General features: G+C 42.2%; 2 protein-coding genes and 1 long non-coding RNA gene across 4 annotated transcripts; all 3 read left to right on the forward strand.

Annotated features, from left to right (window-relative positions):
* The first annotated feature begins 8,380 nt into the window (after positions 1-8,380).
* CUL3 (cullin 3) lies at positions 8,381-64,854 on the forward strand. Its single transcript, XM_065074076.1, has 16 exons — positions 8,381-8,840; positions 27,409-27,606; positions 34,546-34,659; positions 41,043-41,203; positions 42,484-42,598; positions 43,861-44,089; positions 45,689-45,834; positions 48,272-48,448; positions 49,493-49,663; positions 51,063-51,170; positions 54,458-54,582; positions 54,909-55,005; positions 56,048-56,182; positions 61,138-61,324; positions 63,012-63,157; positions 63,863-64,854. Exons 1-16 carry the CDS (start codon positions 8,775-8,777, stop codon positions 63,992-63,994), a joined length of 2,307 nt encoding a protein of 768 aa, XP_064930148.1. The 5' UTR covers positions 8,381-8,774; the 3' UTR covers positions 63,995-64,854.
* Positions 64,855-75,965: 11,111 nt separating this feature from the next.
* FAM124B (family with sequence similarity 124 member B) lies at positions 75,966-82,472 on the forward strand. Of its 2 annotated transcripts, none has more exons than XM_065074077.1 (3): positions 75,966-76,449; positions 76,593-77,332; positions 80,329-82,472. In XM_065074077.1, the coding sequence occupies exons 2-3, from the start codon at positions 76,604-76,606 to the stop codon at positions 80,905-80,907; spliced, it is 1,308 nt and encodes a 435-aa protein (XP_064930149.1). In that variant the 5' UTR covers positions 75,966-76,449; positions 76,593-76,603; the 3' UTR covers positions 80,908-82,472. The 2 variants fall into 2 exon arrangements, with proteins under 2 accessions (XP_064930149.1, XP_021136021.2); XM_021280346.2 differs by having other exon boundaries at positions 75,966-76,245.
* A 19,832-nt stretch (positions 82,473-102,304) lies between these two features.
* On the forward strand, positions 102,305-128,186 carry LOC110355142 (uncharacterized). Its single transcript, XR_010474715.1, has 8 exons — positions 102,305-102,710; positions 103,705-103,896; positions 106,356-106,507; positions 107,956-115,705; positions 118,278-118,433; positions 119,762-119,954; positions 121,238-121,362; positions 122,632-128,186. It is a non-coding gene; the product is annotated as an uncharacterized LOC110355142 (long non-coding RNA).
* The last annotated feature ends 4,949 nt before the right edge of the window (positions 128,187-133,135 follow it).

Raw genomic sequence — 133,135 nt, forward strand, 5'->3', positions numbered from 1 at the left:
TTGGGTCAGAAACAGACGCTAAGAAATGCAATTGCCAACCTGAGTACCATCTGGAAAAGCAGTTACTGTTTGTTCAGATATCTTTATTGTTTTTATCAGCACAGCACACTTGTGTAAAGTACATCAGTAACAATGAACTTTTGTGAATATACACTGCATTTATATTGGGAAGATTTGCCATGCATCTGATACAGCTAACCTGAAAAAAATGCTCTTGCATACAGATTTTTATTCTAGTGTATGTAGCTCTTAATCCACTATGATCTTGGGTTTTTTTTGTTGTGTGTGGTGTTTTTCTTGTTTGTTTGTTTGTTTTTCCCTGCATTTTGTCTTCTAATGTCTTGAGAAACTGCAGCCATTTCATGGGAGTGGGTCTGTACTGCCCAATATTAACATGCCATGCCCTCTCACCAGGACACTATTTATTTAGGCATTTCCTAAAGGCAAAAAAACCCAGCTCATTGGCATCAAAAGCTTATCCTTACCTTGCATCCACGTCATGTCAATTCCAAAAGCCAGGCTCAGTACACGTGGGCCTGATTGACTCTCGGCACAAGAGGCGTACACCTACATAGGTGATCTCATGCATGTCCACAGCAGATTCAAGATATCTAGTATGTGATTTTTTTATTCCTCTTTTGCTTTAGGCCTCCTTTCAGACTGAAAGTCCAAGAACCATAGTCCCATTCCTGAAAATACACTTTCCTTCCCACCAATACGCCTTCCTGCCCGCCACACCTTCCTCATAACCTGCCTTATCTATGTCATTTGCAAGCTTTTTTGTAGAAGAGTGTCTGTGCTTTTTGGTGTATTTGTCTGGTGCTGAATGAGTCTTATTTGTTGACCCTTAGATAAGAGCGTAGTAAAGATAGCAGCAATAATATTACTGCTTAAGGAGGCACCTTGTCTGAATTTAGTGTCATGCTACAAAATCTGCTAAAAGATCACTTTCTGCATTGAACTCAATCTTGTGAGTTGGAAGCTGTTTAACGGCCAAAGGACAGTTGTGTTTTTCACGGATGTTTCACATTTTTTACGCACAACTAAAAAGATGGACAGCTATACTGTGCAACGTGCTTAAATATTTGGTGGTCATGGGCCTTTACCACTTCGCAAACACCTCTAACTGCTGAAAGTCTTGCTCCCTCTACCTCCAGTTTTGCATTTTCACCATAGCCAGGAGTTACCACTGGGACAAGTCCGCCAAACAGGTGTAGCCAGGGGAATAAATGCATCAGACAAATTCTGCTGGGTTAGTTCAAACCGCTTTGTCTCGGGCAGACTAGGAAAAGAGCAGCACAATTCCAATTTATGGAGCTAAGGGAAGAGCCCTGATTTTCAGGAATGCGCATTTCAGCTGCCTGGCATCTTTAGCCTGCAGAACCAGGGCTGGAAGAGGATGTTTACCAGAAGCCTCTAAAATAATGACTGTTTTCTGAGGCTACAGTCACGCAGTCATTGTAGAAATGGCTTTGTGGCACTTGAACACATCCATTCCCACCCATAAACTGGAAATTACCCTCTTCCTCGTACAGCTCAGATGTCAGAATAAATCATCTGGGCACTCCTCACGTGTTTCAGTGCAAAGGCAGCAGGTTAGTAAGTGCTGCTAGGAGTGATGTGGGTTTACCCACCTGACTTTCCACTGGAATTTAAACACTGATTTTTTTTTTATACAGTCTTCTCCACTATGCAATAGGGCTGACTGTACAGCTGCTGGGGAGTGATGACAAACATCTGGATGTCAGTCACATGTTAAACTCGCACAGCTGCTTCTCCCATAAATACCTGACTCGATACTGAAGATTAGTCACTGTGCTGCCCAAGGCTTCCTCTGGCATTGTAAAGGACCTGGGCATTACGCAGCTACAGCTGGCTAGACAATTCTCCTGTGCAGAAGTAAGATTTTAAATGATGCATATTTTTTAGGAGGAGGAAATTCCCACATGGGAAACCCAGAATTTTTACCTGAATGTGAAGAGGCCACAAATGTACAGGCATTTTAAGTATGTAACGTGACCAGTTCTTTGTCACTTAGCTAACAGGAAACATCAAAATAGCTGAGGCATGAAAGTCAGTAACAGCCACAAATAAAGTAACCTCTCGTAAGTGTAACTGTGAAAGCTTTGAAATGTGTTTCTCTCTCAACTTTCAAAGCAACTTCCTCCAGTCCCAAAGAAACTGAATTGGTACTAAGAAACTAGATCTCGTAAGAATAAAATATTGTCAGTCATCTCAGAGCACACATTCTCCAGCAGCATCGTGTGCCACAACAAAGCAGTGGGTGAGTGCCACCAAACAGCTGTATTACCTACCCCAGGCTGTGCACGGTGCTGAGAGCTGCCAATGATATCTGTACAGAAGTGAGCGCCTCAGTAAATCCAGAGCTGCTCTTTTGGAAGAAAGTGGCGTTAGCTAGTCCTGACAAAACTCACCCTGTTTGGACTCTGACTTGGTCTTTAGCAAGTTACTGAGCTTCACTTGACAAGTTGAATAATGACGGATCTGTCACATCTGTAGGTAAACAGTTTTAAGGAATAATTACCTTTGGTGTAGCATTGTTTTTGATCTTGCTTCGCTCTCCACCCATTTTGTTGAGCTGTCTTTTCCTACTTGATTTAAATGTCAGTACTCTCAGAATGCACTTTCCCACGTGGGTGCTTTACACACCAAGATCAGGTCACCCCTAACCTTTGGTAGGTGTTTGTGTAGCATGATAGTACTAGCGCAAACCTGTTAACTTTCATTTGGGTTTGTGCACAGTATTTTCTGCCGTGGTTTGTAACAGAAACTATTTTTTTCTTTTCTGAAATGAATGTTTTGAAGTGTCTGGCTCTTTCAGGCCATCTTCTGACACACTATGTACAGACTTGTTCCCCTCTAAGAGCAGATGGTTGTGACATGGTAGGAAAAAATTCTGAACCTGAAACATTTGTCTAACCACACCATTGCACATTTCACTGTTGGTTGCAGCTGCTGTAGCATGGATTTTTTTTTTTTCTTTTTGTTAATGTGAATGTTGTACTGAAGTTTTACTCTGACCCAATCTCCTGTCACACTACTGAAAGACTGTAAAAACTCTCAACTAGACAGTGAGACAGTGGTCTCATGGCTGGAAAATGGGGCTGGAACATCACAGTCTGCCTTTTCTCAATTTGACAGCGTTATCTGTTCTAGCAGTGGTAGTTTAGTGAGGACACAGGTGCTGACACTGTCACCTTATGCTGCTGAGGTCCTTGTTTGACAGAGACCAAGGCAGGGTGTGAAAGAGGCTGCTGCTGCAGTAGTTACAGCAATTCTGCCATAAGAAAAGGAGCAGCACAGGTGAATTACAGGCCATCAGTTTGCTGGTGTATTTTGCAGTCATATTGTGCAAGATGACTGTCAAAGGCATCCATTAGAGATGTGAGTTTGCACTTGAATTGAGACTTGGCATCATTTGTTAAGGACTTCAGTATTATTCCATGTATTATTTCAGCAATCTTGAAGTGGGTCAGGTACTGAAAGGGAAGCCAGTGCTGGTTGGACAGCATTAATTGGGGTTATTATGTGCATTGTCTGGTTAGACCTGTTTTTAAAATGTGCCACTACATGATGTGCTCATTACTGCACCCTCACCATCTGCTGCCCGTCCCCAGCTCACAGTCAGGATACATTCCCCTTGCGTCTGCCTGCGCTACAGGATGATATTGGCAGTGGAGTTGGCGGCTGGGATGGAAAGTGACACAGAGAGCCCTAAGGGAGAGCAGGGGTTAAGCCATGCCCATCAGCAAGGGTTTTGTCTGTTAAGTCAAGTCAGTAATAGTGAAAAAAACACAGGGTTGAGATAGTACCTCAACATCTCTTTTTCTTCCTGCCTGCAAGAATATTTGAAAGTACTTTAGTCTGTTTTAATTTTGAAACTGTTAGGCTGTTTAGACTGTCATATTTTTGCATTTACTCTATTTGTGGTGGCATTTAAATGCAACAGAAATTAAATTTAAACACAACCCAACCAAATGTTCTAAGCAATGAGTTTCCATGAGGGAACAAGCAAATAACTTTATGTTGCCTGTTTTCCTTCTTGCTTTGCAACTGCACCCCTGGCCTCTCAACCACCCTCATTGCCTCCACCGTGTCAAAAATCCCCCAGACAACCAACAATAAAACCCAACTGTGCTCCTTTTTAAAGAAAATAGTATTTACATTACTTATGTAGAAGGAAGAAAGGAGCGTAAAAGCAGCCTCCTAAATTACAGATCTAACTGATATGTAGGTAGCTTTATTATGTTGAATTATACCTCTCCCTAAAGTCCTCTGAAGCAGTGATGGAGGAAGATAAAACCAAGCCTTTTCTTCATCCAGGACACGCAGGAAAGTCTGAAAGTGGACAGAAATAATGTGAAACAGTTTGCCTTGAAATTGTTCTGTTTCTTTGAAGAGAAATTTAATAGTGCCCTGGCAAATCACGTTTCTGAATATTTATAATGTTTTTACAGGACCCTATTGTCCTTATTCTTATTGCAATCTACCTTTGTACATAAATCAGTCAGTTACTCTTCTGATTTGCAGGGGAGGGATTAAAGCATGAAAAGTATACATGTATCTGGTTGTCTTGACCTTTGTTGTTCTTTCAGTAACTTGGAGAAAGATTCTGCTTTTGACAGAACTGCTTTTGGCAGAATCCTCAATACAATTTATTCAAAACACCCTGTGGTTCATTCATTGGATGCTTGTTTTGCTGGTGCATATCTCTGTGGTGTTACAAAAAAAATCTACATTTTTTTCCTCAGGTTGTAGAAATAGTGATGAAAAGAGTGATTTTACTGTATCTCCCAAAACAGTAACATGGGAAAGTGAGGGAACTGTCTTATACATACGGTTACTGTGTCAAATATCATTCATGCAAATCTGAAAGCAACCATCACATGCAAAGTGTTGCAGGCACTTAATGGGGAAAAAAATAAGAAAAAAAAAGGTAAAGCCCTCCCCTGATATTTGTCTTTAAAGGGAGAGAACTTGCTGTTTTTCCCACCACAATATGCAAATGCCTTTTTTCTTTCCTGCCTGTGTTTGCAGTCGGGTGTTCAGGTGCTCCGCAGACCAGGATGCGGTTGTTCTGTTTCCTGTGTGGTAGAGACATAGTTTTTTTTCTTTGTGCTTGTGTTTTTCAATGGTCAGATATCACTGATGGTTGCAGGAGTGAGGGAGTATGTAAAGAAGACCCGAAAATATCTGTGTACGAGTCCTTGGAAGTGATGTTTACTTAAAAAACAAAACAACCAACCTTCGTTCCTGGCTTTGGTGAAGCACAATCACATCTTGCCAAGGAAAAAGTCACAACTGGAAATTAAAATCGTATTATCATAGGTACATAGAGAACATTTTTCTGTACGTTAAACAAGAGCCATGTTCTGCTTTTAAAGGCCCGATTACAAAAATGTAAATTTAGATTGATTCTAATGTAATGTACTCTTCACATTCTTCTAAAATTTCTGCTGCCCTCCACATGATTAAGGTAAATGCCAAATCAGATGATAAAAACAGTGTTTAAATAATTAAATATTTGTTGCCGCCTTCAAGATACACGTCAATGAAGAGGGTCATCCTTGTGCTGACAGAAGGATGGCAAAATGTCATTCAGGTGGAAATATTCTGTGTGGATTAGCTGGCACCTGAGCAACTTCCACTATTAGTTAGTGATATCGTCAAAGTCTTAAGTCAGAGGACAGATAGGACCTCAGAAAAAAACAACCAGTAAATGACTGTGTTGGATAATGCTGAACTCTTCTCTGCACAGCGTAAGTAATGCTGGAGGCCCTCATACCTCTGCATGTTGTTGTGGTTGGTGTGAGATGTTTATGGCTGCTGCAATGCACAGATGTGAACTTTCCAACAAGGGCAACCATTCTTCAGCACAAGAACTGCTACTTCACTGCCAAACTAACAGAAGATGCACGAGATAAATATGAGAGATAGCTGAGATGATCTAATTGAGCAACAGGGTGGCCTACTCTTCCTATGCTAATCTGTCCTTCTCCACCTGCCTGTCTTCCTTCTGGCTTTGACCAACCTAGAATTTACATTACAAGCATTCAACAAACCTCTAAGTCAGTTCTTTGTGTAAGCTCAAAGGCTAATTTTTTGCAAAAAAATAATTTTGTACATTATGTATGGAAATAGAAAATTTGCAGTGAAAATATAATAATTGTCTCCACCTTGGACAGTCACAGAACAGACTTCAGACATGCAGGGAGGAGCTACTGGTGAATTTCCATACAGCAAATGTCCCCACTGGGTCATAAATCTGCACAAAAAGAAGGCTCAGACTGCAAATTCAGTGTTTAGTAATAAAGCCAGACTAGCAATATACTTACATTTTTGTGTTATAGTTATAAACACATAGTGTAAAATAAAGCTACTTGACATGTGAATTGAGATCACTTGGTAATAGTTTTACTTTTTGCTGAGCAGACTGTGCTAGACTGAACGGTGTCTAAGGGTGAGTCAGCACTTTCCCAACTTTTAGATAAAGATGTGCATTAGTCGCAACTTAGATTAAGAGAATGCAAGAGTCTGGTGGTTCTGGGCAATAATGGATATAGTAAAAGCTGTTATTTTTCTTCTTTCTTGAAAGAAGAAATGCCAGTTCCTCAAAAACAGCTTGGGGGGAAAGTTTTGGTTTTTGAAAACAACACTAAATTTGTTGAAAAGTATTCCTGTAACATTTTAAAAATTAAAACCTCTCTGTTTCACTACAAATTTACTTATTACTTTAGAGTCAAAACTAAACCTTTTCAAATGACTTGATATTAACTGTTAGGAATGGAAAAACACCCCAACATATTAACATAAGAGGTTGTCCTCATTTGCCAAAGGAAGTACTTAGGAGGAGAAAGAAGATTGAAATGATATTGAAACAATGTGGAAGCCATACTCTTCATATTATAATAACAAATGGCAACGTTTCCCTTCTCACCTCGCCTTCATTTCATCTGCATTTTGACTACACTGTAATTTTGAAAGGACAGGTTCATATTGCATAGTCATGTTGCAATCATTGTTTATTGTGTTGCTGTTATATAATATCTTCTCTAGGCGTATATGCTTCAGCCTGATCAGGAGATTAAAAAACATGTCATATGGGAACATGCACGGTTCCAATGGGAAGTGGTTGTAGAACTTAAAAGAGACAAAACCAGTGAAAATACTGTTACAGAAGGTAATCTAGCTCAGAGAAGGTAAGCTGCTTCTGTGCCCCGAGGGCATGTGCTGCGTGGAGGCACCTGCAGAAGACAGTGATGACACAGGGCAGTGGAGCTGGGTGCAAGATCTCCATCAGTCACCTGCTGCCCTGGCGTTTTGAGTCCAGTTTAAGAGTCACCCAAAAGAAATTCTCTTCCTGGCTATGCCACGTCCTTCCTCTGGGGCATCTTGAGCAAGGCATGTTTTCATCCAGAGTTCAATTTCATCCACAAACTTTTCAGTCAGTCCCCTGGTGACTGGGACACAGATTTTTTTTCCGGCTCACCAGCCCAATTCTCAGAGGTTCTGTGCAGCTACTAACTCTCAGAATCTGCCATTTTCAAACCGTTCTTCCCTTGTACAGCATGGGATGACCCACATTTAACTCCGCGCTCACGTAAGCATTGCCCCAGGTACCACCCTCACCCCTCGGGCACGCACTGCGACCAACACAGCGCAGCAGCGCGAACTGCCCGGCACCGTGCCCGCCGGTCACCCCGCCGGTGCCGTGATTCAGAAGGGCGGAACGGGCACCCGGGAGACTTCAAAGGGCAAGGGACAGAACAGAACGAGCTGTGCCGTGCCCAGCAGCTGAACCGCGGCGCACGGCGGGTGCTGTCGCGGGGCTGGGGACCGGGGCCGTGCCCGGTGTCCCCGTGCGGCTACAGCAGCGCCCGAGCCCCGCGTAACGCCGCGAGCCCCGCTCGCGCCTCCCGGTACGGGCGCCAAAACCTGCGCCGTAACCCAAGCGAAACATGTGCCACAAGCGCAGGTGCGGGGTGTCTGCGCGTGGTAAAACACCAAATAAACCCCACTCAGACCACACTCACACCGCCCCAAATACAGGCAGCGGCACTCGCGCCAAGCACCACCCCCCACCCGGCCGCACCGCCCGCTTAGCTTCGCCCCGCCCCGCCTCCCGCGGCGTCGCTCTCCGCCAATCAGCACCGCCCTTTCCTCCCGCGCGCCTTCCCCGCCCTCCCCTCCCCGCGGCCGTGACAGCTCGGGGCCGCCCGGCCCCGCCCGCCGGAGGGGGCCCGACCGGCCATCTCGCGAGAGCGGCGGAAGCCTCGCGAGAGCGGTGAGGCGCCCTCCCCTCGCCCCCCGCAGACGGCGCTCCGCCCCGTGTCCCTCCCGCCGCCCCCGCCCGCCGCCGCTGCCGGATCTGCCTCTCGCTGCTGGCTGGGCGGTGGGAAGGGAAGGCACAGGAAGGGGGGGTGGGGGGGCTCTCGGCCCTGCGCACTGAGCGATGTTTGTCCGCCATCGCGGCGGAGGAGGAGGGTGAAGGAAGCGCCGCCGCCGGAGCGAGGGGCCTGCGCCGCCGCCTCGCCCCTCGCCGCCGCCTCCCCCGCCGCTCCCCCACCTCGGCCCGGCCCGGCTCGGCCCGGCCCTCCCGCCCTCCGCGCAGCCCCGGGGGCCGCAGCTCGGAGTGAAGGTCGCTAGCGGCCTCCCCCGCCCGGCCCCCGGCCCCGCTCCCGCGGTCTGCCGCCCCGCCGCGCGTCCCCCGGCGCTCCTCCGGACGGGAGGCGCCGCCGCCGCCGGGCCCGAAGATGTCGAACCTGAGCAAGGGGACGGGCAGCCGGAAGGACACCAAGATGCGGATCCGAGCCTTCCCTGTGAGTACCGGGCCTAGGCCGGGCTGAGCGGCCGCGCCAGGCCCCGGCCTCCGCCTGCCCGCAGGCCCAGCGGCCTCGCTGCCCCGGCAGCCGCGCCGTGTGCCCGGGGCTGCGGGGCGGCAAGCCGGGCCGGCCCCGGGCAGAGGTGGCCTCGGGCTTCGGCGGGGGCCGCGGGGGCGAGCGGTGCGGGGTGAGCTGTCAGCCGGCCGGCGGCCTCGGGCACCCCCTGTGCGAGCTGCGGCGGGGGGAACGTGCGGGAGCTGAGGCTCGGCGAGCGGGGCTGCCTGTCGCACGGCCGACGGAGGAACGGGGACCGCCGTTATCGCCCCCCTCGTCAGTCAAGCAGTCAATTTTGAAAATCCACGGACAGTACTGGGGGAAAGAGGGGGCTGGTTTCTTTGTTTTCAAGGAAAAGGCCTCAGAGAAGGAGTCGAAGGTTGTAAGCCGACATCAACAAAATTAGTCAGCCTCGGCAGGGAGGGGGATATTTATGTCTTCTGGAGAGTTTCCTCTTTGTGAATTTATTTCACTCTCTGCTCAGTAAAAGAGGCTATAAGTCATATGATTATAAGATTTAGGTGGCACAATGCCAGCTGTTCAGAAGATGTTACCGTAAACATCTAGGCAGAGGTAACTTTCATGCGTGTTCGGTAGAGCCATGAGCGTGCCATCCCTTTGAGTTTCCGAGGAGAATGAGACAGCTTATTAATTTATACTGCCATAAAGCTTGCTGTCTTTTGACATTTGGTTCAATTAAAGCTTACAACAGAATAACAACTGCAGTAGTATTAATGGTGTTGAGAACGAGAGAAATAGAGAAGCTTCAGTTTGCTAGAGGATGGCCAGGAAGCGTGTATGTGTTCATCGGTGTGTACGTTAAAAAATATACTTAGTTGAGTCACAGGCTTTTAAGGCTTAGTGTTAACTTTTTGATGCTGTGTCTGATCCCAGTAGGCAGTAGTGTAGAACTAGCACACCTTCCTTTATAGACAAACTGGACATACCTGTTTATCTTATGTCCCTGGCAAGGAATATGTCAATATATTTGCTTCATCAAAACTCTCTCTGATGAAATTAGAGAATTCTTATTACTCTCAGCAACAGACTTAATCATAGCAATCTGATTTATACAGCTTTTCTCTTACTTTTTCATGTACTTTTAGTAATTGACAGTTGCATTTAATTGTAAAAGTCAAAAGAAAAAAACAGGCTGTGAAATTGTAAATTTTAGCTGACAAAAGGTTTTTGGTCTTCAAATTGCATTTATTTCTTTAAACAGCCTTTTGCAAGATTGTCAGCTTTGTTGGAATATGTTGCATTATAGGAATAAAGAAAAAAACTTACTGCAACATGGCCTGGGCTTTAGTAACAAGTAGTAGAAAAACTTGTACAAAAATAAACCACGTCAAATTCAATACGTATGTTTTATACCAAACTACACCAAAAATATAGCAGTCTTTTAATTTGATAAATACATTAATGTATCCAAAGTGTGAACAAGTAGATATTGGTCAGCCGACAAAGGCAGACTTAACAGGGGGATAAACTTTAGTTTGTATTTTACTTTTTTCACCACTTTTGTAAATGAACATATGAAGTCGCTTTGACAGGTCAAGAATGCTCATACAGAAGCCTGTTAAACAGCATCATTAGGTTTTTTTCTTCCGAAACAGTTTTTGCTATCATTGTCTTTCTTCTCAGTTGCTTAAAGAATGTCTAGGTCAGAAGCAAGTTTGCTTGTTTGGTTTTTGTCTTCTCCCTAAAATAATAAGTAAGGAGGCTTCAAGGCCTATAGATCTTAAATGTTTGATGACATCTGTTGACAGAATTTTTTTTGACAGCATTCTCTTCAATAGATTGTATTTTTGAAGACAATTTGTTGATAAAGTGTTTATAGAAAAGAAACCTGTACTTGGTTGAGAGATTTGGAGGAGTTTCTCTTTTGTAACTGCAGAAGGCAGTAGCCATGGTTCATGTGAAAAACGCAGATTTGGTGGAGGCCTAAGTGGTTGTATAGCTTTGGTCCTGTGAATAGTGCCAGTGACTGCAGTGGGATTATTCATGTCAATGAAGTTACGTTTGTGTGTAGGACAGAGTCTATATTTAGAAAGTATAGTATTTGTAGTTCAGCTTCTGATCTTTTCTGATCTCAAATTTGGTGGTTTTGCATTTCAGTTCTGAATTAAAAGTCCTTCCAGAGGTGACTTTGTAGGCTGCTGCAATTCGTCTTCTTATTCATCATCTTTCCTCAGCAGGTCTGCCTGTTCTAGATTAGTTTGCTTCTTGCACGGAGGTAGCTCTTTGCCATTATATTAAACTAAAAGTAGCCAAGTTGGAGAGGCAAAGTTCCTGGAACTCAGCGATATTAGGATAACTTTCTCTATGTATGTTCTGTCTCTTTAGTACTTTCTACTTTTCATGGTATTTTTTGGTATTTCTGCTGTTATATTTTAGAGTAGCTAAAGGAGAAGTAGAAATTTACAAAATATTGCTACTCCAAAGTTTTCTTTTTCTACCTTACTAGAAATTAACTAGAAACTGCTGAAAACATTTGAAAACCATCAGGGTTACACCTAGAGATCTGTAACATTTTGGAATTAATTTTATTCTAGATTTCTTTATTCTGTTTTGTAATTGGTGGCAGATTATCTGTTACCCCAAGTGTCTGTTAATATTTGCTAGATCCTGGTATGTGCTCTGATGTGCTTTTTCTTACCTCAAGGGGAATGACTTTGAGTATTGGCCATTCTGTTTTGCTGAAGTGGGTTGTAGAGCTATCAAAAATAGTCAAGGAAAGTAGTTTTCTATATATTTAACTAGTTTTTCTGTTCATAATAGAAAAAAATGCATTTATTTTCCTAATTTAAAAACTAACTTATTAAGAAGAAGTTTCTTGTGTTCTCCTGTTGGGCTTGACTTAAAGGCGGTGACAATCTTTGCATCAGAAGTGGTCCAGATGAGAATGCATTCTTTTTTGAGACTTCAGACTTGGGCATTTTTTTTTAATCTAGTAAGAATTATTAGACATTTTTATGAAAGTTTACTGTATAGTCAGTAGAGCAAACTGGTGAGGTTAGGCTTGTACACTTAAGTAACCTTAGGTACCAGCGTAAATTTCCGTTGTGCTACTTTTAACACCTTTGTAAGTATATGGCTGTTCTTTATCTGTACGAGGTCTATCCAGATAGTGTTCGGAGTAACATTAGAGTTAAAACAAGAGATGGAGTACTGTAAGAGGGCTTTTGCATGAGTGTGGGTTCCTTTTTTAAGTAATCTTTAAACTTTTTTCTTTCAAATTCATATACACTGCAACAAATAGGAATGTTATGATTGGGCATTAAAGATAACAAAATTTTTGAAATCTTGAGTAAATGTTAGTGATTTAATTTGGATATAGTTTATAAATTTGGGGTTTTTTATTATTTGGAGGAGTGCATTAGTATTTTTGCTGAATACAGAGTATGTGCATTATGTGAAAATGCAGGTGTAATGCTCTTACAAAACATGAATCAGTTTCACCTGGAGAAGTGTTGGGGGTTGTTTTCTTCCCTTCCCTGGTTTAGTTTAAAGTACTCTCAGGGTCTCAAATTGGATCTCGTTGTTTAACTCTCAGTGAGCCTGTTACTGCTGACTAAAGGAACACTTCAAGAGCTCTCAAACAAGCTTGCACCCAATCTAATTTTAACACTATTTAATTGATCTTGAAAAGTGGTCCCAAAGAATGCTAGGTTTAAAACTTTTGCAGAGATGTGATGTCTATAATGGAGATAGAGCATGTATAAATTATGTTTCCTGCAAGTGTATTTGAACTAATTTGCTGGAACAGTTTATCTAGTGGAAAATAGTAGCCTTAAATGTGTTTCAATGGAAAAGTTATACAAAGTAAAAAATATGCATTGCTTTTGTAAACAAACAGTATGTGAGAATTCAGAAAGCATTATGGGAATTCATTTTCAAAATACATACAAGTAATGTTAAACTGTGTCGAATGAACTTTTTGCAAGAACTCATTCTTATCTCGGTGCAATCGGTGCAATATGTCAGTTGTCACCATAGAATTGGTTGGACAGATCTTTCTGAAAACCAGCATGACCTGATGTAGGTTATTGGGGCTTGGGGTTTTTTTTTTGAGTTCTTTTAATCATTTTCATTTCCTGCAGAGCTATCTTTCCTCTCTAAAGCAGGCTACAAAATAGTGTGTTGCCAGTTCTCAGAACTATTCCTGTGGATCAGTATTATATAATTACATGATGAATTCTGGAAAGCATTTAGAGAGATCCTGCACACACACTTGAAATAGGTGTGTGTGTATATTTAAGCTTCACTGATTCATTTTATTTAAAATACTTGTGCCCAAGAAAATTTTGATTTCATCCAGTCTGCAGAAAGGCAGACAGCCTTTAGTTTCTCTCAAGCCCATTTATCAGTTGATGTTGCTTCTTCCTCAAGTAAAGTTCTATAAACCTAGAAGTAAATGGTTTCAGCTCTTCCATGAGAAAGTGTTAATGCTTGTATTTTCATTGCCACTGCTCATTCTCCTCAGATCTAACAGCCACTTGTTTTAGGCTTTGTGTAGGCAGAAGGCATATTTTTTCTTTTTTTCTCAGGCAGTGCTGACTGCTTCTGTGGTTTGTTTTGAATCTTGGGGAATTGATGATGCAAGTTGAGACGAGGTTTGTTAAATTTATGCTTCAACTTATAATGCATAGATCTGTCAGTTGAAGAAGTTGATATAAATTTTGTGTCTTGAACATCTTACAGCACATAGACCATATAAAACAGTGGAACTATGGCTAAATTTTTACATGTTCAGATTATGTAAGCAATACGTGTATTTCTGCTCTGACTTATAACCCGTAGTGCACATGTGCTGTATTGGTGAGTGGATGGAGAGGCACAGAGGATGGGAAGGGGATAGAGCTGGAGGGTGGTCTACTGCAGGCTTTTTCAGCTTTGATTAAAATAATGCAAACCCACTAAGTTTAAGATCACTTAGTGAACTTAATGTTTTACCTGGTTGGCTTTGTGAATCTTGATTACTTTAAATTCTCAAGCATATTTATAAGAGCATCTTAGCTATTAATCCATATAGTTTATACAGTAGTAATAAATCAATGCTCACAACTTAGAATTCCGGTAGCTTTAAAACCTAGGAAAACAACAACAACAAGAAATACAAAACAAACAAACAAAAAACCTAAACCACTGTTGATCTTATTAAAAGGAAAAAGGTGGGGTGTTAATGTAAATTACAGAAAAATACATAAATACTTGCTGTTTACTGACCAGTTAATCTTATAAAGGCCTTCTGGTTTTCACAGGTTTGTTGTTTGGTTTTTTTAAATCAAGTGCTATGAGCAGCCTGAATGCCATAATGCTACATGTAGAATATTTAAGAGATGATAACAGTAATTTCAGAGTATACTTTGAGTAATTGTACGTGGTTGGTTGTCTTTAACACCCTGCACATATTATCTTTTAAGTTGTGGTCTAACCTAATCTCATTAGCATTCCTGAGTTCTGTACATGTTTGGGGTTCGCTTGCAAATTTTCTTATTTCCCCTTGGTAGTTGGGTCTTAAGTTCTGAGCAATGATCATTCTGGTTGGTCTGAGTTTTGAGCGGGTGCCTCTGCATAGCACTGGAAAGAGAACTGCTGGTTGTGGATTTTGCCTGTATTTGAAACTTGCTTGATTTTCATGCAAGAGTATAAAGTAGCAGCATTAGTATTCTGTTAAGACTTTTATACTGGCTAATTCAATCTGAGTTTTTTCAAGTGTCTTGGTAGTTTTCTCCACCCCCTCATTCTTGTGCTATATAGTAGTGTGTTACTAAACAGGAATTGCTGTTTTTCCCTGGTAGCGGTAGGTAAAAGGGCTTTATGAGAGCTGCTATAAAACTGACCTTCTGGTGTTCTACATTAAGAGTTAGAATAATAGTAAGTAACATAAAAGTAGAAGTGTTTTCTAGAAAAAATGTTACAATTTTTCCAAATGTTTCTTTTAAAAGTATTTTTCTAGACAGGTGTACACAGCATAGGTGGGAACATTTCTCAAAATTTCAAATATGTATTCTGAAGTCTTGGGCTTTGATCTGTAGGACAGGTAGTCTTACTGCAGGTGCTTTTACATTTTCATCTGCAGTGTCTGATAATCTTTCTGTTTGTGGCAAAAACATTTTGTGGTAGACTGGAGCAGATTTCCTTAAGATAGTTTGAGTCCATTCATAAAAAGCACAGTGATTCTGTTACAGTCCAAAATAGGTTCTTGACCTTGTGTGTCACTGGATATTATCTTTGGTTTCTAGTAGCTATACATGTAGAAAAACAACTCTTGAGAACAAGCAGTTCGTATTTCTCATTCGGAGCCAGTTTTTGTGGAAACAAGGAGTAGAAAATACTGTAGTGGATTTTTTTTTTATTCATATGGTGATTTTATTTTTCTGAAGTTCAATTAAAGCCAGTAGTATTTTTAAATCACTAGTGGTTCTTTTGTGAGGGTGCAAGTACTGGTATATTAGCAGAAGTAAATACTGTTAGATGACTTAACAAAAGAACTTCCATATCAACATTTTTAACATAAGCATTTGAGGGAAGGAAAAAAGTGCATTTAATACCTGAGTATAGCAAGGAGGACAGCACTGTAATAAACATTTACATTTGAATGGTGCTTGCTGTGGAGTTGCCTAGATTCTTTAATGAGTTGCACACAAAATTAGTGTTTGAGGGCTGGAAACTGTCGTGCCTGTAGTTTAAATAAGGTGTAATAGTATGCAAAATGTAGACAGATAACTTGCTTTGTTTGTTTATGGTTGTGGATGAGGTGCATTTCTGGAAATATAAATTTTTGGTTTAATATTAATAAGAATAAACATAAATGAAGACAGTAATAATTTAAATTATACATGGGAAAGATATAAAATAGGAGTATCTTATATCATCAAAAATTCATAACATTAGTTTCATGTACAGCATGTAGTCTGAGTGGGTATGTTTCTTATGTTTTGTCTGTGAAGAATCTTCATTGAAATGCTTTTTACTTTCACACTACTTTTGTTTTTAAAGTGTTGGTAGCATCTGAGTAAACCTTTTTTTTTATATTATATACAAGGATGTAATTTCCATGTGTAGCTCTGGGTTTGCTTTTCTGTTGCGCTCATTTCAGCGTCAGTCTTGCTCTTCCAGGCACTGCTGCTTTGTGCATCCGATCATGGTGTGTGCACTGTACGGTGCAAAAATGCCCCAGGGAAAGGTTATTGTCAGCATGCAGGGGTATTGATTATCTGTAAATGTGTGATTTATTACGTGTATCTTCTTTCCCTTCCCTAAGTAAGCTGAGAAAAAGAAATTATCTTGTGTTGGCCTCCATCTACTGTAAAATTTTACCCTTTATTTATGATAAAAGTTCTTGAATTGTTATGGCGTTATCATTATGGAGGAGGAGTTGTCATCAAGCCCAAAAAGCCTCTAGAGGCCCTTCTCCCGCCTGCCCTTTTCTTCCTTCATCCCCCTCAAATTGTTCATTGAGCTCCTTATTTTGAAATGGCCTCAGGAAATCTGTCTGCAATCTGTATAAATTGGTGTGTATTTCACAAATTTCCTCTTTAAATAGTGTTGATTTTTTAAACAATTGTAAAATATTGAACTACTTGTAGATTAACTGGAGAAAAACAAAACAAACAAACAAAGACCCAAAAAACAACAGAACTGATTCTTGTGGGTTTTGCATTGAAGTTGAGCGCACCAGGAACAGGCCATTGTGGTTGAGAGAAGCTTTCTGAATCCAGGTCACTGAGGCTGAGAAGTCAATGAGGTGATGGATTTTTTTCACTTGGAGAGATGATACCCTGAGGAGACTCAGTGCGGTCCACAGAAGGTACAGATGAGCAGAACATTGCTCTTTCGTCTGGCAGATACCAGACTGCGGCATGCAGCAGCTCTGATATGCTTTAAAGTCATTGTAATGTTAATAGTATAGAAATCATCAATATAAAAGATTAAAACAAACAAACATGAATTTTCCTCTTACTAAATTAATACTATTATTTCTACTTTGTAGTTGAAAAGTTGGTCTTAAAGCTAACAGAAGTACAATCATGTACCAAATCAAAGCTTTAAATGGTTTTGACTTAGCGTTGGGAGCGGTACAAGCAGCAGGCTGGGGTGTAGTTGTGCCGCTTCTGTGGACGGTGACCCCTCGTCCGTTATGGCAGCTTCAAAACAATGTTACCCGGAATGTTGCAGCCCTGCACCTGGATTTTAGAAGGAGATGAAGAGAGTCAGGGACCTAAATCCTATTGAAATCTGAGAGTTCCAGCAGTTTTTAATGTTTGCTAGTAAATCTTGTTAATAACTCCCCTTTCTGCTCTTAAGTAAATTGACAGTAATTCCAGTGGAAGAGCCACATTCCTCCTACTGCAGAGTAAGGAACCAGCTATCCCAAGTAACCTGCTTTGAGGAAATCTGCAGTCAAAATTACTTTGTGGTAGTTTGCTCATAGTACTAAAATTTTGAAAAGTGTGTCCTTGGCTGTTCTGAGATTTTATTGCAGTGGAATGCTAAATGACATCAATGAAATTTTTAGGATCTGACCCTTTTTTTTGTAACTGGGGAAAGGCATGCCCAGTAGTTTATAAAATTTTGTGCCACGGTTTCCACTGTATTTTCACCTTTGTCAAGAGCCTGTTTGACAGTGACTGACACAAAGCTGAGCTATTGAAGTGCAGAACTACATGTCTCTCCATATACCTACTAGACCTCTAGGATCCTGCTGGCAGATGAGCGGGATAATTCACTCCCAGAAATTCAGCTCTTCTTCATGCCGTTTCTGCTGCTATAATTAGGTTCAAATATTTTAACACCAACTTTAAGATAAAAACCTTAAAGCTATTGTACTTTTTTCATGAATATATTTCATGCCTTACAGATATTTTTTTTTCCATAACTTTAATTTAAGGAAACTTGTCTTAGGATTGCTATTTCTGAAGTGAATTGAGAGGGCTCTGCTACTTCTCATTAGTCTTCAAAATATTGATACTCATTTTTAGTCCTTTGGGCAGGAGAGAGCAAGTATGTGGATTTTTGGTGTCAAAGCTGTGTGTTTATTGCTCTGTTTCATTCAGAATGGATTTTTCTTGAGTTAAGCAGTTCTGACCTGATATACTTTACTTCCTCTGCCCTGGGGTGTTGTTTTCACCTTGAGGAATCAACACAACTACTGAAATAAACCCAAAACTTATTCTGTTACCTTGCAAAGTTAAATATGAAAGATCAGGCTTTTTGAAGGGTAAACTTAGATCTAGACTTCAGCTCTAACAGTTTGCAAATTAGTAAGAGAAGTTTCAGAAGTATAGGTAGTTGTTTCTCACTATTGGTGGGTTGGAATGTTCTTAGGAAATAAATAGTTTCATTATAGGAGTTTTATAATCCTCCTCCATTTTCAGGCACTATAGTGATGAATGCTGTAGAAATGTCATTGAATGTTTTTAAAAGAACCTTGGCTAATAATACAGGCGATGTCACTATTTTGGCTGTATAAGCACTTCCATTCTGTAGCAGTAACAACTATCTTTTGCACTAGAACTTCCTATATTTAGCCTCTTACCAATTCAGTTCTTCTAGAAGCTTAAACAACACTAGTTAATTGTTACCTTTTAAATACAACTTTATTTAAAAAAAAGTTTGATAACCTGATGGCAGGAGGGCAGAAGCTTGCACCATGGCGGGGGGAGATTTCGTAATTTACAGATAATGCGTTCTAGTATTTGAAAAGGCATATTTGTGTGCAGATGCTGGGGGCGGGAGGGGAAGGTAACTTAAAAATGTGGATTTCTGTATTTTTAATTAAATACTACTCTGCTCTCCTCTTTGGGCAAAGCAAGTTTTTTACAATGAGGGTGGTGAAACACTGGCCCAGGTTGCCCAGAGAGGTGGTAGATGCCCCATTCCTGGAGACATCCCAGGCCAGGCTGGACGGGGCTCTGAGCAACCTGAGCTGGGTGAAGATGTCCCTGCTCGTGGCAGGAGTTGGACTGGATGACCCTTGAAGGTCCCTTCCAACCCAAACTATTCTATGATTCTATGTAATTCTAGTGTAATCAGTAGCATCTTTGAAAGTTTATGTTGCAAAGAAGTTAATTTTGGGCTGTTTTCTTTGGTTTTCCCCAGTGTCCAGCTCTATGGGAGGACAACATCCTTCAGTCCTTGCTGACTAAAGCATATGCGTATTTCAAGGGGTTTGGGTCCTGTGGAAAACAAATAGTAAGACAGATAGGTGTATAAGAGGCAAAGCTAAGCTGTGTGTAAGTGATCTTAGATACAGTATTTACTGAATTTTGATTATCCAGTGTTGTTACTTAACTTACTGATACAGTTTCAGTACAGAACCTTGCAGACTTGTCTGTGTGAATCCGTATATACCAATAAGTGAATGAAAAATGAGGCTGGTGAGCTATCATTCATTTTTCATTGACTCTCATAGACAAGTAATATTCTACTTTTACCTGTGTTTGTGAGAGTTCTGGTTTTGTTTTTATTAATGAGACTTTGAAGGTGCATTTTGTGAGTTGAGCATTTTAAATTGCAAAATGAACCCATAAGTTGATTTTTAGACAGTATAACATAGTTTGTGGATTAACCTTAATGGACTTGTGGGAGAGGAAGGTAGGTGAATCTTGTCCGTGGACTTAAATGTGTTGTGCAAGAGTCTGCATCTCTAATAGAAAAATTGAAAGAATTAGCAAATCAAGAGAGTCTCAATGGTATTACTGAGTAGTGAATACACATGGACCTTGCTTTGAGTGAAATAGCTGCTGTTCCATACTATGGCTCTGCTATTTCCTACTGACCAGATATGTTGTCTTTTACGGTTGGGATATGCTGTGAAACCATTTTATGAAAGGCTGTTGACCTTAGTCTTTGTGTATATGATACATTCTTTAAGTTGCTCATTAGTAGTTGTGAACACTTAGCATGAGTTAGTGTTGAGAAAGTGTACAAAGGTCTGTAAATGAAAAGATACCTGTGTTCACAGAATCAGCACTGTGTAATTTTGTGTTTCAGTTTATGTTCAGTTGTCTGCCTCTCCAGGTTGTCTCCGTTGTTTTTGCATTTTATAAAGTAATTAAACAAGGTTTTAGATTATCTTTTGCCTTGTATTTGTTCAGTAACTGGCTGCGCAAATTTACATAGTTCATAGTCACAGTTTAGATGAAACAGGTGTTTGGGAGGAGTTGTTTTGCTCAGGTTTTGCCCTTTCCTCCAGGATGTTATGTTCCACGGATTTGCAAGACTGAAGTTGAGGAGGGGCATTTGGGAAGAATGAAGAAATGGCATTAAATAAAAGTTGAAATCTAGAATGACTGAGGTATGCTGGCCGTTCAGGATTAGTCTCATTCTTCTGAACTGGTTCCTTAAATATGAAAGAGAAATGAATCTCTGATCTTTCTTTAAATTTGTTCAGTCTCCTAAACATGTCAAAACTGTTGCTGTGGTGTGACATTTTCTATTAAAGGCTTGTTTTAAATTTTTTATGTAGAGTGTTAAATTGCTATTATGTGGTGAAGCTCCTGACAGGTCTACCTATAATGCAGACAAATGTTACCTTTTGAGAGAAGGAGCAAATATTTTTTTCCTGGGTTTTTGGTTTACTAGAAAAGTACAAAACCAACCAACCAAACCCCTTCCTCTTCCAGCTCCCACCCCAAAGCAGCAATTACTTTGTGATGAGACCATCAGTGCTGAGGCAATGCCTTGGAGGTAGAACCAGTCTGTCAATCACTGGGCAGGCGGTATGACCCTGTCTTTTAAGGAACAATCACTTTTTAATCTATTTACCTCTTCCGCTCCATGCTGGCAGAATAGCTTTTCATTGTGGCAGAACCCATTTAAGCAAAGTGGAAAAGGAAAGGGTTTTACCTAAAATCCTGCAGCTCTTGGTTGTTTCAGTTGACAAAGAAGATTCCCCTTTTTTTACTTAATTGCATGTTCTGCGTCCTTTTGCTGCATAAAGCCTGACAGAGCTGGGAAGGAGAGGTGGATATTGTGATTCCTGCATTTCTACTACTGACTGGGTATTGTCATGGAGCCCCGTCTATTCTACACAGGCTTGAGCCTGTTTTGGGGTCAGACTAGGGTTGTTTTTTCTCTTGGCCTTTATGGGATTACTGTCAGTACTGGTTACTCAGCTCATCTTCTGCACCTGGAATGGAACATGGTACAGACCATGAAAATTCCTTGCAGGAGCAATCTGGAGAAGTTTAGTGTGGAGATTACTTACTCAAGCAAGGGTAAGACTTGAATGTCAAGCAATGAGTGAAGAACGAAGCACAGATATTAAGTTGTGTTGATATTTAACGTTGCAAATGATAACTGGCAGATGCCATAAGCAAACTATAGCCATAGATCCCCCACACACCCTCTGAGGGAGTGTAATAGTGTAGTAGGCATTTCCTGGCACTCCTAGGAGATGTGGATAATACTGGATCATCATCTCCAGTTGTTGTTGTAGGTCACTTAGGAGCAAAAGTATAGTTATTAGGACCAGTTTTGGTAGCACATTGCTATGACTTCCCTGTGACTTATTCAGCAGGTGGCCAAAGTAGAATATTAGCCTGTATGCAGGAGAACAGCAGTAGGTCAGGGTGTCACTTACTTTCTTAGTGTTCCTTCTCTTAGCTTCCAGTCATGTGTGTTTGGTGTGCGATAGTCAACCTATTCAGAAACACTACTGAGGAATTTGTGCCTGGTGTTTTTAGTTGTTCAGAGATGAGTTGTTTTTATTTGTGAGTGTGTGTTACAGAGTTGTTTGCATGTTGACATACAGATGTTTCTTAGGCAATGAGGTGTTGCCAATATATCCTCTTCCACATATGCTCATTGCTACACAGTGATGAAAACTTCAGAATTCAGAAAAGTAAAAATACTGAGCTGTCCATTTGTCATGAATAGGAGTACGTTTTATCTGCTCTGTATTTGAACAATATGTAGTTCCGTATCTTATCCATATGCCATTTTTCAGATATATTCTTGGAGCAAACACTAGACAATATATCTCTGTCATTGTCTTTTAAATTAATAATATTCAAAGAGTTTATAAAAATTCAAGTAGTGATTAGGTTCTGAGGCAGGAAATGTGCTGCTCTTGCCCTTTTCTGGATAACCTCAGCCAAGCCTCAACCGAAATGAAAGATCCAGGCTGAGGATGCCGAATTATTGTGTAACGGCTATTTAATACAATCTTGATGAATGCCCCATCTTGAAATGAAAGTGCCTGTCAGTTTTTACAGACTCCCTTGCCTCTTGGACAGTGGGTCAGGACCCCCGATGGCAACAGTCAGCCCCTTCTCCTTTTGTCTGCCAAGGGATAGGAACTGGGGGAGTGAGAACACACTGCAATTACTAGGTGCAAATGTTTACTCCCAGAGCTGCTAGCCAACTTTAATTGTCAGTATTGACTCACTTCCTTCAAGGCAGACAGCGTAAACACTTGCTTTCTGTAATTTCAGTTGATTCTCTTTCAGGTGCTCTGGGGTATTAGACCTAAAGGATGTCATGGAAAAGAATGAGACAGGTGATGGTTGTGTTTTGGGAAAATTTTGAGAAACATTGCTCTGCAGCAATCATTTCCAAATTAATCTGTTTCACCCAGTGGTGTGCTGAACTGTGATAGCCACTCTGTAGCTAGTCTGTAGAAAAATTGAGTAGTAATGTTTGCAACTTTTTTTTAGTGAAAATGTCCTGCAAGTGTGTTTACTATCTGTTAAAACTTCTGAGAATTAACAACAACCTGTTTGGTCTGAGATCTTTGTGATAACTTTATAGAACTTTTCCAGAAACAACTTCTGCAAGAAGGATGAGAAGCTGTGTCTAGTCATTAGTCTTGTGAGTACTAGTTCATGTCCCTCCTGTTTCTGCTGGTTGGTAAATCTCTGTGAATACCCCTACTGAGGTTCTGTAGGACACCTGTTGCCTCTTCTAGGGAACAAATGCCTGGTCCCACTGGTGGCCACAGGTATTTTGTTACTCATTTTTGTTATCCTGCAATGCATTTCAGTTTGAAGACTGGTGCTGGCAGTTCTAATATATCATTCTTACTCAGGGAGTCCTGGTTTCCTGTCTTCCTTTGTGTACACCAGACCACAGGATGGTTGAGGTCAGAAGGCACCTCTGGAGGTCATCTTGTCCAACCTCCCTGCTCAAGCAGGGTCACCTAGAGCTGATTGCTCAAGTGTGTATCCAGGTGGCCTTTGATTATCTCCAAGGACAGAGTTTCCACAGTCTCTCTGGGCAACCTGTGCCAGTGCTTGGTCATGCTCACAGTGGGGGGTGGAAAAAATCCCAATGTTCAGAGGGAATATCCTGTGTTTCAGTTTGTGCTCATTGCCACTGGTCCTGTCACTGGGCACCACTGAAAAAAAAATGGCTCCCTCTTCTGTTCACCCTTTAAGTATTTATACACATTGATTTGATCTCCCTAAGGTTGCTTTAAACTGAACAGACCTGACTCTCTCAGTCTTTCCTCGTATGAGATGTGCTCCACTCAGTTATTTGTCTTAGTGGCCCTTCACTGCATTCTCTCCAGTATGTCCCTGTCTCTCTTGTACAGGGGAGCCCAGAGCTGGATGCAGTACTCCACATGTGTTTTGGCAATGCTATGCAGAGTCCCAACCTGCTGGCAACACTTCTCAAAATGCAGCCCACGATATCATTAACTTTTTTTGCTTCAAGGTCCTGTTGGCTGCTCATCAGTTTGGTGTCCACCGAGAGCCCCGGGTTCTTTACTGCCAAGCTGCTCTCCAGCCAGTCGGCCCCAGCATGTGTTAGTGCAGAGGGTTACTCCTCCCCAGGGAAAGGATGTTGCTCTTCCCTTTGAACCACATGACTGGGAGATGATAATATTTTGTATTAAGTTACGTATTAATACCAAAACTACTGGAGTTTAGCTGTTTGCACTTTTTGATTTAAAGAATACTGATAAAGTTACTTGAAAGAGGTGGTGTCTGTAGTGTGAGTTTCTAGGGGGGAGATACTGAGAAGTATATTCAGGACTGTTACTAGCTTTACCTGCTGGTGTCAGTGCTCTTCAGGTGATAATAGCAATAGATTGCTGACAGCAATTGTTTATTTGGTCTTGGAAATTTTAGTCAGATAGACAAACATTGTTAAAGAGTTGGTATGTATCTGATCCTGCACTGTGGCAGCACTGTGGAATGAAAGACGTTTTGAGTCCTCTGCAGACTGTTTTTTTTTTGTGGAACAACTGCACTTCCATGTGCACTGATACTTTAGTGCAATTTCCTCAAGATGTACTTCTGCTACACTGTGAGTTCAGCTGTTTGTGTTCAAGTTGCATCTTTGAATCATTAGCATTTGGGCAGCGGTTTGTGGAAGTTTTCCAGCTAGCAGCTTCTTATAAACAGCTATCTCTCCTGCCAATAACAGACTTGACCTCTCTCCCATTCCCCAAGAAAGGTAATGTTCAGATGAACTGGAGTACATTAACGTATTTCCTCTCTTTGGACACTGGCTTCTTACTATCGTGGTGAATCTGAGTGTGAACACTGCTGAAATTACCGGGATTTTTCTTCTGAAAGCTTTCTGAACCTGAGTGGTTTTTTTTCAAAGCACCAGCAGAAGCAGTAATGTAGCTTCTGCTTAAATCTGCAAGAATAGAAGGCACAAGCAAGGCAGCTGTATTGCAACTGTGGAGTTTGCTTTTAAAATATAACCATTAGAAGAAATCTGGGACGGAGCATGGAAAAACACTTGAACTCTGATCTGTATTTGTATTTGTGGAAGCTGAACACTTACAGGCTTTGTTGTTGATAGCGATATAGAGAGTTGCATAAATCTTCACTGTTGGGTCAGACTGGGGAATTAGGATCACAGTTCTCTAATAGTGTTTTTAGAGATGCTTTTGTGCAGAATTCTGAAAGATGCCAAAATGTTCTAGTAGCATCACGAACTTATTTATTGCTTAGTTGTTTGGTGTGGTGTGGGGGTTTTTTGTTTTTTTTTTTTTTAATCTGCATGCAAACTTGACTTAAGGAAGGGGGATGAAAAGAGATGAACCTGTGAGTTAAATAATCCAAGGGTAGATTTAGTTATTCCAATTCTTATATAACGTTGATGATAATGATACAGGAAGATCTATTCAAAAGCTAAACAGCTTTTCAGCAGTGGAGAGGAAATAATAAATTCTTGCTAAAGCTTTACTGCAGTGACTTAGTGTTTGATAGAGTGGAGTTATTTAAAGTATTAGGAGTCTTTGTTTGCAGCAGCTAGCTACGCTAGATGTTTTTTTGGAATATAGTGCTCTTCTAACTTGATATCCTAGAACTTTAACAATCCTGTTCCAACAAAACCTCACAGGTATTAATCTGGGGTAAGTCAGCAGCAGGATAGGAAGCTGCACTGAGAAGCAGAGTCCTTCATGCTTAGTCTTAAAAGGTCATCAGTTTATAATACTGTTTCAAATAATTCTATATATTTATTCCATGGAGATATGTACTCCTTAAAATTACCTTTTATGGATCTTTCTTGTGCTTCCAGAGCAGCTTGTGGTGTGTCAATTGTTTAGTGGCAGAAAACTCTGTGTGCATGTTTGTCTTCAGTGAGTTTGGAGCAAATAATGTTACAAATGTGCCTTCATTTTTTATAGCATTTTGATTAAAAGCAGAATTAAACAGTTCACTTTTACCTTTTCTTGAATAGATCCAAATTATTTGATGTACTGATATTCTGTAACATACAGAAAAGTTTACCAGCTGGCCAACCCAGAGACAGCGATGCTGTCATAACTCTTCAGTTAGGGGTGGTGATCTACCTGTGTCATGATTTAACCCCAGCTCACAATCCAGACCTCAATAGCCGCTCGCTCGCCCCCCAAGCGGGACAGGGGAGAGAACAGAAAGAGAAGGTATAAAACTGTGGATTGAGATAGAAACAGTTTAATAAAACACGAAAATAACAATAATATACTGCTATTATATATTAAATAAAAATAAAATAATTGATACTTAGTGGAATTTCTCATGAACTCCATCTGTGCCAAACAGCCAGTCCTGGGAAGAGGGAGCACCCTGGTCCCGAATAGCTGATCCCGGAGAGACAGAGACCAAAAAGGCAGAGGCCCTGAGACCGCTGCAAAACGGCAAAAGGGTGAACTAACCCCGAACTCCAAATGGAATAGAATTAACAAATCAGAACACACTAACGGAACTAAGTAGCTGGGAAAGCAGTCTCCAATTACATACTGAGTGTGATGCTAATGGTAGGGAATATTTTATTGATCAAGTGGGATGTCAGTCTAGGTGCCATGCTACCTGTGCCCCCTCCAACAAGTTTGCTCCTGCATCTGGATGGCCAAAAACATCCTTGTATCACTTGATGACAGCCGAGAAATCAGTGAGTTCTTACATCCTTCTCATACCAAATCCCAAACACTGGAGAAGCTACTGGCTTTTTTCCTCTCTTCAGCCTTTTTCTTTGGATGTTTTTGTAAACGAAACCAAAGTTCATTTTAAACATTGCATTTTAAATTTGTTTCAATTAAAAAGTGTTTTTTTTCAGTTGGGTGATGAAACTTGCTAATTCACAAACTTCAGGCTATGGTGACGTCTGATATTTTGTTGTTACGCTAATTTGCCATCCTGGATACTGCTTTATCTATAAAGCATCGTCCTTTGAAGCACTTAGGCATTGGTAAAGCACAACTGTAAACTGATATACACTAAGCATTGGACAGTAGAGGACAAAAGTTGATTTGCTGTTATATTGAGACTATTTCTTATAAGAGTTTCTCTCTCTGAATTTTTCTTTATTGCTGCAGTTTTTATTTGCTGTGTTTACTGAATAACAGATCAAGCAGATGCATATTCTGCGCAGTGCTTGATGCATATCCTGTAGCAAGTTATTAAACCGTATTTGTACAATGGAAATATGTTCAACACAGATGTTAATTTTGGACGTATGTGGGGCTTTTCAACAACACCTGCAAGTATTTAAAGTGTAGGCACAATATTGTAGGTACATAATTCTTTAGCTGTTGCTGTAAGTAAAGAATACCCAGTTAGCTCAAGCGGATGACTTAAATAAGTTTGCTAACTCTGTACAGACATTGTTATCTTTTATTGTACAAGTTGTTTTGGGATCTAGTTAAGCAGGTCAGTGTTGCAGTATGATTTGTGAGGTGCCAAGTAGCATGTTAGTGTGGGAGGAAAGTGAACTGACTATCATTTGAACACTGGGGAGGAAGAGCAGGGAAGAGACTCCTGTCAACGATTACCTGCCTTCCCACCTGCACAGGCTCTGCAGTTGTGTGGATTTGCAGCTCCGAAGGAGAAAAGCATTAAACTTTTACAAATAATGATTTTCATAACTATTTCTTGAAGTCCTTACTAGTTTCGTAAATACTTTTTTTTTTAATGAAGTCTGAGAAATCTTGTGATAATGCAATCAACAAAATGTGGCAGAAGCAATTAGCTGCTCTTGGAGTTACAACTTCTGAGGATAACTTTCTGTAGTGATCTTTCTTGATTCTAAACAATAATGTGTTGTTTTATCTTTACAGATGACTATGGATGAGAAATATGTGAACAGCATTTGGGATCTTCTAAAAAATGCAATTCAAGAGATCCAGCGGAAGAACAATAGTGGTCTCAGTTTTGAGGAGCTCTATAGGAATGCATATACAATGGTGTTGCATAAACATGGCGAAAAACTGTACACTGGACTAAGAGAAGTGGTCACTGAGCATCTAATAAACAAGGTATGTAATTTTTTTAATTAAAATTCAAGTGTCTTATATGAAAGAATTCTGAAGAGTTATTTAAATGACAAAAAAAAAATCTATCTTTATTATATTGCTTTGTGTTGAAATTGTATTGCTGACCTCAAAAATGGTACCTTGGAGCTAACATCAAGCTTATACGATTTCATATTGTAGATACTGTTTGTTCTAAGTTACTGATGTGGGCCATAGGAAGTATTTGAAATTGTATTAAAGGAAACAACTTCAGCTGAGGCAAAACTGTTTCTGACTTTCTCACGACAAATTTTGGTTTGTTTTCCAGACAGTTTTTTCATCTGTGGAACAAAATAAATACATATGTAAGAACCTGTTTGTTATGGGTTGATGAACTAATTCACAAGTTAATGAGAGAGTTCTGCTAGGATTATGCTATTTAAAGAGGCGGTAGGCAATGTATAAAAAACATCAGCTCAGCAACAACAAAAGTTCCGAGTAGTCTGCATTCTATCATTTCAGCCTTTTCAAAACCATGTAATTAATTCAAAATAACATACAGAAACTTGTTTCTGAAGATGTAGCATCTGAGAAAAGGGTTCTTCACATCTCATGCTAAACCATGGAACCACCTCTTCAGTCTTTGTGAAGAAAGTTTAGTGTTGGTTAATAAGTAATTGAAAAAAAAGTTAAAATTCACTTTTTAATGAATCCAGATTGTATTTAGTGGTAGTAGCAGTGTAAGTCTAGGGAAGATGCCTTATTCCTTGCAGTAGCATCCATAACTGCCTGTCTTTGAAAAGAGATACATGTCCACTTTGATCCCATATACTTGGCTGTGGGTCCAGGTGGACTGTCACTTTTTTTGTCCTGTTATTACAGCATTTCTAAAGGAAAGTCACATACAATCGTGTGTCTTGGATGATTACTTCTGGCTGAATTACAAAGAGTGGATGGGAGGTTTATGTGTAAATAATACATAATGCTTGGGGAGCTTTTTATGCTTTCTAATTGGAGTTACTGCTGTGGCACAGAAGTGTTGCTATTTCTTTTCTAAAATCTTAGTTTTCAAAGGTGTGATCCAGACAAGAATAGCCTAAAACTGCTTTGAATATGGTGCTTTTTCTACTGTTTGCATGAGAAGAAACATCTTGTATGAAGTGGCTAAATAATTTATGGTAGTATTCTATAATTGTAGCACATCTGTGACTCTCAAACACTTCTGTTTTCATAATCTGTGCATTCGTAATCTGTACTGTTCATAAAAAAATGTGGCCAATGACTGAAGCTTTTTGTGCTTTCTTCTTGTGTTTGGCTATGTTTACAGTATACACTTATAATAATCATGACACAAAACATTTTATTCTTCCTAGGCTTCAGTTTAACCTGGCTTAATTTGAGGAAAGCTGCTTATCTTTGTTCCTAGCTATTCTGCCTATTAAAAATTATACATATGCAAAATTAATTATTGTGAAGTGCTGGTTGTGGCAAACTGACAAAAGAGCAGAAAATCTTGTGATCCTTGTCACTGCACTGGCTGAGAGGGTTGCACAGATACCACTGTATGGAAATGCCTGATTTTTAATGTGATTAATCAAATTATATGTATCTGTATGGGTGACATAAAAATAGATGACCAAAAGTTTTTTTAAAGAAAAAGGCTAACTACTGAGTTTCAGTAGTTACATACTGTAAAGTTTAAAAAGGCTAAATAATTCAGATGTCTGATGCTGTCCTATAAATTAAATAACCACAGGAAAATATTAAAAGAAAAAGTGACTTACATTAAAAAGTTCTAAACAATAAAGAAGATTTCTGTAGGCTCAAAGCTGCTACTTCTCCTTTTGGTGGTTTGCTTAAGGATGTTATGTTGAGGCATTTATAGATGGAAGAATGGAAAAAGTAGTGCATTGTTTATTAAGAATAGGATCAGTTTTGTAATGGCATCTTATGATTGTGCCATTAGTACTTGTTGTAAGATAGATAAAAAGAAGTTTTTGTTTAGCCTCATACTTTATGTAATGGAAATTGTAGGAGAATCTTGTATTTTCAGTGTCTCTTTCCAAGAGCAGTTCTGTGTTAAATGTTAAGTAGCTGATTGACAATAAATGCTCTCATCACAAGTCTTTGTAAACTTGAATTCAGAGAATCAGTGGTTGATACTAGAGTTTAGAAGAAGGGGATTTTGCCAGCTGAAATGTTGTTCATGAAATCTGTTAACTTTTATCGAAATGAAATGTACAGAAATGCATAGATTTTAGTAAAGGACTGCACTCCGTTCAGGGAGTGCTTCTGAGCAGCCAAACCCAAATTTTGGATTGCTGGAGTCCTGGAAACAATTGTCACTTGCTGTCAGCATCTGCTAGTTATCTTTCTACAAAAAAGTTACATTCCTTTAGTATTCCAGTCATGCTGGTTAATTAGGAGTAGATCAAGAGACTAGGTAGAAGCAATGTATTTGTGTAGATGTTTTTACAAATAGTTTTCAAGCTTGGAGAAGGAAGTTTTCATTTTTGTGTGACACAGTTAAGAGCTGTATTTATACATATGCTTATTTATTTGCTAGATGAAAGTTGTGCTTACTTGGCACTTTTATTAGAAAGAAACCAAACACTTTAGAGAATAAAATTATTTAATTTCTTGACAAGAAGACATAATATCATGTGCCATCTTTGCAGCTTGTTTGATTGTAAATAAAAGAGAGGTGTAAACATGGTCAATACAGAATACAACCACGCCACCAAGTTCCTGTCAAGTGTGCTCAGTTTGGAACTTGCAGACCCTGATGGTTTGTAGTTACAGTCACCAGGTTCTGGCTGCTTGATGGTGGCAGGAATCAGCTGTTGTCAACCTCCTTGTTTTTACTACAGGGTAAGGACATGCTAAAACTTGTCTTTGCCTGTGTATTGACATCATTATAGAAGTATAGTACATGTAGAGTTGAATTTTAAAATACTGTTGAATAAAAAGTGCTGAAACCTTTCATCTTAATTCAAGCATTTAATTCTTGTGCATCTGGTATTTCATTGATTTCTGCCTTTCTTGTTCTTTGGTGATCTTGTAGCTTGATGTGGTTGTTCACACTTCTCGAGCCTGGTCTGTTACTTCTTCAAACAAATGTTGTAAAAGTGTTTTTAAGAAAGAAACACCCAAAGTTTAATTTACAGCTCTCTAAACCACTTGATGACAAGAAACATCACTTGTGTTGGAATAAAGAAATCTTAAGTTAAAGTTTAAATTTTTGCAAGATAATATTTTTTTAAGTTTCCATCATTTTTATGAATACTTCACAGTCCAGTGAAATCTAAAGCCATGACCTGCAACATATCATCTATGTTCTGTAAATTGTGTGTGTGATAAAGGAATTGATTGATTTGTTGACCAAGACCAATACAGTTTTGTTGGTTGTTTTTTTTCTGTGCAGTGTACATCAGAGAATCAGAGATGTAAAGGACTGTCCTAAACTTAAAAGCGCGAAAACATGCTCGTATGGGGAGATACTGGGACATTGCTGAAGGAAGAGATGCTTGAGATGTTCTCATGTCCTATAAGAATTCTTGATCTCACCAAGCATTTCTGTTACTTGCATGCCAGAATGCCTTGTGACATGGTGATTTTTGCTGCACAACTGGTGGAGTTTGGTAGCAGCAGTGCATGCTATTTCAGAAGAATAATAAAGGTGGGCAGGCAGGAAAGCCTGCAGTGGGGGCACAGAGCCAGTCGTTGAGTGCAGAAGGAATTGTATGGGGTGCCTATGCAGGAGGAGTGGGGTGAAGGGAGCATGTCTGCTCTGCGGCTTGTAAAGGTATATCTGTAATCCTTGGCAAGCTTTAAAATTTGCTATCATGGTGTTACAGAAGGAAGGGGAGAGGAAAGATGGGAATCTCCAACAAGGAGTTTGAAATAATTTCCATCACACCTGTGAAACAGGGAGGAATGACATGAGGAGTCATGTAGGAGATGAATTAATTAATGAGCATCAGGGTGTACTGTAAGACTGATTGACAATGGATGAAGTGTTATTTGCCTTTATCTTTCCTTAATCTTTTCTTATCCTTTTCCAAAAGGATAGCAGCTTCAGGGGTGAACAGACATTTCTGCTAAAGTAATAGTTAATCTGTTAACTTAGTAGGAATAAGATTTTAGAAAACTTATCTTTTGGACTACTTAGTCTTCTGCAGAAGATAAACTCGGTAATAAAATTTCTGAGACCTTGAGGCCTTGGTTTGGAAAGTGATGTTCTATGCTGCTGCTCCCCACAGAACGTTCTGGCTGTCCTTACAGTAGTGGAAATCACATAACTGAATTATTTGTGTTGCTGTGTCAGGCCAGGCACTGTAAGAGAGAAAATACTAGGCCATAAGTCTGCTTTGTGTATACTTTAATAGAGTTATTTAAAGAAACTGAAAGCTTATGCCAACAAACTATTCCTAAGAGATCAGCAGCGGAGGGTGCTATATTTCCTTAAGAGCTATATCCAGTATAAAATACAGTTGAGCCTGAAGTTATATGCAGGGTTTCATTCTTGCGAATATAAGAAGACTTTATGTAGTTTATGAAGCTGTTAATTTATTTTTGAGACTGTATGTAGACAGCCCTATTTAAGTTGGATATGCCTGCCAATTTACTGCATAACTGAAAAGATTGCCATAGAAAGCACTACAAGCTCAGTTAATTGGAAGTAGCATTCTGCTGATAAAAATGTTTGAAATTTTCTTACAGCTTTGGAAGAGCAGCAGCTGCGTCTCTGAAGGGTTTTCTTATCTGTAGAAGAGTGTGGATATCCAGGGTTTTTTACTCTAAGTCACTTATTCCACTAAGGTGGTTCAACTCTGCCCTTTTGCATGGCTAAAATGTTTTGTGCATTACAGTAGTTTTTCTGTAATGTTTTTGTATTCATAGCCCATAAAACAAATATGTTCAATGCTGATTAACTAGACAGATGTTGTAAGCAATAATTTGGTTGGCTTTAGTAGTAACTAAAAGAACAGCTTCCTGAACCTGTCTGCAGCTTAAAATAAACCTAGAAGAATGTCATTGAGAGGCTTCACAGAGAGGCTCTTGGAGTAGTTTTGTTGTGCAGCACCCACTCCTGGATTTATGGCACATTTCCAAAAAGCCACACATCATAATGTGTGGAGCAGAGGTGGCACAGATCTGAGCATCCCTGTGTCTGGTCGCAAGCATGTTGTCATTGCTACCTGGTAGTTGCACCCCCTTTTGCTACCAGTTTGTGTGTGATTTGGCACTGTCTGGTCTAGTAGGATTATTGTGCTGGATGTGTGTAATTATAAAGGCACACTGCCTCTAGTCCCTGAAGAGTTCTGTGTTGGTATGTTGCACTTAGGTAAAATGGATCAATCCTTGCCCTGGTTATCAGTGCTTGTAAACTAATCATGCTTTTAGTTTTGCTTTCATAAATTTTACTAGTGTGGGTAATCTACCAAATAATGTTCCCAATGTTTTTCCATGTTGACTAAAGAGGTGAAAACAACCATGTTATGTTTGTCTCTCTTGTTCTGGGAGATGCTGAGCACTCTTTACAAGTATGGCTGGTGAAATTTTTAATGCATATTTACATCCTTAGCTAAGAACCTCATAGATTGGATTATGACAGGGCACGCATTTGGGAGACCAAAGGGTAAATGATGATCACTATCAGAAAGAATGAGACAGCTAAGCAGTGCTGGTTGTGATTTCTAAGTGCAGATTGTGTTTTGCAAAAGCAAGGAGGAGAGGCCTTGCCTGAGTCTGGGGAGTAAGTGCTGGAAGATTTCTGAAAGCTTTAAGCAACCTCCAAGCCTACCTGTGTTACCTAGATTCAATAACAAGGTGAATATTACAGGGATCAGTTTCCACAGCTTCTCGTTAAGAGACCGGTGTGTTGGTATGATACACTATGCTGTATTTCTGGTTTGTTCATCTAAGTTTATGGAGTGTACATAGTAGTGTGGCAGACTGAATTTTTTGTTATGGGGGTTTTGCACGGTAACTTCATGAAACTTAGATGCCAGACTGAAGTCTGTCAGGTGGTTGCATATGATGTTGGTGCAGCTTGTGGCTGCTAATGACCAGTGTTTGGTTTTCCTGTTTGAACTCTCTGTACTGAAATTTACACTATCACACAGGTATAAATACAGATCTGTAAATATAAAAATACATTACAACAGAGGGCAAAATGTATTCTGCATGTTATCTCAGAAATCAAGTCAGATGTTTTGGAATATTTTTTTTTTTTACACTCCTTCGGGTTTTTCTTTTACACGAGTTTAAAGCTTGAGCGCTGATGTACTGATACCTGCCCACTGCATGAAGATTGCAATATGAAACTGGATGTTCTTTTTCATTGGTAGGGAATAGTAGTGTCATGAGACAAATCAATCAACTAGCAAATATGTTGGTAAAAACAATGACAACTTTATTCTCCGGAGTCATCTTATTGGCAATTATGGACTATTCATGTAAGAGTCTGGTCTTTACCAAGTGATTGTTTCCTTTCAGAACTGTTGTTTCCTCTAACTTTATGCTATCTCAGCATGTCTTTCTACATGTTGTCATGGCTAATTTTCCACTTGTTCCTGTCTGTAACATTTACTGGTACTACCCAGTATTCTGACCTTACTTGTGATAGTAAAGTTATCATCAACTGAAACACTATAGCATAGGAAATTAAACCTTTGAAGAGTTGTAAAAAATATTTGAGATTTCAGGTATTCCTTTGAAATTCCATGTTTCATTTCTTACTTGTTTTTAGCCTGATTTTTCTTACTTGTATGAAGTGAAATACAAGATAGGGATGATCAGCCCCCTGGAAAAGCAAGAACTTCTTTGTAATATTCAAGTTTATAGAGAAGCAAGATTTTTTTTTTTTTTTTTTTTTTTAAGTAAAGCTTGTTAAGATTTAAATAATGCAGGAGCAACTGACTTGTCTTTATGGCAATATTTTCTTTCTTTTTCCTTCAGGTGCGAGAAGATGTGTTAAACTCCTTGAATAACAACTTTCTACAAACACTAAACCAAGCATGGAATGATCATCAAACAGCGATGGTGATGATTAGGGACATTCTGATGTATATGGTGGGTATTCTGCTTTTTCACGCATTTAACTTCATGAAGTAAGTTGTCTTTAGATAAATGTGAACCAAAGAGCTGGAGGGGTAAAAAGCAAGACATAATTATCAGTCTTCTTCCTAATACTGCTGTCTGTCCCTTGTTTTGAATTCCCTGTACGCATGCCAGACTATTATGGGTTTGTGACAAATTATAATTAGATTCTTCTTTCAGGTCATCTCGTTATAACTTGAAAAATGCATCAGAAAAATGATTGAATTTTGCAGTTCTTAACAAATAAGCTAGGCAGACCCATTTTGTGAGGTTCTAGATGTTACTTGCTGGTTTTAGTTTGGGTAGTGTTGGTTTCTTACTGTGGAAAGCATGATGGTGTAAAGCTTCTTCAAACTTCCAGTGTAGCTGTTCCTTAAGCTTAAGGGTTTGAAGAGGATAACTTGGCTTAGGTACAGTCTGTGTCCTTGAATGTTAAATTCTAAGTGAATCCTTTGCTGTTCGTATAGAGCTTGGGTACAAGATAAAGCGGTGTATGTAGATGAGAATGTGATCTTTGTTTGCATGGTTGTAATTTTAAAAGAAAAAGCAAAGCATTCCTTATGTGACAGCTAACGGAAAAGGCTTTTTTTGAAGAGATAGGGCTTTGCATTTTTGTGTCTGGATTGTGTTATGCTCTAGGGAGTTGGTATATGTTTAAATTCTCTGAATGGTGGGCATGCTCTGAGGGTGCAGGAGCATCTATTTTTGCACAGCTTCTAGCCAGAGGCTTGAACTTCAGAAGGAAAAAAAAAAAGTTACACTGTTTTTGTTTTGGTTGTTTTTTGGTTTTTTTTTTAAATATATATATATATATTTTTTTTTTTCCAAAATATCACACTGAAGATAGTACTTTATGCAGTATTAGGCAGTGAAGGACAGATAATGGTAGCACCTTTTTTTGGCAAAAAAGGTGGTTAACTGAGGTTGTACTCTTATCTGTTGAACAACTGGCTTTAAGCTCTTGTCTTGTAGCAAATAAAGATCTCATGCTATTAAACTGAACCTGTTTGTATTAGCTGTGAAGAAATCCCACTTGATTAATAAGCTACAAAATGTTAAATAATTTAAAGGAATTACTGTAACCACATAACTTACTTTTTAAAATTGATTTACTCTTGTGGGGTTTGTGCGAGTTGGTTTTTTTTGTTTAGTTTTGTGGAATTTTTTTGTTTGGTTGGTTTTGTGTGGGTGTGGGGTTTTTTAGGTTAGGAAAAGACCACATGTCTGAAAACAGAGACCTGGATAAAATACCTTTAGGGGCATTTAGTAATCTGTGGAACTTGTCAAAAGGAAGGCTGAGAGATTATTTTGAAGATTTACAATCTTCTCTATGAGAAATCCTGGAATTTCCAGTCTGTTTGTGAGGGACAAATACCAGTCAATTGCTGCTGGCTTCATCTGGGGAAACTCAAGAATAGGTAACAATTAGAATAATCTACCAAAACTAGTGATGAATTTTCAGAAATGTTAAAAGATGGAATCCAGAGCTTTCTAGGAGACTAGGTGTTGTGTTTTAGCCAGATGCTATGTATTATTTCAGCATAGGAGCTGCTGGATGCTCCGAGGTGCCAGGTAGTCAGCGTGGATAATGCAATGTAAATCTTTGATTCCTTACACAGTGTCAGGGAGAGCTGGCTTATCAGCTCTTCCTGCTTTAGTGTATTAACCAGTATATTGAGGACCAAGCAGTCTCCTCTTTGAGGACAAGTTACATGCTTCAGTTAGTACTTTTGGGGAGAGATGAGAGCAGTTTCCAAAATACTTTCTGTGCTCAGGAAAGGAGTGCCTTGACTTTTGTTTGAAGCTTGCAAATGCTGTTAGAGCCAGACAGTTTTCTCTTTTTTCCACCAAAACTCCTGGAGATGGAGACCTGCAGCATTTTGACAAGTGCAAATTGGACTTCATTGGCTTATATGTTAGATTCAGAACAGAATAACAAATAAACTTGAATGCCTCTGTAATATACAGTCTTTCATGTACTGTGTGACAGTTTTCTAATTATTTCAAGTGGGTGTTCTGTTGAGACTTCCGCTTGAATAGTTATTTGCCTCCCATAGACTTTTTTCCTCCTACCAAAATGAGACTCAAGGAAACAGAAAAGAGACATCTACATTAAAGTGTATTAATAATATGATAGTGAAAATATAATTTCTTAAATTTCAAAATCTGTTTATAAACTTCTGAACTTTTAGGAGGTCTGTCTGTTAAACACCTATAAGGTAACATGGTTTTTATAATACATTTTATCTTTATTAGATAGAATCATCTAAACAAGGAGCTGATACAGTGGGCAGATTCCTTCCTTTTCATTTACTTGGAGGGGTGTAAGACAAATTGTCCTTAGAAAACAGATGCTTCGATTACAAATTACAGTATAGGCCATGGTTTAAAACATGACTAATCTCAAAGATTTGCAGTTTCACCTTTGTCACTGGGATGTCCTGTTGAGTCAAACATAATTCTGTTCATTGGAAAGAGACTAAGAGCGGGAAACTTCTAGTCTTGAGTATGTGTTCATTCAAAAAGCTTGAAAAAAGTTATAAAGCAGAGGAACAGCTGTCAAAGATGAGACCTGGCTGCTCTTCAAGAACTTAATGAAATAAGGATTTATTTCTGCTTTTATCATGTTTGGTCTGAATAAAATGTAGTTTTACAGTGATATGCTTATGTCAGTAGTTGTTTATACCTTTTATCCAAGCACAGCTAACGTAATTTACACACAAAATATTTTATCTTAAAAAAAAATCAAGCAAGCAAGAAAACAAACAAAAAAGGAAAACAAACAAAATAACACTGTATAAACTCAGTCACCAGGCATTGTTCATTGCTCTGCTTGCGTTCCACCAGAGGAAGTATATGCAATTATATTATGTTTATGAATAAAGGATAACCCAGTCCTTCTCTTATCTTGTAGGCTGTGGTACCCAACAAGACACAGTCTGATGTCAGTGAAAGTAAAACATCCTCTTGAATTCTGATCTTACTCTTAAATTTTTGCTTCATCCTAGTGACGTTACATCTTAAACTAAACCATGTCTGGTTTAATGCCATGTTTATTGTCCAGCTTATTTTTACCCATTAGTTCCAATATGAGCTAAGTCAAAACAAACACCTCTCCAACCCACCTTAATCTCTTTCCTCTGTTTAATTTTGTGACATATAAAATAAAAATTATTTCAAATAATCTTTTTTATAAAGGTATATGTTTTGTACAATGGGCTTTGTACATTATTATGATACTTATTGACTAGAATACTCTGAGGTTTATGGCAGGATTTAATTTTGCTTGCAGAACCTCTTCCACAAGACACTCATAAAACTTGCCATATAGTTCGATTTTAAAAGAGGTTATTACCTTGTCTCTTGTGTTGTGGTTGTTGTCTGGAAAAAGTCCACTTGGACTCAGGTCTGTATAATATAGATCTAGTGTGAGGTTTTGCAACCTGGAATTGCACAACAAAGGTAAATCTTAACTTCCTTGAGATATTCTAGATTCTACAACTGAGTTTCAAGTTTACATAGTTCCACTGTATTTTGTAGTATATGTGCACTAGCTCTTCTCCTTTTGATTTGCATGTTCAGGATACAGCAATCAAGTGTCAGAATAGCTGTAGTGCTCTCTGTAAATTCATGGCACTGTCTGCAGCAAGTACCGAAGCAGTGCAGTCATGTCGTAAGTGGCATCTTCAAAAGTCAAGTCACATACTAAGGCACATTGAAGTAGTGAAGTCATGTGCTGCATTGGGCATATCTGGAAGTCAGCCTCACGTGTGGCTCCAGTGTAGGTAAACTTACCCACAGTAGCTTTTATTTAACTACCAAGGGTTGGACTCGATGATCTCTGAGGTCTTTTCCAACCCAGTCGATTCTGTGATTCTGTGATATGTGACAGTAGCAGTGGAGTTGCAGTTGTTTGGTCTTCTCTTCAAGCTACAAGAGTGTGAGTATTCTTAGAATGTCTTATGGAAACTGGGCTAAACTGGATTCTGTGGTGTCCCTTCTTTGCTACTTGTGCTTGCTAAATTTAAAGCAGTTTCGGGTATGCAAGCGCTGCAATCACACCCGTGGCTACATTATACATGTGGGTAGTGCCAGCGAAGCACTGTCAGAAGTGAAGTATTACTCTTGGGAATACAGCTGTGTATCTTGCAGAGGGCAGTGTGTTCTCTCCTTGTCTGTGCCGTGCATGAAGCTGGCGTCTTGATTTAGGCCAGCACTGACAGATTGGCTGCATGAGCTTTGACCTCGGGGCATATGACTGTCATTGTTCGTGGCTTACGCAAAAGGTAGTAGGGAGGATCAAAGGCACTTACCATATAGATACACGACAATGTCTGAAAGCTGTATCATCCAGGTAGTGCATCTATACAGAGATGGGCAAAACGCAGCTGGTGGTATTTTACAGTAGGTAACTTGATTTAGTTGAGATCAGAATTATTCTGCAGCGTAAGCGGCATTGTAGTTGGTGAATAATTGCTGTCTTGAAACTCCACCCTTGTCTCCTGGGAGTTACTCTTACCTTTTAAGCGCCTGCTGCTTCTCCCCATGGGAAGTGATTGCAGTTGAGTAGCATGCAGCCTTGTCAGTCAAACCTGTTCCCAAATGGGGCTTCCTGTCTCTAAGATTATTTTCTTTTAGGCTGGGAGATCTTCCAGTAAATAGTAAAAGTGGTATTTTACCAAGAGTTAGCAAATCAGTATCAGAAACAGAAATACTGCTACTCTAATTTGGATATTGTAGAGTGGTCTGGCTTACTAAAGAGGCATTGTTGTCACTTTGAGAAGAGTTTCTGGTGCAGTTACTATTTCATTTCATAATGGCAGTGTTCAGCACTGCCACAAGAGAAGCTATGCAGGTGAGTCATAACCATGGCTTTAATTTGTTTTGATACGCTGCTGCCTGTGCTTCAGAGGTCCAATTATTCTTCGGAAATTATATATATATATATATATTTTTTTTTTTTTTCTCCTTAGGTTTTGTAGTATATTATACGCCACTTTTTTTTTCCTTTCATCTCTTTGAAAGTGTGTTTTAAGCTTATATTACTTTAAAGTCACATTTACATCTGTTCTTGATGTAAATGTGTAAATAAGAGAGTGAAATAAATAACCCTTTTTCTAAATAACAAAAGAAAATGGAGTAATATATTCCAAGGATCTAGACCACCACATATCACTAGTCTGACTTCATGAGACTGGTTAGTATACTTCTTGTTTGAGGCAGAACTGAGCTTGCTTCATGAGCCATGGGATGGGCATAGCTCACCTATTGCCATCGTGGTTTTCCATTTAAAGTAAGTGCTGCCTCTGTGAAGGGAGTGGGAAATCATTTGTGAGTTGTGGAACCCAGTGTTTTGCTTTCCTCTGGTCATGAAGTGGCAATCCAGCATATAATTAGTATGCGAATAATTTTGCCATGTAAATTCAGCTGTTAAAATACTAAAGGGTGCAGTGTCTGTTCCTTCTGATTTTTTTTCTAATTGTGGAATTTATATAAACTTAGCATTTTGTAATCTTTTTCTGTAGTCTGAAGTATGATTATTTTTTTTTTAATTTATTTTTGTTTACTAGGTGTTTGAGTAACTTTACATTTCAATTCTGAGTGTGGTAAAGCACTTCAGATAATCGATGGAACCAATGGAGAAGCTAATCTTTATACTCAGTTCCAAGCATTGACCTTCATCCTGTGTAGAATTTGTGGTTTTTATCATTATTATTTTGTTATAACTATATAAATTCTCAAAAAACCTTGCAACAGATTTCTGAGTGGGATGCCAGGGGGTGTTCAACACAAGTTCTTATGTACAATTTTGCAGAACCAAGCCATAAATGTTTGGTTGTAACATTTTGGCTTTTTCTTCTGTTCGTCTAATGATGCTATTTCAGGACATTTCACTGAATATTGAGGTGGAACTGTCTACCTATAAGGAGTGATAGGAAGATCTGTGGGAGAAGGGGAAAAATTAATTCTTCTGAAAGAATAAAAAGGGGTGGATGGAAGGGGTTTGAGTAGATAAGTAGAACATCTTTCAGATTGTTCCATGAAATGTGTCAGTGTTTGGAGATTCCCTGACCCCAAATGAAGAAGTGTCAAGGCTGTAAATTTGTTCTGGCATGCTTTAGTCATAAATGCTGTGCTTATAGTCTTATGCAAAGTAGTCTTTCTATGCAAATGGAGTTTTGGAAAATGGGACTGATTTTTGATTTTGAGGGTATTCATAATTTCATTTCATGAAGAAAGGAGATAAGATTAGTTTGTTTATTTCTGTGCAGTACAAATATGACAATCTCCTGCAATTTTGAATAGCGTGGGTGTACTGAATTTGAAATGTCATTGCTGCATATGCCTTTATTTAGGACCGTGTGTATGTGCAACAAAATAATGTGGAGAATGTCTACAATTTGGGCTTGATTATTTTTCGAGATCAAGTTGTACGCTATGGCTGCATTAGGGATCACCTGCGGCAAACTCTGCTGGATATGATTGCAAGAGAAAGGAAAGGAGAAGTTGTAGACAGGTAAGATGTTTGTAAGTGATTGTCTTTTGTTGTAAATATTATAATACCTGTCAATTTTTAAGAGTGAATCAAGAACATACACAAATAAATCATCACTTACGGCTGCATTTCTGATCAAAAGTAAAATTTCTCCATAATCTGGAATAACATATTTCTTTATACATGAAGGGTTAGCCTGATGGTAAATGGGAAAGCTCATTAATAAATTTTTTAATATTTATCTGTGTTTTTTAATAAAACTTTGGTTAAATCTCTGCATTACTACCTTGTGCCGGAGCATTTGGTTATAAACCGGAGTTTTGACGATTCTCTTTCTCTTGCTACTCTGTATTTCCTCCGTACTTAGAGGTTGTTTAATTTTCTTGTACCTGTTTTTTTTAAATATGTTTTTGAAGTTTTCTTTTGCAATTCTATTTTCCTTCCTCATGTTTTGATCCCTCTGTTTCTTGGTAGTTCAGTTGCATCTCTGAGCTTTTAAATCTGTTCTTTGTGTTCTCCAGCCGGTTTACTAGATGTGGAGTTTTGTGCCACATGCTGCAGATACTGCAGCTGCACTCGCTTCAAATTTGCAAGTTTTCATGTGCATCTCCAGTTTCAGAGCAGCTGTTGGGTGTGGAGATCTGTAAACTCCATGCTACCTTGGCTGCAATTCTGTGACTGAGATTGCCCAACACGTAATTTATGAAGAGAAAAATACTCCCTGGCAACAGCTGTGTATTGTCCCCTACTGCCAGCAAGTGGAATTTTTTTCCTGGATGCAGTTCCTTTGTTTTTTCATTTTATTGGTCTGTTTCTAAGCCTGACTAAATGCTTAGCTTGCTGATACACTTTCTTTTCTTTTATTTTCTTTTTTTTTTTTTTTTTAAACAAAAACCACAGAACTTTGCACAGCAACTTCCATCTGTGCAATTGTTTTGAATTGCTCAGTTCCAACCTACATGTGCAGTTTTCAGTTTTCTTTGAAGGAGGATTTTTTTGTTATTTTCTTGTATGTTAAAATATATTATTAATAGTTTTCCCAGTTAGTACAATTTGAGACTGCTCTGCTATCATGGTATTTAAAATATTTAATAAGCATTGTCTGCACCTTAGTTTAGAACAAAAACAATCTTGCTCCTATAATCTTCCTGAAAACCTGTCATGAATAAAACAGATTTAGGAAGGACTTTGTATTACTATATATTTTAAGTCGATACTGTGTTCTGAGTTGTTTTCTGCTGTGTACTCTGTTTTACAAGCATGTGGATTTCTCAAGTTGTTAACAACTTACTTTTTGGCAGAGGCGCAATAAGAAATGCTTGCCAGATGTTAATGATTCTAGGTCTTGAAGGAAGGTCAGTCTATGAAGAAGACTTTGAGGCTCCGTTTTTGGAGATGTCTGCAGAATTTTTTCAGGTACAGCAATGTTGTAGTATCTTATTTAAAATGTTGTTACAAATGCCTGGAACTGTGAGAGTTGATAGTACTTTAAGTAGTTGCTGCTTATTTGCTGAGTATGTCCATCTCAGTTAAATGAAATAAGAAAAAAAAATAATAACTTTGTGGAGAAAGTAACACAAATTTTACAGAATTACCGTCATTTGAATGTAGTTTTGAGCTATGGGTGCCAATAAGTAATCACCATGCTCATCTTGTGCGTGCTTTGGGCTATTGCATGGAAATTAGTCTGTTCCTGTGTTGCAGCCACAGTCTTTTTTAAAGGTTTAAATTGTTGCAGGTTTTGTTCCCTTCATAGTTTCTATATTTTTGAGTTGTCGTTAATAAAATGAACAAAGTAGAGGAATTAAGTGTATCCAAGTTGCTAGACAGTTGTTGACCAGCTGCTGAATAACACGTTTCAAATATTTCCTGAGTTGTTTTTGTGAAATAACTTCAAGAAAAAAAGCCAATTGAATGGCTGTTGAGTGTAATCACACTCATCTATTTTGGGGAGTTGATAGAAGATGTAAAAGTGTGTTAAAAGATACTTAGATAAGATAATTTGTCAGCCTCCCAATTCTTATGCAGAATCAACTGTCTGTCATATCCTCTAGTCTCCAAACTTCTTTGAAAATCAGAAGCCTATATTACACAACCATTTAAAGTCATTGCATTCTGGTTTTTTATTCATGTTGCAGAAAATTAAGAAAAATATTTACTTACATTTATGTTTGAGTTCTTATTTCTACCTTGAAAAAATAAGATCTTTCCTCCAAAAGACTATGCTGAGCAATATGAATAAAATAAGTTTGTGAAATAATGTGCTCAGCATTTTCACTAATGAGAACAGATGATCTTCACAACTTATAAGTATTACATAAACTGGTACTTGAAAGCATTTTGTGCCTCTTTCCTCTCCCCATCCTTCTGTTCTCTTTGGACCTGTGGCTAAAACTCTAGTTAGTAACTGGAAATTAAGTTGGCTTAGCTTGTTTTAGTATTACAAGTACCATGTCCATATTGCATGTACCTCCTTACGTATGTAACACAATTAGAGTAGTAGAACCTTTATTTTCTGTTTAGCATGTATGTAAATCTTGGAGGTACAATGATCGTATTTCTTGGACGTGCTGGGTTTGATTTGAACTTGCTTATAAATGCTGATCCGAAATAACTAGTGCATTTCATGTTTCCCCATTAAAAAAAAAGTCTAAAGTATTAATTTCTGTTAATCACAGATGGAAAGTCAGAAATTTTTAGCTGAAAACAGTGCTTCTGTATATATAAAGAAAGTAGAAGCTAGAATTAATGAAGAAATAGAACGGGTGATGCATTGTCTGGATAAATCAACAGAAGAACCAATTGTGAAAGTTGTTGAGAGAGAGCTTATTTCCAAGCATATGAAAACAATAGTGGAAATGGAGAACTCTGGGCTAGTCCATATGCTGAAAAATGGGAAGACGGAAGGTAAGACTGCATCATATGGGAGACAGAAATGCTTACGGTACCACCTATTGTTTTTAAACGTAGGATAAGTCAAGCTTAATGTTTTGTGTTCCAATGTAATTGTAAAAACATTTGGTGGCTGTGTTTTGAAAATATCTGAGAATATTACTTCAGAGACTTTTAGAAGGCTTGTTTTAGAGGGCTTGTATAACTTGTTTCTATTTAGCGCAAGATACACCTACTTTTTTGGTAAGCCAAGTATCTCTTAGGAAGAGTACAAATCTACGGGAGTGGTCTTTGTTACCTATTTTCCATGAAGCAGTTTATTACTTTCATTCCTCTAGTACACAGCTGTCAAAATGCATCCACGCGTTTGGGCCCACAGGCAGTGATCGCTACTGTAAATGACTTACTTAATAGAAGTATTGTAGGACCAATTCTTGGGGAGAGAACTTTGCAGAAACAAAATTAGCTGTTTTTAAAGGATAAGCAGCAGCTTATTGAAGTGGTTGAAAAAGAAGAGCTTGGCTTAATTTGATTTTCCCTAATAGAGGTTAATGCGTGACAGAATGACTGAATGAAAGTTACTATGGAAAGAAATAGAACATAAGTTTCTAGAGTGGCATAACGAATAGAGTGATTGTAGTATCTATATTTAAAAATCGGTGCTCATGCTAAAGCTGTGAGAATGGCGAACGGACTTGCTGCTTAGATTAATGGCCTTTGTTCATTAAAGCAGCTTCGCAATTACTAAGTGATAGAGTGACAAAATGAGCAAATTTCTTAGCTGTAAGAAAAGAGATTTACTGTATTGAAAAGGAAAGTGATGATACTATACTTAACATTTTTTCTTTAATATCCATTTAGGATAGCCTTCAGGCTGAGGGTACAAGGATATTGAAGGGTATTTGGAAGATACAGGGATCAGTTTAACTTTTCTAGGTCTTGCTTTGATTTATTTAAATACTAGGGAGGAAATACTTGCTGCATTGTGAAGATAAGATTTCACATAAATGTACAGGGATGGATTGGAAAGCAGTGTTCAACCTAAGCCACTTACCATTATTTTAGATGGATAAAACAAAGAACTGTAAAATTATATGGTGGATTTTAAGACAAATATGAACTAAACTCCAAATTTTACTAGTTTTTGCTTTGAATACAGAAACAAGTGCCTTGTTAGTGTTGTTATATTTGTTTTAACTTAGATTTTTCTTAATTTTTAAAACTGTATTTGATTTTTTGGGATGATAATCTTGGGAGCTACATTTTTAAATACCACTAGAAAACATAGTCTTACTGAAGCTTTAAGTGTACTATCCTTTAGTACAAGCATCAACTTTTGCTGGCCTGCAGATCAGCAATAACAGATTCCATGCTACAGACAACCTAGAATAATGGATTACAATCTTTGTTTTTAATTTTGTGGCTGCTGTAGTCCGCATGTTGGCAGGAGCAAAGGGGACATCAGAGGATTCAAGTGCCCGAGCTGTTACGGGGAATGGTTTTTGTGTCTCAAATGGCTGAACTTTTACTGTTGTCATTTGCTATGAAATGAATTAGTTACAGAAGTGTAACAGACAGAGCGTGTCTGGCATAACTTCTCATTCTTGTTTCCAGACCTCGCTTGCATGTACAAGTTGTTCAGCCGTGTGCCAAATGGTCTGAAGACGATGTGCGAGTGCATGAGCTCATACCTGAGAGAGCAAGGCAAAGCACTGGTTTCTGAAGAGGGAGAAGGAAAGAATCCAGTTGACTACATTCAGGTAGTTAAATATTCTAACTTTCTTTTCTTCCATCTTTGCCATGTTCCTCAGAGTAGCAGTTAACTGTGTAATTAATAAGGTAATCCTTAATATTGATTCAAAAGGGATTGTTATTGAGAAGCTACCTTCATAACGTACATTCTCTGTACATTCTCTGAATTATCAGACAGGTTTACAACTCTTCTTTCACTTAAGTTAATTGGAAATTACATGTTCAGTTTTTGTGGTTTTGGTAGCTGCTTTTACTAAACAACATATTCAGGCTAATTTTCTAACTGCTGGGAACTTTTTGGATTATCCTAAATGATGTTTGCCTCCAGAGTGAGTTGTACGTCTGCTGGCAAATAGCTTTATGGTGTCTGTTTTGTTTAATTTTATGTAATGTTATTGAGACAAAAATCATGACAGTATTTCATGGCAAGATTAACTATGATGGAGAGGCAAATGTGTTATAAATCATAACAAATGACCTCATTCTTGGTCCCCTGAGAAACAGAACACTTCTGCATGTTCAAAGGCGTAAGTGTTCTTTCTTGTTCTCTATTTCTCACTGAGAAGTGATGTGAACCATTAATTTATCAATATCGCAAAACATGCTTTAGGATTGTGTGTCATCTTTTATCTCCCATTGTCTCTGAGAAGATGGTTTTAAATTTGCACATAAAATCTTTATAGAGTTAATTGAACTTTAAGGAAATGTTTTTATAGATGGAAGATGTGTTATACTTAATGTGAAAATGTGCATTCATTAAACATTAAGGTTTTTTTTTAAATGTGTAGTTGTAGTACTTGTGTCTGATCTTTGAGAAACATTTAATGCTCTATGTCTATTATCTCTGTTTTGATTGAAATCAATAACTTCACTAGAACTGGTTGTTATTAGAAGAAGCCATTTGGGTATAAACCCATTTTTTATTGGATTATTAATTTTCTGGCAATGCTGAAGCAAACTTCACACCAGGCTCTGACAAGAATCACCTCTCCAAGGATTGTTAAGAAGAAGAATAGAATGCCCTTTGAAATTTATTAGGTTTAATGATTAAGTGCTGTTATGATTTTAAAAAAAGGGGGGAGTGTCAAATGATGTGCAAAATAAGTGTCTGGGTTACCTTGAAGTAATTTTCACTCCTTTTAAATCTTGAAGGACCTAAAGGACTATCATAAAAAATATAACTGAGAGAAAAACTTAATTATAAAATTGCTATCGATGTTTTCTGCTGTGAAGGCAAGTAGCATATGAAGCTGAAGGAGACTTACAGGCACACTGCATGTTCTTTGACAGAGCTTGCCCTCAGCTGATTAGGATGCACCCAGCCATCTCAAGGCGATGTCCTTGGGAAGGGATTGATATTTGATTACTGCTACACTCCCAAACAGATTTATCCTCATCCGCTTCCATTGACACAATGGAAGAAGATAAAAATACTTGAGAAACCACCTCACTTATCTCAGCCACGTTCATCTGAATCTTTCAAGGACTTAAATGGCAGTAAGAAGACAGACAAGGAAGCCGTGTTAGACCATCACCAAAAATCTTCATCACAGTGCAGCACTGCAGTTGTTATCCATCATAAATTTAATTCTTGAGTGAAATTTCCCTCCCCCATCAAATGCTGTCATAGTTATGTCTAAATCCTGGGTGTACTTTGTATCTGCAAGGTGCTTGGGTGATTTTAAGATGCTTTCCACCTTCTGCACTTGGTTGTTTTAACTGGGTGAAGATGGTGCAACCCCTAAAAATGATGTGAAGAATCTGATGATTTAGCTCAGAGGAAATGGTTCAGTTCAGGCTTTTGAACTTCACAGTGTGATAACTGGAGACCTATTGCTTGTACCTGACATTCATACCTTCACAGCAACTCTTGCAGATCATTAAGAAACATGCAGCTAAACAACACAGAACATGTCCCTGGATTGAAATTAGAAATGGAGGAAAAACACCTGACAAGATTAGGCCTGTTGGTGCATTGTGTTTCCTCCTCAAACTTGTTTAGCAGCTCTAGGGATGCAGTTAATGGGTGCTTAGCCTCATCTTTCATATGCTGTTTTTGTGATGGTGACTTTGTCGAAGTTATTTGAAATAGGAAACGCTTAACAAGTACAACAAATACATCCTTTAAGTTGTCGATTTAAAAATACAGTGATCAGCCTGTTTAACAAGGATGATTAAAAAGCTTTCTTAATCTTTTGCATAGCCTTTTACAGCAAACTGCACCAGTATTCGACACCAACATTTTAGCCAATTCATCTGAAAATTGTTTCTGTAAGAGATTTATGGCAGCTATAGGGAAATGAAATTTCAGACACAATGCCGAATATAGAGAGCTTAGCAGAACCTCCGACTGAAGATGTGGTCTTCTCTACAACTTCATAGATTTTTACTGTTTTACAGCTTACAACTTCAATTCAGTGAAAATGGTTTTGCTTTGTTTTAAAGGGTTTACTGGATTTGAAGAGTAGGTTTGACCGCTTTCTTCAAGAATCTTTCAATAATGATCGACTCTTCAAACAGACTATTGCGGGTGACTTCGAGTATTTCCTCAACCTCAACTCTAGGTCTCCAGAGTACCTCTCATTATTTATTGATGATAAGCTGAAAAAGGGAGTCAAGGGAGTAAGTATAAATTAGATGATCATGCTCTTTGCTGTGTAAACTTGGATGAAATGAAACTAAGCTACTGTTCCAAGAATAATTATTTTTGTATTTAGAAAAGTGGCGATGCTGCCTTAAAAATGTATTTGTAACACATCTGAGCTCACAACACTTTATATCTAAACTTACATATAAGGCCCAGGGACATCTCAAGATGTTGTGTGGCTTTCCTTCATCTGTGAAGCAGTATACCTGGATCGCTTCTGGCAGATAGCCCCTCAAAAAACAAAAAAAAAGGTTGGAGCTCCCTTCCTTTGAAACCTAAATATATATATATATATATTTTTAATATAGTTTGGCACTTACTCTCAATATCTAGTAATTTGTTTTGAAAATTAAGTCACTTGGGTAGGGGAAACAGTTTGCCTTTGCTTCTTTTTACTGCTTTCACGTATCAGAGGACAGATATCCATACCTGTCTCTTCTAGCTTAAGTACAACTGTTTCTGTCAGTCTTACCTCATAGCTGCTTTCATGAAGTTTTTTGACGTATAGCACCCAGAACTGGACAGGGTGGTTCAGCTGAGGCTTCAGTGGCTCTGAACAAGGCTGAATATTATTGCATGCATCTTATGCTTTGGGAGTCAAATAGTAAATTCTACTTACTTATAAAATAAGTAATCATTTTATTGGTTGTGGCACTAGACAGGCTTTGCAAAATGAATCTAACCATGTAAAAGCTTTCATTCCAAGCTAACTTTTCATACTTCTAATACTGGTTTATTTTTTGAAAGCATAGATGAAAACCAACTTATACAGGAACTTCTACTGTATTTATCCAGGCATTCTACCCATCCATCATCTCCTTTCTCCCTCACAATTGCTTTTCCCTCCATTTTACATCTATTTCTTTCACCGTTCTATTGAGTTTGTGTTCTGTTCTCTTTGTTGGCTTCTTTATAGGCTACTGTTAGGCCATATGCTTGCTGTAAATTACTTTAAGTATTTAGATTGTATAAGACACTTGTGCTGGAAGGATAAAACCAGCAATTTATTTCTTTTACAGCTAACAGAGCAAGAAGTAGAAACCATATTGGATAAGGCAATGGTTTTATTTAGGTTTATGCAAGAGAAAGATGTTTTTGAACGTTATTACAAGCAGCACTTGGCAAGACGACTTCTGACAAACAAGAGCGTTTCAGATGACTCTGAGAAAAATATGATATCTAAATTAAAGGTAAGACAGTATCTGCATTATTCTTAAATTTTTTTCATAAATTTAGGTTATTCTGGTTTTTCATGAGGAATATATAGATAACATACATCTTGATTGCTGTTAAATACAGATTTTATTTTAAAGCCCCAACAGAAAATAAGAAAGCCTTTTCTGAATGATTTTGTGGAAACAAAAGGAAATACTGGGAAGCACCTGTGATGAGAGAACAATCTAGAAAACAAAACAGGTTTTTTTTCAAAATTTGTGAAGACTTTCCAAATTAGAAGACAACTACTGTTACCTAGTGACTGGATTTGAAGACAAGACTATGTTTTAGCCTAGATTTTCTGTTATTCGCAGTAGAATTTTTATTACATGCGTTATCATATAGTTTCCTCCATCTGCAGACTGGTGATAATGCTCAATTTGCTTTTGCTTAAGTAGTTCGAGATAGATTGGAAAAAAAAAATTTAAAAAAAGTTAAAAAATCTTCCTATCAGTATCTGTAAGGTGAAGAGTCCTTGAAGCAAGTTCTAATGCAGCTTCTTCCGAAGTGGCGTGATAAATGGCTTGGGAACTTCAAACCAGAGTGATTTGATCCTAAATCAAACTTTACTGATCATCATTTTTGACCTTCTTATTCTGTCAGTGAGTGCAGCCTGTTTGCATGAGATTTCTCCAAATTATCAGTATTCCAAATTATTGATATAAATTCCTTCCCAATTACCTCTCCACCTCTTCTGCCCTCGTGATTTAGAAGGCACAGGGCATGAACATTTGCAAGGTGAGTCAGTGCCCTCTTTTCTTACGGATTTGCACAGTGATTAGGATGCTGAAGCTAACATGCTTGCCTTTACCATATACCTCAAAATATGTGTTAGAAATAGGTACAAAGTCCTGTATGTGCAGCTGAAATGCATGTGTTTGTGCACATGTATCTATAGATCCATATGTCTCTGATTCTCAAAAGGTCTGGTAATCTCACTTGGTAATCTGCAGTAAATCTTCAAAATTACACATTCTTAGGACAACAGAGTTGTTTGGTTTGGGTTTTTTTTTTCTTTTTTAATACAAATAATGTTTATTTCCTTTTATGGCATCATGCTAAAAAGCAGGTGAAGGTGTGTGCCTTGATCTGATAAGCTTTCACAGATTTTTTTTAAGATAGGAAGATAAAAAGAAAGCGAAAATACAATAATGCAGAAGGAAAACAAGTTTGGGTATGTGTAGCATTAGATCCTTATATGGAATATGAAACTTACAGTAAGTTTTGAAGGTAATGCAAATGGGAATCCCAGTAACCAAACGTACCAAAATATCATTTCTGTGACATTTACAAACTAACTTAGTCTTGCAGTTCACATATCACAAGTTCTGTTTTCATAGTGCTGGCACAACAAGTTATTTTGTGTGTTTTTAGACTGAATGTGGATGTCAGTTCACGTCTAAACTGGAAGGAATGTTCAGGGACATGAGCATCTCAAACACGACGATGGATGAGTTCAGGCAACATCTTCAGGCAACCGGGGTAAGAACGTTGGGGGTTTGTGTGCTCGTCCTTTTACTGCAGTACAAACCCTAGGCCTGTGTCAAGGTTTGTGATTTTTTTTAATTTGTCAGTACACGCCTGTGGAAGGAAGGATTTTGTTAGCATGCTCAAATTTTACCGTGTTACTTATCGTATGGAATTTGCGAGCATTTCCTGAGATAGAGAAGTCAGTTGGAAGCTCGATCTGCAGTTTGAGTGGTGCCAACTTCATTCCCTGAAATCCTGGGTCAGCTTCTCTGCTACCCACCCTCTGCCCAGAGGGCCCGGCTGCCGCCTTGCCCGCCCGCGGCCGCCAGGCGGCGCGCTGCTCCCGCTCTCACCGCCCAGCTGTGCCCGGCTGTGCCGATCTGCCGAGCCCAGCTGTGCCACTCTGCTGTGCCCAGATGTGCGTGCCCACCTGTGCCCAGATGTGCCCGTGCTCCTGGGGCCGCCTGCCCACTTTCATGTGCGTTCCCAAAATGCCGTCTTATTTTTTAATCTTCATTGCGACCTGTACTTTATGCTACCAGCAATAAAAATATTGCATGCTTTGAAAAACACACCATCTCTGGTGTAACTTTCCTGGTGCAGTTAATGGCTTTAGTAAAAGCAGAAATCCCATTTTATTCCAATTGCCAAATATGGATTTAACTGGAAGTGTCATACCTTGGTGTGTAGTGGACCTCTGGAATATTACTTAGGGGAGAGATTGCTTCTGTTTTGAGGTATCAGTTTGCTCTAAACACCTTTTTTCTATGCTGATACTCAGTAGCCTTTAATGTATAACAAACATCCAAGTAGTTCCTTGTCTGCAGGCAAGTATGTCAAGCATGTTTGAATCACTTTTAAAAACCTGAATGCCAGGAATATCTTCATGGATGTACTCTGTCCAGTGTCCCTGGGTGTGCAAGGTGATCCAAAATCTTTGCTGTCTTGAAGTGCTCGGCTGAGATCTTCCCCATCAGAATACTGTGAATCATCAGGAGTGAAAGAACAGGATGTTCTCAGAATGGTTTCAGAAGAGGTTCTAGAGGATATGGATACGTATAAAGGTGTTTGTGGACAGGCAGCATTACTACTGCTCTTTTTCTTTAGAGGTTAATAATGATTTTTTTTCTAGAATGCTTGAAATATTAATTTCAAGAAAAATGTATTAGAGGATCCCCACTTTTTTAGGTGGTATGTGGGACTCGTACATGAGGGTGTTTTGTGTTAAAAGTTCATATACTTTACATGACAGTTTTGCATTAGGTGAGTTAATAAGATATGTCTCTCTTCTTACTAGCTATGTACAGCTAATAACAAGAATTTAAAATGTTAATAAATATTCTGCTAGGCCTTATTTGAAACTACTTCTTTTTCTTGACAAATAAGCAGCAGTTTGCTTGGTGGTTGCCTTTTGGCCAGCTTAATCATGGCCTTTTAATGACATTTCTAGAGTATTTATTTATTGTGGAAGTGTATATATTTCTATTAGTGTCAGTAATGTTTGAGAGGAAATAAAAACATGAAGATTTTGGGGTTTTTTTATGTTACTGCCAATGTGCTGGTGATACTGTTTTATATGAAGTAGCCCATTCTACTCCTTTTTAAGCAATTTGTGTACCTTGGTTATGTATGGTGCCTCCTAGAGGAGTCAAGTGTCTGCTCTTCTCTAAATAATCCTACCCACAAGGTCTCCTGCCGGATCCCATATCCAGAGATACAGGTGGTACCAAGGGCCATGTAGATGGTTGGTTTGCCACCAGTAAGTGGAAAGCTCAGCACTAAGGAAAGTCCAAGCTAATTAATTATGATTCATTCCTACAGCTGCCATCCTGAAACTTCAGTTTGTTGGGGTTTTGTACAGATTAGATCCCTTCAGGGCGCTTTCCATTAGTTCATACCATTTTTATGCTGAAAAGACATTAAGTGCTTCCCAAACTTCTCAAGTGACAAACTGCTCAGTGTTGCGTATAATGTGTGATGTGAGGTATTCTAAATGCTGTGTTCTGATCTGGCAAAGACCAAAAGAATTTGGGCAATGGTTGCTATCTCAACTGAGATATTTCAGTTCCAAGTAAAGGTGTTTTCTGTATCTTTCTGCCTGCATTGATGGCCTTTCCCTGCACTTTGGCTGGAGGGAGAAAGCTGTTGAAGCTTGTGGTTTTTTAAGTGAGTCACAGATTATCTAGTTTTCTTTGTCTGAAGGGCTGTTTCTTTGTCTAAATGGCAGTAATATTTGCTACAGAATAACCTTTATTTGGGTATTTACATACCTTAGTGAATTGCTCCTCTTAAACCTTAATGAAATTCAATCAAAGGGATTTCTGTACGAGTAGCCTGTCACTGCTCTGTCTGGATTTTTCAGGAGTTTTCTAGACCCAAGTTTATTGACGCACGCATTCAACACGCACGATACAAAAACAGTTCCATAGTGCATGGAATGCTACTCTGCTGTTTAGCACTGGAAGTTTCTGAGTTCATATGACAGGTTTTGACCTTCTAAAATATAATTTTATGTAGGAGGTTTATAACAAGTTGCATATAGTATGCTTTGGTTTTTTGTGTCCGTAACGTGTGTTCTTTGAAGGTGTTAGTTATACCTCCTAGAGCTGAAAGTAGTCAGTTTTAAGTTTAATAATATCCAGCTTAGTTGAGATACCTAGTAAGGATTATGCCTCACTGGTAGCAAGATGTTTATCACCTACTGACACAGTTACTTTGTAGATCAGCACTTCAGTTGTGGAATGTTTTCTGACCAATGCTGAATATTTATAGTAACAGTGATCTTTAGGGGAAGTGGCTTGGTTGTGTGTGTAAAAGCAACTGTTTACATTGCAGTCCAGAGGTAAATTGCAGGAAAAGCTCCTTATGGTTTAACATTAGATATTCAGTATTTACTCTCTGGAAGCAGAGAGTAAATTTTTAAACAGTTATTTTGAAAGTGATATGTTTAGCGACCTGGCTTTACTGTATGTTGTCAAAAACCCATTTAGAAAGAATTGTTACATATATTATGAGTTCTGTTTATGATCAGACTTTTAATTCTTGGCTAAGAATTTATTTTGTTAAATTCTCTGCACTCTTAAATGCCTGAGGGCAGTAACAGGGAGGATTTTTGCCATACCATCTACTCTGATAGTGATGAATTAATTTGTCTGGCTTTGTTACAATAATGATTATTGATTTATGTCTGTCTTTTTTCTTAGCCTGTGAAAATTCTATGTATTCTACACTGATAGAGAAAAATGGTGAAACGCAGTCCTGTTTTAAAATAACATATATTTTCTTCCGATTGTCCTTAGGTCTCATTAGGTGGTGTTGATCTTACAGTGCGGGTCCTCACAACAGGTTACTGGCCTACTCAGTCAGCCACACCAAAGTGCAACATCCCTCCAGCTCCCAGACATGCGTTTGAAATATTTAGAAGGTATGTATTAAAGCAGATTTTTAGGTAGAGGTTTTAAGAAGAAACTTTCTAAACTTAGAGGTGTTTTGCTCTTAAAGACATGCTGGCATGCTGTGCTTCAGCAGTTCATGTGAAAATTAGAGAATGCAGTCACCATGTTGTGAGGCTTGAGTTTTTGGGAGCTTCTAGGTGGAATTCTAACAAGAGTTAGTGTTTTCAAAAAGCAAAAGTTAGAAGTTTCTTAATCCTCAATGGCTATGCAAAGTCTGTGTAACTGTTTAAAGCAGTTTCCTCTTAGCTATATAATGTGAACTATGTATTAAGTTTTCAATTCAACTGTATTACAGATTTTATTTAGCCAAACATAGTGGGCGACAGCTGACACTCCAGCACCATATGGGTTCGGCAGATCTCAATGCTACTTTCTACGGACCTGTTAAAAAGGTAAAGTATCGAGATTAAAAAACAATGCAGCATTTTTACAAAGTAAGCAAATGCATGCTTTTAATAACTTCAGAATTTTGTAAAATAAAAGCTTACCCATCGATAGCATGAGAATAAGGTGCTTTCCATTGGCTTTCTAGTCTGATTATTCCTTTGTAGCAGTTTTCTTTTGACTTCTTTTTCCCCTCTAAATCTAATTGGAATGCATTACTCAGCATCATCTCTTTGCTACCTCGTAGAAAAGCAGTAATTTTGATCTTGAAGTGATCTCAGTGGTTTGAGTGCTTTGGGGCTTTTTTGACTGTGACTCCATCAAAAGTGAAATGAAACTTTAGAATAAATTTTGAAAAAGTATTGTTAAGCCAAGTTTAGCCTGCTTTTCATATGCAGAGTGCTAGCAATGTAGACAAAACTTTTTCAAACATGAGGATTTTAGTAGTTTATAGAAGTACAATGCTTAATGTTTATGTGTATGAGAAAACAGTTCGCTAATGATTTAGACCAGTTCTAAAGTGCTAAACTAGAGGTAGTAATGGCATGATGCTTGGGAACATAGAAGGAAATGCAAAATGAAAACAGAACTCTTCATAACACAAAGTATAAATAACATGCACTTGTGAGGATATTAAAATTGTATTACCGTAGGATAAATATTTTGGTAATTTTAAAGATAAGAGTGAGGAAACAGGAGGGTGGGCAAGTAGTGGAACAGGGGCTGGAGAAATGGTGGAGTCTCCACCCTTGGAGATGTTCCAAGGAGTGGACACAGTGCTGTGGAGTGGACACAGCGTTGAACATCCTGCTCAGAAGGCTGGGCTGAGCGGACGCTGCACCGTGGGGCCTGCGGAGCTGCCTCCAACCTCAGCCACCCTGGGGCTCTGGGGCAGATACTGGAGAGACAATTCTGTGTATGCCACCAGGTGAGTGCTGTTCTATTGGTTGTGTAGACTGATCTGCTCAATATATGTAACTTCACTCTTGCCGAGGTAAAATATTTTGCAGTGGAAAATAATCTAATAGTAGTTTTGCAATTTTAAAATAGGAAGATGGCTCAGAGGTTGGCGTAGGAGGTGCCCAAGTAACTGGCTTAAATACACGGAAGCACATATTGCAAGTCTCCACTTTCCAGATGACGATATTAATGCTCTTTAACAACAGAGAAAAATATACATTTGAGGTAAGTGTTGTGGTTTTCTCACCTGACTTCAAATAACTGTTTCATGCACTTAATTGCCTGTGTGAATAGAGTTTTCATGATCAGGTGCCTCTCATTCTATTTGAGTGTGGATCAGGCCAATAATACTGGAAGTAGATCATTAGCAATGCACCTGGGAAGCAATCCTGGGGGAGGAAATTGTTTGGGAACAGAAGTTTTCAGAAGTGTTGAAGAGTTGTGAGTGTGGTTATTCCTGGGCCATAGAGCTATTGAAAAGCTGAAGCTGGAATGCAGCAGGTGGCTCCATTTCCTCATTTTATCTTTGAGACACTGCATTTAGAGTCCAAAGGGTGGAGGAGAAAAGTTTGTATCTTGGCTTCTTAAACGCTGAAGTGCTTAGATTGGCAGGCTGGAGTGAGCTGTAGGATGAATCAGAGAACTTTTGTCCTTTCTCTGAGCTGGTGAGCCACAAAGGCCAATGAAGAAGGACCAGATAAATTATTAACAAGGCAACTACATGGACATGGCTGCGAAAGGTCCAAGTGGTGAGCTGACAGGTGATGAGGAAGGCTTTAGGAGTGGAGGAGGACTGTGCTAGGAGGTTTGAACATTGTATTATTATTGTCAATTAAGTTTCATTTTAGACATTATCTTCTATTTGAGAGGGCATTGGCAGCCTTGAAAAGCAGAATGGGTGCAGTTTAAAACTGAGCGTATTTCCAGGTTTTCTCATCTACTTTTGACTGTGTTATGCATAGTAATCATTTGCCTTTTTGTTTGGATTTTGTTTTCAACTTATTTGGCTTACTTCTAGCCTGTTAATAAAGAATGTTTCTTTGAAATGATCTCAGTTGGGGTTAAGGAAGGCAGGGTTTGATAAGAGGATCTTAACAAACTATTCACAGTTCAAAAAAATATTATTTTAGAGCACAGAAAGTCCTGTGTGTTGTGAAATCTATTGCAGGAGCATTACGGCTTTGAGTACTTTATCTGCAGAATGCTTGGAGGAGGATGGAAAAAAAAGGAAACTTAACAGCTCATTTTTTGTTGGAAGTTGGTGATGAAACTGGGCTGGTAGCTACCTTATTCCACAGAATTGTAGGCTTTATTGAGTAGTAGAGCCTCACCCATATATGAATAAATAATACTCGGTAGAGCAGTGAAAAATATAGTTTTTAATACAGGCTCTAAGTTACAGTTTGTTTTACCAAGACCAGATGATAAATATATCCGCGTGCTTTTAGGTTGTGTATGTCTTGTTTATTTCTGGTTTGGGAGTTCTGAAACTCTTACTTTGTGTCCCACTGTAACTAAAGCATGGAGAAGGCGTATTTGTTTTGTTTGGTTTCTTTGGTGAAGTGTGTGGGAGTTGTCTTTGACTCCAGCCAGGAAAGCTTGTGAAAACTTAAGAGTAGAATGAATTTTATCTTTGTTCATTGATTACTGGATATCATGATTAATTGCTGAGTGCTGGGCAACTGTTACTTCTCTGTCACATCAAGTTAGTACTTTTACTGCAATATAGCATGAGTGAGGTCTTGCGGTGTGTGTTTGTGTAGGCATAAAACTGTCTGATATATGAGCGTTCCTGTAGATTCACAGCTGAACAGACTAAGTTGAAGTTGCCTTCACAGTTGAACAGACTTTGCTGTTTGGTTTTGTGTTTAGTGTGATTTTTTTTAATTGTAAACTTGACAAGATTTTCACAATAATCTTACTAGCTATTAAGCCATGATATTGAGAGAAAAACAGGATAATGATGATGTGAAAATTATGCATAAGATGCTACAGAAATTTAAAGGATTATTGTATAGCAAAATTCTTTCACAAAACCAAATTTATTGTATCCCTATACAGCAACATTTTATTTACATATGCAGAAGTACTGGTGACCATATAGGTCTAGGTTACTGCTACTTGAATCTAAGAGGAAGGATCTTCATACATGCCTTCAAAGAATGCTAGGTTTTACAAAGAATTTGATTTCTTCTAATCAAGTCTCATCTAATACTCAGCATATTTTTAGTTTAGTTTACAGTACATCTCACTATTTTAAAAGGTGAAATCTACAATATTTTAATGATGACATCAAAAATAAGGGGAAAATTTTTGTTTCTTTCTTTAGATTTTACAAACAGGAAATACACACGTGGCTCTAGTAGCAGTTATTGAATAATGAGAGATTAGAACTTAAAACTGGTTTACCTGTTTCCTCTCTCGCTGATCTCTGCTTTGGAAGACATACAAGTTGGATTCTGTACATTTTCCTTCTAATAACCTTTTCCTTGTATAGAACTGGATAGAGACAGTTCCATGACTAGAATAATCTGTTTTGTAGCCTCTGGGTACAGGTCACTTGGTAATATTTTTAGAACTAAGATTGTGTAATTGGTACTGCTCTTGTGCACGGCTAGTATGATCTTTAAGTCATTTTTGGAAATGGGGGAAAAACGTACGCATTTTTCGCTGTTACATCAAATGTCTATATAAAAATATGTTTAGAAAAATGATATGCCACAGACTGAAGGAAAAAGAGCACAGGAACATCTGTTATTCCCCATTTACATTCATAGCTACACTTTTATATCCAACTTGAAGTTTTTGCATTCTTCTGGGGCAGCACAGTGCAGTGCAGCTCTTTCTGTGGTTCTTATTTTAATGTTGGCTTATAAATTCTGAAACCCAAGTGGTTCACATACGTTAGTGGCTGAGTTGGAATCCTACAGAGTGAGGTAAAATAAACACAGAAATACATAGCGGCTAGTAAAAGGATGTTTAGCTTAAAAAAAAAAAATAATCTAATTCCATTTTAGCTCTTTGTTTTACTTTCATCAGAAGCAGAGTATATTTATTTCCCTGTAGAAGTGATTTAGTTTTGAAAGGATTAACTTTAGGTGCTGAACAAAAATCAGAGTTTGGGAACCTGCATGTCACAGGCATTACATCATTCATAAGCTGGATTTGGTTTGTAGCCTTCAGGCTTTACATTTACCCAAGTCCTAAAATCTTAAGTGTCACCTTTCTTTGGTTTGTTCAATTTATGCTGAATAATCCATTTCAATAAGACTTTCCATTGTGACCATGTAAAGGATTATAGAGGTTTGTTTTTGTTTTTGTTTTTTTTAGTAGTACTCTGTGCTGTGTCTGGGAAAAAATGTGTGAAGGTGACAGCTGTGTCTAAATAAAGCAACAAATGAAGAAATGGTCACTTTCTGTGAGCTGCTTGGGAAGAGGCCTTTTGGTACTAGCAAATAGCTAAAGTATGTGGATACACAGCTTCAAATAGGATGAATATTTCTGAATGTATTATGCTAAGAATACTCCGAAGTTTAAGAATGCTTTATTATTACCCAGTCATCCATAAGCAGTAGGCACCAAAAATTCTGATATATTTTTTTATTTTAGACTTTCATTTGAATGAGGTAAAGTTTTTTTTTTTTTCAAATGTATTTAATCTTGTGTGAAACACAATTTCACATGATTTCACATAAACATTGTACGTGTAATGTTGGATCCATAGTTGAAAAGTAGGGCATATTCTGAGTCCTGCCAGTGAGATGTTGTGTATGAGATGCACTGGAATTAATGACAAAGTCTGCATAGAGACCAGTACAGCCAAATTGTTATTGCATGTTGTCAGTGTTGGATGACCACTGAAGAGTGGCTTTTTTCTGGATTGATTTTTTTTTTTTGAGAACTTGAGTACACTCAAGAAATAACATCATATAACAGAACTTTGTTGTACTCTGAAGTTTAATTTTTCTGGTCAGTGTTTAAAGAAGTTTTAACAAGTTTTTTACGGTTCTTTACAGATCTCAGCATTTCAATCACTGGGAGTAGTTACTGCCGCTTTTAGCTTGAAGGTTGTCAGTTTGACTTACGTGCCCTGAGATTTAGGCGTTTCTGTGGACAGTGTAAGAGCTTGATATTGCTCTTGGAACTGAAGGTGGGGAAGCTGAGAAAGTGGCAGCTCTTGTGAGCAGTTACTGTCTGTGAGGTTTATTTTTCTATTCGGTAGTTTTAATCTTTAGCTGCTAGAGGTCCCTCAAGAGTCTAAATGGGAATATGAAATCAGCAATGTCTGCGGTTTCCTCAAACTATTAATAGAAAAGGAAAGAAAATAGAAATAAGACTAAAATGAACTTATAGTGAACGGGAGCTCAGTAAACAAGTTAGGTTTGAGAAAACGGCGGTAGTTGACCTACTCCTGCAGTGTGTTAAGACATCGTTCTGCATCCAGTATAATTTGCTTTACCAACTGATGATGACTGGTGGCTTACCTAACACACAGCTCTCAGCTGAACTCTTCAAGTGCTGATAGAGGTGTAACAAGTTATGTACATGTTTTTACAAACATTCTTCTTCAAAGTTCATATGTTTGCACTATGATGTTTTTTTTTTTTTATTTTACCTGGAGAAGTCCCAGCCAATAGTAAATAATTTCAGAAACAAGGTGTAATTAATCTAGAGTCTTGCTGTGTTACGGTGAAACTTGACCTTGTTTGTTCCGGTTTGTAACTATTTTATTTTCAGCAGTACTGCTGAATGCAAAAGCATTTACGCAGATTTCCATCAGGAATGCTCATGGACATCATGGATGTTTTCCATCACTTGAGTTGCTCAGAAGGTTTGGTTTCGCTCTATTCAGCAAACGGTGAACAAATCCTTTCAGCCTTCTCAAAAATAGCAGTGAAATGAGACAGCTGGTTATTCATTCTTCTATTTTGAGATCATGGTGACTATTTACTTGACAGAATTCACTGTCTGTACATGGACCCAGGTGGATCATTTTGCATAGTACATATTGAGACTTTGCTGCTGAATGAATTTGAACATTTTGAGCCCCACAGCTCTCAGAGTAGTAGTATTTTGTATTCCTTGAAGGTGGACATTTAAGCAAACAGTGCTGTGGTTTGCAAAACATGATACTGACTTCTGCCATAGCCATAAACTAAGCAAGGTATTTTTTTCTTTAGGAAATTCAACAAGAAACTGATATCCCCGAAAGAGAACTGGTTAGAGCCCTACAGTCCCTTGCATGTGGCAAACCGACACAGCGTGTTCTCACAAAAGAGCCTAAATCAAAAGAAATAGATAATGGTCATATATTTACAGTGAATGATCAGTTCACGTCTAAACTACACAGAGTCAAGATTCAGACGGGTAAGTGAGCTTTATCTTTTGTACGATTTATGTCCATAAAAGTAAAAGGGAGCAACACATCTTTTGTTGATTATTAATTGCATCAAAATGAAAACTTAAATACTGAGAAAAGTGTGGAAGTCACAGTTAAGCCCTTTACTTTACAAAAATTATCATATCTTAAAAGGAGATGTTGAAAGAGAAATAAAATTCAGACTAAATTGTAAAATTAAAAATATGCTATTAATTGATAGAGAAATAGGAAAGTTGCCTTGTAAGTTGCTATACTGCTGTGAAATTGAGCGTTGTTTGTAGCTGATGTACAACAGCCATTTCCAAGTGCCAGCTAGCTATAATTGTTTTTGGCAATGATTTGGGTTTAACAAATAAGAGAAGCTGATGAGTGCAATACCACTTCACTAGTTCATATCTGGTTTGTGTTATGCAGAAGTAACATTGACGCCTTTTGTCTAGAAAGCTCTCTGGAAATAATTTCTGAGTTGTAGCATTGCTGTGGATGCACCTCATGGAGTTTTTTGGAAGATCAGTTTGTAGAACATCTAAAAATATTTTCTGACTTTGCAGGTCTCAGTACGTAAAATACACAGCATCACTGGCAGGGTTTTAAGTGTGATGTTGGTAATTCACATGCTCATTGCACATAATATAACTTGTTGGGCTTCTGTGCAGCACGCTGTGTCCTGGGATGTCAGCGTGTAAAACCCAGTGGTACCTACAGACGCGACATGGCGTGTGTCCCTCTGCACGTGGGCTGGCCGCGCTGTTCCTGGCCATGCAGGGTGCTGAGATGGCCACACATTTCCCGTGTCTGGAGAATGTTGCTGGTGAGCAGGAGCGCAGCAGCCAAGTGAGGGTGTTGAGAACCCTCTGATCAGGGCACAAGGCACTTCCCTGGCCTAATGAAAGTAAATTTTGTGACAGCTGTGTGAGGTTTAGTGGAATTCTGCTCTTTTGTTTCCACTTAACAAATGTCTGTGAATAGGGAATGTGACTTGGGGTTTAAGGTGGATTTAGAGCAAATTTGGTACTTGTCGTTTTATGTCGATACGTTACACAGCAGATTTGTTACACGTATCTCTTTAAAACTGATAAAAACTTGGGGCTTTTGAGTGAAGTGGGGGAAAGTGGTATAGCGGTGTGGGAGATGGGCTTGGTTATAACGATGCTTGGGTGACAGGGTTAAGAAGAGCTAGACGTAAGTGCAGAATAAAGCGTAAACAGGAGAACCAAATACAAAGAATGTAATTGAGTTGGAGAGGATAAAGTTGGACTATTTCTTCTAATTGGTGAACTTTTAAAGTATTTAGCTAGTTTGTGAAGTAAACTTTCAATTGTTTTTCTAATTTAATTAATGGATTATTTTCTATATTAAAGAGAAAAATGTTTAACAGGAGTGTGGGGGTTGGTGGTGTCTGTAAGCAGATTTGAGTACTGTTCAAATTTGAACATGGCAATAATTAAATAACAGATTGTTACCTTGTCAGTTGCTATGAAAATATGCCAAAAAGTGTTAATGTGTTCTTGTGGTTCCTTTTCATTAAAAAAAAAAAAAAAAGTCAAGTTTGAGAATGTCAAAACTCAGGAAAATATAACTTGATGTCTAGATGAAATAAGCAGTGAAACTAACTCTTACACAATGAAATTAATTTTAATTTTGCTAACATACTTTACCTTCTCTTTCTTTAAGTTGCTGCCAAACAAGGAGAATCTGATCCAGAAAGGAAAGAAACAAGGCAGAAAGTAGATGATGACAGAAAACATGAGATAGAAGCTGCTATAGTTCGGATAATGAAATCTAGAAAGAAGATGCAACACAATGTGCTAGTAGCAGAGGTATACTTGTACACAGTTTTGATATGGGCTTGGGGAGTCTTTTTGCTTTTTCTTTTGATAACGAAAGTTACAGAGTTCTCACTAACATGATTCTGAAAGGCTTTTGAGAGATGCCATATCTAATCCATCCCTTTTTTTTTCTCCCCGTGTATCTGAAGACTTGTAAATCCTTACCCTTCAGCTTAGAATGTACTCATGGGTATATCTAATTTTCCTTCCTCCTTTTAGCACTATTATGATATTATCAAATTCCTTGAAATAACAGTTGGCAACAAAAACCACTGTACTTAACATGAATTACTTTGTGCTTTGATCATGTTACTGACTGTTGGGTCCAGGTTTGAGAGATTTGAGCTTTTAGCAGAGAGAGAGAGTCCTGCTGCTCTTAACCCCCGAGTTCTGACAGCATCAGGACTAGTACACGTTTTCTGCTCTGGAACTCCCTTAGGGCTGTGAAATGGAGAGGATTGTCAGGTTGTGGCTGTGCCTCTGTGGAGGGTCGGTACTTAGAATCCTACCCAAAAAGGAGCAAGCAGTTGCTGGTGGGGGAGAACTCTTGAGAATTTTGCAGCCTGCTTCTTGGGCTTCATGCTTGTAGCCAGCCCTGTCTAAATATATTTTTCTGATTATTTGGGTCAGTTAGGATACTCAATGACATTACTTGCCCTGTGATCTTATATTGTTGGTTTTGATCTTGTGTTTTAGGTAACCCAGCAGCTGAAGGCCCGATTCTTACCAAGTCCAGTTGTTATTAAAAAACGTATTGAAGGACTTATTGAGAGAGAATATTTGGCACGAACACCTGAGGATCGCAAAGTATACACTTACGTAGCATAAAATGTGTTCAGAAAATTTGACTTATTCTTGGACTATACTCTTCGCATGAACTGGGAAGTTCTTTTAAATCATTAATATTAAGACGACCATCTCTTCTATTCAATTACAATACATGTTCTAGACCATTCAGATCCAGCCTTTTACTCCTTTTGAGAGTTTTCAACATCAATTGATTGAGCTTCAGGCTTTTCAACGTTATTCCTGTAGAGATCATCCTTACAATTCTTCGGGAAAATGTGAATGTGCCGCGTTTGTTTTCAATACTGTATGAAAACAGAAAAATAAAAACAAATTTAGAAAATACAGCTCATTTAAAAAAAATAAAATTGTTGGAATTTCATTTCCCCAGATCTTCAGTGTTGATGTAAATGTGTTTCTGTAGTGTTGCTTAGCACTTCGCGCATTGTATAAGTTGGGTTTAGAAGAAACCACAACTGGTAAGGCAAAATTCCCAGTTATATTACTCTGCTTCAAATGTTTTTTTAACTAGCCATGTTTAATTTAAATATTTGGTAATTTTTTGAAGACCCAAGAAGACAACTTGAGCATGTTTCACTCTTCCAGCTGCACTCACTGTTCCAGCAACATGAATCAGGAACTTCTGGGGGCTCAGGAAAGACCGTATTAATTTTGGCTTTCCCTTCTGTAATTTGAGTTCTTCTCAGTTAAACTCTATATTGATTAGGTTTGTTCTGGTTTCTTTATAGGCAAAAGGAAAAGATTTTAGTGTGTATAAACTGTATAATATTTTTTGCTGTTGTACTCACTGCTGATGGTGGATTGTACAGGGCGATGTTTTTATTTCACTAAATGTAGACAAAATAAATTTAAAATAAATGGATTTAGTGTACACAAACTAATTCAAGTGTGTTAGAGTACAGGGTTGACAATCTTTTGGAATTAAATACTGTCCCCTGGGGAAATGTACTGGGATTATATTTTGTTAATAAACATCGTAGATGGATCTGTAGCTCCAGGGCTTCCCATCATCAGTGCATATTTCAGGAGATTAAAGTGAAGCCAGCGTGCACTATTTGTTTTTAAAAAGGCATTTAAACATGCAATAAAAAATTGTTACTGTAATGAAATGTTTAGTTCTTACCTTGGAAATTTTTTCTTCTTGTCAGCATGCTGCAAAAATAGATTAAAAATTGCGGTTTAGCGGCATCATTATTCTCATAGTTAGAAATTGTTTGAGGTGTGCATTGTACTGCAGAGTTTTTATTAAACAATATTTCTCACATTCCAGAGCACATATTAGATGGTTTCTCTGCAGTAGCTATTTTTCTGTTTAAATTCAAAACTATTTTTTTTTCTTGGTTCACATTAATTGCATGCATAAATACTAAAAAATACAGTTGGGCTGGGCTTTCTGATATGTAGAGTTGGAGCTGAAACAACAACAAAACTTTGGTTGTAGAGTATTAAGGTAGTGCCAGAGCATTTGATGATGAGCTGTATGAAACAAATACATGGTGGTGCTGTAATGTGGTGATGCCGCTGGAGAGTATTTTTACATAATGGGTCCCTGGTTTGGCCCCTTTCCACCTGGGTGAGATACAAGTCCTGGCTGTTGTTCAGTAGTAGGGTGTTTCATCTAAAGAGAGGGACTGCAATTGGGGTGATATTTCAGCTTGACTATGCTGAAGCTTTTTTTAAGCACCTATATACTGAAGTTTACTGCACACCCCCAACACACACAGAGTAGCTTGGAAGTCATTAGAGAGGCGGTGGCTGAGGGACTTTCCTGACATTGTTCATCAACATTTGGCCCCAAAAGAAGAGAGCTTGGCCATCAGCCATTCTAAAAATGTATTTGCTGACTGCTATTAAAACACTTGTGTGTCTCTGTCCAGTATACCCAAAACTCTATTCAATAGGAGTGTAATTGTTGTTTGGCCACTGAACAATGCTAACTACAGGTTTGAATTGTGTCTTAAGTCATCAGAAACATCTTCCTCAGATTATAACTCTTTCTTCCACGTATCAGTATGAAGGCTTTCTTTTATGCTCATCTTATTTTTTAATAGCATGAGTGTTGCGATAATTGTATGCTAATGCTTTCCCATGTGCTTTTCAGGGAGAAATAGATTCACATACTTTTTCCCTGGGAAGCTTATAGCAATATTAATGTTGCTGTCCGTGACAGGGGGACTTTGTCCTTAGTGTTGTTGGCTCTGCATCAGCCAAAGCTTTCTACCTCTGGTGGCTTTTGAAGTGCTGAGGCTGAATGTTACATGAAGGACTGCGTAATTATGTGTTTAAGGTTTGGTTTTTTTACAAGCTGTGTGGGCAAGAGTGTTTGCTGAAAGAATAACAGGTGGTGATGGCTATCTTCAGTAACAAATACTAAGAGTGTAGATTCCATTTTAAATTTGATAGAATTTTGAAGGCCCTAATTATTCAGGAAGGGACTTCTGATGAAGTCACCTTTTGGAAATGTGCTCTTTACCATTGAATGACAAGACTATGATACTGAGGATTTAAAAACAGAGAATGGGAAAGCTGGTCAGAGAGAGCAAGACATCACTAGGACTCTGCTTAAGGTGAGTTTGCTCGTGCCTTTACACTGTGTACATCAATGAGATTCATTTTACAGTCCATAGTAGAATTCTGCTGTGCCCTATCTAATCTTAACTTTGCTTACTTTCCTAATTTTCAGTTCGTAATTGTGTTAAAATTTCATCAGTAGGATTGTAGCTACATGCATGAGTGTAATTATTAGTTTGGTTTCTTCACGTTAATGTGCCATTAAATGCAGTGAAAACATAATAAACATGGAGTTTAATTATTTAGAATGTTTAAAATTAAAAGTGGGTTTTGAGATTTATAGCTATTTAAAGATACATAGGCATGTACTTTCCTTGTAGACAAGTTTATTTTAAGAGGTTGAGACTACTCTTCATTTACCATCATAATGAATAAGTTTATCCTATGTATCCCTGATTTAGTTCTTGCTCTTTGCAATGTTAGCTACCTTTACAGCTTTGATTTGCCCTTCCTGCCTGCCTGCCTGCCTGAATTAATCCACACAATTTCCACCTTTTGCAACAGAAGAAATGAATGTTAAGCATGTCTGTGAAGTGGTCTGAATCTTGGATGTGAAGATATTCTTCACTGGAATGTCTTTCCTCGCCCCCTTTCTGAAACACAAAATTTGCCCTGTTGTCCCTAAAGCTTTCGATGTAATACTGCCTGTTCTCATTACTTTTGCTTATTGAGCATTGGCAGCTGCCATAAGATATATTTTTCTGAACCTGTAAAACCAGAAGCATTGCACTGAATATTCTGGATGACTGAAGTATTTTATTCATGTATATTGTAAACAAATTGTTCTGTACCTGATAGGTGGTGCATGTGTGTACATATATATATATATATATATATATATGTGGTGATAGAGCCTGTCATGTTGCATGGTTTAGGCGATAAGCTTGCACAGAGGTGTGGTTCCTATTTTGTCTAAGGTAGCAAAAACTGGAACTATTGGTGGCCTCCAGTGTTATGTCCAAAACTGGCCACAACCTTTACAGCTTAATCTAAAACTCTGATCGTTAGCTCCTGGTTCCTCAGAGCCCCTGTGGATTAGAGGGAGCATTAACAGTCTAGAACTGGGCTCCCAGAGTGGAGAGCTCGTGAGAGGCATCTTGTTTGTGTCTGCACCCAGTTCCAGTGTCTCTTAATATTCATTTTGATACCTTGAATAATAGTACATGGAATAACCAATGTGCTCAGTCTGAAGTATGAGTTCAATGGCTCCTCTGTCTTCTGGAATGTGTTATGTGAAAAGTTCATAAAATGCAGAACTCTATCCAACTGAAAGCTGGATAAAAGAACAGGAGAATAATATACCTATTTTTCTGTCTTTCATTGTGTAGGGAAGCGTTCATAGACTGTGCCCACAAACTGGATTGAGTATTTGAAATATTCTATCTGGCTTTATCCATGTTTCAACCCTGTGTCTGGCATTGCAGAAGTGAATGTTAATGTAAAGGTGCTGTTTTAATTTAAAATAGTGGCACACCTTTACTTGCCTAACAAACAGCTATGATATACAGCATGTGGCACTGCCATCCGCACCAGCGCAAGCTGGCTCACGTTCTGTGGGCATGGTGTTCTCCTTCAGAGCAGCAGCTCCCCAAGGTGTACTGCAGTCCGTACGTTTGGTGTGACCAGACCCCTTAGTGCAGTCAGCTGCTGCTGTGTTGGCATCAGGATGTGCCAAGTTCATAGAACAGCTCCACTCTTTTCTTCATTTCTCCTCCAAATCTGGAACTCTGGGGAGAGAGCCCGTGAGAGCTAATGTGTTTAATATCATTGAGATTAACATGAAGTTTACGGATAGGTAAAGAGATGACATTTGAACACACAGCAGTGATGTTTTATTAATTATTCTTTCTCCTGCTGTTCAAAACTTAACTTGAATTCTAGGTACAACAAATGCTGAGGAACCCTCCAACCTTAATGACTGCTATTCTGTTCTTCCTCTTTGAACAACATATCTCTGCAATTCACTTAATTTGTATGCCCTATCCTTCAAATGCTGGCCAAGTGTTAACATTTGACCTGTCAGAAACTGAAGCTAAAGCGAAGGTGGTGCAGAGTATTGTGCACATTCAGGAAATAAATGTTTAGGCAGCAGAGTGGCGCGTTTTCAGTCTGCTGTCTTCACAGTGTGTCGGCTGCCATGCAGGCAGGAACATCACGGGGGAGAACAAGGGAACTGCGTGGAGCAAAACCTGTTCTGAGATTGTGGCACGTGTTGTGGGGCCGGTGGTCAAACCTTGTACAAAATAAGGGTTTAGTAACTTGTATTCATCATGTATTAAGATGTGGCAGTAGGTTTGTGGTGTCCTGGATGACTTCCAGCAGGAAATGAGTATTACCAGAGATACCTTTTAACAACAACAAAGCAGAGTCTGCAGTACAAAACTGCTTTGAACTTCAGAAGTTGTTTTGCTGTGATTGTGCCCACAACACAGATGAGGCTCTGCCCGTGCTCTCATCACAGATGTGTGAATCCGTGGGGGTCCACAGCGAGTCCCGAAGGCACTGCTGCCAAGACACAGAGCTGTGCTGAGCGTTTGTTATTCTCATGAGGTTAGTACCTGGAGCCTCAGTTGTGATCACATTGTATTAATAATTATCCTGTACGTGGAAAAACACATCATTGGTTCTTGCTTTAGGGAGCTTATAATTGTATTTATGTCTAAGGTGAATTTCTTTATTTTTATGACCTTTGAAAATAAGCCAGGTTTTTTCAAGGACAGCCTGGCTGGTTTAGGGGAGTACACTCACACACTGTGGTTCTGCAGCATAATGTTTCTGCCTCATGCCAGACTTAAGGCCATGAGGTCCAGGCAGATACTTCTGGTCCTTGGGTCTTCTGATACCAAACACAATCTGACCTTTGTTCTCATGGTTTTTGCTTGCAAAGAAGATCTTTCAAGTGTGATGGGACTGTAACTGACACAGCAATATCTGCCTGGGTCTCCAGGCAGCCTGACGTGGCCTGCCTGCTCTCAGCAGCTGTTCATCCTGAATCAAGAAGGCCTGTTCCTGTTTAGGAGAGATGGACCTGGTTCACCTCCTTTTTTTGGGGGGGGGACTGCTGACCTCAATTAGCTGCAGCCAAGATAAGGAAGTTTTCTGGAGATACGGTAGTCTGGGAGCCGTGTGCCCCTGTTTGCCTGAGGAGGGAAGAGGGATGCACCAGTAGGTGCAACTTCCATTCACTGTTTAGGAATAGCCTTTAGCAGCCCTGTTCTTGGGAGAAAAATATCACAATGGGAAGTCCTGAAGTCCTCAAAGTGATCCCCCTTCAGAGCCTGATAGTGCTTTACTATGGCCTTGGGGTTCATGGGCAGCTGCTGCTTCGCAAAGTTTGCCAGGGCATGCCCCAAACCCCAGTACCGCCTGAGTTTCTGAGACCTTGTGAAACACTTCTGCTAATACTTGTTTGATGTTTGGATATTGTGCTTTTGAAATTCTGGTAGAGATGAAGCTAATAATCTCCTGCAGCTTGTCTGTCACAGCATTCGTTATCAACTTAATTATGTAAATCTGCAATTCCAACATAATATGGGATCCAGGCCAAGAGTGATTTTTTTTTTTTTTTTTTTTTATCAGAGTTTGGGGTGTGTTACTTTGTATCTCAGGAAAGGGAGTAATTAGAAGCCTTCACACCGCATAGGTCTGACTTGTTCCTTAAGCTGGAGCTTGAAGTCCTTGGCGAGCTCACCATCTCCTGGTGACTTGCTCTTATTAATGCTCAGTAGGGTGTAGTTTTTCTCAGCATCTGCTGCTGGCCTTCCAAGAATTTTGCCCTGAGTTATCTTCACCAAAGCTAAAAGTAAGCTGATTAAATAAACACTTCATGGGGCCCTGCAAGTCTTTGTTTCACTTAGATGTGCCTGTTTTCTTTTTCTGGTGGGTTTTTAATTAAAGCCTATTGGCTTCTGATGTTTAGTGGATCTTGGTTTGTGTGTATGGAGTGCTTTGGGGTTTTTTTGAAATATTTTAACTAAACTGAAAAGTGAGGAAGAATCTATATCTGTCTAGAAGTGCCTCATAATTTGCTGAGTACACACAGGCCAGGTTTGGTTAGAGCTGAATACAAAAGCTGCCTCAGTCAGGTTGTATAAAGCCACGTCTCATGAACTTTGTGTGTGTGTGGCTGCTGTGGGATGTCTGTAGCCAGGCAAGGATGTGCTGTGCCTTTTTATGACTTATTTGTTACTGATAGGAAGCTATAAAGGAAAAAAGCGTATTTCACAGCTTTTGGGGTATGCAGTGTGCGCTCATTGCAGCCAGCCAAGGCCACCGGTAGCCATCAGTGTGGGAACTTGACTGCGGAGGCCTGAACCGTGTAGGAGTTTCTGCAAAGATGTCATATCAGCCTGGTTTGTATCACTGCAATGACTCCAGTTTAACGGGTTTCCAAGATCCCGTTGAAGTCAGTATGTATTTGGAAACGCAGTCCTCAGTCTAGGCTCTCCTTTTCCTGAGAGATTACTCAGGTACCAATGGTAAAAGCTTGATTGCCTCAAAGTCTACAGCAGTTTTAACATGGGTTGTGGTTTGGTCCATTGCCAGTGATCTCCCTCATCTGTGTCTCAGTGCTGCTTGCCCAGCCTTGCACTTCCACCAAAGTCTGTGTTGCTTGAGGATAATTTACTTGCTTTACTTTCATAAATAGAGTCACTCAGTGTACACGGAAAATGTGGTTTGACCCCAGTTGTCCCTCTGATGCTGCGCTGTGCTGCTGTGAGGATGCCTGTTTCCCCAGCTGCTTCAGATGAGTGTCAGGAGGAACCTCTCTCAGTTTAGTTTGCATTTTATCTCCCATGAGTCTTGAAACCCGATTTTGCGTGTGCATCTCCCAGCTCAGTGTTCCCCACAGCTGGAGTCTCACCTCACCGTGTCCCATTGCTGGGAGAGGTTGCAGCCACTGCTGCTGCCGGGTTGGGGCTGTGGGTCCCTGCAACAGCCATGGGTCAGCCCCACCAGTGGCTCTCCCAGCTCAGACAGCCTGCAGCCCCGTGTTTCTGGGTGTGTGTGTGTGTGTGTGTGTATGTGCTTGTTTGCTGATTTGCTGTGTGTGGTGGAGCTTTCTGTATTTCTGTGTCTGCTGACAGGTCCTTGCTGGATTCCTACTCTTTGTTAGCTGGTTAAAAAGAAGAAATAAGAACCATTCAGGAGAGAAGTCCACTTAAATAAACGCAACCAGGTCAGATGATTTTTTTCCTCCTTTGGTTATTGGGGTTTTACTCTCCTCCAAAGTGATGATGAACTGGAGTCACAAGGTTTGGAGCAAGAGACAAACTGTTTGAAAAGCTTATTGTATTCAAGACCTTAATCCTGGTTATTATTTTTTTTGTCTAAGTACTGTCTATCTTGTAGATAATTGTCATCCAGCAGGTTAATTTAGTGGTTTTGTCCTTGTTATGGGAAGATCTTGAGACTGACATAAAACAACAATAAAAAGTCTTTCAAAAGTTAGTAAGCCCAAGACATTGCATGGATTTAATGAGACCTGCTCCTGAGATGCTGAGGTAATTCATACCCAGTCTCTCTGAAGTTAATTATGTGCTAGTATAGAAAGCCTAAATCCTTATAATGTAACTTCCTTACAGAAGTTATTATGAACTTATTAAATCCTGTGATGCATCATCAGTCTTGTTGGTGTGAGCTAGAGTGAAGGGCTCTAAGCACTGTGGAGGACTAGGCACATCCTAAGGTTTCATTATGAAAAGGAATTTTTAATTATTTTGCTGTGCCTTTCCTCCATAAGATTTTAAACATACAGCACATAATATTCTCTGACGCTTCACACAATAAAGTGTTAGTTGTTTATGTTTAGACTTCATGCAGTGTTTGCTCTAGTGTATATATTGGTGGTAGATACAAATGTTTGTATTTCAGGTGATCTTACACAAAGCTGGACTACCCCAGCAGCCTGTGTGGCCAGTCACTATCATGTGGGAATGGTGCTTTGACACATCTTTTTGAGTACCATATCAGATTGCTTTTTTTTTTTTCCTCCCTCCTCTCAGCAGAGTGACTTTTCACATAAGATTGAACTGCTTTTTCTAATCTCTTAGGGAAGTCTTTCTTGGCGTGTTCAGTAGGCCACTATGAATAATGTGCTTTTCCGTTTGGCAGCCAGGCTGGAAAGCTGGGGGAAGGGGAAGTGGAGAGGAAGGCAAGGACTCATTGCATTTGGGGATTGGAGTGAAACCGGCACATCCCTTTCCTTACGAGATCCAGCGAAAGCCAGCACTTTGTTCTGGTGACAGCCATCCGTTTCGGAGCCGAGAGCTTCCTGGCGTCTCTGAGAAAAGCCATGGATTAGGAGGTCTGAACTCACCAGGCTCGGCAGTGAGGGAAGGGATGGCCGTGGCATCCTGGCTTTACCCCAAGGTCTTGGGGGGCAAGAGACAAAGTGAGGGCATGAGAATACCCTTGTCTGAGGTTGGGGAGCCTGGGTTTGGGCCCTCCCCTCTCAACATTTAGATGTCAAAGCGAAGTGGAAGAGGAGCAGAGCACTTCTTGGCTGGGTGGTGCTCAGCCAGGGTGGTGGGGCTGCCCCCTGAGGAGGGGCCGAGGTAAGGCTGATGTTCAGTTCATCTCATGCTTCTTCTGGCAGCAGGGCTGGGTACCCCTGACCTGGAGCTGCTGGAGAGCCTACAGGTCCAAGAACCAGGCCTAACGCTGTTCTGCAAGCAGCTCCTTCAGATAGAGCTCACTGGTGAGGTTGCTTCCCTGCCCCACCCCTGCAAGTGTGCTGCTCACAAAGGAATCACAGCATGGTGGCAGGGCTTGGGATTCAGCCCTTTTTGTGCATAGGTTCAGTTTCTTAGCTGTTGTAAAACCTGGTGACACTTGAAATGTGTGGCAGCTGTGTCAGATCCCAGCTCTGCACAGGAGATGCTGGTCACCTGCAGCAGTCTCTGTGGGAGGCACCTGACCATCTGGAAACCAGTTTAGCTCCCACTCCCCACAGGGGGAGCTGGAGGGAGACGTGGTGTCTGCATCCTCTCCTAACCCTCGCTTCTCCCAGCTTGCCAGCCCTTACTCTCTACAGCTGCTTTTTGAGAGTTCACATTACTGATATTTTATCTTCTTCATTACGATGCTGCTGATGCCATGGGATCTGAAACAGCCGGGCTGATGTAATTCAGGTGGGAATGGGGGGCGAGAGCTGCAAGCCTGTGGTGATGGATGGGACTGCATGGGGAAAGCAGCGCTCGCTCCCTCTTCGGGCCCGTGAGAATGGAAGGTTTGCCGGTGGAGGAGTGACGGCATCCTCTGCTCCGTGGGAGAAGGGGACATGAGGGCAGATACTGGGACTGGGGTGCAGGAGCAGCCCAAGGGTGATCACCGGGGAGGGAAGGAGGTGCAAGCGGGGTGACCCTGCTTGTGGGAGGGGAGGGCGAGTGCTCTGCAACTGAGCAAACAGATGCTCTGGCTTTTGAGAGGCATTGCAGCATGCCCCTGAACTTGTGGCCCAGCTCCTAGCAATGCGGTAAATCCTACATCCCTGTGTGTGCTCAGTCACCTGCTGAATCCCAATAAACTTCTGGTATCATGTTGCCTTGTGGGAGGCTTAGTGATGTGTGGAGGAGTGTTTCCTCACTTGCCTGGAAATGGTTGTTGCTATCTGCAGTTGATTCCCTTGCTGCTTTTTGGGAAGGTACTTCAACTTAGGACTGCCCTTTTAGCTTCCTCCTGCCATTCATAACCTTATGTATTTATAGTGTATCCTGCTATAGTTCCTTCTCCAGGCTGAAGGTCCTCAGCTGCTTGCTCCTCTCACCAAAGTTGCTTCTTCTGTTACTCCTGTCTTCGTCCTCCTGCTTTCTCCCTAAATATGCATATCCATCTTTCTAAAGGGCAGCTGAAACAACATATACTATTCAAGATACAGATGTGCTGTGGATTTATAGGTTGCTGTACGATGTTTTCCATTTCCCTCCCTATTCCTTCCCTAGTAATACTGTTGTTTCAGGCTGCTGTTTTCACCCAGCTGCCTGCTCAGCCCCTGCCCACCAGCCCACGGTCCCACTGCTGTGTGCGCAGGGTGAGGATGCTTTTCCCCTGCTCCGTGTTTGTGTTCACTCATATGTACCCGCTTTGACTCTCACCGGTCTCTGCTCCTTTCCCTGACCCTGGGGCGGTACCGCAGGGGTGTGCTGTCCCAGGACCATGGCTGTGCCAGCACCTCTGCCATGCCAGCAGCATTGCCTCTTGCCACAACAGGGACCCTAAAGTGCAGCTCATGCTTCCAGCTACAAACCAAGCCACCACGAACTTCCTTACGTTTGGCGTTATCCTGTGCCGCCCAAATTCCCCTTTTCCTCACATGCAGGAAGGCAGATGAGTGCTTGCCACTACCCTGTCACAAAGAGATGAAGAACCATTTCCTTTTCCATATTTTAGTAAGATTGTTTTGTTCAGAGCTCATCTAGAGCATTTTAGTGTTTTGAGCACTTGCCCTCCTCTCTTCACTCTCTTCCTGCAATTGTCCAAATGCTGGACTTTTTTGTCTCTGTCCCAACAGTTGTTGCTTGCTTGGAAGTGGTGTGGGTGGGTTTGCCTTTGTCAGCGGAAATTTATTTTTCGTAATTTTCTAGTCAGCTTTGTAATTTTTATTGTATATTGGTGTCAGTGCAGTTTTAAAGCATGAATGTGTATTTCTGCAAATGAGATTGATCTTCTGCATAAAGGAAATCAAGGCACTGCTACTTGTACCTCTAGACCTTGGAGATTTTGTTCAATTGAATATAAAGCTAGAGTTATATTGAAAAAAAATTATTTTGGAGTTTTGAATAACAGATTCTTATTAATGCTGGGATTTCTGCATGGTGAACCACTCCTTTGTGTGCTTGGCTGTTTGAGAGGGAAATTGGCATGTCAGCAGAGAGAGATGTGCTGCTCTGAATTAGAGCTGGATACATCATCAGAGGCCCCAGTGTTGATTTAAATACTGGCAGCAGTAGTGACAGTTCTGTACAGAAAATGGGGGTTAAATTGACTTGTATGTATTGCTCCTGGGTTGGCAAAATAAGGAGACAAAGGGACAGTGTGATTTATTGTCTACATGCTAGAAGAGGCCTGGAAAGAGGTGTATTTTCGGCATTCCTATTGTAGTCTACATAATAAGCTAAATTAAGTATACATATGTAAAGTCAAGGAGCAGGGAAAAAAAAACTGGAGCATTTAAGGGTGCTTATTACATGGGCATCTCAGCATTTAAAAACAAACAAACAGAAAGATAGAGGAAAAAGAGGCTAACAGGGCATTGAAAGGGAAAGCCTGGTACCCAGCCTTTCTGTGCTGTGTGTAATAACCCAGGGCCTCGTTGCCAGCAAGTCAGGGAGCTACCTGTGTAGTGTAGTGCATAACTGTAATAGGAGTTGAGCTTTTTTCCCAAAGCCCCTCTTTCCTGAGGCTGATTCATATCTGCCCTTATCTGTTGTGTTCACATGTGTTTGGGTTTTTTCTTTTGTTAGTCTGTTTTCCTTCCTCGTTTTTAAAGACCAGCTTATCTGTATGCCCCAGAAGGGTGTGACTTGCAAAGATCACAAGCTTTTTAAATGAGCTAAAGCCCAGCCTGCTGACTACAAGAAAATATGCTGAGATTTTTCAAGCACGAGTGCCACATCACATTCACAAAAGGCAGCGATCACACCGAGATGCACACCGTGGGGCTCAGCTGGATCCGCGGTGTTCATTTCCACCGCTGACAGGCAAGTGCACCGACACCATCATCTCATCACAGAGAGTTATCGCGTCTGTGTTTCTGTGCTCTCCATCTCCCCTGCCCTGTGCAGTGAAGGGCAGGAGCAGCAGGACACAGAGGTGTTTCTGGACATGTGGGAGGCATGGACACAGTGGACAGACTTCAAGTATTGTAGTTGAAAAATGAGGTTTCACCTGAGCTCAGCTGAGATGTGAGTGCCCTGGGACCTGTCACGCAATGCCTTGTCACCCTTTGTTCTGCTGCAGTCCTGGAGTACAGCCCTTGGTGTTACTGAGGCTTCAGTAGTAGAAGGACAGGGAAGGCACCAATTTGTCTATTTTTACTTTTTATCAGGAATCTTTGCAATGGATGACAGAGGAGACTCTCTGATGACTGTGCATCTTCTTGCCAATTCGGGACACTCATTGCTTCTGCAGCAAACTCTGGATCGGCTTTTGGAGTGGATCTGCCCGGATGTTCGCCTTTTCCTGGTGTCTGAGCGAGTTACTCCACTGAAATACTACGAGAGGTATCGTAAGAGAAGCTGTGGCTTTCCTGGAATATCTGTTCTCCTTTTTCTGCACGAGTCCTTGGGAGAAGAACGGATTTTCCAGGTCCACGAGCAATTCCAGCGTCCGCCATGGTGCTACCAGTGTGCCCAGATTGCTAATGGGCAAAGCCACCCCAGTGTCCCAGCTCACCAGGACTTTTACAGCCTGGACGACCAGATGCCTGTGTGGGGCATCCGACGGGTGCACTGTGGCCCCGAAATCCTGCGGGTCACTCTCTACTGCAGTTTTGATAACTATGAGGATGCAGTGAGGCTCTACGAGACGATCCTACAGAAAGAAGCAACCATGCAGAAAAGTAACTTCTGTGTCTTCGTGCTGTACGAAACCCAAAATATGGCCATGCAGCTGTGCCTGAAGCAGCTGCCCATCGGGGTGGCTGCTGAGCTGAAGGAGTCGTCAGCCTTGCAGTTCAAGGTGCAAGAAATGGGGCAGCTGGTGCCTCTCCTGCCTAATCCATGTGTTCCAATCAGTGACACCAGGTGGCAAACGCAAGACTACGAAGGAAATATAATTCTGCTTCAGGTATGTTGTTGGTGGTTTGGTTGTTTGGTTTGGTTGTTTGGTTTGGTTGTTTGGTTTGGTTGTTTTTTTCTCCTGAGGAAAGCAGGACTGGTTCAAAGTGGTAATTTGCTTGTTCATGTTTTCTTTTGAATTTGTGAATGCAATAATTGGTACCTGCCAGTCCTGTGATGCTGTTGATAAATATAAACGCAGATCCTTGGGATGTTTTTATATTGTTAAATTAATTTAATTACTGCTTGCCTGAAATGGAAAGTATTAATGCTTTCTTGAGCAGGCTTGTTTAACATCTTCCCTTCCATACCTGAATCAAATGATCATAGCAACCTATTCTTTATCTGATAAGCCATTATGTTATAAATGTTCTTGAACACAGGTTTGTAGCATCCAAAACCAGATGTATCGTAAGTATAGCGTTGATACAACATTGCCATAGATTTCGTGAGCTCTTGAGTGAGGGGCAGTTAGGTAAAAGTGCTAAAGGAATGTCATAGGAAATCTCTGCCTTTTCTGTAACTGTGCAGTCCAGGGGTTGTATGAATACAAATTTAAAAATTACAAAAAAGACTGTGCTGAGATGATACATAGTGGGAATTATACATCTGAGCAGGATGGCTTAGCCCTGTGTGCTTTCTTTCCATTGTAACAACTCTTTCCACCTCTGATTACTTTTTTCTTGTAATTTGGGTATTTCAGTGTTTGTCCATCCTATGTTTTTTTGTTTTCCCTTCCAGAGCTCATTTGTTATAAATCAAGTTAATTATTCTGTATGGCCCATTGTTATGCTGCTCTGAACACTAATCCTCAGGGCAGCTTTTGTGTGCTTCTCATTCAGTATCACTTGATAAACTGCTTTGCCACCCACTTGGACTGGCCGAGGCCCTGAGCATCTTCATGTAGCTTTGAAGTTGGTCCTGCCTTAAGCAAGGGACCAGGCCAGGTGACCTCCAGAGGTCCCTTCCTAAATTACTCTGTGGTTCTTCCTGCTGTGCATACAAGATCTGACAGATGTACACGAATTCACTGGCAGTAAATTCAGAAGCTGCTTTGGGGGCGTGTCTGTGCTGCACTCTGCTCCTGCCATAGGAAGCTGGAGTCCACTTGAACCTGGGGATGTGTACCTGTGTCTGTGCCCCACGTGCTTTATTCTGTAGCGCTTTGGTTTATACTTTAAACATTTATTCCAAGTACCCTGAAACGATTTTTTTTTTCTCTCTTCACTTTCTGCCTTATTGCAAACCAGATCCAAGGGTTTGCTCATGGACTGCCACCCACATAGAACTGTCATTCTCCCCTGAGCCTACAAGAATTCTTTTCTTGGTTATATTGGGGAGGAGATAAACCAAGCCACCTAAGTTGGTGAAGAAGTAAATAAACCACATCCTCTCCTTTCTTTCTTTTTTTTTTTTTTTTCCTGAAGTTACTCACTGATTACTGGTCTATTCCCTGTCCTTTCTCTGAGTGCTGACAGGAGATCCCTGTTGTTCCAATTATATAAGTTTAGCCTTAAGACTCAAGTAGGAGTCTTAAGTAGGAGAGCAGGACCACTTCCATGTGCAGTTTAATAAATAAAACCATGAAAACCATCTCCAGCCTTGCAGAGGGTTAGTGAGGTGGGTACCTTGCCCTGGGCTGGTGTCCCCAGGGGCACATGCTCCATGGGAACGAGTGGGACATGCTTGCAGGTCCTGATTCCGTTGGCCTTGCTGGTCTGATGAGTACCTCCTCCCTGGATTAGTGTTGGTCCGTGTGTTGCCCAGCCATCTAAGGAATGCCATTTGATTCAGAGCTTCCTCAATGTGTTTCTTTCCAAAAACAGCTGGTCAGGATTTGCAGATGTGAAGGAAGTGTGGTAGATCTGATGTCTCCAAGAAGGTTTTGGGATGGGCACAGCTATTTGTGTGTGCTGTGTTTAGATGACCTGTAGCAAATCTGTCATGTGTGCGCACTAGTCCTGAGAGCCCTCTGAGAGCTGCCCACAAGCACCACAGCATGTGCATGCTGACATCAGGAACATCCCGAAGAACTTGATAGGTACTGTGTGGTGATTCAGGCTTTTTGTCTGGACTGGGTTTTAGCCACAGCTGTCTGCCCTCAGCTAGCCATAGATGAGTGACTGCCTTGGCAGGAGCAGCAAGAGGATAAGTGTATGTGTTACACCTCACCAATACACTCCTGAGCTGCCTGTTTTAAACTCGAGGATCTTCTGAAGGCAGCTGTGGTAACTCCCAGTGACTCTCCAAGTGTTTATCTGGTCTCCACTTGAATCCATGGGAACTTTATGTATCCACAACATACTTGGGCAGGGACACCCCCAAGTCTGCTGCCACATTCCTTTAACTGACACTGGCTCCAGCTGCCTTCACATGATGGCTCTGCCTTTTGCATTGCAAATGGCAGGGAATGGACAATACCTGTCTGTTTCTCCAGGTGGCTCAAGGTGTTCTAGCCTTTTATCCTTTCACTCCCAAATTGTTTTTTCCCCAGGCTTAAAACTTCCAGCATATGTGATTGTTCCCTTACTATAATTGCAATTATCCTTGTTCATTTCAGAGCATTCGCAGCTTCATGATACTGTGTCCTGCAGGTAAGGGACAGGCACCATGGTCCAGCTTTGGGACCACAGCTGCACCATGAACAACAATGTCCTCCATTTGGTTTGGAATAATTCTTAAGATTTCATTTGCTTTCTAGACTGCTGTCAAGCCCTGAACTGAAGCTAACATGGCACTGTCTGTCATAGAAATGAGACTTTGGGTTATGGTCAACTTATAACCTTCATTTTGCATGTGAAGCCGGGGTCGTGTTTCTCCATGTGCATCACTTTGTCTACATGAAGTTTCATCTGCCATCACTCAGGCTTGTGTGACCCTTCTGCTGTTCTCCAGTGGGGCTCTAACTGACTCATGCTGCAGGTGATTTCAGCACAGTGAGACTGGTGAGAGCATCATCACTTGGTCAGGCTATGTTAATGATATGTTAATGATTTTCTTCAACAGGTTCAAGGCAGTTCTAAGGCCCGTGAAAGAAATATTGGGCTTCTCCTGCAGGACTCTGTCCCAGCCCCTCTTCTTGTAAAGCAAAGTAATCCTGGGTGGAGAAGCCAGGTGGTCAGACCCACGAAGGGTAAAACAAAATGTGACCAAAGCAAAGCTCTTACTCCTGAGCAAGCCAGCAGTGACCTCCACAGGCACTTCTGCTCTTCTCACCGTGCTCCAGCAGCCCGGTCGTGGTGGGATGTCACCTCCCTCCACAGGCGGGCGAGCAGCAAGCTGCAGGCTTCTTTCCAGGAGAGCCGGGTCCGTCAGCAGGCACTGGAGACCAACGTTGACACCGGGCTCACCGTGGTGAACTCTGCGAGCGGCCGCTGCCCTCTGGACCGCTTCCCCTGGGAGCTGTGGAGCTGCCTCCTCCAGCCGCCAGTGCCCAGGGACGGGGCCAGCAGGACACAGCTGCCCTTCGCTGCAGCCAAAAGCACTGAAGGAGCAGGACAAAGAGCTCCAGGCTTCCCCTTGCAAACACCACAGCCCAGCCCTGCAGGCAGAGCAGAGGAGAACGAGGAGGAGTTCTTTATATGACTGGAAAGAAAGTGTGCCAGATGGACTCATCATTTCCAAAAGACACCAAGGTGCTTTTGTGTATATTGTACCTCTTTGTGCTGTGGCCACCAACACTTAACTTTCCATGCAGTGATGCTAAGGAGGCTGAAGGCAAAGCAGAAAAAATACCACTATATTTCCAGAAAGGTTTATTTTTTAAAAAATGCAGAACAGATTAGAAGTTTCTTACGCAATGAATAGCAATAAGCCATATGACTCTTAGAGCTGTTGTAAGGTGTTAAAGTTAACAGCCAGTGACGTGTTCAGATGGGGTTAGAAGGTGCCCAAGTAGCAGGATGCCCCAGCCCTGGGGCTCACCCATCCCTCGCTGGATGTATTGACATAAGGTAGTGGCACAGTCATGGTGGCAGTGCTGAATTTACTCTGTTCTTTCTTGTTTCCCCTGTTGTTAGTATTATAGAGCTATCAATGTTGTCAATTTAATGCAAAATGTGAAACATAAGAACGTTCTTTCAAAATATTTTTGAAGAAAATAATTTCTAGAGAGACCTTTTCCCCAAATTAGCACAGCACATGCAAAAGCAAACATTTGCAGAGAATACTTTGAGCTGTGTTTATGCTCTAGTAAGACCTGCTGTTGTCTATTCATACAACACTTAGCAAAATAAACCCAGCAACAGTCCAAGCTTTGTTAAACCAGTGTGCAGTTATCAGCAGGCAATCCTAACTGGGTTTTAATTAACGGAAGACAAGAGAAGATAAGTGTCTTGGATGAACTGCTGAATGCTGGAGAGTAAAAAGGATATCAGAAATGAATTAACGTTTCAGCAACAGCTGCTGAAAGACCTCCCATCTTGATCAGCCGTTTTCTTTTCTCAAGTAGGAGTAATTAAATCTTGAAGGGAAAGAGATGGGAAGGGCATGACAGAAGAATGAAATTATTAAAAGAAAAGCCAAATTTGACCATACTTACCTTCCAAGCAGCAGAAACAAAGAAGTATTCTCTCCTTAAGTATATCTGGACTCTGCTTTACACAACAGTATGAATTTGTTTGGAGAGTGCCCTCTCTTTGCCTCTTCTCAGCCTGTAACTCAGGTGACAGGCGGTGGGTTGGTGCAGCTCATGGAGAGGCAGAGGGTGATGGGCAGCAGCAGAGCCTTTCTGTAGGGGCAGTTCTGCATTTTTCTGGGTGTTCAGCAGGTGTACATGTGCCCGCTGAGCACACCCCGTGCTGCAGCCATGGTACTGGGCAGGTCCGAACCCCGCACTGTGCTGCCAGGGTGTGCAGAGAATGAGCCCCGACTGGGTGTCAGCTGGGGCTGCGGGAAGGCCCAGCGTTTTGGGAAAGTTTGAAGGCTGGTTCGAAGAGCTGCAGATGGCAGTAGGATTGTCCCTGCTCTGTGCCTCCATGTCCTCTCAGCTGCTGTTGCCCTGTGACACTCACATACTGTCTGATTCAGGGACCTAGACCTGCAGGAAGCTGTGCAGGATGCTTCACTGGACACTTGCAAACCCTGATGCCACATTTTCATAAGCTCTGTAAAACTGTTGATTTTTTAATAAAATATACTGCAATATTTTACATCTATGAGGGTGATTATTTAATCTTACTGAGCATGCTAGAAACTTAGCTGGTGCTTTTCATTGCTGGAGAAAATGCCTTCTCTCTGCTCTCATGCAGAAGTGAGTTGAGTGTGACTATTTTACCTAAGAGGGTAGGAAGTCAGTATCTAGCATGGGAAAATGCTGTATCATTTGAAACAAAAATAAAAAAATAAGGAAATTATATGTGATGTTCACCTGCCTGCAACAGAACACAGAGACAAGGAATTCAAGTCAATGGAAAACTGTCCTGAAAATACACTTGTAACGGTGAATATATAAAATCCACATATTTTTAAGTGCAGGACACACCTAGCATGAAAGCTGTATTACACAGGCAGATGTAGGGTCAGAGGGCACTGTTTCTCCCTGGGTGGTTTCAGTGGTGGCAAGCCAAGTTTTAAATTTTCTGTAGACTGTTCATATCTCTGCATATTTTTTTCTTTACATACGACACAATTCCTTTCAGGTTTTTTGTTTTTGTTTTTTAAGAGGGCTAGTAGGAGAGACCACGAGTTGACAGGGGTCTGCTGAAGCTCTGACACAACATGTGAACAGCTCGCAGGAAAGCAGCCACACCCGGCACTATCTGGGAACATGGGGGCATGTGGGGTGGACCAGGCTGGCAGAGACCTGAGCCAGGGGCTCATCTCTAGCCCAGCTCTCAGCCCGTGTGCTGGTCCCAGCAAAGCACACAGGGGAAAATGATCTTGATGGAAAGCTGAAGATGGAGTTTTGAAAAGCTATACTCAGTGCTACGATGGCATTGCCATCCTGAATGAAGGGAAATGAGGGTTCTTTACCATAGCTTATGTGTAAAAATGTGACATAAGTTATTTACTCCTGTAGAAATGACTTTTCTGTGAGCATCAGTGATGGCATTATGAATGCTGAGCTGCTGATTCCTCTGATAGGCACCTCAATAGGCATCAGTCAGGGTGGTCATTTGGGTAGGAACCCGAAAAACAAGATTTCAATTTTTTGAGGTGCATGTGTTTGCGAGAGCGGCAGGCACGCTCACGTCTGTCAGGTGGTGTCACACCCGGCAGCGTGATCCTGACCCCAGGGCTCCTGCAAGTCATGTTGTGGGTGATTTATTCCCAGGAGGGAGCAGAGGTGCTGCTGTGGCTGTGCTTGGGAAGGGATGATGGGGAACAGTCCCAGCCCAAAGGGAAAGGCTGACAAAGCGGAGCAGGGTGCATGCTAAGACAGGAGCTGCTGGCAGCAGGAGCTGGGCAAAACAGGAGAGCTCGCTCTGGAGTCGCCTTAACCCAACCTGCAGAGGCAGCTGCTGTTGCTTTCCTTGTATTATACCCTTACTACAGAAATGGTGTCTTTTGTGTCCTCTGAAGCGAGTAGAGTGGTATTTCTGAGGGATGCATTGCTGGGGAGGAGTGGGAGTGCTCTTCACTGCCAGGATGCAGGCACGAAGGTGTGTGTGCCTCCCCCTGCTCCCCACACCTGGCACAGTGCCACAGCACAGGCGGGCACCCCGGCAACCCAGCCATGGCACGGGGCCGCTGGAGTCAGCGATGCCGCAGGCTTGGCCTCTTGTATTAGGGAGAAGGTGGCAAGCTTTATTCTTTCAGGGAAGGAACTGATAAATGCGCTCTTCTTTCCTGAGTTTTGGGACAAATTCAGCTTTCGTGAATGTGCTGGTAAATCCTGGGATAGTCCAGTGAACACAGCTGAGCTTTCTAGATTTACACTATTGGGTCTGTAGTGGGAGTTTTCTCTTGGTTGAGGCAGGATATTCTTCATCCTTGTTGGTGCTGGGCTGTGTGCTGATGCCCAGGAGAGAGAAAGCTTCACAGCCACTTGGTGGAAGGAAAAAATGATGCACATATCAGAAATTCTGTGTTTGTAATGGAGGCACAAACCAGATACTGTCCCCTTCGCCAAAGAAGGGTGTTGCAGCTCCAGCTCTGCTGCCAAATGCGCCATGATGTGCTCCAGGCACCTGTGCCCAGCACACCCACAGCCTGGGCGTCGCGCCTCTGCCGCCATGAGCTGCACAGGGAGCTGCAACCTCTGGCTGGTGGGCCCCTCTGGTAATCTGCACATAGCTGTAGCAGTAATGTAAATTTTCTGCTATTGCCCCTCTGCTATATTGCTTGAGTATGGCTGGGTGCCCTGTCCCCTCACCTCTAGGTCTTCTCAGTTTGCCAGATCTCTGTATATATTTTTTTTTCCCCTTTAATTTTATTTTCTGTTTGTTTGTAGTTTTGTTGTTATTGGTTGGTTGGTTGCTTGGTTTGTTTTTTTCCTTTTGTTTTCCAGTAACCCGGCTGTCACGGCAGAGCTGCTGAGTGCGCTGACTGGGGTTCCGGGACTGCGGGGCTGCAGGGTCCAGGTGCAGACGCCCATCGGGGGCGGGGGGGACCAGCACTGCCAGCCCCCGATGCACCAGCTCCGCCTGCTGCCCGCACACGGCATCTTTCCTCCCGCGGGTCCCGCGCCCCTGGCAGCCGCCTGCCCCGGCGGTGTCACCCCCATCCCCGGCAGTGTGTCCCCCCCGCGCAGCAGCGGCAGAGAGCGCGGGGGATGTGGGTGCCTATTGCCCGGACCTTCCTGAAGCCGCCCGGAGGAGCCCCAAGCCGTTGTCCCCGTTCCCGCGGTCACACCGCGCGGTGACATTCATACAGGCAGCGCCTTCAGCAGGGGTGGGCCAGGGCTCCCGCCACCAGGCTCTGCCCTTCTGCAGCATCAGGTCTCCTGTGCACCTGAACTCCATATGGAGCACCCTTCAGTCCCCCTCACCTTCCAGTAATTGAGACTTTTAATCCTCACTTTCATTAACATTAAATTAACCTGATCTATAAGAAAACAATAGACACACGAATAACAAAGAAAGCCAATTTATCTCTCACTCGTTCATTTTCTCTGCCAGCAAACTAGCTAATTAAGGCGATTTGTCATGTAAGTGACAGGGAAAAATAGAGTCCTTCCTCAATGTGTTTCGTTGTTTTGATGGCACACTCAGACATTGATGCTCTGCAATTTCTTATGCAGTTGTTACTGTGTGTCTGCCAAGTGTAGAGAAAAATTAAGATACAGTACTGACATACTTGTTACAAAGACATTTTGCTAAAAAATGCTATGGCAGATCAGCTTTTTAGGTGTAATAACAGAAAAAAGTAAATCATTACTTTTAACTGGGGGCAATCTACTTTCAAAGGTTAAAAAGACAGACTTCTCTTTTTTCGTCAATAGTCGAGCACCAAAGGATCGCTGTTGGGTTGTGATGAATTAATCCCGTTCCCCTTTATGGAGGTGATGGTCCATTGTGTGACAGAGCGGGAAGAAAAGTGGGACCTTCGCTTTGGCAGGGCAGAGCGAGAGGAGATGCAAAACATTCCTGGGTTGTTCTGCTCCTTGCTTGCAAAGTGAATGATGAAGCTCAAAGGCTTTGCTTTTTGCTAATAACGAGCAACAGGAAACTTCAGCTGAGACTGAAGTCCAATGAGAGGTTTGGGCTGGGAGAGGGAGGGAGAGGGCTCGGGGGCATTCCCATGGAGAAACAAGGATCACATCCAGGTTTGGGAGGGTGTCTGGAGGGAAAAATCAACGTGTCAGCAGGGGCCTGTGGTCCTGGACACTACGAGTAGGCAGTGATACTTCCACTGAATTTCTCAGCCTCCTCCTTCAGCAGACTCCTCCTGACACAGAAACTGCATTGCAGTTTGTTGTGCTGTTCTTCTAATGTTTAATTCTCATAATTTGAGAGGTTTTGAGAGGTTTCTATCTCCCATGGAGCACTTGCATTAATATTCCAATTCAGGATCTCAGTTCTGCTGCTGATTACAGGCAAGGACAGATCTGATTCTTATTAGTGTGAATTAATATTCTTTAAGAGTCCCAAAAGCTTTCTTCTCCCCTATCACCCTCCTTCAGGCACTGGCAGCCTGGCTATGCTGGGAGGTGATTAGGTTTGTAAATTTGTTCCTGCAGACTATCAGTGACACCATTAGTTTTCTCATCTCACTTGTGCAGCTGAAATTGTGACAGCCTCACTTCTTTAATTGGGATCATCTCGAGTGGCATCTCAGCATCAGAAGGAGCCTTGTAGCACAGGCCTCGTAGGCACAGAGCAGACAGGAGGCACTGGGGCTTCTAGCTGTCACGGCTGGTAAGAAATTCATCCTCACTTTTCAAAAATTGAACACAGGATGAGAGAGACACTGACAACTGACTAGAGGTGGAAAGGTGTCCCTTGCTCTGAAGTAACCAGCTACTGTTGGCATAGCTGGAATTCAGCACCTTGGTGTGGAGGTAGAGAAAAATCCCTCCTCCCCTTCTTGCCTGAGGTTTGGCTCAATGCTACTCCCTTGGGAGGGGCAGGAGAGATGGGGGGAGGAGGTGGTGTCCAGGAGCACCCCAGCCCTTCTGCATGGAACTGGCTGTGACATGCTGGTGGCTGGGACCATCCCTGGTGGGTGCAGTGATGGGGACAAGCACAGGTCCTGCATAATTTCTGCATTTAGGTGTTTGGGGTGGGAAGGGGCATAGTTGGAGCTGTGACTCCTTGATCCTGGCTTGCCCTGTGCCTGGGCCACCTTTGTCTCTTTGTTCACGTGGTAGCAGTGAGTGCTTCCGTTGGGCTGGGGGACCAAAGGTCTCTGCAGAGTTCCATGCAACCCTGAGTCACCCTCGTTCCCTGTGTGACAGGGTAACACCCTGCCACCGCTGCAGAGTGATACTGTATTTATGTGAAACTAAGTATTAAACTGCAGCCTAATCTCCCCTTGAATCTCACAGTTCATCCATTCCTGTCTGCTGGTGTTGTGCTGCTTAGTCAGAGGCTGCGGACATGGGAGGAAGGGCTGTTGCCAGCCTCTGGCTGGTGTCCGCCATGCTCATGGCCTTCACACAAGAGACCGAATTGGGTGCTCAGGCCATAAATGCTCATCTGTGATCCTTTCTCTGGGCTGGTTAGGAACCCCATCCTACCAATGGCCTCCCCAGGGCTGCCACTGGCTGTCCCCTGCTCTGAGCTGCCCCACCATAGCTGGAGCCTCCTCGTGCCATCTGACCCCTGAGTCCATCACCTGCATTGGGAGTCAGGCCTGCTTTGGGGGAAAAGAGGGGCAGTTTTGAGGGCTAGGAAGCAGCAGAGGACAAGCCCATGATGCTGGGAACAGGGCTGCTGGAGCCAGGCTCCTTGGAGGAAGCAGCTGCTGGTGAGCTGGGGCGAGCACAGCAGGTCCGGTGGCACAGTGTCTGCCCACTGGCTCACTGGTCCTGCAGGCAGCTCTGTGCCTAGGCTGTCACCAAACACCTGCCTGTTCCCGTGGCCTGGCCTTTCACCGTGCTGTGGGGAGATGGTGTTCATTGTTGCCAAGAACTGAGCTGGGAGAGCAGGTATCAGGGTTAGAGTTGCTGGGGTGTGGTAATGGTTATTGCCCACTCATTTTGGTAATGAGCCTGCCCAGCTTGTTGGACTTTCCCTCTTCAGCCAGACACTGTGGCTGAGCAAAGCACTGCTGCCAGCATGTGCTGTGTGCTGGGCTGTGTGCCCCAGCAGGGACACAAACCCCAGGGAGCACGGCCATGTGCTCTGCCCACTCCTGCCCGGCAGCGGCACAGTGCAGCGCATGGGCTGTTCACCCACTGGTGATGGAGAGTTGGCCTTCCCACCTTGCTTCTTGAATCTGAAGCTTCCCTGGCATATTGTTGGAGTGGAAGCATGGTTTGTGTTCTTGCTCTTGCTTTAACTAAAATTGGCTTAAAATGCCCCAGGGATTCTCAGTTAAAACAAAGGAAGGAGGTTACATTTCAGGAAACTCCACAGACTACATGAGAGATGTAATTCTGAGTGTGCAGTGAGTACAAAGGGATCATGTTTTGGACATTCCAGCAGCTGGAAGTTTTGTTTCCAGCCTGGCAGTGGATCTAAGCAAGCAGATTTGGTTGTGTTCCTCTCCACCCCTTGTTTGTTGGTTGTAAGACTGAAGCATCCTCAAAGGGCAACCACATGTGTTAGGGACAGCACCAAGAGCAGCTTCCTTCAGCTGTGGCTGTTGGGGAAACTGCTAATGGTCACTGGGATGGGTTTAAATGAGCAGTATGAAACCTCATGCTGTAGATCAAATACAGCATTTCATAGCATTGATATTCAACTTCCCAGGGGCTTCCTTACCCTTTGAGTATGGCAGTTGTGGTGCTGGCCTGTGTGGCCTCCTGCCAGTCCAGCCAGTGCTTAAAAATGCAGATGCTTTTTCCAGAAGCAAGTGGAGTTGTTGGGAGATGGCTATCAAATTGTGTTCAGCACCACCAGAAGTATCTTGGTGGATCAGATGCTGAACACCAATGCCTGGGCTGTGCTGAGGGTCCTGCTGTGTTCCTACTGGCCTTGATGTTGGCTCTTTGGACACCAGTTGGTTTCATCTGTAGGATCAGGGGCTTTATGCTGTGGAGGGGACTGCGGTCCCAGACCTGCAGCCCAGCTTCCCAAAACCCCCAGCCCTGACCTAAGCCAGGCTGTGAGGATTTCCAGGCTGTCCATGTGAGCTGGGAAAACAGGGGAAAGGGTGGGGTGGGAGCAGAAATTCCATGATGATTTTGCTCTTGTTTTTCATTTTGACCTAAATCAGAGCTACTGGACTTCATGGAGGGACAAGCTGACTGCAGAAATGCCTCATACTGATGCTTACCAGATATTCTTCTGAGAATCATTCTGTGTCACAAGAAATTTTGCAAATGTTAGTTTTTGTTGCAAATCAGAGTGAAACCAGATTTCAAGAGGTTCAAAGTTCTCACAAACTTTGAGTTTTGGCTGCCTTTAGCTGCAGCTCTCTGGCAGTCTGCTTGAGGTGCTGAGATCCCTTGTTCTTTAGCATGTGGCACAAGCTGTTAAAATAGCTGAGACCAGCCATGTGCCATGGGAAGCCAAGCATTTTATATTAAGGAAGAGTAAAACTTTACTTCTTGTAGCTGTTTTGATTCAGCAGTTGTCTTAGTGGAGACTTCTTTTCGGTTTCATTGTTTGAATCTGGTAATAACCACTGTTGGGTTTGCAAGTTTTAAGTGAAGACAGTCCAAATGCCTCCCCAGCATACCATTTCTTCCCGTGTCAGCGTGCTAGCTCTGTCTGCATTCATCAGCACTGAGGACTTTCTCTCCCTTGCTCCACTTGAGATGTAACTAAGCTGTGGGCAAGCCCTGTCTTGTACCATGGGATACACAGTCCTCATGCCTCCCTAGATGATCAACGTCTCAAGGTGTCTCTCATTCGAAGGGATTATATTTGGTTTACAATTTGCTAACATCAGTAATGCAGGTGCTTGACATCGGGGTCCTTAATGGCCTTCATGTGCTTGTCTATGCCCTTTGTTGTACTTGGTTCCTAGGTTTAGTTTGCAAAGGTGGTGCTGCCAGGGCATTGCTGGGAGGAGGAGTTGTGTGGGCATCAGGGGTGTGGTAGACTTGGCAGTGGGCTCATGTGGAGGGGTCACGAGGAGCAACTCCACTTCCAGGAGCAGGGACAGTGGTGGGAGAACGTGCCTGGGGCTGAAATCAGCCCAACTCCATGCACCAGGACAGGCTGGCCATGGCACATGCCAGGAACAGTTTCTTCTCCTCCTTGTCCACATGTGCTGCTGGCACAGCCTGTCCCTGCAAAATCTGACCCGGGGGAGTGCAGCACAAACAAACCTGGCAGCATCAGCCAGTACAACCCAAGAGGCAGCGCACTTGGTATCAGGGAGTAGGGAGCTCCCAGATTTGGGTTTCAGGGTGGGAGCTGCCTAGGCACGGGCTGACGTCAGCCCAGGGCCCCCTGTGACACCAGACAGCCCTGTCACTGCCAGGCACTTGCCCGCTTGTAAAAGCTGCGTTTCTTATGCTCACGAGTGTTGTGGGAAGCCACATCCCAAAGAAAACCTTGTGTGCTTAGCCAAAAAAAAAAAAAAAAAAAAAGGGAGGAGAGGAGAGGAAGGAAGGAAGGACGACCTGTAAAACACTTTCCTCCAAAGTCTCACAGAGTCACAGCCCTTGCGCCACTTATCTGGCGCTGGGTTTTACTTTCAGCTGTTTGATTCATGAGAACGTGTCTCAGGGCGTTCAGAAGGGTGTGGATTGCTTCCTGTCCCCCGGTGACTCACGCCACCGCGGTGAGCCAGGTCACCCTCCGCAGCCCTGCTCCTGGGGAGAGGAGAAGGGATGTCGAAGGGGGGGTCTGCCTGCGCCCCAGAGCCCCTGCAGCACTGCCTGGCAAGGCGACCATGCAGTTTGCTACAATGGGATAGCGTGCAAATTAGAAAAACAGAGTGGGATGGGATCTTTCCAGGTTTAATTTGAGCTTTTTATTGATTTTGATGTAACTGTGACATCTGAGGGACTCCTGTGTTTTCCACGTTCTGCTGAGCTTTTGTGACAGGAGCAAGGACAAGCCTCAGACTGTAATCAAAACTTGGTTTTGAGTTGTTTGTGAAGGAAACTATATTGACAATGAAAGTACTTGGGAAGTATTGCAAAACCAAGGCTGTGTGGAAATCTCCTCCCTCCGCTGCCACCACAGAGAGCTTGGACCTCCAGGAGGTGGGTAAAGATGGAAGCGGTGGCCACTCATGAGCAGCTGAACCAGGGCAGTCATGGTGAATGGTTCGGTTGGCCTCCTGGGTACTTGTTTCTGTTCCTATTCTGTATAGGATTTGATTGCAAGAAAATCTGTCATGGTTTTGATAGATTTGAGGGTGATTAGTTGAGATCATTTTTTCTATGTGAATCTCTTTTGTGTTCCGTCTTGCTTGACCTGCACACAGAAATGCGTGTTGGCAGCCTCAGCCCATCCATCTATTATCATTAATGCTCCAGCATGTGTTTTTACTTTAGGCAGGATTGCACGGTGTTGCTGATGGTAATGGGAAAGGAGATGTTATGGGCATGCAGCAGCCTCTCTTAACATCTACAACATCTTGGCCAATTTTTAAAAGCCAAGGCAGTCACCCGTTCTATGTTCTAAAAGTTATTTGTCTGTCATCTTAAATTGTAACAATAATAATAACCTTGCTGATGCAGAGGATGTGTGGGAGAAACAGGCCTCCTTGAAAATTTCCTAGGAGGCTTTGCCAAGCTTGAAGTGATTTTTTTTTTCATTTTTTTTTCATTTTTTTTCATTTTTTTTTCTTTTTTTTTTTAATATATGACTGAAAGCCATTTCTCACAGCAGTGGGTAGCAGTTCCAGCTGCGATATGTCAGTGCCGAGCACAGGACCAGGCTCTGGAGGCAGTGCAGCTCTGCGCTGTAACCTTTTGCAAAGCGTGTAGGAGGCAGCACAGTAATTTCCCCAGAAATGAGGGAAACGAAGCCCTGGATGTAATTGCATTTCAGTCCTGCACAAGGCACCAGCAGAGCAGTCCCATCCCCTCCAGGCCTGGCTCCTGCATGTCTGCGGCTTGAAAATCTCAGATTTGGGCTCAGCCTTCCCTCAGAAACCCCCAGTTGACCTAGCACTGAGACTGACAAGCTGCTCATCTTGCTGGAAAGGATGCAATGCACCAGCTTGCTCCAAAGAAGTTAAAACTTGGTTACCTCTGCAGGACCCTGGAGGTCTCAGCTGCATAAATGCGATTTAATGCTTTGAAACCAGCAGCACATGGGGGTGAGGGCAGGAGCTGGGAGCTGGCAGGGGTGTGGAGCAGCCCCAGCTCCAGCCACCCCTGGGACACTGTGCTGTGTCACAAAACTGATGAGATTGTCACAGGTACAGCCTTGCAGTCACAGCTGGGGAGGTGCTTCCGTCCCCAGACCAAATCCTGGGGCTTCCAGCGTCTCTAGGAAATTACCCTATAGAGTGTCATTTCTCATGCTTATTCTTAGCCTAATGGTGTGTATTGGGTTTGGGTTTTGGGAGCTGGATGAAAGTCAATTCATTTCAGTTTAAAAATTCAGTCAATTGGGAGTGGTTGTTTGAATTGTTTTTTCTTTCACCTTGTGCTTCATAGATGTTTTGCTGGTGGGCATTCTGAGCATGAGGGCCGAAGTGATCTGAACCTCTCCAGTGGGTAGGAAAATAGTATTATTCCCATTTTCCTCAGAGGGAAATGAAAATAAAGGGATTTTATACAGCTTGCTCAACATCACAGGGAGAGTCCCTTTCATAAAAAACCGATCTCTCATATCTTAATCTTACATGTTAACTGCAACAACATCCTTCTTCCTTAATCCTCCTTTCATACACTTCAAAACTTTGCACTAACAGTTTGTTTTTATTGGGCATGGCCTTGATAAGTGATTTCTTTGAACAATAGCCAATTCACTGCATATTGTTCGGTGGTAATGAGCTGGCTTAACGTAAATTCAACAATATGCCAAGACTTTATACCTGAATAGGCATCCAGAGGTCTGAAACCTATGTCTGATAGTTGAAAAAAAAATAAAAAATATCCCCATTATTGTTTGGAAAGAAGGATAAGAACAATTAGGAAGAGGACAAATGCAGATGTATGGCATAAATGCAAACTTCAGTGATCTTGGGTACTCAGGCTGGTTTCTCTGTTTTCTTATCCTGTAACATCACTCTCTGTTTCAGTCTTTATAGTTCCTCTTCATCAGAGGGGTGGTGAGCCGATGATGTTGCCTTTAATCAGGGATGCTGTGGGCTGGGAACAGCTCGTTGAAGATTGGTCAGTGGGGGGTGGAAAGGAAGGAAGTAAGTTTTGGCATCTGTATGAGAAGAAGGGGCTTCTGGATGACAGTGAAGAAGTCCTTCTCCTTTCCTGGAGGAATGACGAGGTCTTTAGTGCATCTTTCTTGCATCTAAAGTGGGAGTTGGGAGGCCAGCTAGAATAGTTAGGGCACTTCTTGATTAACCCGGGCATTCCCAGACAACAGGGTATCTTGGAGGGACATGAATGGTGGGATCAGAAATAACTCATGGATGTTTTTATCCCCATGTTCCTTATGTATTTATGTGTGTTAATGGAACTATTTCTTTTTCATGCCTTTGGAGTTGCTTATTGCTACAGGGTGCTGGAAAATCCTGGCAGTGCATGGTCCTACTTTGGCAGGAGCATTGATTGTGCTTGGAAATCAAGCTCTAGCAGCACTTAGAGGTTTTTACCCTTCCCCTGGTAAAGAAGTGCGTGTTACAGTTGTGTGCTGTACAGTCATTTGGATACTAGGGGAGCAGATCCTAAGATACCTTTGCTGTGCCCATCTCTTGTGGGTTTAGTTCAGTCAGATAACGTATTGTTGATGTTGCCTTTTAGCAGTGATACAGCTGCAGTAGTTTTGCCTCCTCCTTGGGGTGCTCTGGTGCTGCAGAATCCCCATGTCCACACATGGGTGCTCTGCTCGGTGGGCAGTGCTCCTTCCCAGGCTCCTACCTGCCAGTGGCAGAAAACAGACGCTGATCCAGCAGCGCTGGGTATTGGGAATATTGGGGCTGCCCCCGCTCATGTGTTGGCCTGCAGAGTTGTGTTGTGCTGCTGTCTCCGCAAAGCATTACTATAACTGATTGTGTTTGTTGTTCACAAGAATTTTCTCCTGGGGTCACAGATTAGGCAGTTTTGGTTTGCTCTTTTCTCAGTTTAGTTTTAATTACTATTTGACCTCCTTGCGACTGGTTCGCTTCTGCACTTGTTGTATTGTAGTCATTTTGCTCTGGGCTGTATTCTGAGAAAAACTAGGACATAGTCAGGGCCTTTGGTAGATGTTATGCCTGGAAGGTGGCCCAGTGCTGTAAGAAATGCTCCTGACTGAGCAATAGAAGCCAAGAAATAAAAAAGCTGTGATAGTGTTCCAGTTAAAACATGGGAGTACCTCATACAATTTCAAAGTGGCTTAGCTTATGTCATCACAGTACCAAAAGAAAGGTGGGACCAGGGTGCTGCTGTTCCCAGGAGATGGTTAGTTGTATAAACAATCATTCAAATTAGCAGGTTTCAGAGACAGGTGAAACAGGCAGTGTGGTTTTAGGCTATGACCTTTGCTAGTCTAGCTGGCAGACAAGCCATCCCTCCTCTGTAGGACTTAAGTGCAAAGGACATGGTTGCAGGCTCAGTATTTATCAAGAGACAAGGCATTGCTGGACTTTTTCTAATGGGTATAGTTTTAGATCCAATGTCCTGCTCTGCTTTCTGTGCCTGTATTTGTTTAAATCTCTTCCATGTGTGTTTCCCAGAGTGATAACATCTCAGCAGCACAACCTCAGCAACAACAATTGAATTTAGCCCATCATCCTTCAAAAGCCTCTGCTGTTGGCAGCAGCCAGTGGTTCCTCCTGCTGGCTGAGGAGCTCCTGGGAGAGCTGCCCGCAGGGATCACGCTCGAGCAGCGAAGCTGGAACAGGCCATCCGTGAAGGCAAACAGCTGAGAGTGAGAGATGAAAATGTTAAATGAAATATGGTTGCACCTTTTAAACCCTCATCTGGGTTATGTATAGGGTAAAAAATGCTTGTGGAAGGTAAACAAGTATTGTTTCTCTTAGTCCATGTTCAGAAGGGTGTAATGGTCATTACCTCCAAATCAGAGTTGTGGGATATACAGCAACTTACTCCAAAGCTCTTGGTTTGACCCAAGAGCTGGAAATATCCACCTGGAATAACAAAGATCTAGGTAGGTAAAGGCAATGGCAAGAGAACTTACGGTGGAGATGCCTGCTTTAGTTGAGATTTACTACATGTGACTTTATTGCCTAAATCAGCAAGGCTCCAATGTGCTTTTGTCAGTGTGACTTCTCTTGGCAAGGACTGGGTCTTCTGCTATATCTTTGTAAATTTCTTTGTTTAACATGGCTCTGATTTGCTGGTGATATTGCTATGTGAGACTGAATATTGAAATGTTATTGTTTAGTGCTGAACAGGCATAAACTTGCTTTTTATCATCCCTACTGAATTTTTCTTAGAATGTTGTTGAATAAAATACTAACTTGTCAGCACGACTTCATTTTTATTGTATTTGTGCATTGAATCTAACCTACAGGCAATGCTGAACTCCGCATTGGGCTGTGGAAATGCTGCCTATTCTTCATCTTGTGGTCTTTTAAACAAAGTAATCTGTAAAGTTTTCATCTAGAGGCATAAAAGACGCCCTATGAATTGATGTGTAGCCCAACTTTATAAGACTTGCATATTAATTTGCTTATTTTCCATCTGAACAAAGGATCTCAGGAACCCACAAACATGATCAGAATCATCTTGATCCAATTTGCTACATAGTTTTGCTTGACTGTGCAGATGTTTTCTGTGTGTTTGGCAAAAGAGGGGTCAAACTCTCTATCTGGGCCTACTATTTCTGGCAAAAACCCTGATGTTTTTAATCCTTTCCGGACACAAATCTTCTGAGAGCTTATTTTGATTTATTAACCTGATTGTTTGAACACAGAGAAACAGTCTGGAACTGTGACCTTCATTTGGGGAGGTGCATGCTCAAGCATTTCTGCTCTGAATCCCTCTAAGCTCAGTGCAAAGTGTGAGAAGGACTGTGATATGCACAGCAGGGCTCTTCAGAGGCACAGGTGAGTGTAGGCATCTGCCTCTGTGAGGTCTGGCTGCTGTTGGCTCTTGTGTTCTGCATGGGGTAGTGGGAACCGCAGAATGTGGTTACGCAAACGAGGTCTGATGGGGGGCTCTGGCTGTTTCTCCAGGTACTTCTCCATGGCTGAGGAACCCCAGCCCCACCAACATTGTGTGGAGTTCTCTGTTCTGGAGCAGTGTTGGCACAGGCTGAGCTCACCTGGAGACCATGGCAGGGCACTGGCCTTTGTGGGGGGTTGCTGTCTTATCGAGATTGGTCAGGTTTTGGGAGATGTCACCCCATGCAGTTTCACTAAATAGAATAATTTGCTCTATATCTTCAAGGACCTGGCAATTGCCTCTTTCTGCATGCTTTGGGAATGTGTGGTATCTTAGCATCATATAGCTCCCATTGCCCGTTTGTCCTGTGGCTGTAGGTGAGCGGTCCCCAGCACGGGTGTTATACGGACATGGCACAGAGGGACAGACGCCATCCCCAGAGCCTTGCAGTGAAAGTGTACTTCCCCAGTGAGTGGCAGGATGAATAATACTCTGAAAACCTTTTGCGGGCTCGGCAGCCTGTGTGACGAGGCAGCAGTCTGGGTGGCTATACCTTCCTTCCTGTTACTCACAGCGGTGCTGACTAATTCACACATTTCTGGCCAATGCTTTTCCAACTTGGCTGCCTCAAAGAAGACACCTCTGAGGAGAGCGGCTGGGTTTTTGGGAGGTGCTGGGGAGTCCCTGCTGCCAAGCAGAGCCAGATTCACTATTGCTGGCCTACATTTTCTTTATAATTGTAAACTCTGTAAGCATTATCATTGCAATTGGAATCGGGTGTTCTTTTTAATCCCATGCAGCTGATCTGAGTGTGCTGCAAGCAGCCCAGATGGACCTGGGAGCAGCAGGGAGGCAGGCAGGAGGGTTCCCTGCCCGTTGCGCATCTGTCGCTGCAGTGCCAACCGTGGTGCAACTGCTGCTGACGGCGTAAAGTGTGTGGTGCATGTCCAGGGAGGTGTCTGCTGGATGCAATTAGTTAGTGCTGCTTCTGCAAGCTGGATGTCGGAAAAGGAAACCAATGGAAACAATAACGGGAGCCAATAAACAGCCTTGTATACAGCAAACCTTTAAATTCTCCATTTCGTAAGAAATAGCAATTGTTCAGAGCCAATATCATAAACGCCCATTTTGGAGTTCTGCTCTCCATGCTGACGATGACCAGATGCTTAGTCAAATATGACTAACCTCTGTTTCACAAGTTCAGGCTTTTTCTGTGCTTTGGGCCAAACCCAAAGCTCACGGGTGTGATGGAGGGCCTCTGTGGGACGCAGGGGCTTTGGGATGTATTCAAAGCTACAAGGCTGTCTGTATAAATATTGGAAAGTGGTTCTCAAGCGGCTCTCACTATGTTTTGAGTGCTGTTTGCTTCTGGGCTTTGAAAATGTGTCAGATGCAGACATCAGTGAAAATCCAGCATTGTGAGTGACACTGGAGTGGAACCTGGGGATTGGGAAAGAGAGAATTAAAAAAGCTTAGCTCATGCTACTTGCGTTACGTCTTGAATACACTTCTCTCCCTCTCTTCTCCAGAGATATCTCAGTGGGCATCACAGAGGCAGCTGTGGTTCAGATATTAGCCAATGATTTTATGTTCTGACTCAAGCAAAATTAAATTTTGGACCTTTGTGCTCTTTCCCAAAGCACATGCTGTAACTACGTTTTTGATTTAGGGATGATTTGCTATGGCTTTTAATTACCAGTCTTGACTGATGTGGCTTTGTTAACTCAAGAAAGCCCTTTTCATCATGATAGCTGTCTCCAAGGCAAGCTCCATGGGCCTGTGGGTGAAGTTCAGAGAGGTAGCAGGTCTCACAACCTTTTCTTCTGATTTCTAACTACGAAGAGTGGAGCCAGCCAGCTGGTGGCACAGGGATGATCACTGCCTTTGGCTCCGGGTGACATTGACTTACCATGCAGGTGTTTCCAAAAATCCATTTTCACCCAGCAATGCTCTAGCTGGTGGAAGTGGCTCTGAAGGAGGATCCATCCCCAGACTTGGATTCATCTCTGTTACAGTCTGATCTGCCTAATGGCCTGGACTAAGAGATCCTCAGCTGTATCAAGGCTGAAAAGGTCTGGGACAGATGTTGTATTTCATGCCTTGGTTGCCTCCTAGTCAGCATACAGCAGCACAGTGTGACGGCTTGGGCCCAGAGCTTGTCAAGGAAATTTCTCTTTTAATCCATAACGGAGGGCATCTGTCAAATTTATTCTGTTTTCACTTATGCCATGGTGCCTACTATGGCATCTCTGGAGTGGTGGTGTGTCTTTGTGTCCCTGTGATAACGGTTCACTTTGCAGGTGCCTCCTGGACATGCACAGATTAAAAACAGGATATTTTAGGATAAAACTCCAATGCATAAATTTCTTCTGTAACTCCCCTACATCACATACTTATCTATACAATTGTCAAATATTTCCACTTAATTCTGCCCCCTCTCCTTCCCACCACATTCACATCTTTTGCTGTTGTAGCAATGGTTAGAAGAGTCAGTGCAAGGCTTTTCTGTAGCGTGTGCAAGGACTGGGTCTGTAAGCATACCTGAATTATTCTTCACCCATCTAGGGCGTCCTTAAAGTCTTAGATATTGCCTCTGCACAACAAACAGCACCTTAAATTACTTTGCTTTCTGATAGAGACAATTTTGGGGGTGGCATGTATGTGCTTTTCTGAGCCACCATGTGTTCTCCAGAATTATAACTTTCATGGCTACAGCTCATTTCCAAGGCAGGAGAACCACATCCAGGAGCTCAAACTGTGAAGTCATGAGGAGAACCCTCGGCTGCCCCATGTACTTCTCCCTATAGATGAAGACCGGCACAATGAAACTGACTGGTGTCTTCAGGTAAGCTAAGAAGGGCTTTAGCAGGTCGATAACTAGCTGTCTGTTAGAGAAACTTGGGGTGGAGATCATGCTGGAGAATGAATCACAAACTTGTGGACTACCCAATGTTCTCATCTAAGAAAACAAACAATTTGTTGCCAATCTGGACAAACAGTGGTGGGGTTTTTTTGAGCAGGACTTGCTCTAAGCCAGTGGTGACAGCATGTCTCATCCCAGGTTGTTATAAGAAATCCTACATTCAATGCAACTCTCTTAATAGACTGCCTACTCATCTGCTAGAAACAGAAATTATAGTAAATGCTTTGTACCGTTTCCCCCCAGTATTTCACATAACAGTGGCGGCTCTGATGGCTTGCACTGGAGCGTCCCAAATCCCAACTGTAGAAGCAATGTGCTGCTGCTGACAGCAATACTGCAGGATTTGAAAGGCTGATTGTTGCTTTCCTGGCAAGCTCTTTTAGGTCTCTTGGTCTCTCTGTACCACCCTGTCCCCAGTAGACTAGGTGATGCCTCATGGACACAAAGGGCTGTACCAGGCAGCGAGGACCTGAGCGGATGAGAGCTGTGGCCTTTGTCACCTTCCTCAGCAGCAGCCACTGCAGGGCAGGGACAATCAACCTCAGTGGCATGAGGGTCCACTCGTGTTCTCAGGCAGCAATTCCATGTGGGCCAGAACACCCACATTGTGCAATACCAAGTCTTGCAGACTGCACGAGTGAAAAGTAATCTCCAGGTACCTGATCGGTTGATTGATCGCTGTTCCTCTCGGACACACAAAGCTGCCTTGTAGGTCTGACCTGACCTCTCACTGTTCCTAGCAGAGGGGAATGGAGCCACCAACATCTGGTTTCCACCGACATCTGGATTTACCTGTATGCTACAGAGAAGGAGCCCTTTCTGCACCTTGATGTTAACCATGGTAGGATGAGGCATTGCTTTTGCTCCTCTCTGCTTCCAGGCAAAGTTTCTGTGTGTGGGCAGTAGGAAAGCAGGTTTGTGGAGTGCTCTTCCCTCCTCAGACCCACGTGCTGGGATGCGCACTGCTCCAACATCCCTGTTACAGGACGGTGTATGAGCTGGTGTCACATGTAGCTCTTCATTTCTGTATGTGTGTCTTCCCTAAGAAGAAGGATCTCTGTCTCAGCACTGACTGTAAAAATTAGGAAACATTGGTGTTTTATAGCTTGGCAGACATGGAAGCTGGGGCTTGACCACTGCACCATGAGAGGGTACGGCATGTCCTCCCTTTCAGTGTTTAAAGTAGGTTGATTTGAACACTATAACAGATTAAGGCACTGTGGGTGTTTAAACTTTCAGGATGATTGATCACCTCTCAGAGAGAGGCAGATGGTACCGTGATGAGTTCCAGATCCTTTCAATTGAGCATCTCCAGGGAAAGCTTTATGGACCAAGCTGGGGGGAGGGTGCCCTTAATTTAATTATTTTTTAAAAAAACAATGTAGGATTTCAATTTAAATCTTGGCTCATAAACAGCAACTCTAAAAATTGACTTATTTTAAAATAAACTGCCTGAGCCACTCTAGGTTGTGGGCCAGGCAAAAGGGCCTCGGTTTACAGACTCCAGAGTCTTTGGAAAGGCTTGGAGCAGGTTGGACTTTGTGCCATGGTCTCACCCAAGTGCTGCTGCATGTCCCCCGAAGGGAGCCCAGGTCTTCCCCCAGACACATGGCCTTGGACAGCGACCACTGCCAGCTCCTGGGCTCTGTCAAAGGCATCTGCATTCATACCCCTGTTTGGATTACCCTACTTAGGAGTTTTTGACCCCTGGAGTAGGAACAAGCTTTCAGACCCACTTAAAATGTTCCAGTGGCTGTACTGACACTGTTAGCCCAGAATCTCCATTATGGGGCTAATGGCCAGTGAGCTATCATTGATCATCATCAGCGAAAAGCCATGAGCCAACTAATGAGCAAAGCTCAGCAGCTTCCCAATCATGTCCCACCTCTCTGCTAGCCTCAGTTATCTGAGGTGGGGGAGGATTGATTAGAAAGTCATTTGCCTTCTTGTTTTCTGGCATAGATTTTAACACTTTTCAACAAATGTGCTGTGCTGCAGCCTTCCCTTCACCCAAAGCAGTTTCCCCTGAGCTTGGAGAAGTGTCTGTCTCCATATTGAGGGCTGTGCCTCCACGTTCTCCTTGGTCCCCCCGGTTAGCCAGAGAGATAGGGAAATCACACATTGGCTTCAATCCACAAACCATTAACTATATCGATGCTGAAAGATCTCTTTAGTTTTTTTAAGGCAGTTTCTGGGCTTTACGGTGATGTAAAGTTTCTCTGCAGCCAGCTGGCAGCAGCGCCTGGGTAGAAGCCCATGCTGTGTCACTCTTCCTTGAAGTGCAGTCCCAGCCTGCCCCGATCCCAGCTCTGTGCCTGTTTGGGCTGTCTGGCTTGACTTCTGCAATTAGTTAAATGTTGTTGTAGGTTTAAAATGTTGCCTGCCTTGGCAGTATCTGTAGTCCCTTAAGGCAAAGATGCCTGTTTATTGTTATAACGCTATCTAAGCACAACACAGCAAAGTCCCTGTAGAAAATAGTATTTCAGTGAAGCAGATTTTTTTCAAAAAGAAGTCTTGGCTGGCCTCTGGGACTTAAATACCACTGGAAACTAATACTAAGTTGTTGTTTTTTTTCCTCCATAAATCACATCTCAAAGCTTTTGTTAGTCTGCTCTCGCCCTGCTGTATCTTCCCAGTGCTGATAAAGAGCACTTAGCTGCTGTCTCAGATCCCCAGGGGGTGAGCAGAGCTGCTGGGGCTGCTGGCAGGTTTCCTGGGGGCTGAGTGTGAGCCCCGTGCTCTGGCACCACAGAATCGCCTGAGATTGGCAGTGCTGCCCGTGGGACCGTGGCGCGGTGGTGTTTTACCAGCGCTGATGGCTCCAGCCCTGCGAGTGTGTTTATTCAGTTGTGGTGCTGCTGCTGTGCAAACCTGGGTGCACACTAACATTGCCAGCATGGTGCTGGGCTGGGAAAAATGTTGGTTAGTAACAAAATGACTTTCCATTGGCTGTTGGCTGGTCTTCACTGGAGTCCATCAGCTGTGTTTTGTTCTTTGCCTGAGCATCAGTGGTTGGACAGACTGCCTGTGTGGTCTTGTTTCTCTGTGCTGGAAAAATGGTGGAGAAAAACCCTAATAATCTCTATTTCCTACTGGCCTTGATTCTCTTTAGTGCAGCTGCTGGACAGCCAGGGCTGCACATGAGTGGGGCTGGGTGGTCGCACGGCTCCTCTCCCTTGAGGCCACGAGCTCTGTGGTTCTCTAAATACCCAGCCACCAGATAAGCCATCTCCAAAAGGAGGAAATCCTGTTGTGAGATGTGCTTGCATATGCATTAAAATAAGCAAATGCCCTGAAATCTATTTTGGGCTTGTCTTCAGAGGATCTGGAATATCCAGTTCAGTATGAAAATCCCCGCATCCCTCCGAGTGTGAAGCGAGTGATGGCTGGCAAGCAAGAGTCTATCTGTCAGGCTGTTTTAAGGGTTTGAATGCTTGTGCATTTTTATATGGCAGAGCAAAACCATATATATACATGTATATATATATATACATATAACCATCTACATATATACGGTTTAAGGGTTTTTTTTCTCCTCTGGCATCCATCTTTGAAGCTTTGCCCCACCTCCACTGGAGCTGGGCAGAGGAGGAGCCAGCCCAGCATTACCTTGTGCCTTTATTTCACACACATGGATGGGAAGATGCTAAATGGCAGGAGAATTCAGTGTTCTTATGTGTCCAGATGGGTGCATGTGGCAGTCCTGCTGCTTGGAGGGAGGAATCGCATTTTGCCAGGCTCCAAAGTGTTTGCTCGTTTCTGAGTACTCCAAGCCAGGTAATTCTTGAGCATTGCAATAGTGTGGAATAAATGTGTCTTTTAAATTCTGTAGCTCACCAGAAAAGGCACTGATGCATCACCCTGATCCTTTCCTAATACTAACCAGCAGGGCAGCCACCAGTGAAATGGTAATATCTCTGTTTTTATACTGCCTGACTGTACAGCCTGCGGTAGCTGTTGAAGATTTTCCAGTAATCTGGCACATGATGAACTGGAATGATTTCTGATTTCACTCCTGACCCTCCTCATCATGCATGCATAATTTAGCAAGAATAATGAGCCAGATCATCATATCTGCTATGATACACCAGCTGATGAAGTGGCCCATCATCTCTACAGCTAAGAGCACATCCTGGTGCGAGCAGTGGTTTGAATGCCTTGGCTTTTACTGAGAGCACTGGAACTTCTGAGTGGATTTATTGATATTTTCTCCTTGCATTTGGTGTGAACTTCATGCTAATACACTTCAACTCTCTTGATGTTCCTGTCAATATTTCAGCTTTTACATCTTTGCCAGTGAGGAGCAAATCAATTAGGTTCCTAAAACTTCACAGAACTGCTGGTTTCAAAGCAATTGCTTGTAAACACATTACTCAAGGAAGACAATAAGCAGAATATTCATGGTAGAGGTTTACCTTCCAGAATGAAAAAATTCAGGCTTAAATATCTCTGTATGTTTTATCTGTCATACTTTCCTTTTTGGTGCTCTGTAACTACTATGCAAGATTCTAACATAATATAAAATCTGTCATTTTGAAGAAAGAGATATTAAATATCTGCTTTTTTTTTTTCTCCTGCTACATTAAATGGCAACTGTGGAAACAGTCTTTTCTGAGGATGAGGTTTTAATAGCAGTGTACATTATACCAATGTTTTCCTAAAAGCATGAAGTGGAATTTACACTTAAATTATCATTTGATTAAAAGTGGGATTATGTGAACTCACAGTAATGACCTTTCAGTGAGGATAATTTCTCTCTCATTTCTCTGAGGGTAAGGTGGGAGGAACCCTTCTGGAAATAAACAGGGTCGTAGTGCTATTGTAAACCTCCCATCGTTTTGAGAAGAACTTGGGACAACACTTACTGAAACACAGTGCTGCTACAAGCCTGCAAAGTTACAGTGCACCCACTGCTCTTCCCTGGTGGCCTGAAAAAATCCCTTTAGACCTCTTTTTGATAAAGGTAAGTCTGAATATTCTGATTTTAAAGACTTCTAAAAGGAGTTTAAACATTTTTAAACCCGTTTGCCAGTGCTCAGCTGGGCAGGGCGGGTGGTACGGGACTCCCCTGCAGACCTCTTCTCAGCAAAGTTCTTCCACCCCACTGCTTCCTCCATGCTGTTTTGGGAACCACAGGCATCTTTCTTCTCCTCTGGGCATGTGGTTCATCAATGCTGCGCTGCAGCCTGTTGAGCCAGTCATACATAAAGAGCTGCTCTGCCTTCTTCAGTCACTCTGGTTTTAGAGATAAGTTGTTTTTGTCCCAGCTGGGTTTGGATGCCACCTTCAGAGCTGCTTCCCTGCCTGAGAAGACCCTGGAGATAAACTCCCCTCTGGCATTTCCCTGCTCTCAGTACAATATGTGGATGGCTTGCAGGCCCCAAGTTTCTGAAGCAGAGCTTCATTGCTTTGTGATGGGTAACGATGGGATCCTTTGCCATTGTGCATGCTGTGCACAAAGCCATCAGGTATCTCTGTCCCACATGTTGTTAATCTACCACGGGTACAGTTGGCATTTGACAGGCAGCCAGGGGGTGAGTACCCTTTCAGCTTGTCGTTCACAGCTCACTGGATTGGGACATAGTTTTTTGCAAACATAGAAACTGCTCTTGAAAGAGTTTGGCAGGTTCTGTCCTTTGAGAATTCTGGTTGTGCCATGGGCTTTGTAATAAATTAACTTTGATACAAATGTTATTTTATTAAGTCTGGGAGAAGTAAACAAAATGTTTTTGGGGTAGATATATCAGTGTTAAGCTGCTTTTTCATGTTAATACCCCATAAATGATGGGGTATGACAACCTATTATTTGTTCAGAACCATACACAGGCTGTTGCACAATATCCTTGCTCACTGATGAGCTTTATTTTCTGCGATTTTTGACTCTTAGTGGTTGGAGCATGAGCAGACAGGAGCTGGGTCTGAGTAGAAAACAGCCCCCGGGAGGGGACAAGCCTCGTGGCCACAGCAGGGCTGGGAGAGCAGCAGGGTGGCCATGGTGGCTGAGCAGGGGTGGGCTGGCTCTGCTGGTGGTCGCAGCTCTGGTGACACGGTGGGAGCCCTGTGAGAGTTGTGAGCACAGCAGCAGCTCTGCCACCTCACAGGGCTCGTCTTGTAACGCCAATGCTCCAAAGGAAGAATTTGACTGTTGACAGTGTTAGGTGCGCAAGAGAGCTCTTGTGAGACTGCAGACCTAGACTTCTGAGTCCTGAGCGGCAGCAGTCAGCAAGGGGCTGTGAAGTGGGATGGTCACTGGAGAGCAGCTATGCAGAGAGGACGTAACGACAGTGTGACCTCCCTGCACTGCCTTTTTGGGGCAAATAATTTCCAGATTTACCAAAATTAAACCATGTGCATGGAGCTGCTTTTGCAGGCTCTGATCAGGGTATGTCTGTCTGTGTAGAGCTCCTTAAGTCCATTATTCACATTATTCCTGTGCTCAACATAAAAGCACTGCAGTGATATAAGCACATTCAGGCATTAGAGGCAGCCCTAGGACCTTGCGCAGGCTGTGACCTCAGCTGCCATTGGCATTTTTAAGCTCATTTCTTGTGTTTCAAGTAAATGCCAATAGAGTTGAGGGCCACAAACAAAGCACAGGAGAATGCCACAATGACCCAGTGTCACCTGCGTGGTGAAGCCATACATGGGCACCAGGACCTTACTGTGCTTGCAGTATAGCACAGGCCTTGCGAAGAGCTGAGTTCCTCCCTTCACTTGGTGCCAGGCTGCTTGCCTGCAGATTTTGAACATCCTTCAAGTAAAACTAGAACAAAGCCACCCTCCCGCCTCCAAAGCTCCTAATTTGCCTTTGCCGGCAGCACGTTGCTGCTGACAGGAGCTGGCGATGTCGAGTACCGGCAGATCTCACGGCAGCACAGATGGAAGGTCTGACAGGGGAGCAAGCACGTGCTCTGCACCTCACTTTCCAGCTCCGAGCCGATGTGGTTCAGCTGCCAGTGCCAGGCAGGAGCCAGAGAGCACCAGCAGCTGGGCAGGGGCTGCGCTGGTTCCACAGGAGGGTCCGGCGGGCTCCTAGCACTGCAGAGCCTCCCCGGCACTCCATTCCCTTCCCAGGGGTTGCTCATGCACTATCTCACCCCACAGCCTGAAACGCACATTTATATGCGTCGTATGTTTTGCTTCTTCCCACCATCCTTCAGCGAGGTGCTGGAGGAAGCAGCTAAAGGTGGGTCCCAGTGTGTCTGTCGGCAGCAGCTGGAGAGTTGGGACTTGTGCTTCTCCCTCGGATGTCACGGGTGGCTGTGAGACAGCCTGTTTCAGAAGGTGGCTCTGTCTTTGGGGAGACTTGCACTTACCCCCACTTATCCCAGCTGATACTCCTGTGCCATGCTGCTTCCCTTCTTATCTCTGTATTCCTAATTCTCCTCCTAACTTCCTTTCTCTCCCCATTTGACCCCGCAGTTGGAGGCCAGCTGTGATGGTGTGACCTGGAATCTTTCTGCAGAGGCGTAGGGTGTGCTCTGATTGAATCGGGTACTCGTAGAAACACTGAAGGCTGCTGAGACCACCCCTCTATGATGTTGAAGTGCAGCTCTGCATTTAGGTAAACCACTGTAAGTTTTTAACAGAGTCAGAACAATGATTTTCTTTTTCATTCCCATTCCTGATGCGAACATTTCCACTAAAACCTTGAAAAACTCAGCCTCAGGCAAACACCTGGCTTGGAAAAAAAATCTCATTGTGATTGATTTCAGTTGTGCAGCTTTGCAAGCACCTGGCAAGGAAAAGTTTGGGGGCAGTTGGTGGCTGCAGCTCCCTGCAGCAGCCGGGAGGCCTCGGGGCAGTGAGGAAGGAGCTGGGTGGCTGTGCTGTTTGCAGCGCACCAGTGGCCGAGGCCGATGGTGAAGCTCAGCTCCGACTTCATCAGGAATTAGATTAAAATGAAATGCTATCGAATTTCCTTTCTAATTATTGCTTTTCAGTGGGCACACACAAATAAGCATTTAGCATATAGTGCGTGGAGCTTTTAGTGCCCTTTGAAAGGCTTCTTTAATACCAAGCTTGACTGGAAGTAGGTCAACTGAAAAATGAGTAAATTACAGTTGCAAAAATGCATTAGGAGCTGTGGTGTGCATAAATCTAACTGCCATTTAGCAGAGGTCCTAACAAATTAGATATTAAAGTTTTAGATAGAAAAGTTTTCCAGGCTGCAGTTGGTGAAGCAGCCTGTGCCTCCGGGCTCCTTGCCTGCCCTGGTGTTGCTCTGTCACCTCCCTTGGGGACCTGTGGGAGCAGCATGTGGGGCAGCTCATTACATGGCTTTGTCTGTCAGATCTCCTGTCTTTTTTTTCTTTTAATGTTAGACTATTCCATACAAACTTGTTTCTTGATGCGCTCTTTATAAAAGGATGAATATTGCAACCACCGACAAAGCCCTGTTCAGGGACAACAAGTGCTAGGCACCTTCTGAAAATCGGAACCTGCGGTTTATGTTTACGTAATATTTGGGCCTCACCAGGGGTTTGAAGCTAGAAGCCTTCAAAAATCCCTCCAACTTTAGTCGCTGAAAAGCCAGACTCACAAATTTGCACCTCTTGCCCTTTTTCTTAACGAGAGGGTGGGGGAGAAGAGGAAGGAGCTCAGGGGAAACACAGTTTCAGCAAGGAAAATTTTAGTCTTTTTAAGTTTTCTTTTTAGAGAGAAAAAAAATACACAAAAAACCCAACAAAAAACCACAACCACCCTGAAAACCCAACCTTTCAAAACTATAGTCAGTATACCCAGCCAGAAATGCAAGCAAATCTGTTTCTCAGAGGATGTTCTTTACTCTCTAACAAACATTTTAAATACCAGCTCTCTAAAAAGTGGCAAAGCAAAGCAGTTTAACATAAATATATTGGGTTGATTGTGATGACAAATACTTTGTAAATGTCATTTAAAGAAAATATTAGTGTTTTCTTGTTCTCAGACTTATGGTTTCTGGGACAAGCACCTTCAAACTGCAGAAAATCAAGATTTTTCCTCCTCCCACCTAACTTGAACTCTGTTCTCTCTTCTCCAGTGTGGTTCTTGTTCTGCTGTCTGCCAGGCATGCCTCCTCATCCAAACACATACAAAACTTGTGCTGTATTTAAAAATAAATGTTCATTATGTGCTGGCACCCATGCTCATCCAGCTCTCATTTTAAGGGTAAGAAGTACATGATTTTCTCCAAAAGGTAACAGAAGATTAATAGTTAAGAAAATAGCTTTAAAAAGTACCTCCTTTTAAACACCTTTCCAGGTGCTTATTTTACTGACTGTATGTGCTCTCAGATACTCAGGCAGGGACGGTACTTCTGCATGTGCTGCTGAAATCAGTCAGATAAGCAAGTTTAAAGCACAGCATGTAAGTTCTCCTCTGCACTGCAGGTAGATGCTAAGCACAGTCCCTGGGGAGCCCTGAGTACAGCCAAGGGCAGCTGGGAAGGGAGATTTTTAATTGTTACCTGAGTTCCTTCACAAGTGGTAATGGTATGTAAGCCTGGAAAACTTCTGTTTAATTCTTTGTTGCTGCTAGAGCTTCTTTATTCTTGCACAGTGAGAAAATTCACCCTGGCACCACAGAAGGCAATGTGAAAATGGCACATTGCTGCCTTAAATCCTCTTGTAAATCAGAACCATGCTTTGAAATGTGAGGAGGCTTCTTCCTTGTGTGTCTTCATCTCCTGCCCCCTTTCCCAGCTGTTCTGCAGTGAGTTTGACATCTTCCTTCTCGCTGCATCCATTCCTACCGCAGGGCTGCTGGGTGATGCCACCACTGAATCCTTCTTTCTGATTGAGGGCGAGTATTTAGCTGAGTTTTGATCATAATATCCTAAAAGAGGAGCAACTATGAAAACTGTAAAGTTATTTAAAAATGCAACTGAGCTCCTGGACATAACATCCCTGTGAACCTGAAGAGCATAAGCCGCTTACTTGCTTTGCCAGATTAGTGGGTTTTGTGCTCTAAAGCTCTGGAGTCCTGAGTGCTAAATGTGCGATAGCCAGCACCAGAGTGAGGAAACTCAGTCACAGTCACAGAGATTAATGTTCTGTCAGCTCCTGGGTTTGCTGTCCTTTGTAACCATGACCCACATGAGGCAACGGAAGCCTTGTAATAAAGTTCAACTTCTTACCAACACCCCTCTGCGTCACCTGCTTTCCTGTGTCAGCTGCATTTTTCAGCAGTGGCTTCTACTTACCCTGTCTTGGGACCTTGGTCTAAACTTCCAAAATACCTTCTTGTGCCTGAACCTAGGGTTTGTATCAGTTTATTTTATAGTTTTCAGGGAAAACATCCTGGTTTGGGGAGGGAGAGGAGGCATTCTGTACAGTTCTGTTGCACTGAGCATCAAGCTATGTGTTTAATTCTCTATAAAACAGTTAAAAAGAAAGCTATAGTGATTCTACTCCAGGTTAAATGCTGTTTTAAATGCAAGGAGAGAATTACAGTTGTAGACAGCTTGCAGTTTCACTGTATTTCAAGTACAATTTCTCTCATTTTATATCTTTTCTTAAATAGTATGCAGATATTTCTACACATAAATTTTGGGTCATTATTGTATATACTTCTGAGACAAGGAAGGAAGAGGTAAGACTGTGTTATGATGCAGAAGTACATCTGCACCCTCAACAACAGAAGCAGAAGCTGAGGCCTGACAGAGGCTCAATTCCTAAGCAAACTCAGCAGATTTCTCCTGGGACTGGAACAGAGGGGCACATAGTGATGGGGATGAGACAAGGGCTGCACACCAAACTGCACGTGTGCCACCAGTGGCTTTTCATCCTTGCTGGCACTGGGTTTCTGAATCTTGTTAAAAGAAAGAGCACTGCGCATCATGAGCATGTAGGCTCCTAGGAAGAAATAACCTCCCTCTCCAGGAGCTTTGCTGAGATTTGAGCTGCAGGAGGTGGCTTTGGCTAATTTATGGGGAGAGGTAAATGAATGGGAATATTCTCCAACTTGTAAAGCCTTTGCCACAGGAATCCCTGGCGGGTCTGAGGCTCTTTGGCAGCATACAGAGAGTCTTCAAATGGATACACAGCAGATGACTGTGCTTGTGCATTCAATGCATCTTTCAAAATCTCTGCTATTATGTGATTTTAAACTGATGCTTTTCATACCCCAGTGTCTTGGTGTGGTGGGTCCTGCCTGTATAATGGAACAGGATAGTTCTTGGGAAGACCAAAATAATGGCAATAAAAAAGCTGTTTTGCTTGAATACAGCAGAACACCTATCTAGAAAGATAAGCAATTCTGTTGCAATCAATAGAGTTATGTCTGTGTACCAGTAATGTGTCAAGTGCAGGACTATGGTCTTGTGTTGTATAATAATTCTGTTTCAAGCTTTTACAACTGTGACTCTCCATCTCCTCAGCAGCCACAGAGTAGCACATTCCAATGACTGTCACGGAGCTCTGCTGATTTGAAGTGTTTGCATGTTGTTTTGCTGAGGAAGATGAGGACGAGCACTTGGGGGCACTGGGAGTCGGGTGTTGCTCCGCGAGGACGGCAGCTCTGTGAGCAGAGCTGTCCTCTGCCTGCTGGCCTGAGCAGCTTCCCTGGAAAGGTTTATCAGTTTCCTGCTAACCAGGGATCAAGGTATGGGGATGCAGTGGTGATCACAGTTTGGATGAGGCCTTGTCTCTCTTCACCTCTTTTTTCTTAAGTCACCACTCAGTCTGTTCACCATTTCAAAGAAGGAGCAGAGACAGGCATGAAACCCATGGAAGTGCCTTTCTTTTTTTCTGTCTGCAAGTTGATGACGATAATGATGATTATTATTAGTAGTAGTATTATATATTTTGTCACTTGCATGATATATATCAGAAATCTGAGCCAAGCAAAGTAAGGATGATAAATACATTACCACAAGCAAAATATATGGAATATTTGCCTTTGTGTTCTTTTAGTTAGCTGTTTTGCACAAAGTATTTCAACAGAGCAATTCATCCTCTTTGGTTACTCTGTATAACTGTATTAACAGAGGATGAAGTAATGATTGTTAATGATGGGTAAATGGGTAAATTACTGTCAAAGCTGGTGAATCCTATGTGGTTTTGTTACGCATTTAAATTTATCTGTTGCATATTCCTCCACAGGGGACCAAGAGAGAACTGGCCCTTCAGATCCAAGTAACCAACCACTGTGTGTCTATTATCAGCAGAGGTTGTGCTCTACTTAAAATCTAACTTATTCCAAATGTCACTTCCAGATGATCCGAAGGGAAGTGCTTACAGGTGCCTGACTTGAGGAGAACAGCAAGGGAAAGGGGAAAGGGCATTACATGCATCCATCTCATCAGGAAGTTTTGTCACATTGTCAAAACCCCAAAATGTTTGAGCTGCCAAACACAGTTTCTCTTGCCCTCTAAATCAGTTCAGTATGCTGTGCAGAAAAGCGCTCTGAACAGCAGTGTCCTTGAAGGACCCAGTACAGCTTGATTATTTTTAATTGAAAATAATGAACCAGATGTTCTGCATATACTGGGAAACCCAAAACGCATCCCTACTGTGGTGGAGCCAGACCTGCGATGGATGGAGTGGGAACATATGTTGCTGGGACACATTTTTCCCCTGGAGCTGCCTGGGATCTCCCTCCCCTCCCTGCGTGTTGTCCTGGGCATCTGCACCCCAAACCGTTCCCGACCCCATCCTGCCCTGCGTCACCGCTGACCCCAGTCCCGGTTCCAGGGTGACCCAGCCCTCCGCAGGGCAGATCCTGCCTCCCTCCCTCTTTGTGCCTGACCTCGCGTACACTCAGATGTGCTCCACAGTTGTATTTTGTTTTATATACTTATTTGGAGTCAGAAAAAGCACAAATGGAAAAACAGCTGCTGTAACAAGTTACCTGACTTGTCCTTTTCCGTGTGGCTTGGCCGCAGCCCCGGCTTGCAGGAGCAGGGCTCAGCGTCCTCCAGCCTCCCCGTCTGGCATCTGCTCGGCTTTCAGCTGGAGCAGGATCCAGGCATTTACAGTGAGGAACAGGGGCTTGTTGGAGATGCTTGCATGCAGTAATGTGCTCAGTGGCTCTCAGTCTAAGATTTGAAAAATGCAAAACACCCTGGAAAAACTGCCAGTCTTTGGTACCTAACTCTTTGATGATCACGTAGCAAGTGGCTAATAACTCTAATAACTTGGGGTTGTTTAAAAGTATGCTTGTTTCCTCTTCTACTGCTTAGTTAGGAGAAAAATGAAATCTGACTTGCCAGCCCTGTTTAGAAAAATCTTTGTATACTTCTTTTCTTGTCTGAATGATAGTGCTATTTATTTCACTCTTTTTACTCTGTTTCAGATTAAATATCCTGGTATTTATTGATTTACTATTTGAGTCATTATAAGGCAATAAATTTTCAGGTTCTAGCAAGAATTAATCTGCCAAGATGCAGTTTCACAGATAAGCTTTCAGTGAGACTTGCTGAATTAGCTTGCTGGATCACACGTTGTATACAAGCATCGTTTGCACTGAGATTTATCTCAGGTGGCAGCATCTCCTGTCTGCAATACGAAAGTGGTGCACAGACTTGTGTCACCAAGAAAGGGTGACAGGAAAAGCTGACAAGTGGCCCTAACATCTCTAATGTTAATGTCTGACAAGAAGCCAGGCGCTGGCTGGGGCACTCATGGTGTGGAGAGGGGAGCGGCTGCCCCAGCGTGAGCACGTTCCCAGCACCTGCAGCACTGGGCGATGGTCATGGAGGGTTCTGGAGCACGGAGGTTATGTTAGAGCTAAAACACATGTGAGAATTTTAAGGCCCAAATAGCAACATGAATAATTTTGGTACATAACTGTTATGTTCAAATGCATGTATAATAATTTATACTATAAAAACACATTATAAATTTCCATGTACATCTGTGGTGTATACAGCTTTAACACCTTTGCTCTAGTCTTCTGTGTGAAAATGCACAAGCTACTCTGTGAACTTCAGCTGATCTGTGGTCCTTCCTCTAGACATCAAGTATATTGTTTAATTTTTTTGGACAGTACACACATCACTGATGGGCACTTCATAAATATAGCTAAATCCATCCTGGCAGGCTTCATCTTTAATTTTATGATGTGGTTTTTCTGTCTCAGATGACTACATTTTTTCCTAACTGTTTTAACAAAAGCATCCAGCATGATTCAGGTTTCTTCTCTTAGCAATTGTACTTGTTGTGCATTCAAATTAACCAACTCTGCCATCTGGAGAGCTGTACAGTGCTCTTGAAGCAGCAGGTGAGATGCTTTAATCTGAGATTCCCATTAGAAGGCTGGTGCAATCACTCCGTCTGACTTCTTAACACATATATGTGGATTTTTGCTCCTCCCTGTGATCAGGAGTGACTCACTGACTGCAACTTCCCTGAATGGCTCTGGAGAAGCTGCCTGCTTGTCTGTGGTACTTGCTCTGCTTCTGTCTCTCTCCTAGGGTGATTGATGGGCTGGTACCCGCCCAGCTCCTCCTAAGCCTGGCTCTACCTGAGCCTGGCTCTAAGGGCTGGCAAAGGCGTGGAGCAGTTGTGCCCTCCCCACAGGATTGTCCCACATGGCCTCAGCACTCAAGAGCTGGCAGAAGCAACTTGCTGAAGAGGTGTTACAGTTTTGATCAGTCTCTTGGTGCTCATAGAGCCAAAGGTTTTACTGTTTTTTTTGGTCTGTGCGGTTTTTGTTTTGTTTTCCTGTGTTTCACTTTCCTCCCTTTGCACGCTCTCTTTTAAGAAGCTTGGAAAGCGTAAACATTCAGAAACAGCTGAAGCTGCTGGGTGAGAAGAAAACCTTATCAGTGATCAATTTGAGTGGGAATAACAGAGAGTTGTTGGTGGGAGGTCAAGGCTACAGTGCGTCATGTCTAACTAGCCTGTTTACCTTCTGCAGTTATTTCAGAATGTTTCTTCACTTTTTTTTTACGTGGAAAATCTGGGGGTGGTTCTTTCCTTTCTGCTTGTAATCTCTGGGTTTAGTTAAACCCACAAAAATGCTGAAAGAAATTGCTTAATCCCACTGAAGTCTGTCATCATCTTTCAACTTGATATAAATTTTTGTTTGATTTTGGATGAAACTGCCATTTAAAGTATTTTTTAGGCCATGACAGAAGATGGTATGTGTCTATCTGATGGAAAAGTTTTTAATAAGTACAACTAACATATTGCAAAACGAGTGTCCTGCGCATTCAGTTTTTAGGGGTATGTCAAGGAAATGTCCTAGAGGGTTGGGCTGAGCAGGCTCTGTCTGCTGCACTCAAGCTAGTACAGGTTTCACTACACATGACTACTAAGATTACATATCTGTGAGGGTTTTGCTTTCTGCTGTACTAGCCTTTTATATATCAAAGATCTCACTTTTAGTGCAAAGCTCAACTTCCCAGCTTTATGGCACTGCTGCAGCCTGCTCCAAAGGAGATACTTACTATGGTCTCCCTTGTCAATTCTTTTAAAATCACCTTTCTTTGAAAATATATGTTGTGTTCTGGTGGTTACAGGTTTGGCCATTACCTGTTCATGTACTTGGCAGGACAAGAGGTGAAGCAGAATAAAATAGATTTATAGATGTATATAAGCCCTGGCTTTCCAGAAGAGTTATTGGTAAGAACTGCATTTTTTTAGCCAAAATGTCCATGACTCAGCATCCATCATGGATCTCTGGAAGCCATTGTCATACCTGTCAAACTTTTTAGTTTCTTCCACCCTGCAAATCTCCTGAACTGCTGTTGTACAAACAGCCTTTTAATTAGAACTTTCTTACAAGTCTGCTAATTATTAAAAGGGCCATCTGTACTATCTGAATAAGCACAGATCTCCTTCCCTTTTCCTTCCAAAAGACCTGCTTGTAACTGTGGCAGATATTTGTGTTCAAGCCATCACCTAATCTAGAAAAATGAGATCTTTTTTACATAGCACTTACGTCCTTGTGACTGTATTTCAGACTCATAGCTGACACTGAGCGGAACTTGCTGTTGAACTCTCTATCTAGCAGCCTGAAAACATCTGGTTTCTTGTGACTGAACTGAATAAGGAGCAAATTCAGTATTTTTTGTTCTTAACAAGCTTTAGCACAAATTCTGAGAAACCTCTATATCTTTCATGTTCTGAATGTGGTCATGAACATTCCTTGGGTATAGCAGAATACCCATCTACATCTATAACAGGTTTCCCGTGCTTTTTGTCAGTTGAAGCTCTAATGATAAGAAGGCAACATGGTGTAGTGTACCAGGCTGGGAAGGCACGTCTTGAATGGAAAGCTTGTGTCTGTTGGTGGCAGATGCTGTACAGAAGATTAGTTAAGTTGAGCTGCTTCAGAAGTTACCCTCGCTATTTCTTGAGAGGAAGTGTTTCTTTTTTAAAAAAATAAAAAAAATAAAATCCAACACTTGATTTGAGGAAACAGGGGAATTCAATTCTCCATCAAGGAAGTCAGTAGGAGACATTTCCTGTGGGAAATGTTGATGAAATGTTGATACTTGTCAACTTTTACAACGATGGTTCTGTGCCAGCATTCTGATGAAGTCACAGTGCTTTAATGCTGTCCCGTGACTGCAGCTCGCTGTGGGTAGGTGCTCTGTCAGCTTGTCACACACATGCAGTAAGGAGCATGTGGCCTCTGAACCCAGTTTCACATCTAAGCAGGTTCATGTGGTTGGTTCCCAACAATAAATATTTGAGCCAAGAATGCTTGGAACTCCCACGCTTCATGGGAGGCTGCAAAAAATGTGGTATTTTGTGTTCTGGTTTAGGACAAAGCTGAATGGAGTTTCAAATGGGAGAAAATGGCGATACTTGAATGGTCACCCCTGCCCCACCTAAAGTCTGGTAAGTCAGGCTTGATAGCACAGATACACAATGGCCCTAGAGACAGCTGAAGGCTGAGCCAAAATATTTTGGAAGGACTGCAATAGAAATGGACAGGGCAGATTGTTCTTGTTCTGTCATCAGCTCTACCTTAGAGAAATCACTGTTATTTTAAATGAAGAATGAATAAATGCATTTGAAAGATGTAACAGTTCAGTCCGTTGACTAAGGACAACAGCAATAGCCCTGGCTTCACCTTGTGCGGAGTGCTTCCATCTTGTAGAGCATAACAGCAATAAGCTGTATTTAATCACATCTTTGTGCACACCCCCCCAAAAATGCTCTCACCTGGAGCTCTCAGTTGGCTGCAATCCCTGTCCAGGTGAAAAGTGTCTCCTCTGCATCACGGGGCTGCATGTTTAGGCAACAGGGGCATGGGGGAAGGGAGAAGCAAATGTTAAACTTTGGGCTGGAATAGTGTAGGAACCAGAACATCACTGGTATGGTGTGGGATCAAGTACTTGCATCGCACCGGGTTCTCTGTGTTGCAGGGTTGCTGCTGGGCAGTGGTTAACAACTGAGCTCTTCACTGTTTTCCTATAGCTCTTCTTGGCTCTTTTTCCATTGGCTGTGGGCATTGTGAGGATTCGCTGGGGGCGTTGCAGCGCTGACATATTCTGAAACGACTGCAAAAGGTGTTCTCTACAGCTCAGAGGAGCTGCATTACAGCACATAGTTGGATTATTTTATCCTAGTAGGAATCATACACCTGGGTTATAACAGACAAACCAGACTTGACCCAGTGGCAAAGAGAAGGCTACTGGTATCACCCCCTTCATGCCCCACTTGGAGGTTTGAATAGAAATGGAGTGCTGAGTACAAATAAATACCCTTTTGCATGGCAAATAAATCAAGTTTTTGTATGGAGGATTAACATAAACTGAAGCCTTACTGATTTCTCTTGAAAATTCCTTGGGAAGACCAGTTGCAGTCAGCTCTTAAAACTGACTTCTTTTACAGCATCTTACAAAATTATGTGATAGATGAGGAACATGCGTCCCTTTTGACTGTTTTATTCTGTCCTACTTTAGTTATTTTCTTTCACAAAACCTGCCTTTTGCAGTATGTCTTAGCTTGATGTAAGGGCTCCTCTATCTACATTGTTTCCACTCTAGTTAAGTGTGGAGAAAATATTGCTCAACACAGCCTAAAAATAGCGAGCATAAGAAAAGACTCATCTGGATGATTTTTGATCAGTTGGTTGTGAAAAAGTGTCACTGTGTCCTGTGATAGTTGAGAAACACCCACTATGAGGCTGATGGTGATGATGGTAAAAGCCTGGCAGAAGCCAACACCAACTTACTATAGGTATTTGTGGAGGGCGTGCTTTTCACTGCACTAGCCAGTAAGAATTAGTTCCCCTGCTCCTTCCTGGCAGAGTCTGTCTCACCCCAGCTGTAAATCCAAGATGCTGTGTGGCAAAAGCTAAGGCACAAGGTACTTTTTGGCACTCTGGTGTCCAAGGCTGAGAACAAAACACCATGACAAGATGATCCACTGAGTCATCTGCCCTGGGAACAGCGTGTGCTGTCACCAGCTTCTGGAAATCATTATAGCTGTTAATTTCACAGGACAATCCCTTGGAGCAGTTTGTTTGCCCTGACAGGAAGCATTCACTGTAAATTTACGCAGGAGATGAATTGCTCCTATTTCTCATCAGCAGGGCCAGAGGGATGACTTGGACAACCAGCCCACAGGCCATGGGGTTTGGGTGCCCGAGCACGTGGCAGGGGACAGGATCATCTCACTGTTTGGGACAGATGCTGCACCTTGGCGAGGCCATTGGTGCATCCGTCCCCATGGCACCATCCCTGCTGCCTGTCAGGCTGCGCTTAGCTGGTGTTGAGAAATGAGCAGCTCTACCCCATGCACCCCTTCTGGCAAACAGGTAAAGAACTAAAACACGAAGCTGCTGGCAGCAGTTTTTGGTGGGCTCCAGCTGCACCGCTGAGGGCAAGTGTCTGTCTTTGGGCCCTGAGCTGGTGCATTCAAAGTGGGCTCACCCAACGCTGCACTCCTGCTAAGAGAGCATAAACTAACTTCAAGGCTTTGTGCACTGAGGAGGTCTTTAACAGGAAGGACATAAAGGGAAAAATAACACTCAGGCTTTCAGAGTAGATGAAAAATTCCAGTGTGATCCAAGAGCCATGGCTGGTTGTACCCACACACTGAATAGGAGGAAGGAGGAATAATTTCCTCAGGCCTCCTTTTGTGCCTGTTAGCTAATTAATGCCTCTTTAGATCTATCTGACTAGTTTAAGCTTGAGCACCTGGAAAGCTCTAGGTTGCATGTTGGCCAAAGAAAACATGGTTTTGCTATTAAAAGCACTCTCATTTTATCTCACAAGCCATGCTGTTTGCAAAGGTGAATTTGGGCGCTTTGCTCTGTTATCCTCACATGCAACTATTTAGTTGGCCAAAGGTAAGCTTCTAGCGAACATCTGACCTCACTGAAGAGAAATGTCCCATTCTGGGGACGGAAGGTATAAAGGCTCATTTAGATTATTACAGCTTGTGTCATCCTCCGTAACAGAAACTCTGATGTGCGACTCGGGTGGCTGCACAATTCTTCACCAGCCCTGGCTGCTAGGGCCATCACAGGCTGCTGCTGGGAATCCCCAGCAAAGGTTCTGAGCTGACGGTAAGCAAGACAGATGTTGCAGTGTGGAGAGAACCACTTTTTTATGAGGTGAGTGGAAGGAAACCTCAAGCTGCTGCCAATAATACAAGGGCAGAAAAGTACCTTCTTGTGATGATCTGCAGTAAGGGTGGGGCTGAGAATGAGTCTCTGCTTTTTTTTTTGTTTGTTTTTCTTTCCAGTAGTACTTTGTAGAGCATTTGTAAAAGATATGCCCTTCTGCAGAGTTTGTTTTTGCTTAACTTGATGAATTTGTTGCTTCTTTGTACAAGAGCTCACAGAAAGACGCCCCTGATCCAAGGTACCACTGGTTAGTAGAAGGATGTCCTCTCTGGGTATTGGTCTCTGTAAATCTGTTCTTGTAAGACACCTTCTTGGTGAAGCAGATGAAGGCTGTTGGATGCTGTGCTGCCGTCAGTGTCCAGCTTTGAGCAGTTCTGCACCCTCATTCCCTGAGATTCTGATAATAGAACCAGGGTTCTACTGCCAGAGTCCCCCCAGAGTGCCCCAGCCAACCTGCTAGTGTTTTATGCAAGGTGAATCATTACCCTTGTTTTGTTGGATGGATTTGGTTTTGTTTTGTTTTCTTCAGTGTGTTAATATGCTATTCAATGTACTGTTGAATTATCAATAGAATAAGAAAATAATAACTTGGTAAATTAACCCTTTCAAACTCAGGTGTCTGAAATTAGATATACATTGTGTCAACTCGATTTCCAAATGTTTTGGAATGAATGCCTGCCCCATTATTTATTAGCCTTTCTGTGTGTGACTAGCCCTCGCCATCCAAATCTGAATGCTGTAGGTGGAGACGAACCTGGAGCGATGACCACCATCTGGGGCAGCCTGTGTACAGTAGCGATGCTGTCTCTCCCCAGCAACCTTGGGAGCTGGATGTAGTAGTGAGGGAAGTGAGAGGCTGGAGCACTTGTTGCTAATGCACTGAGAAGGGGCTTGGGCTGTGGAAACAAACTGTTATGATTAGATTTTGCTTGGTCTGAAGAAAATATTCCCATTCCATCTATGTTTCTAGTAACAGCTGGGCCATCCACAGGCTCTGCAGCAGGTTGTGTTTACCAGCATCCTCCCCTCGCTCCCGCCTGTGTTTACAGCAGAAGAGAGAGATGCTAAGGAGAGATCCAACCTTTAAAAGACACACGTCTCCAGGTCCCTTATTCCCATGCCTCTGCTAAGACTATTTCCTAGGCTTTTCATGTGTAGATAGCCCTTGCTAACCTAGCTGTTAATTTAGTGAGCTAAATAGAGCTGCTCGCTTCTCTGAGCCCCTGGGAAGCAGTCACAGAGGGCTCTTGGTGCAGTGCTGGGCTGGGAAGAGGCTGTCTTTGTTTTGATTGTTGTTTTCTCTTGCAATATTTCAGCTGGGAACAGTCTCGACCTGCTATCCTAAACAGAGAGGACCTGTGTTTTTCCTGCATGGTTAATGAAAAGCAAAATCTGCACGGCATCCCGGGGGGCGCTGGGGAGGAGCTGAGCTGCAGTGGTGGTCGGAAGAAGGAAACCCAAGTTTCCCAGCCTACTATGAAAATGGAGCTAACAGCAGGGAAAGGCAAGGTAGGGGTGGGAAGTGTGCTGTGCAAGCCCCCAGGTGCTGGGGTGGACCAGGAGCCCAGCATTGCCCTGCGGCTCAGGAATGGCTGTAATGCAGAGTTGTTGCAGGGCTTGCGAGTCCTCACCGTGGCTCCTGCTCCCTGTTGCGCCTGCTGCTGTCAAAGGGGAAAGAGAGGTTGCTCCTGTCCCCCAAAGAGTGAACCTTTATAATTTTTCTTTTTTAATGTGATTAATGGAGTCGTTCTTACATATATTGCTACAAGGTCAAACCATTTGTTTTCATGGGATATGCTAATATAATCTATTTTTTATTCCTTCTCAGCCATCTCTTAGAGCTTTGTTTGGTAAAGTGTTGCAGATATACTTCTACGTGACATATTTATGCATACCATCACTGATCTGCATTCAGCCCTGCACTACAGTAATAACTGATAGGTTGTAATGTTTATAAATGTTGCTTTGAGATTTAAATTTTAGAGACAAGCCTAGGAAATAGATCTTATTATAACACACTGTAACCAAATAGGCTCCCAATAAAGACAAATAAAGAAAACAAATTTTATATCTGGGCATTAACATTCTCCCAGATGTTGGGTACCATCTGCCAGGATTTTTTAGCTCTAAAGTAAGCTGCGTTTATAACACCTATAACCCTGGTGATTGTTTCCCCTTTTTCTCCCCTGCCCACGCTTTTGCAAGGGAAGGATACACACGATAATCACGCATGGTAAAACATTCCTTTTGGTGTATGGCAGAACAGTGCAGCACAGTCGGGGGACTTGGTTCCATAGGCAGGACCAAGATGAGCGCTGTGAGGACTGAGGAGTTGGATCCTCAGGAGTGGGAGATCTGTGGGTCCAGCTTCCTATCACAGGGCCATGGGGAGGTGAAGCTGCAGCCCAGGAGGAAGGTGCGTCTCCATCAGCGTTTCCACCTCTGGGCTGCCACAAACATCAGCACTCCTGGGAGGGATTTCTCTATGTGAGGAGGTTTTTATCTTCTGAGTTGTTCATATTTGGGATGCCCCTGGTTCATTCTGGCAGTAAGGCTGCTAGCTCTTAGTATTGTTTTGAAGAGCCCCGAACAGGTATTACATGTATTTATGTGCCCTTCACGTGTACTGCTTATAGACGCTCAAGGTCTCAATTTTGACCTTACTGCTATGTGCTTGTTATATCAACAGTATATCCCCTAGAACCCAAGTTTTTCCTGGAAAAAAAAAACCCAACATATCCACTGAGATACTGAAAAGTCTTATCTAGTTTTGTTTTCACTCTGAATCCCAGAGATTCCACACAAATATGAGACTTACTAGAGACTTGAATGCTCAGCTGTGTGCGTTATTTCCTTTGGATTGGAAGCAGATTGAAAACTGGAGAAGTGGACATTCACATGGTCCAAGAAATTAAAGGTACAACTAGCACTGGGTTATTTTTTTCCCCTCTGAGTTATGCTGACAGCAGCCATAACATTAAGACTGAAAAGTTTATTTACTATATAAAAGCTGTATTTTCCCTTCTTATCCCAGCTTTTCTTGGCTTGCGTTGCTTGGCAGTATCCCCTTAACCACTAACACCCAGAGGCATGGTATTAAACTGGGATGAAAAATGAACATACAGAAGAATATTGAAGATTTAAGTGGGTATAGTTCTAAGAAAACCAGTGGAAAATATGTTTACTCCAAGCATCTGTAGCACCTAATTGAGGCAGTGATATTTTCTGTAAGAACATAGGGAATGCTTTTCTGCTTTCCCTTTGGCTTTGACTTTCACGTTGAATTGATGTGACATAATCCATGGAATTATTTTCTCACAGCTGCAATGGAAACTTTCTGCCAATAGACAAGGATGTGTTAATCGCAGTGAAAAAGCTTACATTCAGTCCAGCTTTGTTGCTTTCTGGAGACTTTGTTAGGAACTGTTGCTTCCTCCTAATTTATTGAAATCTAGTACACAGTGAAGACTATTATTTTTGATCTATTAATGTTGCTATAAATTTGAATAGCTAGAAAAGGGTGGCAGATTGTGATCAAAAGGGAGCTGATCTACAGCTGTGTATGAAATCATTGCCTATACTAAATGTGAGAATGAAACACGTATTTATGTGTCCATAAAGGATGATTTAGTGCTCCTGGGCCTGCAGTATTGGCATCACCAAATGAATTTCTGTGAATCTAATTTAGAAGGACATAAAAGATCCCTTTTCACCTTTAGGGCATCTGCAAATGCTGCTGGTTGGTAGTCTGTTGCTCATTCCTATTACTTTTCCCGAGCATCTCTAATCTGAAGGCTGAGTTCCCTCTGGTGCTGGTATGGGGTGTCCCCTGGAAGAGGCGGTGGGTGCCAGCAGGTCCCTTGTGGGGAGGTTGTCGCGGCGCTGAGCACCGCTCCCTGGGCACACCTCACTGGTGCTGGGCAGGGACCCCACTTTTAATTAAGTGCAGCTAAGCCCTGGTCAGCAGTTTGGTTCATCACTGGTCTGGTGATTCTCCAGTGCCTTTCCAAAACAAATAAAGGCTGCAGTCCTGCCACGTTACCCCTGGTGAGTACCCCAGCTGCTCACCAAGGAGGGGAGATTCCCACACCTCACATCTGGCCTTCCTATTCCTTGCCTTTTGTCATATGTGCTGAAACAGTAGCTGTTTCAAAAGTTCACTTTTTTTTTTTTTTTTCGTTCCAAGATACAGATCTACATTTTTTGGAGACCTTTGAAGATGTAAATTGAACAGGATAATTTTTAAAGCTCTTCTAATCAGCATCACAGCCCTGGTTCGTGCCATATGGAGGAGCAGAGGAACAAACTGGAGCTGTGAGACTGAGATGGGATGAGTGATGCACCAAATGGCCTCAGAGCAGGTCACACTAGTAGAGATAAGTGCAAATGAGGAGATTTAATGGGCACTGTAATGTAGATGGTTATGACCATCACAACAGAGCATGACAGTACCATCAGGGTGCCTGGAAAAAACTAGATTTTCTCATTTAACCAACTGTATCATTTTACAGTCATGTTTTGGAGATTAACAATGAACAGAAGAGGCTACTGATGCAAGTTCTTGAGAGATGGGGAGTTCACCCTGTGAAAGCTCCAGCTGAAAACAGCAGGGCAGTGTTCAGGCTGTGCAAGCAGGGCCAGCAATGGGCTTTGAGCAGAGGCAGTTTTATGAATGGATCTGTGGGGGAAACAGTCAGGGTAGAAACGGAGCCAGTCGCCTGCTAAGGTGGTGACTGGAGGCAGGGCTGTGCCAGGAGGTGCCTTTGCAGAACATCAGCCATGTAATGCCTGGCACAGGTAATGCCTTGGGAACAGTCTCCAAACATTTCTTAGTGAGCAGTTGGAATAAAAGCTAATGTCCCTTCCTGGACAAAGCTTTGCTGGTCCTTTGGATGGCTGTTGGCCTGAGTGGTGTACATTGTCCCGGGTGTAGAGCGCTGTGCCCATGAGGAGGTGGCTTCACACCAGGCTTAAAGCACTCCCCGCTGCGTGAAACACTGTATGGATTTGCTTATTCTAGCAGAGCGTGTGCTGTGACAGGAGGGGTGGGCTGGCTCTGCTTACTCCCCACCCCTGCCAGGGTCACTCTGAAGCATTTTATGGTGGAGTAGCCTTTGGGCAGATGAGAGAGGGGTCTGACCTGCTGAGCAGCCATGTCATTGCCAGATCCTCAGCACGGGGTGTTTGGGAGCTCACAGTGGCAATAGGAGCAGGACCTCCTGCTCACCTGAATGTCAGTTCTCTCACTTCCCATGATTCAGAGCAGGGCTTATTCCAGGATCAGTCCCTGGGCACAGGTATGGCTCACAAGGTGCTGGGAGCAGGACAGAGCAGAATTCAGCTCCCTAGGGTCTCCACTGGTGTGCACAAAGAGCAGACAAGGGGAAAGGGCTGTGGCACCAGACACAAAACAAAAGCAGAGATGAAAAGAAAGTTCTTGGTTTAAAGAAGGCTGTTCAGACTTTATCTCCACCTTCCTGTGCATTCAAAGCTGAGCTGTGTTCCCTGCATAGTCCTAAAAGCTCTTCAAGCCCTGTCTGAGCACAGAAAGAGCCCTGAGTCTGCCACTCTTTTCCGTTTCTCAGTCCTGTTGTTGTGGTTTGATTTTGGTTTGGTTTTCTCCTTTTTTTATTTTTTTTCTTTTTGTTGGGAAGATTAATCAGAGTGCAAACTGATGGGCTGAGAAGGGCAGAGCTCTTCCCCTCGTCCCACCTACACCTGCAGTGGAGGTCGATGCCTCCAACCTGTGTCATGGCAGGGCTGGCTGCGAAGCTCCCGTTGGGTGACAGCTCTCCTTGGGGCAGCTGCACTTTCACAGCTCTGTAGGTATCCAAACACTGATGGGGATTTCTAAAAATGGTTTTGACGATGTATTTTTACCATTGCAAGTGCTGTCAACCTTCACTGGGGCCTCTGGGCTGGGCTGCAAAGGAAGCACTAAAATAGAAAATATTTATGTAAAGAAGTAAAACATTGTTCCTTCTCTTTTCCGGTAAGTGTAAATTAATGGCAGTTCAGCACTGTGCTGAAATAAGTGGGGTGAGATTGTGGGAGAGTTATATTTAGGCAAAAATATGCAACACTTTGTTGCCTTCTCATTTGCTTTTTAATCTGAACAAGGCTTCAGCAGGCTCCAAAGAGCACGTGCCCACCACCCTCACTGCCCTGATCTGCAGCGGGCCGGGAAGATCCAGTACATCCTTAGGCAGGTTTTTAAGCAAATACAAGGAGCCAAATGTCACCTCCTGTGTCTGTGACTGTAGCCTGGACAAAGGGCTCCATGGCCTCCAGCAGTGGCCAGCTAGCAAAGGATATTTGGGAAGATCTAGCTCTGCTCCTTTCCCACAGCAGTTAGTAAGTGCTGATAACCTCACCAGCTTCTGTGGTGAGGATGTGCGCACAGAGAAACAGCAATCATGCTGTAACAGAAGGTGGTCAAGCTTTGGGTTTTTTCTTCCCCAAATTCATGCTTGTTTTTGAAAGGGAAGAGAGGGCTGATCTGTGTTTGAGGGTTTTTCAGAATCCTCTGCAGTGGCCTAATCCTGCTGCCACTAAGCTGAGCTGGGGAAGAGTCTGACCGCTGCTGAGGACTTCTGACAGTGGAGTCCAAAACACCCAAGCAATGCCCCTGCATGGGCAGGGGCTGGAGACCCCAGCAATGCTGCTGGTGGCACTTCCAGAGCTGGAAGAATCAGAGACAGCGCTGGTTCTCTATGTTACTTTGCAGCATTATATAGATTTACCTTGGGAATTTTTTTGCAGTTTACTATCAAGGAGATGGAATAACATTCCTCAGCTTCATTGTTGCATCAGAGTTTAAGCACTGTCCTTAACCAGACACAGAGAGCTGTGTCCTGGGGCTGTGACTGCACCCGGGACCTTCCCACACCACAGCACAGAATAATAATAACCCAACACTGACAAGCTCTATGTGTTCAGTCAGGATCAGACCTGCCATCCTCCATCCCGATGCAATTACTGCAAGTCTGCTAGTGCTGTTTCCAAGCGTATGTTAAGGCTTGCTATCAATTCGAGCAAGTCTTACATTTGATTCAAATTTTCTTCTGAAATATTCAACAAAGCCAAAGAAAGACAAAGCCAGAACAGTGAAGCAGAGATTAATGCACTTAAACTGGGAAAAAAATATATGCAGGACTCTCTTTAATTTGCAGTTTATCTGCAATTTAAAAGAGTAAACACAGCCATAGTGAGGATGCATAAACACAGTTTGGAGAGCCATTGAAATCTAGGTCAAGGTTTCAGCTCTGCCTGGGGAGCTCATTATGGGAACCAGGGAGACTGTGCTGCTCCAGGAGCCAGGTGGAAAATACTTCTCAACTGGTACAATGAAACCAGGTAGGCTTCTGCACAATCAACAGCAGCTCCACTGCAGACGTAAGCCATTGCTGAGCTGAAATTGCTAAATTATTACTCACACCATTCAGTAACAGGAAAGGAAATCTTGCTTTTATTGTTCAGTGGCTTCAGTTTTTACTTGTGTGCCAAGCAGGACCTGAAGCATTTGCCAGCAGTAACCAACTCACCTTCCAGGTGCTTGGAGGAAAGTATGGAGCTGTCAATCTGATAGTCATTAACAAAACACACTTTTTTAGGGGGAGGAAAAAAAAACAAAACCACAGCATTAACTCATGTTCATTTGATTTGCAACCTGAGTATATGAATTTTGCAGAACATGACTCTGTTCTGAATTTGAGATTCAGTCTGTGTTTGTATTTCAAGCTAGTCTTCCAAGCAAAACATGTGAAAAGAGAACATTCAAACAGGAAGGGTTTGATATCTTTTTTTTCCCCCCTCATAAATTTCTGTAGGTCTTGTTGCTGCTAATTGCTGGAGACCCAGCACAAGAGCTTTTCTTTCTAGCAAATCAGATTCTCATGTTTCCTGCCCTTCAGTTAATCAGTTATAATCTCCTGTTCTGTTTATTTAACTTTTAAAAAGCTAATTGAGTGTTTGTGACATAAGTCGGCCTGAGACTGCGAAAGCAAAGTTTGTTTGCCTGTACCGGTGGAGCAGATGGAGGTTGGGCGCTGGTGATGCCCATTGCCTGCTGCATCCCTAGATGTTCCTCTCCTGATGCTCAGCCACCACCACCATGCACAGCCAGTGGGTTCAGCCCCGCTTGCTCCCTGTGTGTTGGCTCCATCCCCTCAGGCACCTCCAGGAGGAGGTTGTCCCCAGGAGCAGGTTGTCCCCAAGGAGGAGGCTGTCCCCAAGAGGCAGCTGGTCTGGCCGGCAGCCCAGTGCCCGCACAGGCAGGGCAGGGGGCTCCTGGTGACTCGCAGCTGTGCCCAACCGAAGCAATCACAACTGGCGAGGCTGGATTGGGACCAAGCAAGGCACGGACGTGTGCGGGAGCCACTGCAAGGCTGGTGCTCTGATTCTTCTGGAGGGGCTGAAAAAGCAGATTAGACACTAAAAAATTGAGGAACTTTATTGCAACCTCATCTCTGTTTCTTCTCTGTTAACTGAAGGAACACACTTGTGGCAAGAGTGGTGGTCTTGTGTCCTCTCTTGCTCCACTGTACCCATATCCCCTCCATGGCTCAGACATGCTCTTTCCTTCTCACTGTGAATACACAGTGCAGAACAGTGGCTGTGCACCCACAGCTCCTCACTGCCTTGTTCTGTGGAGTCAGATTTCAGAGGGTGAAAACCAGCAGGTAGGGGTGTCAGAGCTTCTCTGCAGTTCTGTTCCATCCCTACCTAGAACCCTTGTCTGCGCCTTGAGCACCACGGTGCTCCGCAGTGGCTACTGCTTCCACTTTGCAGCATCTCTGGTGAGGCTGGGCCTTGTGCTTGCCAGTCAGGTCAGGGTGTTACTAAGGGTCTGTTAGACCTTGTGAGCAAGATTAGGAGATGGCTTTTCTCAAATTTTTTATTTAATTGATAGCAAGTGAGATTTTTTTTGACCATGTGTTTTTTTTCATTGACTATGCAAGAATAACTGATTTTTTTTGTTCTTTTCTCCTTTTAAAAAGGGTCCCCAGATCACATCAGACTTTGTCCCCCTAATAGCTTTCTGTGGCATCACATGGCTACAGGCTCAAAGGCTGTGGCCAGTGGAGAAATCCTCCTGCCTAAGGGGAGGTTCTGAAAGGATGGGTCTGTTACAAAGTGTCTTAGTCATGTTCATGCATGTGTATTATTGCTACAGAGGAGTTTTCTTCTTTTCTGGCAACTATGTGCTCCTGGGATTGTACTTTGGCATCAGAGGAACAAGCTGTAACACAAAGACTCTTCAGAAGGTCCCACTTGAATTCCTGGTATGACAAAACTACCATTTAACCTCAAGCCATCAAGTACGAGGTACTTTCTGTTTCTGAAGTGATTTGAGACATTACACACAGCTCTATAAAAATGCAAAATGGGGCTGCTGTATTACATCCCATAGTTCAGGAGGTTTGAAGGAATTGGTTCACCGTTTATCACCGAAAAAGCTCTTCCTTAAAGCCATGGCTGCTCCATCTTCCTCTGCTGCAGGCTCTTTATTTTTGTGCGTATGACATTGCAGTTTATTTCCGTGGCAACAACTATAATGTGACAATTTGCATCCATAATGACTTCACTGTTATTAGAAAACATAAATCTGTGATGATAATTTTGAAAAAAAAGGATTTGTACCTAGTTGAAATAGCAAGCTACCAAAAAAAAAAAAAAAAAAAAAGTGAATTTTTTTAATATTAAATCATGAGATATTGAGCTGAGCATATGATTTTACACCTCTCACTGCAGAAAAGTTGCCAGTTGCAGTGGGGGCAAGCCTGCGTAAGCAGGCTGGAGAGCTGAGCCTGCAGATGAGGGAACACCCAAGCACTCTCATTTCTATTTTACTTGAGCCTTGCCAGTGCTGTTCTTTGTTTTCCCTTCCTTGAGGGTTCCAAGAAACCCTGTTTTCCTTCATTTTACTAAGTAATGCACAAATCGTTTCTACATTCCAGGTCACTTTTTGACATCACTCTCTCCTGTGTACATGTGGGTGATGAAGATGCCGCCCTGCTCGTCAGCAAATGCGTCGGCTGCCGCATTTCAGCCTTGGCCAAAGGAGAGAAGCCGCATGGAGGTCGGTGGAATAGTGATGGCCTACCACTAGCCCTGAATCGGGCTTTGCCCCAGCAGCACCAGTTATTCACTGTTTTGGAACGTGTTCCGTCTTTCATCTGTGTCCAAAATCTCAATGCTGTCCTTCACTGGCTAGTTCAGAACTCAACATGGGCTCCGCTGGGATGAACACTGTGCAATCAGTGAGGAACCAAGGGAAAAATTACTTTCTCTTGATTCAAATTCCAAACCAGACATGGGGTCTCTTTCCTAGTTCTGTCTGCTGTGGGTTTTGCTTGCTTTAAATTGTTTCTAGAACATAGTATTTTTTTATTATTATTTTCTTGTGCATATACTCTCATGTTTAATTAAATAAATGAGAAGCCTGCATGTATGATGAGACTCACCTGCAGAGGTATGCAGCATTCCACACTTGCCTAGTCTTCAATGCCTTGCCTTGATTTGAATGATCCTCTGTTTCAATGAGTTGATTAAGTCTATTTTAGCTGACTATTTGGCAAGAGGTCAGGCTACTCGTAATATAAAATGAGTTAAGAAAAATATTGTACATATGCTTTCCTGAAATTCTGATATTTCCTCTGTAAACAGAAGTAAGAAAGCTGGCACTGAGTGAACACAGCGGACTATCAGACAGGTTGGTTTGGCTAGTGTAGAAATTGTTCTTCAGATGATATGATTTTCCATGAATTACTGACTGCATAACTAGGTTGAGATGTTTGACTTCTTTGAGAAAGGTAAGAGCCTTTTGATCCCACATGTGGCCATGAGCACTTCATCCTACCTTGAAGCAGCTGGGCAAGTGAATATCACTTTTCTTCATTGTGTGTGATGTGGGCTGACAGTTAAAATTATGAAACAAACCTCCTCACCTGCTGCTTTGTCTCATTATGTTTCCATAGGCCAAAAAGAACAAAAAGCCCCATATCCAATAATGCAAGCATGAGCTTGCCTTGGTTCTGTGCTCCCTTGCCAAAGGGTGGCAAGAGGTCTCTTCCCAGTCCTTGAACACTCCCAGGACATAGAATCATAGAATAGGTTGGGTTGGAAGGGATCTTCAAAGGTCGCCTAGTCCAACCCCCTGCAATGACCCACAGCTCAGCTGGCCTGGCTCTGCCTGCTCCTCATGTGCGCTGCTCTTGCACGTGCTGCTCACCTACACTGCTACATGGATTTGGCAAGTAAAGTTTGTGGCTGTATATTGATGTTCTGCAATCCACTAGTTAATGTGTGCTCTTGATTATGAAGAAATGAGTCTGATGTTATTTTTGGCAAAGTTGGATGGGCCAAATTTGATTTTTGCCTTCTTTTAAATTTCCTGCTTTTCCTGTTGCATGATACTGCAGTCTTTTAACAGCTATTGAAATCACTGTGTGACAAGTGCTCCTTGTTGCTGTGTGTTTATTTTTTGCTTCACATTCAGTGTATTATCAGTATTGATTCTCAAGATGGTTCTTGTGCCATTTCTACAGAGACATGCAAATCTAGCCATTTTCCATTTAATATTAACTGAAACTACCTGGAACGTTATCATCTGCACAGCAACCAGCAGCCTATCTGTGACTAACATCAATATTACAAAGCGAAACAGCCTGCTTTTTATGTGGTAAATACACATTGTGAAAATCCTTATCAGATCTGAACGTGGGTTTGGTGGGAAAAGCCATCTTCTCCCTAACACTAACTGTGAATAATGCACGACAGTGATTCACTCTGCAGCTAGTCTCGTAAAAGTACACTCTTATTCTCCGAGATGAATAGGAGCAATATTTTTACAGACAAGTGTTGTTGGTAAGTCCTTTCTAGGTCAGTTTAAACCAACACTCATAACCCCTCCTGGCTGAGTCCCAGCTGCAGGCAAACTGGCAGATCCACCAGTTGGTTCAGACATAGGCGATGCTTTGGAGGGGACACGCTGGACAGGCCACAGCATCAGGGTTGGGAATCGGGTACAAAGCCTCACCTAAGCCAAATATCAAAACTCAGGAGTGCTGAGGTCTGCTCTTTAAGGGAAAAAGGAGAGTGCCAAGTGCTTGCCAGGGAAGAAGCCTGTTCATCTGGGCGCTAGCCACAGTGAGGATCTTCACATCTTCTGATGGCATTCACCCAGGGGTGACACCAGTGCAGGATCCCTGTCTGGGGCCCTGCCTTCCTCCAAGTGAATGGTGCTCTTCTGCTTGCAAGAAATCAGCATAGTATCAGTTTCACTGTCTTAATGATTCCTCTTCTATTTTTCTACATATACAGCTGCTTTTATGCAGTATTTTCCATTAAGCAGTCCCATGCAGTACAACAAAAATAAACACTTAAAATATGTGTAAGATTAAACTATTAAACTTGCTCAAAGCATACAGCTCATAAATTAAAAGTGCTTGTGCTCATACTTTAGTATTGATTGCTAAGTTTATAAAAATAGAAGAACTTGCCCTTAGGAAACAAAAATCATAGTTCCTTAAGCTTTTCTTTGACAGGAAGCCAAAAAGACAACATTACATGGAAATGTTGCCATTTGTTCATGTCAGATGTAGTTTACTCAATTAGATATTTTATAACTCTACTGAGTTATATGAAGGAGGTTAATATTTTTTTTGGTTTTTCTTCCTGCTGTGCTTCTAATACACACAAAGATAACTTAGCCTAGTAAAATATACAGTGTAATTTGGTAATGTGTTTATTGGATTCCAGTAAAAGTCTGAGAAATTATTCAAGATTTTTCTTCAACTGTCTTTTTCTTCCTCTATAATCTTGCAAGCTTTTTGTTTTCTGGAAATGCTTTAAAGAAGAAATTGCTAGAAACAGAGATGCATTTTTTTTTTTTCCCAAAACTGTCAGGAAAGAAAGACTTTCTGGAGATAGTGGTCTTTAGTTACTCATGTTTTACAAAAATTGTGTATGGTTTTGAAATATAGCTGACATCTTGCAGAATGATAAATGCAAGAAGACCCTAAATTTACAGTAACTTGCCTTTTGAAATTGTCTATGGAGGCTTCAGATCAATTATGGCTTTACGGATGTGGTTTTATAGTAGTTTGAACTAGCAAAATAGTATTCATCTTACCTGTGGAGTTAGTTTTCTGGCAGATTGGAGTGTGGAACTCCACTCAGTTCCAGAGGTTGGATAAATGCCACCCTGAATGCAAGGAAGAGAGACAGGAACACACAGCCGGTGCAAGGGAAAGGAGAGGACCAGAGTGACATTGACTTTAGATGCAGTTAACCAGTGGTGAAACAGCAGCCTAAGCAGCTGACAAAGCCACGGGCTTGCTCACAAGTTTTACTGAACAGGGGCAATGGCATAGTGGCCTTGCCACAGATGTGAAGGAAAAGGAGAAGCAAGGCTGTTTAGCTTACTTTGGGCTGAGAACCATGCATGTGGTCCATGCTGACTTCCTAAAAGCTGTAAGCACTTTCACTCTGTGAATCTACAGGAGATGACGTTTCTCAAAGGGACAACACCCTCTCTGGAAAAATTGGAGAAGTTCAGAAGAGGTGAAAGTGGAACACAGCCACCCCTTTCCTCTTGTGTAATTTGATTAGCTCATCCTCTGAGGCAGCAGAAGTTGCGGTCCCCATGGTGTTTGGTTTAGGGCTTTTTTGAAGTTTTATGTTGTATCAGGAACTGCTATCGTGTTTGAACTCAATTGAGGACAGGAAACCAACTGCAGTTTGGTAAGCCAGGTAGACTGGAGCTAATTTTTGTTCTCCGTTAATTCAGCTGCCTGTGTTTTTCTGTGCTGCTCAGGATTTAATCACAGCTTGCTCATGAGATGCTAACCATATTTGTCTGAAGCTGTGCTGGCAGCTGACCGATGGGCAGCAGCAGTGTGTCACCTGGTCTGGTTACCCTTGCCCATGCTGGGCACAGCTGCTGTGCTGTAACACTAGAAAGACCCCCCCACCTAAGGCATCCCTTGACTCCTGCACCCTCAGTACATGAGAGGGTCTTTCACAATGGGGACAGCTTTGAGCTGCCCCAGCTGGCCAGGAGCTTGGGGGGCTGACGTGCAGAAAATCCCCATCCAGCTTATGGGTTATGCAAAGGAGCAGAAGTGCTGGAGATGATGGTGTGCTGTGGCCTCTGGGAGGGACACTGCAAACTGTGATGACTAACAGTGGCCTGGAAGCTAAATCCAGTGTAACTAAGGGTGTAGGTTCACTAAATGCTTAATCTAAACTAAATGCAAGCTGCTTCCAACAGAGGTGCCCTCTCCACATCCCACGTGTGCATTCCTGCCCTCTCCCTTCTGTCACCTCTTGTTGTCCCTGAGCCGTAGGCTGCCTTGGATCATTTTGTTCATCCAGTACAAAGCAGCTGCTGTTCTGTGCGGTGTAGGTTTGGTTTGTGTCAGGCCATAGCTATCCATATGACAATCTGACATAGGAGGCCCCATCTGGTAGGACAGAGAGAGAAACTCAGACTACAGGGAAAACAATTTGAACAGTGCTTGGGGCTGAACTGGTTTCAGCAGTTCAGGAGACTAGAAAACAAAAGAAAACTGTAAACTCCTCTTAGCTACCTCATGTAGGAACCACACAAAACCTAGAGCCTTCCACCACACTCCAGTGAGCAGGACTGCAGAAAGGATGTGGCTTGCTGATACCTTCATGCAGCT

The sequence above is a fragment of the Columba livia genome, chromosome 9 (genome assembly GCF_036013475.1).
Source record: "Columba livia isolate bColLiv1 breed racing homer chromosome 9, bColLiv1.pat.W.v2, whole genome shotgun sequence".
NCBI lineage: Eukaryota > Metazoa > Chordata > Aves > Columbiformes > Columbidae > Columba > Columba livia.

Excerpts from the sequence above, each read along its gene's own strand:
- CUL3 (XM_065074076.1), top strand. The coding sequence starts at position 8,775 with ATGTCGAACCTGAGCAAGGGGACGGGCAGCCGGAAGGACACCAAGATG. Across the intron at positions 42,599-43,860 it reads TGTCTGCAGAATTTTTTCAG|ATGGAAAGTCAGAAATTTTT; the intron begins GTACAGCAATGT and ends TGTTAATCACAG. Across the intron at positions 55,006-56,047 it reads TCTACGGACCTGTTAAAAAG|GAAGATGGCTCAGAGGTTGG; the intron begins GTAAAGTATCGA and ends ATTTTAAAATAG.
- FAM124B (XM_065074077.1), top strand. The coding sequence starts at position 76,604 with ATGGATGACAGAGGAGACTCTCTGATGACTGTGCATCTTCTTGCCAAT. Across the intron at positions 77,333-80,328 it reads GAAATATAATTCTGCTTCAG|GTTCAAGGCAGTTCTAAGGC; the intron begins GTATGTTGTTGG and ends TTTCTTCAACAG.